Source organism: Pseudopodoces humilis, chromosome 28 (assembly GCF_049639895.1).
Source record: "Pseudopodoces humilis isolate 2021_Gansu_Grassland_sample_001 chromosome 28, ASM4963989v1, whole genome shotgun sequence".
Taxonomy (NCBI): Eukaryota; Metazoa; Chordata; class Aves; order Passeriformes; family Paridae; genus Pseudopodoces; species Pseudopodoces humilis.
In genome coordinates this window covers 4,144,904-4,284,450 of record NC_142227.1, presented here as the reverse complement: position 1 = coordinate 4,284,450, position 139,547 = coordinate 4,144,904, and the positions used below count along the sequence as shown (strand labels likewise).

The 139,547-nt window shown below is 52.4% G+C and overlaps 5 protein-coding genes and 1 long non-coding RNA gene across 10 annotated transcripts in view; 2 read left to right on the top strand and 4 right to left on the bottom strand.

Moving 5' to 3' along the window:
• The window catches only part of CSNK1G2 (casein kinase 1 gamma 2), a 15,529-nt gene extending 1,329 nt beyond the window's left edge, over window positions 1–14,200 (top strand). Inside the window, exons 2-12 of one of the 2 annotated variants that reach the window (XM_014260097.2) lie at window positions 6,566–6,606; window positions 7,142–7,211; window positions 7,581–7,729; window positions 8,134–8,368; window positions 8,574–8,659; window positions 9,007–9,091; window positions 9,169–9,317; window positions 9,729–9,812; window positions 11,292–11,396; window positions 13,088–13,194; window positions 13,702–14,200. In XM_014260097.2, coding sequence (XP_014115572.1) covers window positions 6,566–6,606; window positions 7,142–7,211; window positions 7,581–7,729; window positions 8,134–8,368; window positions 8,574–8,659; window positions 9,007–9,091; window positions 9,169–9,317; window positions 9,729–9,812; window positions 11,292–11,396; window positions 13,088–13,194; window positions 13,702–13,756 — 1,166 coding nt within the window. In that variant the 3' untranslated portion in view covers window positions 13,757–14,200. The remainder of the gene's footprint in view (window positions 1–6,565; window positions 6,607–7,141; window positions 7,212–7,580; window positions 7,730–8,133; window positions 8,369–8,573; window positions 8,660–9,006; window positions 9,092–9,168; window positions 9,318–9,728; window positions 9,813–11,291; window positions 11,397–13,087; window positions 13,195–13,701) is intronic. The other variant, XM_005531335.3, reaches the window with a different exon arrangement.
• A 2,452-nt stretch (window positions 14,201–16,652) lies between these two features.
• BTBD2 (BTB domain containing 2) lies at window positions 16,653–41,256 on the bottom strand. Of its 3 annotated transcripts, none has more exons than XM_005531334.3 (9): window positions 41,126–41,256; window positions 34,400–34,519; window positions 30,976–31,132; window positions 27,239–27,344; window positions 26,240–26,437; window positions 22,474–22,666; window positions 20,857–20,944; window positions 19,773–19,919; window positions 16,653–19,276 (listed from the first exon to the last, which is right to left on the bottom strand). In XM_005531334.3, exons 2-9 carry the CDS (start codon window positions 34,480–34,482, stop codon window positions 19,115–19,117), a joined length of 1,134 nt encoding a protein of 377 aa, XP_005531391.1. In that variant the 5' UTR covers window positions 34,483–34,519; window positions 41,126–41,256; the 3' UTR covers window positions 16,653–19,114. The 3 variants fall into 3 exon arrangements, with proteins under 3 accessions (XP_005531391.1, XP_087923850.1, XP_087923851.1); XM_088067724.1 differs by lacking the exon at window positions 41,126–41,256 and adding an exon at window positions 40,808–40,826; XM_088067725.1 differs by lacking the exon at window positions 41,126–41,256 and adding an exon at window positions 34,946–34,966.
• A 6,459-nt stretch (window positions 41,257–47,715) lies between these two features.
• On the bottom strand, window positions 47,716–60,930 carry MKNK2 (MAPK interacting serine/threonine kinase 2). Its single transcript, XM_005531378.3, has 14 exons — window positions 60,853–60,930; window positions 60,564–60,752; window positions 58,515–58,596; window positions 58,267–58,368; window positions 58,047–58,144; window positions 56,998–57,077; window positions 54,412–54,485; window positions 54,228–54,332; window positions 53,840–53,895; window positions 53,476–53,571; window positions 51,996–52,190; window positions 51,739–51,903; window positions 51,594–51,637; window positions 47,716–51,358 (listed from the first exon to the last, which is right to left on the bottom strand). Exons 2-14 carry the CDS (start codon window positions 60,609–60,611, stop codon window positions 51,091–51,093), a joined length of 1,413 nt encoding a protein of 470 aa, XP_005531435.1. The 5' UTR covers window positions 60,612–60,752; window positions 60,853–60,930; the 3' UTR covers window positions 47,716–51,090.
• A 9,212-nt stretch (window positions 60,931–70,142) lies between these two features.
• MOB3A (MOB kinase activator 3A) lies at window positions 70,143–84,086 on the bottom strand. Of its 2 annotated transcripts, none has more exons than XM_005531333.3 (4): window positions 83,980–84,086; window positions 73,392–73,934; window positions 71,566–71,768; window positions 70,143–70,717 (listed from the first exon to the last, which is right to left on the bottom strand). In XM_005531333.3, exons 2-4 carry the CDS (start codon window positions 73,807–73,809, stop codon window positions 70,688–70,690), a joined length of 651 nt encoding a protein of 216 aa, XP_005531390.1. In that variant the 5' UTR covers window positions 73,810–73,934; window positions 83,980–84,086; the 3' UTR covers window positions 70,143–70,687. The 2 variants fall into 2 exon arrangements, with proteins under 2 accessions (XP_005531390.1, XP_014115595.1); XM_014260120.2 differs by lacking the exon at window positions 83,980–84,086 and adding an exon at window positions 78,095–78,203.
• Window positions 84,087–86,784: 2,698 nt separating this feature from the next.
• AP3D1 (adaptor related protein complex 3 subunit delta 1) lies at window positions 86,785–130,117 on the bottom strand. Its single transcript, XM_005531331.3, has 32 exons — window positions 129,797–130,117; window positions 116,250–116,345; window positions 115,355–115,435; window positions 114,711–114,791; window positions 112,784–112,891; window positions 112,325–112,454; window positions 110,866–111,005; window positions 110,533–110,606; window positions 108,745–108,794; window positions 107,174–107,223; window positions 106,728–106,776; window positions 105,818–105,963; window positions 104,949–105,097; window positions 104,633–104,863; window positions 102,899–103,130; window positions 102,370–102,515; window positions 102,103–102,244; window positions 101,290–101,361; window positions 100,474–100,549; window positions 99,463–99,662; window positions 98,735–98,808; window positions 96,279–96,486; window positions 95,047–95,109; window positions 94,313–94,411; window positions 93,384–93,533; window positions 93,214–93,261; window positions 92,687–92,876; window positions 91,545–91,633; window positions 90,492–90,577; window positions 90,018–90,139; window positions 89,214–89,293; window positions 86,785–89,058 (listed from the first exon to the last, which is right to left on the bottom strand). The coding sequence occupies exons 1-32, from the start codon at window positions 129,890–129,892 to the stop codon at window positions 88,963–88,965; spliced, it is 3,654 nt and encodes a 1,217-aa protein (XP_005531388.2). The 5' UTR covers window positions 129,893–130,117; the 3' UTR covers window positions 86,785–88,962.
• A 522-nt stretch (window positions 130,118–130,639) lies between these two features.
• On the top strand, window positions 130,640–137,813 carry LOC148182514 (uncharacterized). Its single transcript, XR_015774634.1, has 3 exons — window positions 130,640–130,954; window positions 136,758–137,127; window positions 137,600–137,813. It is a non-coding gene; the product is annotated as an uncharacterized LOC148182514 (long non-coding RNA).
• Window positions 137,814–139,547: the final 1,734 nt, after the last annotated feature.

Sequence of the window (139,547 nt, the reverse complement as noted above, 5' to 3'; positions counted from 1 at the left end):
TCTGGATGTCTCCAGGAATGCACACTGGACGCATTGGGTGGAGTCTCTGCCAGCTGTAGTGCTGTCCTTGGCTGTGAGTGCTTTGGGAAGGGGCTTGTGCTCTGGAAGAGGGAGGAGAGGCAGTCCCCAGAGCCTGTGACAATCACAGGCTGTGTTGCTCTGTGATATTTTAAGCAGCGCCTTCTCAGACCACACTCTGAGCTAAACCTGCCCTGAGCTCTGAGCTAAACCTGCCCTGACCGTGGGCCCAGGGAGGAGCCGTGGCAGCCCTGGCTCGGGTGGGGTCAGCTCCCACCTCCCTGAGTGGGGAGTTAATGTCAGCTCTTCCCAGCGTGACAGACTGGCTGGTGCCAGGCTCACCCGTCCCGTCCCTGCACTTCCCGGCAGGATCGCTGTGTAATTGCAGACCTGGGGAAATGCTCTGGTTAAAATCCAACCAAGCAGTTCCTGTGTTCAGCTGTCACTCCCAGTGTCATGAAGAGCTCTGAGCCTTCCTCCGGACCCAGGGCTTGTGGAAGGAGAGGTACTGGGGGATTTTGCCGCACCAGCTGCTCCTTTCAGTTCCCTGTGTGGATCTGGACACTCCTGCTGCCAGTGCCTCCCTGCTTGGCAGGGACAGAGAGCCCTGAGCTGAGCAGGGTCCACCTGTGTCCTTGCACCTCCTTTTCCTTGCTTGCCACTGAGCATTGCACAGTGGATCCGTGTTCCTGGATGAGCTGGATCCCAGGATCCTGCTCTAGGCAGGAGGCTGGGGCTGTGTTGCTTTGCTGTGCTCAGTGCTGAGGGTCAGTGTGACCCCCCTGCCTTGACCTCCCCCTCATTTCCCAGGGGCAGCAGCGAGGGGACACGAGTCTCACATGGATCTGAGGAATGTCTGTCAAACTGACAGTGAGGTTGCTGCAGGGACCTGGGAGCAGTTGGGCTCGGTTTGCTCGTGGCTGCAGGGACAAAGCAGTGAGCTCTCGCTCCAGGGCTCCACAGTGGTCGATTCTCACAGTGAGAGTTTGTCCTTGCCACCAGCAAGAGAAGCTTCCAGTCCTTTCACGTGGCTTTTTTGCTCTGTCAAAACCCTGCAGTGCCTGGCCATAACATGATACAGGCCTGAGCACGAGATCTCATCACAGCAGTGGAAGCCACAGCTATGTGGCTTCTCTCCTAAAATCACATCTCTCTTCCTTAGGTGTGTCTTCCAACTGCATCAGGGCTCAAGAATGCTTTCAGGATTTAGGGATTCCTCCAACTGCAAATGAATGGCAAGGGACCAGAGGGCTCTTGCTTTGAAGTGGTGGCATGAGCAGGGGATGTTCTCCAGCTTTTGCTGGGCACTAATTTTTCCTCTGGAAATAGAGAATTCACTCCTCAAGGCTTTAGAGGCCAAACTGAAGCTCAGTATTTAAAAGCTACCAGATCTTCTTTGGCCTTTTTCCTCTCATAACAAAGTCCACGAGATCTTGAAAAAATGTACCTGGAGCTGACACCTCCAGCTCCCAGTGGTGGGGATGGAGGAAGGGGACATTATCTTCCTCAAAAAGGTACCACTTTGCCCTATTTCTCCACCACACTGAGGGGCACATGGTGATCTGTCCTTAGGGTGCTTCAGCTCAGCTGCCCCACGTAGATACAAATGTCCACCCATACAGGAGGTGTCCAAAACCAAGTGATCTGTTTAAAGATGATATATAAAATCAAATGGCATAAGGCATTTGTGGAAAGCCAGAAGGGGAATGACGTAGGCAGGAGTTGTGGCTGCCAGGGCTGTGTGTTTGGATCCTGCATCTCCTTGTCCCTGCTGGCCTTGGCATCCTGGGCAATGGTGCCTGTCCCAGTCTGGCAGTGCTGCCAGCCAGCTCTGCACTGGAGCAGCATGACTGGAGAGCTGGGCTGGGAGCTGGAGCGGGATGGCTGCCCCAGCCCTCTGGCACAGAGGGACAGGTTTAAGTTGTGCAGGTGCTGGGCCCTATTACCTTCTTATGTCCTGGAGCTTGACCCTGAGCTGGTGAGTGCTCATCCCTCCCCCTGCCAGCCTCCAGCTGTAGTTCAGCACCAGCCCAGCTCGTCCTGGGACTTTCCAACAGCATCCCAGGGCAATGTCTGCTGTCTGCAGCCCCCTGAGCTCCCCCTGCCCATGTGCTGCCCATAGCCAGCCCCACTCAGTGCCTGGATGGGACACTGCCCCCTGAAACACAAGGCAGCAGGGCACTGGTGGCAGTGGGTGACCAGAGTGTGGCTGGTGGCTCGTGTGCCCTGGCACTGGGCACGGCCGAGCTGCAGCCCTGCCAGCTCCCTGCACCCCGGCAGTGGGGCCAGCACACTCACAGAGAGGGTTTGTTGGAGCAAGCTCCCCTTAGCAGCTACTCAGGAGTGCTTGTGATGGGCCAGGGGTAGGGGCAGAGGAGGAGAACCCAGACATTAGGCAGAAAGGTCAAAACTGAGCCCAAAGGACCTGGGTGCTGTGCAGGTCCTTCCTCAGAGCCAGGAACTGCCCTTAGTCCTGGCACACTCCCTGAGGGCCCGTCCTGAGCCTGGCCCAAGGCTGGTGCTGCTGCCAGGCTGTGCCATGGAGCTGCCCCAAGGCAGCCTCAGCCTAGAGCAGGGTGCAGGGAAGGATGGGGGGAGACCTGGAAGCAGCTGCTGCCTCTGTTCTTCCAGCAGTAAACTTCTGCAAATGTGCTTTTTGCAGCTTCTCAGTGCCCACCCCTCTCCCCCAGCCTGCTGCATGCATTACTGCTGGAGTCACAGCAGCTGTTTTCCTTCAAAATGAAAAGCTGGAATCTTTTAGTAATTATCTTTTAAAGTAAACTCGGGATTTGGGAGGGAAAAACACGGGGGGTGAGGCTGTGTGAGCCAGGAGCAGGTCACTGCCACAGCTGGGCCAGGGCCATGCCCCAGCTGAAGGGTCACATGCAGGTGCTGGGGACATTCCCAAGCTCTCCTGAGCTGTGGCTCTTGGGTCTGTCCTGCAGCCTCCCAGGAACTCACAGGGAGTTACTTGAGGCCACAAAAGGTACCTTCTGAAAATGTGGCTGCTTGTGACACCGTCTTGTCTTGGGCTCTGCAGAGACCTCCCTGTGAGCACCCGCAGTGTGGCCAGGGGCTCAGCCACCTCCCAGAGGTCGGAGCCACAGAGCCACCACAGGCCAGAGGTGGCACAACAAACGGGTGTCTTTGGAGGCTTTGGGAGAGAGGAACCCACACAATTCCTGCTGCTCCTGCCTCCCTTCTGAAGGCTCAGACTTGCTTTTCCTCCTGGTTGTTCAGAGCCTCCTTTAGAGAAGATCAAGCTCTAAAATAACATTTTTCTTCTGATGGTGTTTAACCCCAGCACTCCACAGAGCTGTTGTTGCTTGGCCTGTCTCTGGAGCTGCAGGGCTGGCAGGGCTGGGCCCGGCTGCCTTGCGTGGAGCTGCCTCATCCCCTGCTCCTCCACTGCATTCCCAGGTCTGGGAAGCCAAATTCCCATCCCGGTGCCCAGGCACAGCTCTGTGCTGCTGCTGCTGCTGCACGAAGGTTCCCAGCGTGGGCACAGTGCTGTGCCACAGGCAGGGGCAGCCTCACTGCTCTCTTCTCCCCTCACAGCGAGGGGCTGGAGCGTGTCCAGAGACAGCAACGGAGCTGGGAAGGGTCTGGAGCCCCAGGAGGGGCTGAGGGAGCTGGAAAGGGGCTCAGCCTGGAGCAAAGGAGGCTCAGGGGGCCCTTCTGGCTCTGCACAAGTCCCTGCCAGGAGGGGACAGCCGGGGGGGTCGGGCTGTGCTGCCAGGGAACAGGGACAGGAGGAGAGGGAACGGCCTCAGGCTGGGCCAGGGGAGGCTCAGGGTGGATATTGGGAGAAATTCCTTCAGGGGAAGGGTTGGGAAGCATTGGAACAGACTGCCCAGGGCAGGAGTGGAGTCACCACCCCTGGAAGTGTTCAAAAACGTGTGAATGTGGCACTTGAGGATATGGGCTAATGTGAACATGGTGGTGCTGCTCTTCAGTGATTGGAGTAGTGATCTGAAAGGTGTTTTCCCACCTTAATAATTCTGTGATTCCATGATTCCAAGCTGCTTGGATGGGGACCCAGCTGGGATCCCAGCACAGAGCCGGGCTGCCGTGACGTGCAGGAGCAGGTGCCGGTGCTGCTGCCAAATCCCTGGGGAGGGGACAGAGAAAGCCACGTCGGGCTTTAACACACCCCAGCCCCAGGCCTGGCTGCCTGCTCCTGCCTTTGGCCCCGTTCTGATCCCACACACCGCATCCTGCAGGTGCTGGCAGCTGCATCTGGAGGCACCTCTGGCACTGAGCCGGGCAGAGGCCCCTGCAATGCAAATATTTGCCTTCTGCCGCCCGTTTCACCACTTTTCTCTTTTATTTCCTTTCAAAAACACCTTTTGTGCTGCAAGTCCTGCCTGCTCTAGTCCTCCCAGGCACTCCCTGGACTCTCACTCATTTTGGGTGTCAAAATTTCCCCCTTGTGAGCACTGGGGAAGAGCAGGTTCCCCCAGGAGCTGGAGCGGGGAGTTCCTGGCGTGGAAGGAATCCTCCCTCCTTGCTCTTTTGCTTTTTCTTTTCTGTTGGTTTATTAATCTCATGACAGGCCAGTTCTGCTATTTGCACCTTTTTTTAATTTGGAAAGGGGAAGTGGAGGGTGGTGATTTGACCAGCCCATACTCTCTCTGCTCCCCACCTTGTCCATCAGCTGTGTCCAAGCGCCCTAAGGAACGGCTGAACCACGGAACTACCGAATGATTTGGACTCATTTTTGGGCTGGGAGAATGGTGCCAGCTCCAGAGTTGTTATTTTGTGTGCCAGGGAGCCACAGGCATCCTGTGTTGTGGGGACAGGACAGATGCCACTGCTGGGGATTCTCCTGCCTCCATCCCTTTTCCCTCCCAGCCCTGCTGGGGATGCTCCTGCCTCTGTCCCTGCTCACTCCCTGCTGGGCTGAGTCCCTTTTGCAGTGTCCCTCTGGCTGTTTTCCTGCCATGTTATATTTTTCCCCCTTCAGATCCTGCCTGACCTCAGGGAAAATCCAGCTGTGAGTTTCCTGATCGCATGTTGCTGCCCTGAAGGCAGCAGTAATTGTTTTGGACTGAACTGTACTGCCCTGTGGAGCCATGCACAGCTCTGGGGGCATCCCACCTGCTCCCCAGGAAATGTCCGTGCATGATGGGACAAACCCCTTGATCTGGCACACACTGTGTTCACCAGACCTTCCTCCCTCCCTCCCAAATCCCCTCCTCCCTAATCGCTGTGAAGGGATTTGCTTTATGCAGAGGCAGCAGACAAAGTGGTTTGGCAGAGGTCCCCTGGGATGGGAGAGGGTCAGGGAGGCAGCAGGACTGAGCCCCTCCTTGGCTGCAGAGCCCATCCCTGGGAGGAGCTGCTCCATTAATATCTCCCATTCATCCCTCTTCCCGTAATCCTGCCGCCGACTGTGGCGCTCAGCAGCTGGCTCTGATGTCACCCGGCCAGGATTTATTGCTGCTTCAGGTGGAGAGCAGCAGTCAGAGCAGATGAAATCTTACGCCAGGAGGAGCTTGTTCCCTAAGCAAATTGCTTGGAGAAAATCCGAGGAGACAGATGCAGCTCCATCAGATACGCACATGCCAGGCAGTGGGATCGCTGGGATCGGGAGTCTGCTGCCTCTGGAGGGAACCTGCTGCCCTTAACCCTCACCTGCCTGGGCTCCCGCAGGCTCTGGCACAGGGAACGCTCAGAGCTGTTCCTGCAGACCTTTAATCTTTGCCTTTATGGGACTGGGCAGAGGTTGTGCTGATGCTTCCCATGTGTGTTCCCTTTTCCTCCTGGTTTTGGGGGGATGTGGAGGCACCCTGAGCTCAACCTTGCTGTGGTTATGGTGTGAAGTCCCGTGCAGGTGTGGAGCCCTCCGGGGATCCTGTTCAGCGTGCTGGCTGCCACGGCTGCTCCTTCACTCCCCTGGGCTCCTCGTACAGTCTGGGCCGTGCCATGGATCTGCTCCTAGCTTCCCCTGTGCCCTTGGGCAGGCAGGAGCATCTCCAGGGGTGATGTTGATTCACACACAACACAAGCACAAGTATGTGCCATTCCCAAGAGTGACCCCGGCCGTGGGGGAGAGATTTCCACCTGCCTGTGGTGCCCTCAGACCACTGCTGGTCGCCCCAGTGCTCCCGGGTGTCCTTCCCCCCTGCCACCCTCTGCAGGGTCCCACTGGCCATAACTCAATGTCCCCTGACTCTGGCCATCCCTCCATAGCCCCCTCTCCCTGTGGGGCTGGGAGAGGCACTCAGTCTCAGCCGCATCCCTGCCTTGCCCAGTCACGTCCCTGCTGCTGCCCCCTCCCATCAGCCTTGGCTCCAGCCCCCAGGAGCCTCCCCGTCCCAGAGGAATCCACATACCCCACCTGGGGATAATTAGCAGGCATGTTGCAACTCCCCACAATGGGTTTTGGTCCCACTTGTGCCTTGAGGCTCCTTCAGGTGTTGTGGGAGCGGCAGAACCTGTTCAGGATGTTTTTGAGCCCAGGAGCCCTCAGGGACAGCGGGGGTGTGTGGTGGGGATGATGCAGGGACTGCTTTTCATCACCTTTTTGTGTCTCTCCCTGCAGGGAAGAATCTCTACACAAACGAATACGTAGCTATCAAATTGGTGAGTAGCTGTCAAACTGGAGACTTCCTCTATGGTTGGGGTGGGGGATGTTCCAGGCATTGGGAAGGAGGTTTCTCCCCCTCCCCAAGTGTTGGGGCAGGTGGAATGGTTTGGGATGAGATGGCTGGGTGGCTGCAGGGAGCTCCGTTCCCGCTCAGAATTGAGGGCAGTCTGGGAACACACGTCACTGCAGGTGGGGTGATCCAGGTCTGGGCAGGGAAGAGCTGAATCTTTGTTCTCCCAGCCCTTTCCATGGTCTGTGCTATGCTCAGCCAGTGCCAGCAGCAGAGAGGGTGACCCCACTGGTACCTGATCCCATTAATGTTTTCCCCTCTCAGGATGAGATGATCTGGCTCCCATATGGGCTGATTTTCTCTCATCATCCCCTGAGGCTTCATCTCCATTTTATATCAATTGCTCCCAACCCCAAATGCTCTCAGTCCAGCTGCTGCCAGCATGTGAAGGAGGTGTTTGACACCCAGACCCCCTGAACATCCTGCTTCCTACTTAACTGTTCTCCTTTCTCTCCTCCAAGGAACCCATAAAATCTCGGGCCCCCCAGCTGCACCTGGAGTATCGGTTCTACAAACAGCTCGGCAATGCAGGTACGGGGCTGGGCTGAGCTGCCCTGGGGAGCTGCCTGCCAGGGGCACTGCTGGGAGAGAGGCTTTCCCTAAATGTGACTCTGCAACTTCACTCCCAGCTTGAGCTCCTGCCCATCTGCTCCGCAGGGAGAGGCTGGTTTTACACAGACGCCTCATCTCATCTTTGATCTCTTTTGATTTAGTTCTTTCCTCCCGCCGCCCCCGCAGCAGAGTCAGGGATGCAGATGGAGCTGCCTCCTTCCCCCTGCTGCCAAGAGCAGGCTGTGCAGGGAGGGCAGTGCAGGGACGTCCCTCTGCAGCCCCTGTCCCTGACAGGCAGTGGCGTGGCCCTGCTGCAGCCCTGCACAGCCCCTGCCCCATCTCTTGCAGAAGGAATTCCTCAGGTTTATTACTTTGGCCCCTGTGGGAAGTACAATGCCATGGTGTTGGAGCTGCTCGGACCCAGCCTGGAAGATCTCTTTGATCTGTGTGATCGGACCTTCACACTCAAGACTGTCCTGATGATTGCGATCCAGCTGGTGAGTGCAGCCCCTCCACCTCCCCTGCACCCTGCACCCTGCACCCTGCCCAGGGAGCAGGGGATGTGTGGGCACCGTGGGCAGGCAGCATGGGCATCCCGCGGGGAATGGGGAGAGGATGCTGGCACGTCCCAGCCTGGTTCCATACCTCACTCTCTCCCTGCTGAGGGAGGGCTCTCCAGCCCTTCACAGCCCCTCTCGGAGCCCAGACAAGCATCTCACTCTGTTCCCAGAGCGTCTCACTGTGTGCCCAAGGTGCAGCTGGCTGGGGCTGCATCCCGTGGTGGGAAGGAGCAGATGTGCCCGTCCTTGGGGCTGGGGCCAAGCTGAGGGGAGCAGGGCCCAGGGCAGGAGTGTGCAGGGGTGGGTCTCTGCCCTGGCACTGACATCTCCTTCTGCCCCAGATCACACGGATGGAGTACGTCCACACCAAAAGCCTGATCTACAGAGATGTCAAGCCAGAGAACTTCCTGGTGGGGCGGCCGGGCAGCAAGCGGCAGCACACCATCCACATCATTGATTTTGGCCTGGCCAAAGAGTATATTGATCCCGAGACCAAAAAACACATCCCCTACCGAGAGCACAAGAGCCTGACAGGGACAGCGCGCTACATGAGCATCAACACCCACCTGGGGAAAGGTGTGTGGGCACAGGCAGCCAGCCCTGACTCCTGCCTGAAGGCAGGGACTGCAGGGCAGGGGTGCCAGAGGTGGGGCTGGGGACAAGCTGCCTCTCCTGCTCTTCAGGGTGCTGGCAGGACACATGGGGTGCTGCAGGATTTGGGGTGGAGACAGGGACAGTGGCTTTAGTGGGAACTGACCCATGTCTCTTTTTCTCTGTACAGAACAAAGCCGCAGGGATGACCTGGAAGCATTAGGGCACATGTTTATGTACTTCCTCCGTGGGAGCCTTCCTTGGCAAGGCCTCAAGGTAACTGCTAGCTCCTGCTGCTCCTGTGGGTCTGGCTCTGCCCTGGCATGGGGAAGGGAGAAGGCCCTTGGGATGTTGGAGGATTGGCATCCCACCAGCTCTGAGCTCCATGCCAGGCTCTTGCAGTGCTGAGCAGCTGCAGGTCTCCCTGTGTCCCCCCAGCTGCTCTCACAGCAGCTGTCCTGGAAACCCTGGGGTTTGTCCTCCAGACCTGCCCAGGGAGGGAGTTTCCTGGGAAGGAGTTACCTGGGAAAGGGGGCCCAAGAAATCATACATGGTGAGACAGCAGCCAGTGCCTTCCCCTGCCTGGGGCAGTGCCTTGTGCTGACCCCTCTTGTCCTTGCCAGGCCGACACACTAAAGGAGAGGTACCAGAAGATTGGTGACACCAAAAGAGCCACCCCAGTGGAGGTGCTCTGTGAGAACTTCCCAGGTGAGAGCAGTGCCCAGCCCAGCCCCCAGCCCTGAGCCCCCTGTCCCCTGTCCCCCTGAGCCCCAGTGTCCCCACAGAGGAGATGGCCACGTACCTGCGCTACGTGCGGCGGCTGGATTTCTTCGAGAAGCCCGACTACGACTACCTGAGGAAGCTCTTCACAGACTTGTTTGAGAGGAACGGTTACGTGTTCGACTACGAATATGACTGGGCAGGGAAACCTCTGGTGAGTGCTGAGGGCCTGGGGGCAGAGGGTGAGGCACCCCAGGGAGCAGGGGCAGCGGGGTTGGTGGCAGCAGCCAGGGAGGATGTGGCTCTCAGCCATCCCTGCCCCACACTGTGTCCAGGGGATCAGCTCCACCCTCCTCACCAGTCACCAGCTCCGGGGCTGTGACACGGGAATTTGAGGTTCCCGGAGCCAAGGGGACCCCAGCAGCCAAGCTGGCACCTCACTTTCTGCTATGGGTGCATTCCTTGGGCTTGCTGCCGCCAGATACCAAGCATGGCACTGCTGGGGCAGGAGCAGTGATCAGGCCCCGGTTCTGGAGGGTTTTGCATGTTTGGCCGGAGGTTGGATCTGGCTCTGGGGTGTTGGGAGGGTTCTGTGCTGCACTGACATTGTCCTTTGTGTCCCCAGCCCACCCCCATTGGCACGATGCACAGCGAGGTGCAGGTGCAGCCCCCGAACAGAGACAAAGCACAGCCACACACCAAACACCAGGTGAGCAACAGCCCAGCCTGGCTGGGGCACAGGGCCATGGGCATGGGCAGCTCGGGCTCCAGCTCCAGGGACATGGAGCACAGCTGGGATGGTGGCAGGGACTCGAGCATCATTTTCCCTCAGTGCAGTTCCCTCCCACAGCTCTGGGTCTGTGGCTCACCAGGGACCCAGGGCAATGTCCCTGTGGCCTGGCAGAAGAGGGAGGAAGTACTGTGGGGGCTTGACTGGGCAGTGCCAGGCCTGGACATCAGCTGCTGAGGGGCAGGGTCCAGCCTGGGGTGTGGGAGAGGGCTTGGTGCAGGCTGAGCCACCTCTGCTAAGGACAGTGTCCCCATGGGGTGACTCGCTGCTCTGCTTGTGATGCCCTTCCATGGATGGAACAGTGACGTGGGACAAGGGAGGGCAGGATTGGTGGGGCAGCTTGGCAGCATTTTTCCCATGCTGGGGCTGCCTTTGTTTTGGGAATGGGCAGAGCACAGGGAGCCAAGCCTGGGGCAGAGATCAGGCAGAGTTGTGTGGGAAAAGCTGCTCAGAACTGCTCCAGTGCTGTGGCCTCTCCTGCCCTGGTGCAGGACACGTGTTTCTGCCACCAAGAACAAACTTCATGTGTTTCCCAGCAGTCCTGTACAAACCCTTGTCCCCCCAGACCTCCTTGGGGGCAGAGCACCTGCAAAGGGGCTGGAGCTGGGAGTGCAGCACTGTTCTCCCCAGACTGCTCCTGCCCAGTGCAGGGAGCCTGGCACTGCCCTGGCTCTCACTACCAGTGCTTCCTTAGGGAGAGGGAAACATCTTCAAATCACCTCTGGCTCATTTCTGGGAACTCGCTCCCAGTAAGGTCTGCTCTCTGTCCCCAGCACCAGGGAAAGGCCTTGTTTGACATCCTTTCTCCAGAGCCGGGGGAAAAGCAAAGCACAGAGCTCCCGGAGCACGGGAGCAGTGTCCAGCCTGGGGACACAGGTGTCCTCGCAGCTGTGGAGCTGTGCTGTGCTCCCCGAGGGAGGGTTTGGCTGTGGGACAGCCGAGCCCTGGAGGAGCAGCCCAGCTCGTGCCACACAGGCCCCGCCAAGCTCTGCGTCGTCCTGGGGAAACGGCTTCACCCGGGCCTGGCTGCAGCTCCGGCTCTGCTGCTCCAGCCCGCTCCCAAACACGGCCCCCAGCCCTGCTGGAGCTGGCCCTGCTCCATGGGGTGGCCCTGTGTGGGGCTGGCTGTGGGGATGTGTGTGTAGGTGGCAGGGGGACACAGACCCCCGTAGTCACCACAGGGACCGCTCTGGGAGCTGCCAGGACGGTGCTGCACGGGTGCCCTCTGCAATCACCAACTCGAGCTGCTCCGGTCATGTTTTTGCTTTTGCATGTCTTATTTTCTCGACTCCCTTTGCCACTTTCCCGCCCCCTCCCTCCACTTCTCCCTTCTCTTCCCCATTCTCCCTCTTTTCTTTTGTTTCTTTTCGTTCTGTTCCTCCTGCCTGTCGCGAGCAGCCGCCCGAGGGGACGGAGTTGTGGGATCCTCAGGCCGGTGGGCAGCCTGCCGAGGAGCCTTTGGGAGCTCACCTGGCAGCCGGCAGGCTCGGGGGGTCCGTCCAGGTACATGAAACCACTGGGGCAGGGGCGGGCACGGGTGGGAGCGGAGCCACCCTGGGCCTCGTGGCCGCCCGCGGAGCCGGGATCAGCCCCGCTCCCCCGCCCCGGGGCCACACATCCCGGGGTCCTGCCCGGCTGCAGCACGTGCTGCCTGTCCCTGTGGTGTGATGGGATGCTCATGCAGACGAGGCTGGTGCTGCTTCCTGGGGACTGCTGGGCTCTCTTGGTGCTGCCAGGGGGAATTAGAGGGCAGTTGGAGATGGATGGATGGATGGATGATGGATGGATGGATGATGGATGGATGGATGATGGATGGATGGATGGATGATGGATGGATGATGGATGGATGATGGATGGATGATGGATGGATGGATGATGGATGGATGGATGGATGGATGGATGGATGGATGGATGGATGGATGGATGGATGGATGGATGGCACACTGCAGCATGGCAGCTGGGTGGGCATCACTCTGCCCCTGGTGCCAATCATCTGAGCAGGGATTTTCCTGCACCTCCTTGACTGGAGCCCTGACTCCAAGCCCTGCTTCTCCCTTCCCGGGCACTCCTTGGCCATGGTCCTGTGCTGGCACCGTCAGCCCCGTGCTCGCCACCTCCTGCCCGCTGCCGCTCAGCCCTGCCTTGGCCTGGGGGTTCCTCCCACATGGATGATGGAACATCCATGCTGGGTCCCCCGGCTCCGTCTCTGCTTCTGACCCCGCCGCTCTTGCTCGTTCCTGCTGCTCCACAGTGACTCTGCTGGTGCTTGGCCCCAGGCTTGGGCACAGCTCCCGCTGTTGCCATCACGGGGCCGGGCACTCCGTGGTGCCAGGCAGGCCGTGGGGCCGGGTATTCTGAGGGCCCAGCTCATGCTCTGCCTCCCTCCTGTCCCTCATCCCCTTCCTCCTCCCCACTGCTGCTCCGCGATCCCTCCTGCCGTGCTCCGCCTGCGCCCGGCACTGCGGGGATGATGTGCAGGGGTCTCTGTGCTGGTGTCAGGGGCTGGAGCCTGACGTGGCCCTGCTGGCTGGGCACTGCCTGTCGGGCAGCAGCTCCTCCGAGGGGCTGGGAAAGGCTGAGGCTCCTTGCCGGGGCCGAGCAGCTTGGAGTGTTTGACCTGTGCATCCCCAGGGAGCTCCTGGCTTTGCCTGCAGGCAGCAGGCACAGGATGGTGGTTCAGGCACCTCCCTGTTGCCGTGGTGGCTTGGGTGTCCTCCTGGCCCTGGCACTGTGACTGGCCCTGCTGCCTGGTGAGCAGACAGGAGCTCGGGGATGCCTGAGCCTGCAGGGTGGGCACTGGGCTGAGTCTTGGTGCTGGGAAGCTGAAGTTGTGTCCAGATGCTCAGCTGTGGGAAGGGCTCCTTGGAGCTGTCAGCTTTCCCAGGCCCTGTGTCCTGCCCATGCTGGAGCTGGTTGCCAGCAAGCCCCTCTGGTGGTGCAGGGGTGCCCAGGAGCTGGGATCCTTCCAGGGCCATTCTAAGGGGCTCAGACCTCTCTGTGCAATGGGGCTCTTGGGGAGAGCTCGGTACTGAGGTCGAGCACCGTGGTCTGAACGAGGGCACCATCCTGCCACCAAGGTCACCTCGGTGCTCCAGGCAGAGCTGGGTGGTCTCCTGGGTGGCTCCTGTGCCCCACGGGGAGGGGAAGGGCTGCAGACCCCCAGGCTGCCCCTGCTGACACTCATCTCTCCCCAGGTGATGAGCTCCACCAACGGAGAGCTGAACACAGATGACCCGACGGCAGGACATTCAAACGCCCCCATCACAGCCCCCACCGAGGTGGAGGTGACAGACGATACAAAGTAAGGCCCCAGCCCCGCTGCTCCTCGCCACTGCTGGGCTGGAGGAGGGGTCGGCAGCTGCCCTGGGATGGGTCCAGTGCCCTCTGGGAGAGCAACAGCCCAGCTGTCCCCTGGCACCCTGTGAGAGGTGTCCCTGCAGGGCCACCACCACCCAGCCCTTCTCACCTCGCCCTGCCCAAGGCTCCTGCACAGAGGGGCGTGGATGGATCTGGGGCTGCTTCTCTGGGGTCCCTGCCTGGCCCTGGCTCTGGTCACGTAGCCAGCCTTGTGTGCCATGGCCAGTGTCACTCCCCTGGTCAGTGCCATTTGCTGTGGCAGGTGTCACTTTTGGTGGCCATTGGGGTGCTCCCAGTCCAGCCCCTGCCACGTACCAGGGGCACTTGGTGGAGCAGCTTTGCCCACGTGGGGCTCACCAAGGCACCGAGGGGTTTCTGTCCTCCCTGACCCCAGGGCTGCTGCACCCTCCGTGCCGTGGCCCCGGTGCTGATGGGTCCCCTCTGTCCCCAGGTGCTGCTGTTTCTTCAAGAGAAGGAAGAGGAAAACCACCAAGCGTCGCAAGTGAGCTGCCAGGGCCGGGCGGAGCGGCGAGCGATGGCTCCTCTCCCTCTGGCCGTGGCTGGATCTTGACCCACGGAGCCCCTGGGGCTGGACGGGGACGGGGGGGCCGGGCCGGACGGGCTCCCCCAGCGCCCCACACGCAGCTGGGGAGCGGGGCCTCCCCAAACTGCTTGTCCTTTCCTCCGCCACTCGTGGCCGTTTACTCGAACCAAGCCCAACTTCGCTGAAGTTCCTGCGTCCGTCAAACAGAAAAAAGAAAGAGAAAAACCCACGGCGTCACTTGCTTTGAGTTTATAACAAGTCTGAAATGGGGATCAACTACAGACTCTGACCCGTCGCTGTCAGAAGAAGACGAAGACAATTTCGAGAGCAGTGGGCTAAGGAGGAATATTTTTTTTTTCTGTTGCTTCTTTGTCTCTTAAGTTAATTTAAAGTGAGTCTCGGTGCAGAGTGCTGAGTCGTCAGTCTTTGACCGTCATCTTCAGTGTTACCGAATTCTGCTCTGCCTCCCGGCCCCGCGTCCCCGCCGGGTCCCCTCGGTCAGGCCGGTGGTGACGGGGAGAGCTGGGGGCGCGCGGGGCGGGGAGAGGAAACGCGTTTACAGTTCATTTACGATGCACTTTTGCGAGCAATACAGGCGCCGTCCGGTCCCGCCGAGAGCAGGTCCGAGACTCCCAGGGGCTGGGGGACACAGGGACAGGGACGGCCGAGACCAAAGGGACCCATGAATGGTGGTGGCAAAGCAGGGAGGGGAAGCAAAGCAGCCTCGTCTCTGGTGCTGCCATGTCTTGGGGCTGGATGTTTCCACAACAGCTGTAGGTGTGGGCAGGGCTTGATCGGCCTCGGTTTTACAGCCTGAGCCCCCCCGCGGCTGCTCCCGGGGGGCCGGGCCGGGTGGGGAAGGGGGCCGGGGTGGAATCCCCCAGCATGGCATCCCCCCACGGTGGGATCCTCCCGGCCTGCTCCTGGGGCCGGGGGAAATGGAGGTTTTGGAAGTGACACACAGACACCCCCCGCACCCCCGTGTTCCTCGCCACCCCCGGGGCACTGCAGCTCCCCACGTGAGTGACCCCGTGCGCTGTCGTGTGTATTGATCGTGACACATTGGGGGGGGACACACACTTACCTTTACCAAAACCCTGTTGTTGTGCCCCAAGAGAAGGGGCTGAGGCTGTGCTGGGGGGGCGGGGGAGGGATGGGACCATCTGTGGCTGCTTTGAAACATTTGTCCAAACTGACCATCTCTGGGGGGGGCTGGAGACCTCGGATTGTGGAGGGGCTGGGGGGGCGGGGGGTGTCCCCTGGGGCCTCCCCAGGGCCCCTCTTGGTCCTGAACTCGGGACTGACCCCGGCTTTGGCTTGTCCGGGCTGCGGCAGCCAGGGCAGCCCCAGCTGCTGCTGCGTCCCTGGCCACAGCGGGAAGGGGACGTGCAACGTTTGACCTCGTGTCCCCAGCGAGGCGAACAAACGAATTTTAAAAATCGCCTTAAAATTTTCACTGGAAGTGGTCCCTTGTCAGCGCGTGGGCTCAGAGCAGCCCCGGCGGAGGCCGAAGAGGAGCCGCGGAGGGGAAGGGAAAGCGGCCACGAGGGTGTGCCCGGAGCGCCCGGCTCTGCCCGCACACCCTCGGCCGCCGGGGCCGGGGCCCGAGCCCGGGACTCTCTGTCCTTCCAGCGAGGAGTCCAAATACTGCGATTGTACGTGAGAGCGTTTGTTCCATTGCGAGTTTAGTTACTGCTTTAAAACCAAGTGTACAGAAATGGCATTTCAATTTCTCTGATGCTTCCTGGAAGCCATAGAATTTAGGGGCTTTTTTTTTTTTTTAATAAAACAAAAAAATAAAATAAAAAAAAAAAATCTTTAAAATCCAACACATTCTTCTGTGCTTCACTGTGTGATCAGAAGGGTGAGGACATTGCCCAAGCGCCCCTTTTTTGTTGGAAACTCCCTCAGCAGTGGGTGGGAGCAGCCCCAGCCCCTCGCAGGGGCTCCCTGCCCAGGAGCCTTTCCTGGAGCAGCAAGAGGAAAATCTCGGGAGGAGAGGTCGGGGGAACAGCAGCAAAGCTGATTCAGGCTCTGGGCAGCCCTCCCCAGGCTCCCGCCGGCTGCTCCTGTAAAGCCCGAGTGAGGAAGGTGATGCAGGAGGGCAATTCCCAACTGAGTGCTCTGCAGGGGCCGGGGTTGGAATGAGGGTCCAGCCTGGGACCACAGCCCAGAGCCGGGTCTAGGAGCTGGGGGAGCCCTTGGCATCGTGCCTGAAGAGGAGGAGGAGGAAGGGCAGGACAATGTGCTGAGCCCAGCATGAGGCAGCTGAGGCCCCGTGTGCCTCGGTGGGCTCAGTGTGGGCAGGGTGAGAGCAGACGGGCCAGGCTGGGCTGGGCTCCCCCTGCTCCTGGAGCTGCCCCTGGCCCAGGGGCTCACATTCACCACAGCCCCACTGCTCCCTCAGGGAAAAGTGACAGTGGGAGCTGTGCTGGGCACAGGTGCTGCTCTGGGCAGAGCCCAACCTCATCCCTGCTCCAGCTGCCCCCACAGCCCCTCCATGCTGGGAATCACAGGCCAGAGGATCTGCCTTCCCCTCCCCACATCTGGAGTGGCCCCAGCAAAGGCTGAGGCAGCTTTTGGTGCATTTGTCAAAAACCTCCAGTTCAAGATATCAGTGACATCACCCAGACCAGAGTATGCTGCCCTCATTACCACCACCTCATACCCTGAGGGTCTGAACTCCCCAGCAGTGATTGCTGGGCTTCAGGATTCCTGAAGATCTGGCTCATCCCCGTCCCTGGATGGGAAGCTGAGGACCCCACACCCTCGGCTGGGGGAGATGGGCCAGGAGCCGGCTTGGCCCAGATTTCCCTTCCACCATCCCATCATTTTCCTCTAATCACAAAGAAACTTCATAAAGACAACCTCCATGTCTTTATTGTTTTCCTATTTACAAATCACAAAGCTGGCCAAAAAGCAGAGTGTGAACACGGGACGAGAGCATCGGATACATTCATCAAATAGCACAGGAGCCGGGCCGGGCCCGCTCTGCTCGGAAGGTGACGTGGTACAACAGAATGGCTCATACTTCTGGGAACAGGCATGTCCAACAAGGAATTACATTCATCTATCTACAAAAGCCAGAATTGCATCAAACTGCAGAAAAGCCGTAAGAACAGAAGTTGCTCAGGTGTAGTTCAGAGTTTGACTCCTCTCCCTCTGTGACAGGACAATCTGCCAGATCTGCCCCACGCAGGGGGAGCAGGAAGGTGGGATTTGGGAAGAGAATTCACGTAACAAAATAATAATGAGAACAGAACTTCCAGGGAACAGCCAGTGGGAGGCTCCCACTGCAGCTAGGCAGGGCCAGCCCGAGCCCTGCTCTTCCCAGAGCCAAGTGCACAGCTCTGCTTCTCTCAAATTCCAATTATTCCGCTATTTCCACCTGTACCCGACACCCCGAGGTGCAGAACCCAGATCAGACCCCCCCGGGGAAGGTGGGTCCAGCAATGACGTTCCCACCGCCTTTGGAAGAGGGGTGGTGCCAAGAGTGGGCACAGTCACAGACATCCCAACAGACACAGAGCCTGGGCTGTGAATCCATCTCACTGTTTGCATTGCACAGAGTCAGCTTCGGTCTCCAGGTCCATGGACCCAGGGTTGGGGTTTTTTCTATTTTTTTAGTACTGGCCGTTTTAAAACCATCCCACCTGGAAGCAGGCTGACAACACACAGCTCACACCATCTCCCTGAAGCATGGAGCACACCCTGGCCATCTCTAACAGCTTCTGCTGAGTAGGTGCAGGGCACTCCCAGGCTGCTGCTGCACGGTTGAGGAGGAGACTCCAGCCAGCACAGCCCCAGGATCCCAGCTGGAGCAGCAGGAGGAGAAGAAGCAGTCATGTTCTAGCCAAGGACAGCCAGGTTTTGACTTCCAGCAGTGAAATCCAGTGGCAGCAGCTGCCCAGAGTGGCAAAGGCTCCATGTGCTGGACCAGAAGTTGGAGAAGGGGCCTTGAGGCAGCACCACTCCAGCCAGTCCCACGCAGACTCCGGCGGCTCCGATCTTTCTGCCAGGCTGAGCTTAATTCCAGCTTCCTCTGCAGAGGAGGGGAGGAAGAGTCTCGTGGTCTTCACTCGTGGGCAGTGAGGGTGGGGCGGGTCAGGCAGCCCAGGACCAGCCACCGTCTCTGTGACAGCCATGGGGAAAAGCAGCTGGCCCTGAACGGGTACAAGGGGTATCTTCAAGGTCACCGAGCTCCACAGCTCAACAGGTGATGTTTGTGATCTCCCTCCTGTGCCTGGCCAACAGGCAGTGTGCAAACACACACCAGCACGGAGAACATTCCACGTTTTCCTGAACCGTTTGGTAAATTCTTGTCCATCTGCTGCATTATAGGTAACAGGCAGGTGCACATCCAGCCTCTCTTCCTGCTTCCATCAGCAATGCACAGGAACAGAGGGAAATGCGCACGGAAACTGGGAATGCCTGGGAAGAGGTGAGGCAGGTGCCCTTGCACTTCAACTGAGAAACCCTCGTACTGTGCAAAGGTTGATGACCAGTAATGACCAGGAACAACAGAGCTGGGGCTGCTCAGGGGTGAGCTGAGCACCCCCCTGCGCCTGGGACGTGCCAGGGATTTGGAAGCAGCACCACGGGGACTCAGAATGCAGGAGGGCCGGGCTGCTGCCCCTCACCGCTCTGCAGGGAGGTCACCTCGCTGCCACCAACTGCCCGAGGTGAGGATTGTCACAGATCCGTGAGAACAGCAGGAAACGCCGCGGTCCCTCCGGACGAGCTCGGATTTGAGGTCTCCAAGCCTGTGTAGTGCTGGAACAGCAAAGCCTCAGGGAAAAGGCCACTTTCCATGACTTTTGAAGGCGGCTCTGTGTGCTGAGGCTGCTGGGAGGGAGGGAGGGAAGGTGCTGGGCACGGACTGGCCAAGCCCTGCAGTCTGGCCTGGCAGGGGCCACCCAACCCTGACCGAGTCTGTCTGCAGGACCATCTCCTCATGGCAAGTGAAACCACAACCAGAGCCACTCGTTGCCTCACTTCTGACCGGTGGAAAAGCATCTACATTCATTACAGTCCAAAAAACACACGTTGTTAGATAGGGTTAATCAGGAGGTGAAAAACAACAAGCCACAGACAACCTACGAATGGTACTGGGACACCAGCTGGCCTGCACTGGGACACCAGCTCGCCTGGCACCTGAGAGCAGCAGCAGCACTAGCACAAGGCAGGACACGAGCTCTGAAATGGTTTCACTGAGACCTTTGGCTAGTGTGGCTCCAATTGGTGTGGTCAAACTCAGCCAGAGATTTAGTTTGGGAGGTGATGGGGAAGAGTCGAGTCCAGGGCGGGCTTGGCAGTGGCACTATGTGTAGAAGATGATCTCTGGGATTTGTCCATCCTCCACGGAGGTGCCATTGTTGTTCCCAGCCGCGTAACAGAACGTAAAGCAGGTTTTGGCTCCCGTTGTTGGTGATTCATGGATCACTTTGCGCAGTCCTTTGGTTCCATAGTGGGAATCTGGACCCTGCAGGGGTCACGGAAGACAAGAACAGGTCAGGACCCTGCTGCTGCCCAGGCTCTCTGGTGGGTTTGGAGCTGTGGAGATCTCAGTTCCTCCCTTTTCCTCCTGGATTTGTACCTTGGCTATTCTGAGCTCAATCTCATCTCTATCAGAACTTACCATTAATTTACCCAAGTCCCAACAGCTAAACATGAACTTTTTGAGGCTGCTGCAGCAGGCTCTAGATTACACACCTGCAGGACTGACAGCTCAGCTGTACACACCAAAAAAATCACCCCATGCCCTCCTCAGTGAAACAACCCTGTTCAGTGCTGTGAGACAAGTCAAAAACCAGCTCTGAATGCTGATGGTGAACGAGCTCATGGCAGCAGCAGGTCACACAGAGACCTTGGAGATTGCACCACTGGCCTAGAAGGACACAGAGCAAAGCCCAGGTTGCACTGAAGACCTAAAGGAGATGCCCTCACCTGCCTGCACCTCACCCCACCCCATGTGGTACCTTTAGAGTAGCACAGGCTGTGTAGTTGACGTTGGGTAAAATCTCAACGGGCTCCTTGAACATGACCCGGAAGGTGTTGGATGATCCGTCACAGCTGAAGCCGGTGTCGTTCTGCCCCAGGACTGTGTTGCTGTCCGTGTGGATGATCTGCAACACAGGTTTCACCTTTCATCTGCAGGGCTGGACACTGCCTGCCCTGCCCATGGCAGCGTCCCTGAGCTGGGCTGAGCCCCAGGCACTCCCAGGTTGACCAGCCCTGTGATGACTGCACTGTCCATTACTTGTGTCCCTCATCAGTGCTATGGCCACAGAACCACAGAATCCCACATTTGGGTTGGAAGGGACCTTAAGGATCATCCATTCCAACCACCCCTTCCAGGGACAGGGATTCCACACACAATTCCAGGTTGCTCCAAGCCGCATCCTGGACTTGAACTTCTAGGGGTGGGGCAGCCACAGCTGCTCTGGGCCCCTCTGTGCTCACCACAGAGCTGTGGGCTCAGGTCCCAGACAGCCCAGGCCACCCCCTCCTCACCCCCAGGCTGTCAGAGCCCTGCAAGCCCACACTGTGCTTAGACCCTTCTCCCCCAAGAGCTCAGGGCAGCAGGAGGAGCCCTGACAATCAAGGAAGAAATGCTGACAGCCTGTGCTCATCACACCTGCCCTGTGTGCTGGAGTAACTCTCCTGGGGACAGTGACCCACACTGGGGTGGCACAGCTGCACCCACAACAGGCACACAGCATCCACGGGATCCACCTGACTTTGGACGAGACCCTGATGGACTTGAGACAGCTGAGTCTCCCCCAGCCTGCTCAGGGTGGGAAATCATGAACAGCTGCTTCCCAAACTACCCCAAAGCTGGGTGCAGACCTGTGGAGATGCTGCAGTGACGTGTGCAATAAAATCAAGAGCAATAATCCTTCTGATCCCCAGTGTCCCATCTGGCCCTTGCTACATCTGCCAGCACCCCTGCCCAGGGACACACACAGTCCCTCTGAACCTCAGGTTTTGTTACAAATTCACTAAAATTTGTTTGTCAACCCGTAAAACAGCCAGGATTTTTAAGGTAGCAGAGAGAATTACCTGTATATTTACTTGGTAATCCGTTGGCCCGTGTATGGATCCGTATAATCCAAACCCAACTACAAATATCCTTTTGTTTACTGAGAACCTGCAGGAACAGAGCAGGAAAGTCAGTCCAAACTTGCCACTCCTGTACTGCTCCAGTACAAAGGTGATACACAGGTATCTCTACTTGTGCTGATTTTACATCTATGATTTAATCAAACCTACACAGATTTAAGTGCAGCCCTTACTAAGAGGTGAAACCTTGCACAGGAACCATCAGCTGCACACTCACACCTCTGACTGGCCCAGTGGGCTTGTGTGAAACACAAAGCTGCACAATCCCATCACCAAATTTCAGGGTCCAGGCCCAGGCAGTGTTTCCAAGTTGTGGCAAAACATCAGCATGCCCAAACACCCACCAGGCCCTGGCAGGGCAGCCTGGGAGTGTGGAATGGTGCCCACAGTGCTCTGTCCAGCAAACACCACCGGGTATCTCACTGCTGAGCCCTGAGGAAGTGTTCATGTGCTGCTGGGTATTTGCTACATTCCAAATTCACCAAGAGCAGACATTAGGATTCAGTCACTCCTGCGTGCAGGAATCCCTGCTGCCCAAGGAAGAAGGGGAAGGGTATTTACCCCACTACAGCTCCACCTTCTCAGGCAGCAGAAGCCTCAGTGCCTGCCATGCTGCCAACTGCATTTCTTCATCCATCCACCAACTTTTAGCCCTGTTGTGTTTCCAGAACAACCACCCGGGGCAGGCTGGAAGCCTCTGCTCTGCAGCCAGCATGGAATATTCAGTGTTGGAACTGACCCTGATGCTGCAGAGGCTGAACCTGAAGTCAAACACAAGCCCTAAAAGGTGTGTGAGTGTTGGAGGTGGGAGCAAGAAATGTTTGGAACTGACAGCCGTTCCCACTGCCAGGGGTGAATGGACCACAGGATCTCACCAACAGCTCCAGTGCAACAGAACCATCTTAAAAACTGTGAGTAGCTTCATTGCTGCAAGTCCCCTCCCACCCAAGATAAACATCAATCAAGATAGAACCAAGGCCTACTGATTTCCTCCTGTCTTGCTCATTCCCTGGCCACACAAGCCTTGCAAAGCACTATTTTCCAGCCACACCTGCCAGTCTCTGTCACCATAACTGGGCTCTGCTGGCTCTCCACAAGCTCAGGTCTGAACAAACTGGGTGTCAGCAGAACTTTATCCCAAGCCCTCTCTACAACAGGAGAGGTTAAGGGGCTTCAACAAGTCACACTGACACCTGGAGCAGGGAACAACCTGATGGAGCACTGGTCCCCCACGAAGCACGGCAGGGGGACAACCGGTGACAACTTATTTATGTGCCCCTAAGCTGCAGAAAGCCTTTGGGGGGGTTATTTCCCTCCCTTTCCAGGGGCCTGTGCTGGGAATCACATTTCCTGGAAACCTTGGCCAACACAGATGCAAAGTGGCAGCAACATGCAGGTCAGTGCATCAGGGGATGGTTCTGCCCAGCAGAACACCCCCCCTTTGGGGTTGGCACAGTGGAAGTCGGGGTCTAGCACAGAACCTCGCGTGTTTAGAGCTAAAGCAGTGGAAAGCTCAGGAACGCGAGTCCAGGGGTGGGAATGGGCGCGAGAGCTGACCTGATCCTGTCACTCGTCCCACTGTACCCCCAGCGGCTCTCCACCTGCTGGAAGCGGCTGATGCTGCACTCCTTGCCCCGCAGGCAGCACCGGGGCCGGTCGATGAACTCCACCCGCGGCTTCGGGTTCACCGTGAAGTGCAGGAACAGGCTCACCACCTCCCGGTCCGTCAGGATCCCCGACTGGGCAGGCCCTGCAGAGGGGAGGAACACAGCAATGCTGTCAGCCTTAGGGAACCACAGAGTCCTGGAATATTCTGTGTCAGGAGGAACCCACAGGAATCACTGATCCAACCCCTGCCCTGCCCAGACCCCCCAACAAGCCCACCCTGAGCATCCCTGAGAGCGCTGTCCAAACGCTCCTGGAGCTCTGGCAGCCTTGGGGCCGGGCCCATTCCCTGGGGAGCCTGGGCAGTGCCAGCAGCCTCGGGGGGAAGAACCTTGCCCTGAGATCCATCCCAAGCCCTGGCACAGCTCCAGCCCTTCCTGGGCTCCTGTCCCTGTCCCAGAGCAGAGCTCAGCCCCTGCCCCTCCGCCTCCCCTCGGGAGGAGCTGCAGCCCCCGAGGAGCCTCCCCTCAGTCTCCTCTGCTCCAGCTGAACGAGCCAAGTGCCCTCAGCTGCTCCTCAGAGCCTTCCCCAGCTCCGTGTCCCTCCTCTGGACACTCTCCAACAGCTTTGGATCCTCCTGATCTTGTGGGCCCCAGAACTGCTTAAGCAGAAGGAATCCCTCTGGAATTTTCATGGGGAAACAAGCCTGACTTGCAGCTGGGAACAGGCTAAACCCCCATCCCAGATGGGATCCCAGAGGTTCATCAGGATATCAAATCACAGACAAAGGTGCTGCCCTTTACCCACAGTGTAGTCATGGGCTGCAGAGCCTTCTCAGAACATGGAACTGTGATTAACTGCCCAGCTCTATGGAGCCAAAATACACTGGGCTACCAAAAAAAACCCAAAAGAATGCAGCTGAACCTTGTCCCAGTCCTTCTGGAAATGATAAGATTGGTAAGAAACAGGGATTTCCATACATTCCCCACCAGTGGTTCAGACATAACAGAGGAACACAAGGAGGAGGGAGAGGGACTCTTACACAGTTACCATCAACTCAAAAAGTTGAAGAGTATTTTCAACTCAAGACAAAGGTGGTTCAGCTCATTCCTTCAGGCATTTAATCCACATTTTGAATTTTAATACCTTTCTTGTAAAACCTTGGGGAAAATGCTAATTATTTTAGCAAGAGCTGGAGCACGTTCTCATCTTTTCTCCAGTAACAAGAGTTTTTTCCAGAGTGATCACAAAATCACAGAGTAGTCTGCGTTGGGAGGGACCTTAAAGCTCATCCAGTTCCACCCCTGCCATGGCAGGGACACCTTCCACCATCCCAGGCTGCTCCAAGCCCCGTCCAGCCTGGCCTTGGACACTGCCAGGGATCCAGGGGCAGCCACAGCTGCTCTGGGCAACCAACTCAGTGATGCTCAACTCAGTCTTTGCAAACTACTTTGAATACTTTCAAAAATGAAACTGGATAAAAATTAGTCTGTCAGCCTAACACTCAAAAGCCTCTCTACACCCATTTGCACAAAGCTTTGAACAGAAACAAGACCACTGAGTACAACAGCAGTTAAATGCTCTTTAAAGTGGGGCGCAAATGCCCACCTACTTGTAGGTCCAAAACTACTTGTAGCTGATTAAATTCTGCATGATGTTACCCAGACATAACCTGGTCCAATGATGCAATGGGGAGAGACTCAAGAATTCAAGGAAGTTGACTCCTCAAAAGTAAATGAGCTGTTGGATATTTTGTTCAGCAAAAAATTGGCCTCACTGATCGTGTCTGAACTTATCCCCTGTTACTGCAACTCATTTCTGCAATGTTTCAAATTACCTGCTCTAAGGGAAGGGAGGGACACATTTGCCAGTTAAAACATCTTCATGCAAAGCCCCACGTTTGATACCAGATTATACAATAAACTGGTGAAACCACTGCTATAAAATTCTCTCTTCTTTTGGCTTTTGGGAGAGAGGGATGTGGAGGAGAAAACGTTTCCCTCTCCTGTCTCTGCTCTGATCACCACAGAAATCAAAGTCACTCAGAAACCCAGAAAAAGGACAAAGCTGAAGAAATTCCAAGTTAATTCCTTGTTTAAAGAACAGCTGATCATTGCAGTCCCCCAGGTTTGGGGGTTTTATTCAACTTTTAGGTTAAAGTGGATGGAGAAAACTTAAGAATTCCTCTTAAAGCATAAAGGTCCAAGTGGGACAGGCAGTTTGTGACAGACAACATGGGAAGGGGCACTGGCACTCCCAGCTCAAAGCCTTCAACCCAAACATACCAAAATTAACACTTTCCTTCCACTGAGAGAATAACACAAGGTCATAAGGAAGGCTTGAAAGAAATGGGATTTGCAGAAAAATGCAAAGATCTCTGCTTCACTGAGCAAGCTCCTTCTGAAGAAATCCACATCCCTAAGGCCACATCACAGCTGTGACAGGCCAAGCAGAGTGGGGACCAAGTTTGAAGCACAGATTTTCTCCTTACTGCCACCCTCCTCATGTGGGAACAGGGACATGAAGGACTGATCAGCTGACGCCAGCACTGCCCTGAGAAGTGACCTGCAAGGGAAGGGGGTCAGTGCCCCTGTTTGCTTCTGTGTACACAGCACTGCAGCCTGGAACAAGCTGCAGTCTGGAAAATGGCTCCACTGTGTCTTTTTAGCATGAAAACTATTTAAGCCGATTGCCAGCTTCCAATCCCCCGGGAATCACCAGAGGATGAAGTGAAAGACAACAAACAAAGAAAACAAAACAAGGCAATCTATAGTCCAAGCTGTGAAATGAGTTAGACATCTCTGTGGATCAAGATCTTAATGTAAACTTGAAAAATGCTTTGAGACACAGACTAAACAACACCAAGCCTGCAGCTCAAAGAACATTTTCAAAGTCTTTTGGATACGGGGCTCTGCTCTGAACAGCACCGGCAAGGCAGGGCCAACACCACCACAGGCAGAGGATGGGGAGAAATATCCCCATTTCTCTTTGGGAACAGGCTATGATCAACACCAATTATTTGCAACTCCATTAGCTTTGTCTATTTCAAATTCTCAGGATGGCTGGAAAGGGGAGCAGGTGAACCCCAGTATGGATCTTTGCTGTCAGCTGAATGAGACAGTAACCACCCAAGGATGCTGTGAGAGCCAGCACAGCTGTGATCACCCTGCTCCTCCCAGGGGAGCACCACAGGCTTTAAACCGAGTGAATGGGCACAGATGAAAATGGCATTTAGACAGGAGATTTTGTAATCGTAGAATCACAGAAAGAGTGTTGGAAGGGACCTTAAAGCTCATTAAGTTCCACCCCTTGCCATAGGCAGGGACACCTATTATCCCAGAGTACTCCAAGCCCCATCCAGCCTGGCCATGGACACCTCCGTGGATGGGGCAGCCACAGCTGCTCTGGGCAACTTGAGCCAGGCCCTTACACCCTTATACTACAGAATCTCCTTCTGATATTCAGTCTAACTCTGCCTTCCTTCAGAAGGCCATTCCCCCTTGTGCTGTCACTCCAGGCCCTTATGAAATGTCTCTTTCCAGCCTTCCTGTAAACCCCTTTTAGGGGCAGAATGGGGAAATGGGGAGTAATACGGGGAAAATCTCATATTTGAAACACAACAGAAGACACAGAGAAAATCCTCTTTCATGTGACTTGACTCCCTGTAGCTGAGGAAAAGCAAAGACCAGGATTGCCAGAAACACCTTTGTTGAGTTACCTGCTGCAAACTCCTCAATAGTCATCAGTGGGAAGCGGATAAGGGAGAGAGCTTTGCCCAGAACCTTGCGCTTGTTCTCTGGAATCACCTGGAGCTGCTGCCGCTGACACTCGGCCTCCGACCAGCGCACCACGGCATTGAACAGGCGAACCTCCCGGATCCCCAGGGTGTCCCTCTCCAGCACTGCCACCAGGGTGTCTGCAGGGCACGACAACAGGCACAGCTTCAGCCTCTAACCCCAAATCAGCCCCTTTCACCTCGTCAGGAGCACCCCACGCACAGCCAAGGTAAAAGAGGAAGCAGCTGAACCAACAGCATCTCCCAAAAGTGCTGCCTGCAGCCTCTGAGGAAGATTTATCTGCATATTCCATCAGCAAGGAACTCACTGGAGCAGCAAACAGAGCCCATTTAACTGGCATGTTAATGCAAGTGCAGGAGGATGGATTGCAACTTGCTTGACGTCAAATTTGGATGAAACAAACAGCCTGAAAGCCAGAAGGTGACCCGTGCCTTACCTCCACAGCCCATCTCATTAGAAGAAGGTTAAAGCCTGAATTTTAATGTTCATTAACTGTGCCCAGCAAGTTTGGAAACTGCAGACGGTACTTAAAATAGCCAGTCCTTGCTTCCAAAAACACAACACCTTTTTAACTCCAAAACCTCACAAAGACTTGGGGAACAAAGCCAACTCTACAAAAAAAGACAAGTTTACACCCACCCAAAACCTGCCAACATCAACACAGGAAGCAGGCTTTGTGTCATGCCCAGAAAACTCAAGTTGCACCAAAGTAAGCAGATTCCAGGGTATTTCTGCAGGCAAGGCAGCAAACTCTCTGGCAAATTCCCTGTCTCCAGCCACTTTGTGCCAGAGACTATTCAACTGATTGCTCCAGAACAGCCAAGCCACAAGTGCCAAGCATTATTAACCTGTAACAACTTTGGAGACAAGCTGGTTATGAAAGCAGGGAGAGTGAGAGGGAGGGGTGGAAAAGAGCTTACCCAGGTCAATGTCTGTAAACCCCTCTGCATTGATGGCATCTGAGGTGTTCTTGTCTATGTTCTCCAGGCACAGGCTGGCCAGCTGGGGCTCATCAAACAGCCGGGCCTAGGCAGGAAAGAGCATCATTAACAGAAAATACATTTTAAAGTTTACACTAAGAATCCCCCTTCCCCTGCCACAGCCCATCTTCATTAGCAATACCATGCCTGACTGCACCAGGAATCCACTGGGCCTTTCACAAGCAGTTAAGCATGACAAGGCAAACACTAGAAAATTCTGTGTTTGGCAGCAGCCCTGGTTCAGCTGTGCATGTCTTCAGGCACGTCTTTGTTTTAACATGGCCTGGTGCAGGCACCAATCGTGCTTTCCAGCACCACACTGACCCTGTCAGCTGAGCACAGGCAATTTTTACATCATTTTTCTATTTACAAGAAAGCTTTTCCCAGTGACTCCAGGCCTGCTTGCTCTAGGAATAATGCAGAGGCAGCTTATTCTGTAAGAGCAGCCACACTGATCTTGTGTATTAGCAAGAAAAAGCTGTAGCAGCAGTGCCTGTGTGTCCTGGGGTACCCTACAGGGTACACAGCCTGCTTAGTGCATTTCCATGTTTTGCACAGAAACAGCTATTCTAATCCAGTTACCTCAAAGAATTTGTCCCAAAATAGGTTACTATTCCAAGCAAAGCCTGTACACAGCCTCCAGAGCTGCTCAGAATTTCTCTGCCCAAATTAAGTGAAGCCTTGTAACAATTCTGCTGCCATTTCAGATCACCCTGGACTGCCAGGTGTTACCAGCCGTACACCCAGTACAAGCAGAAATGGGTGGAACACATAAAAAACACTAAATGACCTCTTACTTCAGCACTTTGGTTTTGCTGTTTAGGAAGGAACTGCCTTAACATCACACCTAACAAGAATACACCAGACTTGAACTCACTGCCACAGGTAAGGTTTTAAACTTGTGTTTTGGGCTGGGAATTCCATCACTCAGGAGGCACCTTCAAGCATCTTCTGCTTCACCGCTGCTTGTGGCATGCAGAGCTCAGCAAGGCCAACCTTTGTGCTGAGATCTCAAGTGCAGGAAGCTGAAACAACAATTTCTCAGGGCTCAGAGAAACTTCAGCCGTTGTCACCTGCTCCAGGGGCTGGAGTGCTGCCAGTGCCTTTACACTCTTGGCATCAAGAGCTGTGACTGACTCAGACTTTACTACTGTAGTGGCTCTTTGGACACGTGAGGACTTTGATGCCGAGCAGAGCTCTCCCCCACAGCAGCTCCAGGCAAGCTTTATTTCCTTGCTGATCAAAGTGACACTTGGATCTACGTCTGGCATGAGACAGGATCACGGTTCGCTACGAGGCACAATCAATTAGGAAAGCTGTTTGCCTCTGATATTTCTGCTACTGATCAGCAGTTGCTTGAGACAGACAGTGACACAGCTGCTGGACCAGCAGATTCAGCAGACACACAAAAAAGGAGGTTTGGGGCTCTGCCTGGGATCACAGGTCCATGATCTTAAGGCTACTGGGCAATGCCTTGTACAAGATTTATCTCAGGTCTGTAATTTACTGAAGAGGTTGTTGGTTTGATGCAGTGAAAGCAGAAAACAGGTAGGTTTTCACACTGCAGGACCAGAAACAAGAGGGTTGTGAGAAGAGATCCTTTCAGTGAGGTGCAGCCAATAATCAATATCAGGCATGATTCTCAAGCCTCAAACATCTCAGACTTGATACAGAGCAACGGTGAACATAAAACTAGATGGGAATCACCACTGATAATTAATCAGAATGGACAAGCCACAAACAAAAGGAATCAGGAAAGCCTTTCCCCATCTGGCATTTCACCTGCCCCAGTGCCAGTGATGGAGTGCCAGGCAGTATTTTGGGTTTGGGACCTGAAACACAAGGATACCTTCCTCCTTTGCCAAAGAGCCTTTATGACCTCTAAGGAAGTCATCCACCATAAACCTAAATATTACCTTGCCAAAGCTACAAACTTAGGTGCAGAGACACAGGAAGCCACAAAAAAATCTCTGCATAAGGAATACCACCAAAAGCCAAAACCTCTAACCCATCATGAGGCAGTGGCTAGCTTAAGATGCCTCCCCAAAATTTCAGTCTACAGGAATGATCTGTTCCCAGCTCTGGCTAACAGCTTCTGATCTTTCAGATTGCAGCTGCTGAACCCAAAGAACAGGAGAGCTGCAGCCAAGGAGCTGCAATTGTCCCACCATACATCAGATGGGAGCACACATTTGGCTGCCATTTCCCACTCAAGAGCCTTCAAGTCCTGAATCTGCTTCTGGGAAGTGCAGTGTGGATCCCCCCCATCTCAGGGGCTGCCTCATCTGTTCATGCACGTGGAAGAGGGCCAGGTTAAAGGGGATGTGTAAAGACAGCCATGGAGTGTTGCAGCAGTAGCTGAACCCAAGCAGTGACAAGTGTCTACAACAGCAATGTGACATGGAACTACTTTGAGAACTGATCCAAATATTTAAACTCAAAAAAAAAATCCCAGCCTAATCCTGAGCAAAGAGCTCTGCAGTGGCTGCTTCAGGCCAGCACTGCTTCAATATCTGCACAACTGCTGGTGTAGCCACTGCCAGCCACATGGTACCTACAGCCACAGCCTGAGAGACACCTGTACTCCTGACAAGGGGGAAAAGTCCAGCAGACAGGAATGCTGGGCAAGACAGGCAATCCCTCAGAGCCAGACCACCTTAGTGTGCTGGTTCACAACCCAGTGCAGCTGGGAAGCTCCTCTGCAAGGTCTATTTAACATCAGACAACACAGCAGCTTTCCTGACTGGCTGATGAGAAGTACCCCTCCAGAGCCACTCCAGTCTGCCCATTCCCTAAAGAATCTCACACACAAAGGCTGTGTGTTTCTTATTTCTACAGCTCCCAGAACAGTGTGTCCCTGTCAGTGCCAGACTGCACCACACAGGTGACAGCACTGTGGGTGTCACCAATAGGGCATCAGCTGTCCAAGAGAGAGTGGAGGGACCAGAGAGAGACAACAGGGCTGGGAAACAGGGATGATAGTGATGCTCATTTAATCAATCTGGTTGCAAAGTCTGATCTTTTCCAAACTTTGTAAACATTGTCCCCTACTTTTCTGCTTCAAGAGTCAAATGGAAGGTGGAGGAGCCCAACCCTCAGAGACTGGATCAGACCCAGGGCCAAGGAACAGCTGCTCTGACACTCTGGGTCTGTGAGCCTTCAGTGCAGGAGGCTGGGCTGGAACAGGCTGAGGAAGAAAGCACCTTGTTCCTTTCCCAGGAAAATAAACCAAAGCACTCATGAAAAGGTTTTCTTTCACCCCCACTACAGGGAATGTATTGCACAAAAGTCCTTCAAGGAACGGCTGAGCAGCGAGACACAGCACTGAGAGAAAGCTCAGCATTACCAGTCCTGATTCTGTAACACACGGAAATCCTCTCATTCCACTTTTCTTCTTGGCAGATGAAATCTTTCCACCCTGTTAACTCCATCCCCAGCTCAAACTCTGGAAGGAACCACCTGCCACAGTGAAACAGAAAGATCTGAAACAGCAGCAATGTTTGCTGTATTTTACTGTTCTTTGTAAGAACATGCTCAGCAGTGCTGGACTCCTGTGAGGAAGAATTCAAAACGACCCAGAACTGCTCCACTTTGGATGATCAACTCTGCAACACCCAGAAAACTCCCATTTTCTGACTGTGCTGGACTATGCTGAAGGCAGATGATCACAAACTCACCTGAGTTAACAGCATGAAAGCGTTGTCTGCTCGGAGGTTTTTTTTAAGAAACTCCACACAATGAGCTTCAAGGGCTGGAACTGCATATTTCTTAGCCGTGTAAAGTGTTGTCATAACAGTCTCTGGTCCAATCTGAACTTCGTCTGAGTAAAGAAATCTGAAAACATGCAAACAAACATTGTTATGGTGAATTAGTATTACCCTGTTAAGGGTAAAACCCCTGCAATTCATAGAAAACATGTTTGTGCCTTTGCCTGTCATCCTGGTCCATTTCCTCTGCTGGAGATAGAAGGGTTTTCACATCCTTTCCACTGACTCTGGTTTACCAAGCTCTTGGGGTTTTTTTGTAAGACATTTTACAGTATAACTTTTAACAGCTCAAACTGCCTTGCATACTACCACCAGTGAGCTCTTGGCCTGTCACTTATACCAGGGTAAAACAGTCTCTGGCCAAGTGCACCCCTTAAAATTCCTATTTTTGTCTTTTCAATTAGAATAAACAAGGACAAAGATTCAACCTTGCCTTCATCCCTTAGCAGAGAAACTTCCTTTTACACTACTAATTCAGAAGTGCTGAGAAGCACTCAGACATATCCATCCACTGCACACGAGGTGCTCTACCCACACTCCCCTTTCTCATCTCTTCACTTTATAGATTGAACTGTTTAATTTCATGACACAGAAGTTTAAGTGCAGCTCACAATATAACTTCAGCATAAAGCAAGAGTTAATTGCAGTGAAAAACAAGGACTGCCATGCTTCAGCAAAGCACCAGCCTTCACTGTTGGGCCAAAACAAGGAAGCACATTCATGACCTGAAAAACAAAGGAAACCTGACTGAACCCCCTCATACCTGAGCTCACTGACCAGAGACAGCAGGAACTGAGAGGCTGAGATCAGTAAAACCAGTGATGCACTGGTGTTAGGCTTTATCACAGAACCCCAGAATGGTTTGGCTTGGAAGGGACCTTAAAGACTGTCTTGTTCCAGCCCCTACCATGGGCAGGGGCACCTTCCACAGGTTACTCCAAACCTGTCCAACCTGGCCTTGGACACTGCCAGGGATCCAGGGGCAGCCACAGCTGCTCTGGGCACCCTGTGCCAGGGCCTGCCCACCCTCCCAGCCAACAATTCCTTCCCAATATCCCATCCAGCCCTGCCCTCTGGCAGTGGGAGCCATTCCCTGTGTCCTGTCCCTCCAGGCCTTGTCCCCAGTCCCTCTCCAGCTCTCCTGGAGCCCCTTTAGGCCCTGCAAGGGGCTCTGAGCTCTCCCTGGAGCCTTCTCTTCTCCAGGCTGAAGAGTCCATGCAGCATTTTTTTTACTGCATCTCCTTCAACCAGTGGAGCATCTGCCAGTCAGGATCTCAAAGGCACAAAGCACAGAGATGTAATATTGTGTTAACTGTACTGGACATTCCTATTCCAGGGGATGTTTTGGAAAATCCAGCAATTTCTTGCTCTGTGTTTCTCTGAAGGGGACACAGCAGCAGGTTGTGTGGCTGCTACTCCTGGCAGCTTCATGCAGCAGCAGGGCTCTTCCAGGGGGATGCCAGGCAGCATTCCCATCTGCAGCAGAGGAACTCCTGCTCCTCCAGCTAGAGAAGACCATGATGCCATTCAGGAAAGCATCAACAGTATGATCCACAGGCAGGGAAGCACTCTCACTGCTGAAAGCAGGCTTTTGTGCTGCTCCAGGGCATTTGTCAATAGCATTATCATGCCACAGGTTCATCAATGTATTTTGCACACATCCCTTCCCAGCCCCATTTGCACTGAGCAATCATTTCTATTCCAAGATTAAAAGAACACAGTGGCTCTAAAACAAATTATTTGTTTACTTCAGTGACTGTGTCAGTATTTCTGTTTACCACAGTCCAGTGTGCACGAAGACAACAAGAGAGGCTCAAACTGTGAAAAAGCCCAGTACAATTTAAAAGAACATTTATACTGTAATCAGTGTTCTCATCTTCGGGTTAACATGAAAATAATAATGAAAAATAATCTCTTACACAATTACAGCAGACCTATTAAAGGTCACTAGCCCACAAACTCCATCAAAATCCAGCATCCAGATGGGACCTTCTGCAGAACATTCAGGGTGGGCACTTTGTCCCTGGATAAGCCCCTGATCCTACAGCATTAGATCATGGCTTGGATCAAGTCCAGAGACATATGTAAGGATCAGCTGCCATTCCAGATCAGTGTTTAGAGGGATTGGTTTTACTCCACGAACTCAAAGCCCATACTTGGTCAGCTTTCTCCTGGAAGCAGCACCCAAACTTCCTCTGGCACATTTAAGCTCTGAGCATTTTAAAAGCAATTTAAAAGTTCAGTTCTAGATTTAAGCACCCAAGATGTCATTGGACCACGGGCACAGCTACTGCAGCATAACTGCAAGCTCAGAGTCACTGAGGTAATCCACCAATGATTTCTCCCATAAAAAATAGAAATATTTTTGCTGAAATCCACCTAAAGTCATCACTTTGTCTTTTGAGATGATGGGTCTCTTCTGAAATCCCTCTGTTTAATCAAGTGCTGAAATCGCAGCACTGGCAGGGAAACAACAGGATTTTTGCCTCTAATTCACTGGATATTTGGGCCTCACTAAGACTTAACAATAGTTACAAGCTCTGCACTCCAGAGAGATCCACATGGCTGACAGGCACACACCAATTAGAGGGATTCCCCACATGCTGGTGTCTGCTTTAAAGAGAGCCAAAGGGGAAGGGGCTCAGGGCTCCCAATCATTTCTGGCCCTTCATTCTAGCCCAGATCAATTTTAAAATATTCCAAGATAGCACAGGCAAAACCAAAGCACTTTCTGAAGGTAAAGCAAAAAGTGTGCCAGAGCTATATATAGTGACTGCTCCCTGTAGGAAGCGAGTGGGGAACATGTCAAGAGCACAGGACTGGAAACCCCTGGAAGTAGGTTACAGAAATCCTATAGAAACAGGACAATGACTTTCCATCATCCATTCAGGATTGCTGCTGGATGTTGTACAGCACCAGCCAAGCTTAAAGGAATTGGTGAATAGGACGTTACAGCCCCTTCCTCCTCCTTCTCCAGCACACAGACTTGCAACACACACTGGAAATGTAAATTCAAACCCAGCTCTCCAAAAGAAGAATAAAACCCACACAAAGGGTGATACCACATGGAATGGCTGACATTTATTACACACCCCTGCTTACCTGTTACAACTCGCTTGTGACCTAAACAAGCTCCAAGTATTTTTAACTTACAGACCTTTCAAAAGATCACTTTTCCCCTCTTCTCTCAAAGAGCAATTGGATGAAACCAATCCAATTAATGAATAAGAGGCTATAATACAATGGCCCATAATACATACATATACTTTTATAAGTTTTTTTTCTACACCAAATCTGTGTATCCCAGTTATCCTGGGCTTTAGAAGCAGCTTACTTGAGCAGAGCTAGGAAGGCAGCAGGCTCCACGTCAGGCAGCTCAATCTCTGTGGAGGTTGTGGCCATCCCACCATTAAACATTGCATCAAAGACAGCGCTGCCCACGGCCAGCACGAACCTAAGGTGGAAAAAACAAACATGCAAATAAAACCTTATGTTAAATCATATTATATTCAAAAAAAAAAAAAAAACAGGCTGGTTGCTAATCCCCAAAGTCACCCTCAGGGAAAGCAAATCGTTTGTGGAGTTAAAGCACAAGTGTTTTGCAAGAGCAAGGAGGGTCAGGCTTGCTGCTTCTTAACTGCAAAGCACCAAAGCTGCAAGGAACTTCCTTCTGAGCCCTGGCATACAGCACAATAATGGCTCCCCAAAGGCCAGAATTTGGGAATTATGGAATAGAATACACACTGCTGCTTTGCAAAGTCCCCATAGGAGCCTATGTATCATCCCAAGGCTGAGAAGCAAAGAAACAGCAAATTAGGGAGTTCGAGTTCTTCCAGTAAACAGAGACCAAGTTTTGCTGCAATTCCCCACAGTCACCTACTGGAAACACTTATGGAAAACTTGTCACTGCACATTACCCATCCTCTTCCATAGGCCCAGGCACACATCTTCGGTGACAGCAGAGCAAGCTCCCAAAACACAAAACTGCCCCAGCAACAGCCCCAGGAGCTGCAGATCCCAAGCCCTGGCATGGGAGCTGCCCTCCCCAGGCATGCTGCTGCATCCGTCCACGGATGGATAATCTGCTCTGGGCTCAGCCCAGAGCGAGGAACAAACCTCCCCCAGAGCAAAGCAGCACAGTGAGGTGCACACAAACCCTTCAGCACTGCTGGGAGCTTACGTGGTAATTACTGGCACAGAGAAGGTCATTGTTTGCCCTAAAGAGACTGGAAGCAGGAACTTGCACAAAACAGGTTTGAGACCAAAAATTTATGTCCCAGCACTCCCATGCAAACAAGATAATTCCAACATCTCCTGTTTTAGGAGGAGGCCCAGGCCAGGGCTGCTGAGGAGCCTGTGTATATTTAAGCTGCTGTGCCTGCCTCAGGACTTAGAAAGCCATTGTGAGAACTTTCCTGTTCAAAACTGCAGAGATGAGCTTTTGCCATGAAGGATTCCTGTGTCTGCCACCATGCAGCTCCCTGAAGTTAAACTGAAGGCCACAGCTCAGCAGTGTGGGGAAGCAGAGCAGCCCTGGCTGCCAATGACTACAACCACTTCTTTACCAACTATAAAAAGGAAAAAGCTGGACTATTCCTTGCTGCAGTGGTTTGATGCACACTTCCACAGAAGCAGCAAAAACTGCAGGCAGAAATCCATACAAGACAGCAGGCATGGGGCAGAAAACTCCAGCCCAAGAAAAGTCCAGCACTAAGGGGGAATTTCAGTCAGATTTAATAGGAAATGACCTTTTAAAAAGCAGGAAATTTCCATTTAAACAATGTTTTCATTTTCTCACTTTTCACTCCCCTCCCATCCAGAGGAAGCTTCCCAGGGATACAATGGAGTGAAGCTCCATGGATGTGCCAGGCTCATTTGCTATGACAGAGTTTGGCTGACGAGACGGCTTATTGTTCCTGATGGGCCCAGGGAGCTCAGGACAAACCACAGTGGTTACAAAAAAATATACACATGCATATTTCTGTCAAACCATTCTCAAGAAAAAAGTCAAGAACAAATAAAAACCTTCCTCACAATACCAGAGCTGCCAGATGAAACAAAAATCCTTGTTCCTCCAAAAGCAGCGATGGTGGCAAAACAATTGCTGGCTTTGTCTAATACTAAAAATTAACATATATTAATTGCACTCTCAAATTTTCATTCTCACAGCCAGCACAGTATAGGGCCTCAATGAGCAGGAGCTTTCAGAAGCTACTTGAAAAGGGCATTCATTTAAAAAAACTCTCAAATGTTTGCTTCCATTTCAGTCGGGGACAAATCAGTTGGATTTTGTAAACTGCTGAGCCCTAATAGGATCCTGGGAGGTGCCAGAGAAACACAGGACTCCACATTTTAATTTTTCTTAAAACATTAAGAGAACATAATTAATGTAAGAAAATCCCTGTTTCTGTTTCCAGTGTTTTCTTACTCTTGCTAGAATGCATTTAAAGCTGCTCTAAAGACACTCCAGGAAAAGCAGGGATGCACACCATTCCTCCTACACAATCCACCAGCTTCCCCCAGCCATGCAGGTCTGCAGGAGGAAGAGATGGGGTTTGTTTCAGATGGGAAAATCCAACACAGAGTTATTTTTAAATACTTTTGTGGCCAAAACAGAGTGGACTACTGAAAGCAGGCAGAGAAATATGCAGAAACAAAACTAAAGAATTAAGAAAGCAACACCTGATTTCTTCTCATTCCCTTTGCACCAGGAAGAGCCAAAGTAAACTGACTGTCAGCAATAAGAGTCATGGGAACTTCCTTGAGGATAATTTGATTTGTCTTTAAAAGGATCCAAAGCTGACTCTACAGGCTGTCAAAGGCCTGCAAGAAAATATCTTTCCTTCTGCTATTTTGCTTCCTAACACAACTTTCAGTGCTTCATGTTCACCTTGGCACCTCCACTTGTCACCTGGTTTCATCTGCACCACCCACCAGTGCTGCTCCCTTTCCAGGCACTACAGTAACACCAATAAACCACTCAAAACCCACAGCTACCCCACTGCTGCTGCACAGCTCCCTCCTCCATCCGCACCACTGCGGAGAAACCTTAAAATATCTATTCCAGAAGAGCTGGCACAGGAACAGAGCAACACGTGACATGCTGGAGCTTGGTGACACCGTAGGTGATGAGAAGCTGCTGCTGGTGTGCTGGCTGCAGAGGATGCAGAGCCTGGGTGAAAGGAGCAGGAGGCAGGAGCAGCCCTGCACAGGAGCAGGAGCCATGGACACCTCGGCACACGATGCTGCAGGAACTGAGTGAATACGTGTCCAAGAAAAGACAGGATGGGCTCCAAAGAGACTCCTGTGAAAAACAGCCAAAATCTTACTCAGGCTGTCCCCAAGCTGTAAGATCTCCCAGGCTGGAGCACACACAAGGTTGCATCCCCACATGCTTGCCCTGCTCACTTCTCAGGCCCTGTTTTCTGGCCAATTAACAAGTTTAATTATGACACCCATGCAGCTCCTGGCTGATGAACTTTAGACATTTCTAATCCCATTGATATTGTGCTCCATGGAGCAGATGTGGAAAAAGACAAAAAACCCTTCCCTCTTACTGCTGGGTCTAATCAATGTGCTGACCTTGGCCATGAAGCTGTGAAGCTTCGAGGCAGCTGCTCAGCCCAACCTTGACACCAAAAAAAATTAAGGCCATCCCATCTTCTTCATGGCTGATTCAGCAGCAAGAGGGACAAGCTGAAGGCTCAGAGACAGGGCCTGCTTCAGGGTGGGCAAGGAACTTCCATGGGGTCTGGAGCCTCCTCCATGTGGGAAACACCTGATCTTCTCAGGGCCGCAGACAGTTGGACAGGTGACCCTCCAATCAAAACCATTTACACCTTTTATCTACAAACTGGGCTCTCACACACAAAATGAATGTTTGCTCTTAGTTGCTCTGTGAGGTTTCTTTTGTCTGTCTCTGTGCCTTGATACAAACTGCTGAACCACAGAATCCCAGACTGGTCTGGGTGGGAAGTGACCTTAAAGCCCATCCAGTGCCACCCCTGCCATGGCAGGGACACCTTCCACCATCCCAGGCTGCTCCAAGCCCCCTCCAGCCTGGCCTTGGGCACTGCCAGGGATCCAGGGGCAGCCACAGCTGCTCTGGGCACCCTGTGCCAGGGCCTGCCCACCCTCGCAGGGAACAGTTCCTTCTTGATATCTAATCTAAATCTCCCCTCCTTTCACATTAAGGCTGCTAACTGAATTTGCCAGGCGAACTCAGAAACACACCTGAACCTACAGCTGTGTCAGAAACCTCTTCCTGGCACCAGCACCTGTGGACATCACTTGTGCTCACTGGGCACACACCACTTTGTTACCTCAACCTACAAACCCTCCACATTCCCTCAGCTCCATTCAGGAGAAGCCTGACCAGGAATCACCTGCACCATCACTTCCAGCTCCCACAAGACTGCATCTCTTGGATTATTTGTGCTTCCCAGTCTGCTGCCAAAGCCATTCCCAGCACATCATGAAGTCATATTGAGGATGGCAGGCAAGATCCTGCAGACCACTCCTCAAGGCACCACAAGGAGCTGTCCAAGAACCCTATTTAGGAGTTGCTTCTCCTGCAGCCATGTTTGGTACCTGGCCTGGTCTGAAAATTTACACAAACCACACTTCAGAAATAATTACCTGGAAGCTGTGCACCATTGTGCCAGGGGAGGTTTAGGTTGGATATTGGGGAAAATTTCTTTGCAGAAAAAGTTGTAAAGCATTGGGATGGGCTGCCCAGAGTGGTGGTGGAGTTACCATCCCTGGAAGTGTTCAAAAAATCTGTGGATGTGGTACTTGGGGACATGGTTTCGTGGTGAATGCAGTGGTGCTGGGCTGATAATTTGATTTGATGATCTAAAAGTTATTTTCCAACCTTAGTAACTCCATCAGTCTATGATTTCAGACATCTGACAAAGTATCAACACCTGCCCTGATTGCTGAAGCAAAACAGCACCTCTCTAACTGAGCCCATGGTTGCTCTGCAACTCAATTCCAACACAAAGTATCTTCTGCTGTTGAGCTGCTGTGGGAGAACTGAGCACAGAAGGGGTCTGGGTGGTTTTATTTTAGGCTCTCTTATTTCTGAAATAACCACAGTACTTCATGAATCACCAGGATATCCCAACTGTAACATCACACAGGCAAGTTTTACTAAAATCTCTAGAATCCTTAGGTGGGATGTCACACCATGACACACTCCATTCTATCTTTACCAGCTAGAGCATCAGATGAATTCCAGAGCAATTAAGCAGCATCTCATTTTGGGGACAATTTTTGGTTGTTTTTGTGGATTTTTTTTTTCCTAAAGCTTCATTTATTTTCCATTTATTTCTGGGCTGAACATCACCTGTCCCACCCAGCAAGCCTAGTTCTCAGGACAGGAGCAAGCTTACCCAAATACTAATTAAGCTTCAAATTATAAGAGAGCAGAGCTGACACCCTAAACAGTCAAACCAGCCTAGAACAAGTGTAGTTTGTTCTAAAAGTGAGAGAAAAGGGTGAAGTCTGAAGGGGAAACTTCCAGGAACATGAGCACTTAGGAGAAAAAGCAATAGTTTGAAACTGTTTGGAGCAAGGCTCCCTTTGCCAAGCGCCACTGCCAGGTACACCAAGGAACCTCCCTCACCAATTCAAGGTGGTCCCATCTCTGAGCTCTTCCTTGGGAAGCCCTTCCTGGGGTAGGAGAAAGAGGGTGGTACACACGGATTTACTGGAGCTCCCCCAAGGAACCAGCTGAATGTCAATCAGCCACATCAGATCTTCATCATCCAGGTGGAGGCGATTCCCAGCTCCACTGAGCTGCAAATTCTTAAATGGCAGCTCAGCCTCAAGCATTAACCTCCACGGGTTATTCAGGCCCAGGTATCATTCTCAACACAGCTGTTCCAGCTCTTTATGGTAGTGGATCAACCCCCAAATCACAGGGCTTCAGAGAAGATTCAATAAAGGTAATTTTAAAATTAAAATGTTGTACCCAAAATCTGGGATCTCAAATCATTCTTTTTTCATTTCCATCCCAAATGCTCTCACTGATTTTGGTGATCCCTGACAGAGGGATCAGGCAACCTGGAAGACTATTCCTCCTCTCGTCTGCTTCCCACCAAACCAAGGGTTATTTCCAAGTGAGATCCAGGAATTTGGGGTTTTCCATGCTGTGCCTGCCCCATTCATGCCATCCCTCTGGTAAAACCACTCTCACCCAAACCCACTCTCACCTCAAACCCACGCCAGGCTGGTGACCGTGAGGAGAGGAGTGACACTGACCCAAGGGCTGGGAGAGCTCTGAGGTGACACTGACTGACCACAGTGGGGGTCCCGTGCTCAGGACATGTCCCTGAGCAGGGGGTAAAATATGGGGTGCAGTTATGTGATCCCCTTTTCTCTCTTCACAGGGGAGGTGCAGCACCCCACTCGATGGCACATCACCAGCCGAGGCTGCAGGAGAGCCCACAGCGCTCCCAGGGCCATCTCTGAGGGGCAGTTTTGGGGATGAGGGGCCAGCCCGGATGAAGAGTAAAGGGAACATCCCTGAAGAAGATGAGGGGCCATCCCTGAGGAGCAATCCCAAGGGGCAGTTTTGGGGGATACGGGGCAATTCCCTGAGGAGAAACATGAAGGAGCAAAGGGAGCAATCACCGAGAAGCAGTTTTGGGGGATAAAGGAGCGATTCCCTGAGGAGCAACGTAGAGGGGTGAGGAGAGCAATTTCTGATGGGAAGCGAGGGGGATAAGAAGGCAATTACCCGAGGGAATATGCGAGCAATTCTCTCAGGGGATAACGTGGGGAGCAAGACGAGCAATCCTCGAAGGGCAATTTGGGGGATGAGTGATTTGGAAGGAGGAGCGATGCCTGAGGGGCAGTTTTGTCAAATAAACGGGCGATTCCCTTTATCAGCGTGGGGGGCGTGAGGGGACGCCCCCAGGGCCATCGGGCCAGCCCCCACGACCCTCCCGAGGCCCGGGACCCGCGGCCACCCCGCAGGGCCATGGGGCTGGGTCCCCCTCACCCCTCCCGCACTCCCGGTTCCCCACGCGTGGGAAACCCGCGCCCCCCGCCCCACCTGTGCGCCGGGATGCGCTGGGAGCCGCGGCCCTTCCCCACCAGGAAGTGCACGTCGCTGAGCACCTCGTTGTTGAAAAGGAACGCGAACCGCTCCTGCACCGTCGGCTTCGTCGCCTGCCAGTTGTACACCGGCTCCCGCTGCAGCGCCCCGCCGGGACCGCCCGCCCCGCCGGCCGCCCCCCCCGCCCCCGCCGCCGCCGGGCCCCCCCCGCCTCCGCTGGCCGCCGGCGGGTTGGCGGCGCCGCTCTGGTTGTAGGTGAGGCCGGGCGGCGAGGCGGGCGCGCCGTTGGTGCAGGCGGCGGCCGCGGCCCCGTTGCCCGGCGGGGGCGGCGGCGGCTGCGGGCAGGAGGAGGAGAGGCCGCCGGGGCCGCCGCTCCCTCCGCCCGCCATCTGGTGCGGCGGGGCGGCGGGGGCGGGCGCGGCGGGGCGGCGCTGCAGCAGCACCAGCACCAGCAGCGGCGGGCGGGACACGGCGGCGGGCGGGACGGGGACGGGGGCGAGGGCGGCGGAGATGTCGGCGGTGGCGTCGATGGCGGTGGCGTCGATGGCGGCGCGGATGCAGCGCGCCGGGCAGCAGGGGCGCAGGGGGCGGGCCCCGCCACCGGCCGGGCACGGGGGGAGCGGCGGAGGCGGCGGCGGGGCGGGGAGAGGGCGTGGGGCGGCGGGCGGGGCCGGCACGGAGTGGGAGGATGGAGGGCGATGTGGGGGGTGATCCCTAAGGGGGTGCTTTCTGAGGGGGCGATCCTTGAGGAGGATGAGGGTCCATCCCTGAGGAACACTTCTGGAGATGAGGGAGCGATCCCTGAGGGGCAGTTTTGGGGCAAGAGGGGATGAGACCCTGAGGAACCAATGTGAGGAGTGAGAAGGGCAATTTTGGTGGCGATCCCTAGGGACAGTTTGGGGGATGAGGGGATGGCCCCTTAAAGAGAGTGAGGGGCTGATCCCTGAAAAGGATGGGGACTATCCCTGAGGGGCAGTTTGCAGGACAAAGGCGGTGACCCTTGAGGAGGTGAGGTTCAGTCCCTGAGGGGCAGTTTTGGGGATGCGGGGGCAATCCCTAAGGAGGATGAGAGCACATCCCTGGGGTGACAGGGGCCATCTCTGAGGAGCAAGAAAAATGAAATGTTCCCTTTCCCTGAGGAGCAATGAGGGGTGGAGGGGGTGAAGGAAGTAATCCCTGAGGGGCAGTTTGGAGGGATAAGGTTCTCTTATCCCTGAGGAACTGTATGGGGAAGTGTCAGAAGCAATCCCTGCGAACCAGTTTGGGAGATAATGGCGATTCCCCAAGGGGCAATATGAGGGGGAAGAAGGGGAGCAATCCCTGAGGGACAATTTTGAGGGATAAGGGGAGCATCCTGTGAAAGGGGTTATTCCGAGGAGGATGAGAGATGAGGGAGCACAGAGAGCAGTTTGTGAAGGGATGACAAGTGGGGCTGCAATTCACAGAGGGGAGGTTAAGAGTTAAGGGACTGAAGGGAGTCAGTGCTGGTGGTGAGGAGTCAAGGAGGTTTGGGCCTGTGGAGGTGAAGTGGGGTTTTTCCTTCATGATCTCACACACCAGCCATTCCTCTGCAGCAGACCCAGACCTTCTGCATCCCAGACCCCTGCTTCATGCCCAGCAATTTCTCACAATAATCAGCTCAGAGTTACTGGCTGCTGCTGCTGACACAGGCCTGGAGTACCACAGGACACCACTTTACCAGGCCCACCACAGATGTTACCCTGCACAAACCGGGGAGCCACAGCACCCTGGTTCCTCACCTGGCTGTGCCCTGCTGGACCTGCTCAGCCAGAAACCACTGGCCAGTGTTGTCCCCACCGATGGCATCCCCTCGCCAGGCAGCACAAGGTGGAGATTGCGTGGGGGCAGGAGCCGGCTGCAAAGCAGAAGATTAATTAAGAGGCTGTGCCACTGCCTTGCTGTGATCTCAGTAACTGAACCGTTAAAGTGATTTATTCTTCACAGGGTAATTACATTCCCCTTCTCTCTGTTATCCATCCCCTGATCTGTGCCACACACACACCCAGTCAGGAGCAGGCATGTGGTCCATGAGTCGGGAGATGGTCTGGCTGCCCCTTCTGCTTTCTGTGCCTTGGCATTACAGCTTCTGTAGCACACAGAAGGATGCTGTTTGTGTGGATTGTGTGCTGTTTGTGTGGATTCCACGCTTCCAGACCCTCACACAGCTCTGGGATCTCCCCATGAACCACTATGGCTGGACACAGCAGTGCTGCTACACCACAGATTTTGATTGAGAGCTTCCAACCTGTTTTTTTATTGTGTTATCAATACCTGTTTCTGCTGCGTTCTGTGCTGTCAGGTTTCTTGCTGCATTTTTAAAGCTGCATTTCGTGTGGACAAGTTTGGGAAACACCTATGCAGAGCTCTCATCCTAACAGTCCCAGTGCAGGCAGGAATGAGTAGGAGCCTTTAGAGTCAGAGAACCACAGAACCATAGAATCATTACTATTGGAGAACACTTTTAAAGTCAAGTCCACTACCATGTTCACCACTAAACCGTGTCACCACAGGTGTTTTGAACACTTCCAGGGCTGGAAACACAGCATTTTAGAGTATTAAAAAGTAGTATTTTTCAGAGGAACAGTTCTTTTTCCTGTGAAATTTTTCATTTATTAATAATAACCAGGTATTCAGTACAGCCCTGTTCTCTCATAAAACGCTGCATCCTTTACTGTTTAACACCATTTGCTCGACACATCACTCTCCCCCGCCACTTTCTGGCCCAGCTGCTTCCACAGGTTTCAGCGTCACACTTTTCCCCCGGGGCCGTGCAGCCTGGCCGCCCGCCCGCTCCCTGCTCAGGCCTGTCCTGCTTGCGGATGCTCCTTTCGTGCCAGAAACATTAGAGGGAGCTGGAGACTCGCTGTGCCCGGCTGGATGGTTGGACGTGGCTGGTGACCGGCAGGAATGGTCTGGAGGGGCACTGGTTGTGTGATCCCGCACTCCTCCAGCTCCAGGGGTGCTGCAGGGGTGCCACTGAGGGGCTCCTGCTCTGCCTGCGAGCTGTAGGCTCATCCAGCCCAGCCCATGCTGCTGGTGGAGGCTGAAGCTTCTTCACCAGAGGATTCCCTGCTCCAAAATCCCAGCAAATTCATCCTCAACAAACTGGTGCCTCCAAGGGATTGGTGTGCCTGCCAGGGAGGATGGGTTCTCCATTGCGTGGGGAGTGGATTCTGCATCCGTTCAATCCTGATTTCCCAGCACCACCAGCCTGCTCTGGGCCGTGCTCACCGTGCCAGCCTGCATCAGACAGATCCTGGTTATGCAGCCCGTGGTAAACTAAACCAGGGTGATCTGTGTTGTGGCAGGAGCCAGAGGCTTAACTCAGGACTAGTGTAAGGAAACACAGCTGTGGATATCGGGGATAATGGCCCAGAGATCTGTGTGGGCACTCACCATGGCGCTGTGGGGTTTGCTGCAGTGGCCCAGCACCAACACCACAGTGATCAGTGGTGTGTTAGACCAGAGAAATAAAAAGTCAAGTGTCATACAGGAGACTTTACCATCCCAAAAATAAACCTGGGAACAAACGCTCCTATAAAAGGCCTGGTGTCATTATTTCTGTGTCTAGTAGCCAACAGATTCCTTCAGAGATCCAGCTCTGGGCAGAGGCAGCACTGTTTTGGCTGTGCCATTCACAGGATGAATAAAAGCCTCACCCCAGATGTAATGCTGGGCAGGAAATCGCTGGGGTCCAGCTGGTGGGATGAAGGCTGACCCCATCTAGGGTTGGACATGAAGGGTCTCACAAAGCTGCGAGCAGCTGGAATGAAACCAGTGGGACCAGAGTGCTCAGAGTTGGATAGCAGAGAACATCTGGCCTTCCTTTGCCTCGTGGAGGCAGAAAAACCATTTAGCAAAAGCTGGAAATGTGTGCTCCAAGTAAAAGCCAGGCAGAGGCAGCTCTCCCCTGGCTGAGCTGCTTACCTCAAAGAAGGCATTTTAGGATGTAAGGAAGCTCTGGGGAAGACTGCAAGGGAAAGACAGAGACATCCCAGGTGTGAGCCAGAGAAGGGCAAAGTGAGACCTGCCAAACCCTGTGCCTTAGCCTTGATCTAAACCTTCAGCCAGGTGAGAAGGGGACTCACGAAGCCCAGGGCCCGCTCCAGCCATGGGCACAGCTCTCCCAGGTTTTGGGAAAACCTGACCCTGCTCTGCTCCCACTGAGCAACCACAGCTCCCATTGCCTGTGCAATTCCACCCAGAGCTGGAATCCCATGGGAAAACCAGACCTGCACCCCATGGCTCTCCAAAATTCACAATTCACCATCCAAAACCACAAACAAGGCTGACCAAGGCCTTTTCCAGTCAGTGGAGGAAACAGACGTGTCATGCTGTGCCAGTGCCACCAAGGCTCCTGGTGCAGAGGAGCAGCCACAGGAAACACAGGCAGGGCCAGGCCTGTGTGCTGGGCTCTCCTGGGGTGCACATCACTCACTCCCTGGGATGAGACTTCAGAGGGAGAACCTGCACACACCAGTCAAAATCACACCAAAATGGCACATCCTCCCAAAAACCCAGCCCGGCCTGGTTTGTTTGGGTTTCCTGGATAGGAGACATGATTCTCTGCAAAATGCACAGAGCATTCTTTCTCTGCCCCATCCCCGAAAACCTTTTAAAGGCACAAAAAGAAAAAATAAATATGTTTTTGATCTAAAACATCTGTTTTGCATCAAAACACACTTCACACCTTCCACTCCGCATTGCCCAGTGTGGGTTTGGGGTTCTCTGACAGTTCAGGAGAGCAGTCTGGTCTGAGGGAATGCATGTTACCCACTCCAGGAAGGTTTTTTGGGCCAACATTGAATCAAAATGTTGGCTTATCACCCAGATCATCATGTGTCACCAGCAGAGCTGGGCTCAGACCCAAAATACTGAGGACACTTCATTTTTGCTCCTGCCCACCTGCCTCAGTGCTCTGGGCTGAAGCCAGATGTGACCCCACCAGCCACCCCAGTGCTGTGGCCACTCAGCTCCGACCATGGCTCTGTTAAATCCTGAAGACAGGTCAACTGGGACAAGCCACCACATCACCCAAAGCCTGACCCCCTGCATCATTCAGGCCACCCCAGTGGCTCTGCAGTGGCCCCTTCCCTCTGGGCCAGTGTGGGCAGCATTGGTGCTGCTCCTGCTGCGGGGCTTTTCTCCAATGCAAATCCACGCCAGGGTATTTATAGTGTCTTTATCCCAGTGGAGCCTATTTTGGGCTGATGTTCAGGCACCAGAGCAGCACAGGTTATTTTAACCCAGCGCTGGGTTATTTTCAGAGCTGCCCTTCTTTGCACGTGCTCAGGAATGGTTTCCAACTACCAGGCGCTTTCTGGGGCCGGGGAAACTGGGGAAGGGGGAGAAGAGGGACCATGCAAAGGAATTTCAGAGATTTAAAGTTAAACCAGCATCTGCAGCAAAGCTGCCTTTGACACACCTGTCTGGGATCCACCTGGAATCTTGGAAGGAGAATTTTCTGCAGGATATCCCTTGAGCAAAAGGCAGGAGGGGAAAGACTTCTGGAGCACACAGCTGAGGGCACAATGTCGGTGAAACAACATGCAAGAGAGGAAGAAGAGCCAAGAGCTGGATGCTCCTAAAACATCCAGGGTCACCAGCTGGTGGCCCCAGACCCAGGAGGGAGCAATGGCTTTGTTCAGCAGAGGCAGGAACAGCACCATGGGATGGGACATGCTCCTCATCCTCTGCCTGCAGGGAACCCCAGCTCTGTTCTCACCACATGCCATCCTGGAACAGCCAGGGAAGGGAGACTTCTGGAGCCATCCTGTCCTGATCCAGATGCTGCAAGAAGCAGCTGCAGCATTTACCAAGCAGTGAGCCTGGATTCTCAGCAGTGTTGCAGTGGGGCTCTCTCAGCTCAGAGCTGGGAGCAGCAGCTGGTCCATGGCAGAGCCCACAGCTCATTCCCCAAAGCAGGGGTGCAGTGGATGGGGTTCTGTCAGGGCAGCAGCACCATAGCAATAGCATCCAGAAGGATCCAGCTCCAGTCCCCAGCATAGCAGAGAAGCTGGAGAAGTCACAATATTTTTTATTTTTTAATTCCACAAGGTTTTGCCTTGTCCATATAAGAAAGCTCAGCAGGGCCTCTACAGCCCTGTTCCCACACCCTGATTCCCAGCCTCCAGTCCCCACTGCCTTCCCTATCCCACTACACTTTCTTCTTGCCTCAGTGTCCCCCCTCTGCCCCCTGACCCAAAGAGGGGTGGGGGGGATGTGCCAGGGTTGTCTCTGGGGGTGGCAGGGCAGTCCCAAATCCACTGGGTGCAGCTGGCAGGGAGCCCAGCCCTGCCCCGTCACCTCCAGCTCCCATTGGGATTGAGAGGATCACACCATCCCGCTGGGAAAAGTGAGTCAGGGCTGAGCCACTGCCAGCCCCTATTCCTGGCCTGCCACCCCAGCCACACTCCCAGCCCCTGTGGGGGAAGGAGCCTCCGTCCTGGGAAGGAACAAGTGAAATTTGGGAAGGATTATGGATGGAGTGCCACCCACCTCCCCAGCTTGCCCAATCCCCCCCACAACTTGCCCCACCTGCCACAGCCACCTGCCCACCGTGTAGGTAGGTCTCAATGCATTTTTATTAAATTCTTACAAAACAGAATACAAAATTCTGGCATCAACAATTGTTATAAAGGAAAACTTCAATTCAGCTGTATCAGGTCACCTGGTACATACAGTAAAGTGCTTCTTTTTGTGTGGTTTTCTTCTTTCTTTTTTTTTGTTTTTGTTTTTTTTTGTCTTTTTTTTTTTTTTTAATATTTTCATTTTTATTTCCCAGCCAGCCCCCAAGCAGAGGCTGCTGTTGCACAAACCAACAGTGCGTTAACGTGACTCTTGTTGAACCAGCTTTGGCAGTCTTCATCAATTGTAAAGTGGAGAAAGTTTCTCCTGGTTTGATAAAAAAAGTTAGCTTCACAGTAAATGTTTCTAACCAGTTCTAAGTCGAGTTAGTTGGCTGGAGGAAGGGTGGGGGGAAAGGAGAGGAAGCAAAAACACTTAACATTTCCAGCTTAAAAAAAAAAAAAATTTTGAAATTGGTTTCCAAGATAGATGCTCTATGGGGGGAAAGCTTGGAAAGAAGAGGAGGAAGAAGGGTGTTGGTGAGGGGGTCGCTGGTGCTGGACCACGGGAGCATCTGTCTGGAAACCGCCCCAAGAGAGGTGCTGGCAGCGGGGAGGGGACGTCTGGCCCTGGCACAAGGGTGTCCCCAGCCATCCCTGCCCCACCAGGGTGTCTGTGGGTGCCCAGCGCTGCCACGAGGTTTTCCAGTCGGATCCCTGGCTCTAGAGGCATTTAAAGACTCTACCAATGCACAGACCCTGCCGTGGGTCACCCCCAAACACCACGCCAGGAGCGCCGGGTCCAAACCAAACCCCACCCAAAATGCGACGCCAAGGCCGGGCTGAGCTCGGATGCTCCCAGCACATCCTCCAAACTCACACAAACTCCCACAGCATCTTCTGGCTGCACATCCCCGGCCAAGGACACCCACGGGACACAGGCAGGGCTCACCCAGGCCTTCCCCAGAGTGTGTGGTGTACTTATATATATATATAGATATAAAAGAGATCGCTCTTATGCATGGGGAAAAAGGGGAAACTCAGTTTGCCAACGAAAGCAGCACGGGGGACAGATAAATTTTGGAGACATCCCCCTGCCATCCCCTTCCCATGTTTTTTTTGTTTTTTAAAAAAAGGCTGCGGCGTGCAGCATCAACGATAGCTTCACAATACCAGCTCAAGGCATCGCATTGTACTGTACATCATTCAAGTATTTCTTAATATAAGACAACAAGGAATTATCTACAACTGATAAAACAAAATAAGCTATAAAAAGTAACAATGTACAATCAAGATGGATTTTTTTTTCTTTCTGTTATAGGAGGCCTCTCCAGGGTGTCCCGGTGCCTGTGGAGGGGGGGAGGGTCTGCCCTCACCACTGCCTTGCTCCTCCCCACCCAGCATGGTGGGACCAGGGTCACACGGGGCAGAGGGAGATCGCAAGTGTGAGGCAGTTTTGGGGGGTGGGATGGGGATGGAGTCACCCTCCCCAACCCCCCTGGGTCAGCAGAAAGGCTGGGAAGGGTGAGAGGAGACAGCCCCTGCCCTAAACTCCATCAACACCCGAGATCATCATCTCCCATGATATCTCACACACACCTCCCTGAAACAAAAAACAACATATATTGCATAGTATTGCTGTCAGCAGTCTTAAAATAAAAGGAGAACTTTCTTTTTTTTTTTTTCCAGAGACAGCGACTGTCTTCAGCTGAAGACCCAGGGAAGTCTGTTCCCCAGCTCAGAGCTCCCAAACCCTCACCTGTGCACACGATGGGCCGAGGCTGCTTTTGCAAAATTTAAAGCTCAAAGCACTGAGTCAGAGGGGACAGGAGGTGGCTGTGAAGGGAGCACTGCCCTCCCAGCAGGATGGGGGCTGGCAGCGGGTACAGCTTGGTGGCACAAGCCAAAGCAGTGCCTGTGGCAGGGAGCAGGGGTGTCGGGGGATCTGGAGGCACTGGGGGCTGCTGGAGGCCGGTCCGGCCCCGAGCACAGACCCAGAAACCAGCCAAGGGCCTCGCCCCAGCTCCGCATCCCGAGCCCTTCCCACCCCAAAGCAAACCCCAAGGAAAAGATGCCATGCATGCCTGTGCACGTGCCTGACCACACACACCAGTGCTGACTGCTCAAGACCCTGCTGCCCTGACCCCAAACCTTCCAGCCCCACATCCCGAGCTGTCCCCAGGCTGCTCCTCTGTGCCCTGGCCTTTTGGTGCTGCCACCAGCCTGGCTGCTCATCCACTGGCACCCCTGGGGCATTGGGCACCCTCTGTGCCCCTTGACCCTCCTGCCACAGCAGCCTCAGGACCAGCCTGAAGCCACGGCAGGTCTCACTGTCCTGCAGCAGGTCCTGATGCTCTTTATGGGGGTCCTTGCTTTCCACAGAGCACACAATTCCCAGAGAGTGTTTCTGGCTGCTCTACCCACCCTGAACACCTCATCCCCTTGCACCTCCCCAAGGGCACAGCCACCAGCCCTTCCAAAACCCACAGTGCAACACCTGACCTGGCACAAGAGCACAGCCCTGGATGCCCATGAATCCCCCGGGGAGCCACCAGCCGGAGCGTGGGAGGAAAGGAAGACATTTCTCCATGCCCTGTAGAGAAGCACAGCTGGTAGTTTAAAACAAACAGTAATTAAAAAGGAAATGGAAAAAAAAAAAGGGCAAAAAGAAAAAGAAAAGGGGTGAATAGCTTATTCTGGAAGGAGGATGCTGAAGAGAGAGGGTGGGTTGGGCACTGCTCCCTTGTTGGCACCGTCTCTCCCCAGCCCAAGCAGTTCCCTGCACAACGCCCACTGTGCCCCCCTGGAGCAGAGCTGGGGACACCCCCGAGCACAGCACAGGCTCCCCACACCTCCCACACCTGGGAGGTGCCTCCCAGACCCCCAAGGAAGGGGGTTTTGTGGGATCTGCCCCGACATCAGAGAGAAACCTGCAGCTCTGAGGGGAGGGACGAGGTTAAAACGCAGCTCCCGCTGTTGAAAACGCGACCGAGGGTCTTTTGTTCACAGTATGAAATGAGCTGAAATTGTCAAAGCAGCCGCGGATACAAAGAGTCCTTTGGTGTCAGGGAGGGGGGAAAATGTCAGAGGAGAAACCAAGAGCCGGGAAACAAAAGTCCGTGTGTCTGTCAGATGTCCTTGAGTGTGCCCTGGGTGAAGCAACCTCACACTTGATTTAATACCTTTAAAAAAAAAGATCTTTAACAAACCCTCCCACCCCCAGACCTACAAGATCAGCAAAACCTTGGAAACCAGCCACAGGGACGAGTCCTGATCTTGTCACTAGCCAGAAACAGTGGGGCTGGGGGGGGGAAGGGGAAGAAAGAAAGGAGGAGAAGGGGGGACACGGGGCACAGCAGGTGCGAGCGGCACCGCTCAGGCTTGGTCGGCCACCAGGACCAGCGGGGCCACCAGGTGCTGCCCAGAGGCCACTGCCTTGGCCAGGCTGCTCTTCTGCCGCCGCTTGGCCAGCTTGGACTCAGAGGGTGGGGAGAGCTGCATGGCCCGTGAGGTAGCTTTGATGATGATGGGTCGTGCTTCCTCCTCCGCCTCTTCCTCCTCGTCCTCGTCGTGCCGTGTCAGCTGGCGGTTGACAGCGATGGCCTCAGCAGCAAAGGAGGTGAGCTCTTTGGCACTGCTGTTCCTGCAGGGGAGGCACGGGCTCAGAGGGGGTGTGAGGGGCTGGAGGGAGGTCAGGGTCAAATATCCAGGTGTCCCTCCTCACAATGCTGGCTATGCCAGACACCAAAAATATGGCCCAAACCCAAAGTGGCAGGGCTGCCCAGACACAGAGTCGTGACAGTGCCCCCAGAAAGCAGAAGGAATAGACAGTACTGCCGAGGAGCGGAGTCACGATTCAGGGGGCATCCCACACTCACCTCTGCAGGATGATGGGGGTTGGCAGGGTGTTATCCGGGGCACACTGCAATAAAATGAAGCCAGTCAGAGCCAGGACTGTGCAGGCAGGTGTTCCCCACCCCGGCTTTTGGGAGCACACAGCAGGAAGGGGACATCAACACTCACCCCCTGCACCCAGGGGTGCTCCAGGACCTGGGCTGCACTGAGCCGTTTCTTGGCATCTCTCACCAGCAGCTTGGAAATGAGGTCTTTGGCTCCAAACGAGATGTGCGCCCAGTCCTTGTCAGGAAACTCGTACTTCCCCTCCTGGATACTCTCAAAGAGCATGTTCTGGAGCAGGGGGAGAAATAACAGGGGCTCAGCCAGGAGTGCTGCAGCCAAACTGGGGGCGGGTTTGGACACTGCTGGGGTCCCCCACGCACCTGGCAGGTGTGGCACGCCTCGCCCCGGTCCCAGCCGCAGTCGGAGCCGCAGTGGCCCACAAAGGGGGGGTACCCGCTCAGCATGATGTACAGGATGACACCCAGGCTCCACAGGTCACAGCGCTTGTCGTAGATGGAGGCCTCCTCGTTGAAGGCTTCCACCACCTCTGGGGCCATGTACTCGGCCGAGCCGCACTGCGGGGACAGGCGGGGTGAGCCCTGGAGGGTGGGCACCGATGGGGCAGGGGGGACTGGGAAGGTCCTGCCAGATCTCCGGAGCTGCGCCTCTGAAGGGAAGGTGCAGACACGGCTGCTCCCCGGGTTTGCTCCCGGACAGAGGACGCCACAGACCCGCCTCTCTGGGGTCACCCAATAGCAGCTGCCACCCCGAAGGAAAAAAAAACCCATAAAGCCTGAAGGGTGCAACCCCCACGGTGTAGGACAGCCGGACCCACAGGACCCGCAGCATCGCCTCCACCCAACCGGCTCAGCGGGGCAGCCCCAGCGCCTGGGAGCGGCCACAGGACACGGTGGGACGAGCCCGCTGTGCCGGTTCCTCCGCCTGACCGTGCCCGGGCCGGGCGGAGCTGCCGCGCAGGATCCGGGCCGGGAGGAGTTAACCCTGGTGCGGGGAGAGGCAGAGCCAGCGGCCCCATTCCCCTATCGCTCCAGGGACTCTGGGGCTTTCCAGCACATGACCCGCAGCCCACACAGGCCCCGTGACCAGGGGAGAAAGAGCTGCAGCCAGCAGATAATCGCCCCGTAACGAGAGAGGCCTCCTGACGAGGGGCCTCTGCAGCCCCGGCAGCCGATGGCACCGCAGGAAAACATCCCCCGGTCCCGCGGGGAATGGAGCTGAGAACGGGGGAACTCGGGACACCTCAGAACTCGGATCCCGCCCCGGGAGGAGGGCGGGTGTGGGGGAAGGAGGGGGCTGCGGTGCTCCGGCCCCAGCCCCGCTGTCGTGCGCCCCGCACGGGCTCGGCTCTGCCCTCCCCGCCACATTCGCACCCCCAAAAATACCGGGGTGCAAGGCGATCCCCTGCACGGGAGCACCTGCGGCTGGCGATAAGAGGAGCGGGGCTTTCTGCCACAGACGGGATCTGTGCGACACGGGGACAGCCGGGAGCTCTCGGGTGCCCACCCTGCACTCGGGCCCCTCTCCCCTCGCCCACGAGCGGGGAACCACGGCGGCCCCCGGGCCGGTGCTGCCCCAGTTCTCCCCGGCAGGCTCGGCGCAGCCGCCGCGGCTCTCGGGCTGTTGCTAAGGCTCTCGGCAGCCCGGGCGCTGCGCCAGCCCCCGGCCCCCCCGCGTTATGTAACCGCATCTCGCCTGCAAAGCGGGGGGAACGCGCAGCAGCAGCGACAGCAGCGACGAGCAGGGGGTGTCCGAGCATAGCCCTGTGCCTGGAGCCTGCAGGGCAGCTGGGGGGTCCCCGGGGACAGAACGCCCCACAATGTGGGGGCCTCGCACGCTTACCGGGGTGAGCAGCTCCGGAGTGGAGATGGGGGAGCAATCGCCGTTCAGTTTGATGCCACTTCCCAGGTCAAAGTCGCAGATCTTCACCGGGGAGATCTGGGGAGAGGGGAGGAAGGAGTGGTCAGTGACTCCCCCGGCATCCTCCAAGAACCACAGTCCTGTTTTCAGGCCACAGCTGCTCAGTGCCAGGTCCTGTCATGCTTCACCCCACACTGTGCTGTGGCATATGGAGGGGGGGGGTGTCTGTCCCTGGCAGGACCCTCCTGCACCCCCCACCTCAGGAATCACCCCATTGTGCCCACCCCCCCATCCCACCTCCCCCAGGCAGCACACCCTGCACCCACCCTGGCTGCTCCCTGCTCACCTGGTCCGGGCTCTCACACAGGATATTTTCTGGTTTCAGATCCCTGTGTGCAATCCCTGGGAGCAAAAGAGCCAATGAGGGTAAAAATCCCCCTCCTAACAAGACTGCTATAAAAGTCTGGGGGTGCACAGGGATCCCTCCCTCCCCACCCCAAATCACTACCCGCACCCTGGCAAAAGGTAAAATTTGCTGCTGGCCCTGAATCCCAACCGAACTGGAAGAACAGGATCTCACCACAAAAAGCCTTGTGATGCAGCTGGGCCTGACCCTGTGTGCTGGGATGGGCACTGTCCCCTGGGCAGGAGGATGGGGGGAGGCAGCGACACCCCCGGGAGAGCCCAGCACGCCCCAGGGTGTCCTGAGTGGCACCTGGGGCGTCCCAGCTCACCTTTGTTGTGCAGAAAGTGCAGGGCGCTGGCGATATCCTGCACCACCACGCTGGCCTCCAGCTCGTTGAAGTGGCGTCTCCGGTGGATGTGGGTCAGGATGGAGCCTGTGGCCATGGGAGAGCAGAGCTGGGGCTCGTGGGGGTCTTGGTGCCCCAGCTCCCCCTGCCCCAGAGCCACACTCACCTCCCCTCATCTTCTCAAACACCAGGTAGAACCTCTCCTCCTCCTCGAAGAACTCAATCAGCTCCAGGACGTTTCTGCAGGGACCACAGCATCAGCCCAGCGTCCCCCCAGAACACCTGGGGTCCCCCCCACACCCCCATCCAGCACAGGACCCCGGGAGGGATGCGGGATGGGAAAACTGGGCTTGCAGTGATTGAAACCACACGGCCAGGGCCCCCCTGGCTGCATTCCAGGGGGGAGAGGGGCTCGAAGCGCCCGGCTCCGCTCCTCCCTAATTGCTCACAGCCCCTCCTGGCTCGTTCACCCGCACACACACACAGCCCCGCACACACACACACACAGCCCCGCACACACACACACACACACACAGCCCCGCACGCACACACACACACAGCCCCGCACACACACACACACACACACAGCCCCGCACACACACACACACACACACAGCCCCGCACACACACACACACACAGAGCCCCGCACACACACACACAGAGCCCCGCACACACACACACACACACACAGCCCCGCACACACACACACAGCCCCGCGCACACACACACACACACAGCCCCGCACACACACACACACACAGCCCCGCACACACACACAGCCCCGCACACACACACACACAGCCCCGCACACACACACACACAGCCCCGCACACACACACACACAGCCCCGCACACACACACACACAGCCCCGCACACACACACACACAGCCCCGCACACACACACACACACAGCCCCGCACACACACACACACACAGCCCCGCACACACACACACACACAGCCCCGCGCACACACACACACAGCCCCGCGCACACACACACACAGCCCCGCGCACACACACACACAGCCCCGCGCACACACACACAGCCCCGCACACACACACACAGCCCCGCACACACACACACAGACACACACACACAGCCGCGCACACACACACCCAGCCCCGCACACACACGCACAGCCCCGCACTCACCCACACACACAGCCCCGCACACACACACACACACACAGCCCCGCACACACACACACACAGCCCCGCACACACACACACACACACAGCCCCGCACACACACACACAGCCCCGCACACACACACACACACAGCCCCGCACACACACACACAGCCCCGCACACACACACACAGCCCCGCACACACACACACAGCCCCGCACACACACACACAGCCCCGCACACACACACACAGCCCCGCACACACACACAGCCCCGCACACACACACACACAGCCCCGCACACACACACACACGCACAGCCCCGCACACACACACACACGCACAGCCCCGCACACACACACACACACAGCCCCGCACACACACACACACACCCCCCCGCACACACACAAACACACACACAGCCCCGCACACACACACACACAGCCCCGCACACACACACACACAGCCCCGCACACACACACACACAGCCCCGCACACACACACACAGCCCCGCACACACACACACACAGCCCCGCACACACACACACAGCCCCGCACACACACACACACAGCCCCGCGCACACACACACACACAGCCCCGCGCACACACACACACAGCCCCGCGCACACACACACAGCCCCGCACACACACACACACACAGCCCCGCACACACACACACAGACACACACACACAGCCCCGCACACACACACACAGCCCCGCACACACACACATAGCCCCGCTCACACACACAGCCCAGCACACACACACAGCCCCGCACACACACACAGCCCCGCACACACACACACAGCCCCGCACACACACACACACACAGCCCCGCACACACACACACAGACACACACACACAGCCCCGCACACACACACACACAGCCCCGCACACACACACACAGCCCCGCACACACACACAGCCCCGCACACACACACACAGCCCCGCACACACACACACAGCCCCGCACACACACACACAGCCCCACACACACACACACAGCCCCGCACACACACCCACACACACAGCCCCGCACTCACCCGCACACAGACCCGCGCACACACACACACGCACAGCCCCGCACACACACACACACGCACACCCCCGCACACCCACACACCCGCGCAGCCCCGCACACACACACACACGCACAGCCCCGCACACACACACACACACAGCCCCGCACACACACACACACACAGCCCCGCACACACACACACACACAGCCCCGCACACACACACACACACAGCCCCGCACACACACACACACAGCCCCGCACACACACACACACACAGCCCCGCACACACACACACACACAGCCCCGCACACACACACACACACACACAGCCCCGCACACACACACACACACACAGCCCCGCACACACACACACACACACACACACAGCCCCGCTCAGCAGCACGGGCTCGGCTCTGCTCCAACTTGGCCACCGAGGCCCTGTCGTCATGGCCAAGCACTGAACGTCCCCTCTGGAAGGGGAGGGAGCGTGGGGCAGAGGGCGGCCCTGCTGTGGCCCTTGGGTGTCGCGGGCATCAGCGCGGTCTCAGCCCACTCTCCACACCCACAGCGGGGGATGCAGCGGCTGCCCCGCCGTACCTGTGTCCCTGGCACTGATAGAGCATCTCCACCTCCCGGAAAACCCTGCTCCGGATGTGTCCCAGGCGCTTCTCTATGATCTGGAAGGTGAAGAGGGGGAGGCTCAGGAGAGGCAGCGCTGCCAGGGCACCCCTGCCCCGCCGTTCGGGGACCCGCGGGGCCGGGCGGGGCAGCGGAGCCTGGCAGGGCTCAGGCAGCAGAACAGGCTGTTCCCGGTGCCGGTGCCAAGCGGCAGCGGCGGTGCCAAGCCGCTCCCTCCCGGGGCCGGGGCCAGCAGAGCTCCACGTGATGCCGGAGCAGCGGCGCAGCAAAGGGCCCTATGCCCCACTGGGCGCTGGCACAGCGGGGCTTGCTGGCCGTGCCAAGGGTGGACAGGGGGACACCCCACACGGGGGGGGCAGATGGGTGCTCTCACTGCCCTTTGGGGCACGCAGAGCACCCCACCACCACAGCCCTCCCTGCTGCCTCAGCTTCCCCTCTGGGGCACCCAAAGGTCCCTGCAGAGCGATGGGGAAGGTAAAGCTCCCCCGGCATTTGGCTGCATTTTGACACAGGGTCCATCCCGGAGCCCCTATGCCATGGCTCAGAGTCTGTGGGGTGCAGGGCCACGGGACCACCATCCCTGACCCCAAAGGCAGGTGGCCCACCCCAACGCCCTCCAGCACCCACATGAGACCTCCCTGGAGTGAGCAGGAGGTGACCGCTCAGCCAGCACCGCGTGCCCCTGCCTGCCCCAAGGCCCCAGGCACAGCCCCAGAGTTAATTTAGTCTCTGGCATGCCCTCATTGACAGAGAGGAGCGTGGCTAAGGGGGGTCACCAAGGACCCTGAGCTGGGTGGTGGCAGATGTTGATGTGCCACCATCACAGCCCAGCCTTGCCACGTCCCTGTCCCTCTCCCTTCCCTCCAGCCCATAAAGCCACAGTCCTGGGCCAGTGGGGATGGTCCTGGGAGCTGGGAGAGCCCCAGATGTGGAAGGCAGAAATGGAAACTGAAGCGGGGGGTGGGAAGGGGGTGGGTCTGCAGCCCCAGCAGTGGATGGAGCTTTACCTTCACCGCATACTCCTTGTTGGTGATGAGGTTCACACAGGACTGGACTCTGGCGTGGGCCCCTTCTCCCAGCACCTCCTCCTGCAGCTGGTAAACATCTAGCAGGGGAGAGGTCACCTGAGCTGCCAGCCCCACTGCACCGAGCCTGCAGACACCAGGAGGGCCCAGCCCTGTCCCAGGCCAAGGGGAACCCCTGGGGTCCCTGAGCAGCCCTGCTCACCTTCAAACCTGCCAGAGAAGCTGTCGGTGGCTCTGCAGCGCTTCTTCTTCTTGTTCCTTTTCTTGGCGTCAGGGATGTCGATGGGTTGACTTGAAGGCATGTCTGTGCCAGAGCAAAGCCACAGGTGTCAGCCATCCCTGTCCACCCACAGCTCCCCCAGCACCGCCAGGGGAGCCCCCAAAGCCTTCAGGGCCAAATTCCCAGGGGGAGGATGGGAGGAGCCCCATGAGGAGGCACCCGAGACTCACCGGGACGGGGCGGGCACTCGAAGTTGAAGACGGGTTCCAGGTGGTTGGACTGGTCAAACTCCAGGTCAAAAGGGTTTTGCCCCTGTGGGAGTCAAGAGCAGGAGTGAGGTGGCAGCTGCTGGATCAGCCACCACTGGCTGCCACCCTGTGCCCAGCACAGACATCAGCCCTGCATGCTCCAGCTCTGGGGACACATTCTGCTCACTGCCCCATGGTGCAGGACACCAGCTCATGGTGGGACACAGCAGAGCTCCAGGGAGAGCCAGAGGATGAGGAGGACGGTATGGACCACGTCTCCTGATGGGGACAGCGCTGTAGGGTCGCTCCTCCAGCCAGCCCCAGGCCAGCACATAGGGGATGATGAGAGGGACCGCAGCCACCCACACCAGCCCAACCCCAAATCTCCACCCAAACCTGAACCACAGTGAGGTAGGAGGGGGAGGAAGAGAAGCCAGAGGGCAAGACAGGCCCCAGAGCCACCTGTCCGTGTCCTCCCAGCTCCCTGCAAGGTCACAGTGGCTGGAGCCTGCTCTGCCCTGCTCCAGTGGACATTGTGTCCACCAAGCTGTGGGACACCCCTGACCCGGCAGGATCAGACCTCACTCCAAAGCCTCCTGCACCCCGGGATCCATGGAGGGCATGGGACCCACTCCTTCCCCCACGCTGAACCCCAGTGGCAGCCGAGGGGACATGGGGACCCTCTGCTTCCTGCTCCCCTGAGCCACCCATGGGACAGGGGGCAGTGCTGGGGCAAAAGGGCCTCGTCCTCCCCAGGATTATGAAATCTGTTTGGGTGGAGGTGGCAGCCCCAGCGGCGTTCCCAAAGCCGCCCGGTGCCCGGGCCGGCTGCCAGCACCAGCACGGCCAACCCCGGCCACCGCCAGAAACACCCAGAAGGCGGCTGTTTACTGCAGCCCGGGGGTCCCCGGCCAGAGCGGGGGGAGGTTCACAGCAGGAGCATCCCCCCCCCTACACCAAGCACCACTTTGGATATCCGGGGCTAAAACTCTCCTGTGCTGCATTTTGCCAGCTTTCCTCCCCCTCAAAACCTGGATTTGGGGAGCGCAGCCTCGCCCCGCAACTGCTGCCCCCCGGCAGAGCCCCGGCAGGATTGGGGGGGGACGGGGGGACGAGGCCTCCGGGAGAGGTACGGGCTGTACGGGAGGGCAGGGGAAGTACGGGGGGGGGGCACTGGGGGGGCAACGGGGGGGGCGGGGGCCCCGCCCAGCTGCCGCAGCTCTGCCACACAAAGGTCTGGGGGATGGGAGGCTGCGCACGGGCTCCATCAGCACAGCCGAGGTGTCCCCCCCGCCTCCATCCCCAGCCACCGCGGGGGGACACAAACCCCGGCCGGATGCTACCCGAGCAGGAGCGGGGGTCACTGCAGAAAGGGGGCGGGTTGGGGGGACCCCCCGCACCCCGGAGCTGGAGCAAAACCGAACAAAGGACCCCCCCAACCTACAGCCAGGAAGCGGCTCGGGGGGAGGGAACCGAATGGAGCTGGACCACAGGGACCCCCGCACACCCCGAGGTGACAGAGGCGGGGGGGACAGGGGGGTTGACGGGCCCGGGCTGGGGGTGCCCAGGGCGTCCCGGGGTGGGCGGCGATGCGAGATCGACCCTCGCACGGTCCCACCGGGCCGGGCCTGGGGAGTCCTGAGCCCACCCCCCATCACTGCCAGAACAGGACGCAGGGGTGCAACTGGGCGGGGGGAAAGCGCAGCCACCCCACCCGCGGGGGATCCCCGTGGGAGCTGCAGCATCGCAGCGTCCACCCGAGGGAGGGTGGAGGAGACGCGGACCCAACCCCCGGGAGCACCGCGACCTCAGGGACGGGGGGACAGGGGGGTCCCCCTGCTCGGTTTGGGGGGCAGCGCCCCCAGAGCTCCTCAGTTTGGGGGTGGGTATAGGCGGTGGGGCAGGAAGCGGCCGGGCCCCCTCCGCTCCCGGGCACGGGATGCAGCGCTACGGGCGCACCCCGGCCCTGCCGGCGGCCCGGTCCCGGAGCCCCCCCGAGCACCCCCGTGGGGGAGAGGAGCAGCCCCTTACCTTGAAGGAGCGGTGGAATCCCGGGATCTCTGATTTCTTCTGCACCATCTTGCTGCAGGGGGGTGCGGGGGGCGGCGTTGCTGGGAGAAATGAGTGGGGGGCGGCAAAATAAAAAAAAAAGGGGGATGGGGGGGAAGGGAGGCGGAGGGACGGGCAGAGCCGGAGGGGAGTCCGGGGGGTGGCCGAGACCTGCGGGGAGAGGAGGGGGCGGGAGGGGGGGGGTCAGGTTGTTTCGGGCCCCCCGGATCCTGCCCGGTTCCGCCCCCGGGCCCCCAGGCCCGGCGCTCACCGGCGCGGCCCCGCAGAGCCGCCGCTGCTGGTGGTACCGCAGCCCGCACCGCCGCCCGCTCCGCTCCGCGCCGCTCCGCCGCCGCCGGGGGGGGACGCGCCGCCCCCGCCCCCGCCGCCTTTATAGGGACGGCCACGGCTCCGCCCCGCCCCGCCCCCGGCTCCGCGGACACCCCCCCGCCGCGCCCCGGGACGGGGACACCCCGCCGAGGCCCCAGCCGACCACCCCCGGCATACAAACCCCCCCGCCGAGGGCCACAGATACCCCCCCGGACACCCCCCGGGGACACAGCCGGACACCCCCGGCATACAAACACCCCCGCCGGGGGTCACAGATCCCCCCCCGACCTCCCCTGGGAACACAAACACCCCCCCCCGGGCATCCACCGGGACACAAACGCTCCCCCCCGGGGACACCCCCCGAGGACACAGACACCCCCCCGGGACACCCCAGAGCCCCGGGCACACATCGGGGACAGAAACACCTCCACCAGTGCACCCCCCCGCCACCGGACACAAACACCCCCCCGTGCAGCACCGGGGACACGAACACCCCCCCCCGGACACGCAAACAGCCCCCCCGGGCATCCCAATTCCTCCTGGAGACACAAAGCTCCCCCCCGGACATTCACTGGGGAAACAGCCTCCCTAAGGGGACACCCCAAACACTCCCCCCCGAGCACCCACCCTCGGGTACCCCCCTCGCTGCACCGGGACCCCCCCGGCACCCTTCTGTGGTGTGGGGGAGGCTGGGGACACTCCTCGGAAGGGTCCCTGCGCCCCCACACCTGGCTCCCCTCTGTGCTGCACCCCGGCACAGAGACATCCCCAGTCCCCCCCAATTCGCACCCACAAAGGAGGGCACCCCCCCCCCCGCATCCCTCAGACCCCCCTGCACTGTTTTAGGGGGCAATGGCACCCCCCAGGCACCTCAATTTCCTCCCCCCCTTCACTTGGGCATAGGGATGGGGACGGCCCTGGACACCCAAAGACAGGGACACTTTTGGGGACCCTTCTGCACCGGGACAAGGACAGTCCGGCTCCGTGTTCAGGACGCTGGTGGCAGGGGAGTGGGGGCCCCCCGAGCCCCAAAGCCCACACAGGTCACGGGCAGGGCAGAGCTCAGCCCGGCACGCACCGAGCGGGGGGGGCAGAGCAGGGGGGTCACGTCCCTCTGTCCCCGCGGGCCACCGCTGGCTGTGGGGAGCAGGGTCGGGAGCAGGACCCCCCTCCCGGTGACCCCGTGGGAGCCCCTCACCACGCGTGTGTGCGACTGTCCCCCCCCCGCCCCGTGTGACGCCAGCGGGGGCTGAGAACAGACGCGCTCGTTGCGCGCAGCGGCTGCGCCGGGGCCGATGGCTGCGGCACCGCGGTGACTTCACCGCCCAAGCCGCGCATTGGCTGCGCCCGCCGCCGCCACGGCACCCCCGGCACCGCCACGGCACCCCCGGACCCCCGTTACAGCCACGGCACCCCCGGACCCCCCGTTACAGCCACGGCACCCCCGGCACCGCCACGGCACCCCCGGACCCCCGTTACAGCCACGGCACCCCCGGACCCCCGTTACAGCCACGGCACCCCCGGACCCCCCGTTACAGCCACGGCACCCCCGGACCCCCCGTTACAGCCACGGCACCCCCCGGCACCGCCACGGCACCCCCCGTTACAGCCACGGCACCCCCGGACCCCCCGTTACAGCCACGGCACCCCCCGGCACCGCCACGGCACCCCCGGACCCCCCTCGCTGCCATCGGCTCCTGTCCCCTTTCCCCGTCCCCCTCAGCAGCGCTGCAGCCCCCGGCCCTGCTCTGCCCCCCTCCCCCGCTGGTGGGGGATGTTGTGGGGGATTTGCATCGCCCCAAAGCCCGGTGCCAGCCTGGCTTGGGGTTGCCAGGGTGGGGTTCTGGCCATCCCCCTCCCAAAGCCTGTTTTTCCTGGCTCTAATGGATTCTCCGGCATCCCGCGCCAGGGCAGCCCGGGCTTCCCAGGCCTTTGTTCGTTAGTGCAGCTAATGAGGGTTCCCCAGTTAATCCGGCCTGGGGGTGGGGTGACCGGTGGTTCCCCCACTACTGGGGGGTCTGCAGGGACACAGGGATGGTCCCTTCCCCTCCCGGGGCTCCTGAGGCATTCCCAAATTGCGTCTGGCACCATGTAGGTCAGGGAGCCGGGAATGACAGGGCAGCACAGCCGGAACCCGCAGCCCTGGGGCACCCACGGCTGCCTGGTGTGGTGGGGATGCCCAGGGCTGGGGGCTCGCCCGGCCCAGGGGGGTCCCTGTCACCGTGTGGGAATGTGGGGCAGTGGCAGCGTGTTCACTGTGTGCGATGTGTGTGACACGTGTGCCGCGGGTCACGTCACCTGCGTGTCCTCTGCGTGTCCCCACATGTCACTGAGACCTCTCTGCATGCCCAGAGTGTGCTCAGTGCCCTCCCCGTGTGGCCCTGGCGTGACCTTGGCGTGTCCTGGGATCCCCGGGATTGTCACACGCGCTTTGCACACTCAGTGCACGCTCAAGGGGAGGTTTCCAGCCGGGTGTGGCAACAAGGTTGGGTCTCAGCTGCCGGCACAGGGACACTGGGAAAGGCTCCTCTTCCCGAGGCTTCCCTTCCTGGGGCTCATCCCTGTGGAATTGGCTGCCAGGGAAAGTGCACAAAACCACACACGTGTGTGCAAGGCCAGAGCATCGGCCCAGGGGTGTTTGCACAAACACACACACATACACATGATCATGTGTGGGTGTTGTTTTTTGCCTGTGCAAGTGCTCATCCCAGTGTACCACCCGTGTTTCCCTTACAGGACCAGGGCTCTCCCTCTCCCCTTCACCTGCTGGGCGCAGGGTCCAGCCAAAATCCCCCCCTGGGGCCCCCAGGGCTGGGGCCACCGCAGGTCCCTGCCCTGGTGGCTCCTGCTGTGGGGACACACGTACCCGTGGACAGCAGGAAGGGCCCCACTGGCCCCAAGCAGCGCTGGCAGCTCACGAGCTCAGGGCTTCCTAATGTTTTTTCAGGGAAACAGAAATTTCGAAGTATTTGATCCCCCAAGCCCCCTCCCTCCTCCTGACCACATCCAGCCTCCCAGGGCTGCAAACATGGGGCTGGCAGCAGCAAATTCCCCATGTCCCAGTTCTCCACTAACGGTGAGCCCCCTGCTGTGTCCCCAAGGTGTCACCTGTCCCCGCACCTCAGTGTTCCAACAGGACCCACAATCTTGTGGGGTCTCCAGGAACTGTTGGAGCCCCACACTCCAAGACCGGCCGAGGGAAAACAGGAAAGCGAGCAGGGCTGTGCCGGAAGGCGGCTATTGTTGGCCAGGGAGCAGAGGGAGCGTGAGGGGCAGGAGGCATCGTGGCCACCCTGTCACCCCTCTGTGCCCTGAGCCACTTGTGGCTGCCCACTCCCCCTGAATGTGCCCCTGTGTGGGCTTAGGGCTGTCCAGGGCTTCCACTCCCACCCCATTGCTCTGCTTTGGAAGGGAAAATAAATAAACCTCATTTTTCCGTGTGTTGCTTCCCTGGCCCAAGGAGGGCCCAGCTTCCCACCCCTGGAAGCAGGAGGACTTGGAGCCCTGGCTCTGTGTCAAATGAAAAAATCCTGCAAAAAACCTGGAATTTCCTGCTGGGCAGAAACCCAGAGGTTTGACACTCCTGGTGCTGGGGTGGGACAGGAGGGGTGGGAGGGATGGGGGACATGAGGGACACAGGGGACACACACCCCCCCATGCCCAAGGCACACACAGGCTCCCGGCCGAGCTGGTTCCTGTGCTGGTGGATCCTCGATCTTCCTCCTCACCTTGAAACCACTGGTAGAGTTTTGGCAGCTCCAGCCAGGCCTCCAGTGCACCCCAAGTCCCCACCCTGCCACCGTGGGACCCTCCCAGGGACGTGGCCCTGGTCTCTCAGTCCCCACCTGCTGCAGGGAAGGGCTGGGCTGAACCCTGCTTGGCTTTCCCAGCTCCTGCTTTACCTCCACATTTCAGGGCTGCCCTCTTGCCCAGAAACCCTCCAGCAGAGCTGCCCAGTGTGTCTCAGGGACAGCTGGGGGACAGGCAGAGTGATGAGGGGTCACTTGGAGGGGGATGGTGGTGTTGTGCCTCAGTTTCCCCAGCTGGAAGAGGTGCCATAAGGTGCGAGAATAGCTGGAACCCAATATGGAAGTTGCAGGGAAGTGCATCCTGAGGGAGGGTACAAACACACCCAGGGTGGTTTCACCCCCAAAAAGCCCTTCAAGGGAGGTGCCAGTTCAATGGGGAGGATGCTCCCTCCCCCATCACCCAGTCCTGGCCCTGACACCCCAAAACCCAGGGGACAAGGACGTGGAGATGGTGGGATTGGGACGGGGCTTGGCTGCCCAGGGATCTACTGTAAAGATGGAGCAAGTTCCTCCAGGAAGGAAACCCCTGCAGCCCCCAAAACAAGGGACAGGAGCTGTGGGAGCTGTGTTTTTGGGGTGTCTGGGAGAAGGGTAGGGAGAGGGTACATGCTCTGCCACAGTGGGAGTCCTACCTTAGTGGATAGCAGCAAATGGGAAAAGCATTTCCAGGAGGACTTTAAACACCCTCCTTCATCCTCCCACTTCCCTGGGAAGGGGGAAATCTGCAGCAGCAGCCCTGACCCACTGCAGCTGGGTCACTCTGGGGAAGCCCCAGGAGTGCTGGGATGTGGCAGGAAGAAGTGCAGGCTGGCACGTTGCACATTTTCTTAGAAGGAGCAGAAAAACTCCCAAACCACCAAAAAATTTCCCCTGCTCCCTTGGAAAGGGCACTGAAACCACAGCAGGGCCTGTACACCCCGTGCTGGAGGACGTGGGTGCCAGTGGCCATGTCTCTGCAGCCTCTGGGCTTAGCAGGGATTTGTTCACCAGAACCAAAAATGATCCTGGGGCCCCTTCTCCTGGTAAAGCAGCGGGTGAGGAGGGATCTGCTGTCCCTGTGGGGCTGGAGCAGCAGGTGCCCTCGGTATCGGTGTCACCCAGGGGATGGGACATGTCTTCCCTGCTCCAGCATTTTCCCAGAAGCATTCCAGGTCCTGCCCATTTTCCTGGAGCTGCTGGCTCCTGGCCTGGCCTGTGCCATACAAGGGAGAGGGAGCACGTGCCATGCTGGTGACTGTTCCCTTGTCCCAGGAACGGCTGTCACCTCCTTCACGGAGCCCAAAGCTGGAGCAGAGCAAACCCAGAGCCCTGCCCGGGAGGAGGCGGGTGCAGATCAGGGCTGGGGGGCTGCCAGGGACCCTGGGGAATCTGGCCCCAGAGGCATCAGCTGTTCAGGGAACACAGAACAAACAAAAAGCACATTTCAGAGCTTGGAAAGCGTCCACTGCCTGTGCAGGGATGAGGGACAGAGGCACTCCCAGGGTCTGGGGGCCTGAGTGTGACAGCAGAGCTGTACAGGGACATTTCCTGTGCCACCTGTGCTCCTGTTTCCCCAACTCAAAAGGTGCATGGAATGCGCAGCACCTCCTGGGGATGGGAACAAAGTCCATGGGCCCATGGTCCCCATTGCCCCTCTGGAGGGGTCCCCCCACTGTCTCAGGGACAGTGCCCAGGGCTGGAGGGGCAGGGCAGTGTAGGGACATCCTTGTGTCACAGCACAGCCCCAGCAATGCTCTGAGCAGGATCTGCTGCCCAGGGAGGTGGTGGCAGGTGGGGACACCCCTGTCCTCACTCAGCAGGACATGGCTCTAGCACAGACCCCAGACACACAGCCACATGTGCAATAGGAGACCCCCAGCCCCTGCTCTCCCTTGGCTGCTTTCCAAGCCATGCAAAGGCTGTCCCCACTTCCCAGCTTCCCACTTTAAGCAAACCCTAATGGGACTCGTGACGGATGCACTTGACCCTTCCACCAAACCAGCGATGGTCTGGTCTGGGATCCAGAGGAGGAAAAGGCCAGAGCCAGGCCAAGAAGTCCAGGAAACCCATGAAGGAGCAGAGTGACCCAGGGAGCATCAATGTCTATGAGCTCAGAACCGATTGTGGGATTAACACAGGGAGAGCAGGTGGCTTTTCCAAGACCTGTTTATCAAGGAACAATGAAAGTTGTTGGGTACAAGGATCCCCCTGCACTTTCCTCTGTGAGCCAGGAGCTTCATCCCATCACCCCCCCACCAAGGACTGGAGGGTGCCTTGAGCTCTCCCTGCCTGGCAGTGTGACTGTGCTGTGGTGTCCTGGAGCAGGGACATCTCCCAGGCCTGTGCCTCAAGGAACAGAGACCTTTCCACCAACAACAGATCTTTGGATGAGTCCAATTTGAGTTCCCCCTAATCTGCAGCTGGACTGTACATCTGTGATCTCCCCTGGAGGTGGGACACATCTCAGGGCTTGGGCTGAGACTGAGAGCCTTCCCCAGCCCAAGGTGGAGAGACCCTGACTTGCAACAGCTCCTCAGTGAGTTTCTGACAACACCCTGGATCAACACCAATTAAATCCATGTATTTAATTCCTTCATATGTGAGCCACTGTCAAAATCTCAGACTGAGACTAGACCTGGGCTGTACCTAAGGTCCATCAGGAGTTTAGAAAGCAGGGGGGTCTTGTCTGAACCTTGTACTCAACAGAAGGGTCTCTCTTACCCTTTTACCTCTCCAGTCTCAGTGTAAATCATCCCAGCTCAATTCCATCTTGATTTTCTAGTCTTTTGTATCCATGTAGGAAGTACCAGAGGGAACCTCATTGTAGTCTGTTAAATCACACTAAAATAACTTTTGCTAACAGTGCTGACGGTGACTCTTTAAGTGACCCTAAATCACTCATCTGTGACAAGCTGATGTTGTTGGCAGGATCCTAAATCTGGATTCATGGCAGAACTGAGGCCCCAAAGCTCCTGAGCTCCTCAGGGTTCAGGGGATGGAAAAGCCTAGCAGGGGAGGATCAGGGTGAGCCACGGCTTCCTGGGAGCAGCAGGAGACCTTGCTCTGAACCACAAGAAAGGAGCATTTCCCTTGGAACATATGGCAGCCACAGCCCCCTCTGTGCCGCCAGCCTGTGCCCGCTCCAGCTCCAGGGCTGATGCCATCTGTGCTTTTTGGGCAGGGATCAGCCCCACAGAGGGGAGGCTGCTGGAGCCCTGGGCACAGTACCTGCTCAGCCCAGGGCCTGCAGTGCAGATCTGCAAAGCTGTTCTCTGGGTTCTCAGCACAGCCTCGCTCTGCCCCTGCACCCAACCAGGGCCAGGGGAGAGGAGTAATGGAAGTACCAAGAGGCCCTGATCAAGGCTAAACCCCCTTGCCAGACTGGGCTGAGCTTGTGGGGCTGAGCTTGGGGGGCTGAGCTTGGGTGGGCTCAGCACTGGGGGGCCTCAGTTTGGGGTGCCCAGCCTGGAGGGCTCAGCACTGGGAACTCAGCTTGGGGGCTGAGCCCCAGGGGCTCACAGCTGCCTGCTCCCTGCAGCACTCACAGCTGCAGCTCAGGAGAGAGTAAACACGAGATGAAAGCCCAGGGAGATGAAAGTGGGGCTGGGGGTGCAGGGGCAGAGCGAGGCTGAGCTGTGGCTCCACAGACCTGTCTGGGCAACATCCTGCACTGCCGGGTGTGGGGGCCGGGCTCAGCCACCTCCAGCCCTGCCACATCTTCTCCCACAAAGGCGCTTTTCCTCCTCCTCCCTTGGCAGAGCTGGTCTTGCATGGGAGGGTCTTTCCCCCAAAAAGAAAGGGGGGCTAAGGAAGGCAGGTCCCTGCAGCTCTGTGGGTCACAGCTGGGTACAGATCCCCAGACTCAGCACCCACAGCATTCCAGGTGGGTGTGAAAAGGAAGCTGAGGAGCAGTGGCAGGAGCTGCCCTGGCTCAGAGGGCTGACCCAGCACCGCTCAGCACCCACCTGCAGCCCCACCACAGCTCAGCACTTGGGGCCTTGCAGGTGTCCTGGTTTCAGCTGGGACAGAGCCAATTCTCTCCCCAGTAGCCGGTACAGGGCCGTGTTTGGGATCTGGGATGAGAATAGTGCTGATAAGGCACTGATGTTTTGGTGTTGCTCAGCAGTGCTTACCCTAAGCCAAGGACTTTGTGTGTCCTGTGCTCTGCCAGCAAGGAGGGGCACAACAACTGGGGGGAGCAGGGCTGGGACAGCTGACCCAGGCTGGCCAAAGAGATATTCCACACTAAGGAACAGCACGTTCTCCAGCTGAGCTGCACCCACAAAACACTGGGAGAGGGGATGGAGGGTGGTCTTGGCACCTCCACCGGGCAGGGGAAAGGGCAAGAGCCCCTCACTTCCCTCCTGGCCAGGAAAACAATGTGCATCCCCCAAATGCAGCGTTTTTCCCAATTTAGTCCACCAGCCTCTGTGACTGCACCCCTGGCTCCTTCCCATGGCAGAGGAGCCTCTTGGCAAATTGGTGAGCTGGAATTCCCCTCCCCTGCCCACTTCCACCCGAGTTCCAGAGCTGGGAGAAGAGCTCAACCCTTGGGTACACAGACACTGCAGACACAAGTCAGGACAACCCCAGGCTGCTGGTCAGGCCCCATGGCCTTGAGACCCAGCACAGGGTTCAGAGCAGTCTGGACCTGGCACCTGAAGAGCAGCAGGAACCCAACCAACCTCCCAGGAGCTGTGCCAGGAGCACACACCCACGAGCTCCAGCTCCCCAAGGAGCCCAAACACCCTGTGTTTGTTTTGCTGATGGGAAGGTTCTGACAAATGTGCAGTCACGAGACGCTCTGCGCGGCGTGTGCTGTGTAAATACAACATAATTTATTGGTTCCATTTCAGAGCATGAGTGGTATTTGTACGAGTGTCCTAGCGGCAGGACGAGAAATGAGAGTCACGTATGTACAGAGATTCCAGGGCACAGGAATGCTTTGTAAGGAAGAAGTGGTTAGTGGTGCAGTTTGGTCACTACTGGTCCCCAAGTGCTAGGTAGACCCACTACCTACCTGGGGGCACTGCCAAGCTCTCCTCGTGCAAGCAGCGGGCGAGGCCGGGGGGCTCTGGCTGCACACCAGAGATTTTGGTCCCAGATGTGCACAGCTGGGTGGGGTGGTGATGCTGGGGAACAGGGAGAAGGCTCTGTATCCCAACGGGAAGCGGGATGTGGTCCCGGCAGGGTCAGCGTACCACGAGGGGCAGGGAGGGAGGGGATGGAGAAGAATTCCTGATGCCTGTCCCAGCACCTTCCCACTGGTGGCTCCCATGTGGAGCTGCCAGCGTGGATCTGTGTCCCCATGGGGACAGTGCTAAGCCACGGCCAGGCTGTGTGTGAAGAGCTCAGAGCCGGGCTGACACACGAGGGCAGATTTCCACTCCAAGAGCACTGGCTCCAACTGCAGCAGCCATGGGATGAAGGCCAGTCCCAGCTCTCTCAGAGGGAGCCCACAAGAGCCAGGCCTTGGGGACAGTGGGCACAGAGCAGCTCTGCCCCAAACCTGGACTCACAGCCAGTGGAAGAGGTGCTGGGGGATCCACAGCTGGAGGATCCACGTACACCAGTCCTGTACCCTGCCTTCAGGGGTGGGAAATGTGTATCCCAAGGGAGGTACCGCTTCCATGGCAGCACCAGCCCCACGACACAGCTCTGTCTGAAGTGTCTGGCTCAGCTCACTCAGGGCACATGGAGGAGCCAGCTCAGGCAGCTCCTCCTCACTCCGAGAGCCAACATTCCCATCAAGTGTCCCACAAATATTTTCTTTCTTTTTTATAGAAATTACTATAAAAAATTAGTTAATCTAGAGCATCTTTAAAAAAATATTCCTGCAGTATCACAGTTTTACATTGAAACTCATTAAAAATATATAATTTCTTAAACAAAACGTCTCTGTTCTCCCCTTGAATCACGTCTCCAATATGGGATTGGGGCCTGGAGTCCTCAGAAGAGGTGCCGAGGTGGGAGCAGGAAGATCTGAGCTCAGTGGCACATCCGGGATGTCATTTCCTTCTGTCAAAGGGACAGAGAAGACAAGGGACTGTGAAGGAGGATCCAGGCTCCCAGGTGAGGGTGTGGATGAAAAACCCCTGTGTTTAGCTGTCAATCCCATTCCTAGGCACAGGGTGACACTGCTGCCCAGCTCCAGTTTGGGCAGGGCCATGTTCCCTCCACCATTCCCATTCCCAGCATGCCCCAGTCACATCCTGGTTCCTGACAGTTACCCTTCAAGGCCATCTGGTCCTGAATTTGGGTAACTAGCTTTAGAAGAGAATCATGGAATCATTAAGGCTTGGAAAGAATCCCAAGATCATTAAGTCCAACTATTACCCCATCACTGCTGTATCACCACTAAACCATGTCCCCAAGTGACACATCCACATGGTTTTTGAGCACTTCCAGGGATGGTGACTCCAATACTGCCCTGGGCAGACCTTTCCAATGCCTGTGCCACCCCTTCAGTGAAGACATTTTCCCCTAAATCCAACCTAAACCTCCACTGGCACAGCTTGAGATTGTTCCCTCCTGTCTTGTCACTTGTTACTTGTGACAAGACTGAGCCCCCCAGCTGCTCCCACCTGGCAGGGAGTTGTGCAGAGCCAGGAGGTCCCCCCTGAGCCTCCTTTTCTCCAGGCTGAGCCCCTCCAGTTCCCTCAGTTGCTCCTGGTGCTCCAGATCCTTCCCCAGCTCTGTTCCCATCTCTGGACGTGCTCCAGCCCCTCAATGTCTTTGTTGGAGTGAGGGGCCCAAAACTGACTCCAGGATTTGAGGTGGGGCCTTCTGAGAAGGTTCCAGAGCCCTCTATGCTGGCCACAGACCCTGGGAGCCCCACCTGTACGTGAACCCACGCAGACACTCACCAGGGGCTCCAGCTCCTTGGTGTCTATGAGATTGAACTCTTTCACAAAGTAGTAAAAGTGCTTGTAGCAGGTGTTCACGTGGGCCTCCGAGCCCATCTGGGTGATCCTGTCAAAGTGGTGGATGTAGACGTGGACAAACACTCGGAAGAGCCTGGAGAGAATCTTCTTCACCACTGGCAGGAAATTCTTGGGGAAGGGAGTACCTGGGAGGGAAGAGTGGCTATGAAAAACATTTGATCAAGTTAAAACTGGTTGCTTAGGGATAAAATAAATTGGTAAAATGGACAGATTGAGGCAAAAGCACTTCTGTCCCTGGTAATTTCCAGCTTCCCACTCCTTTTTCCTTTCCTTTGGATCACATTTTTCAAAGCACAGATTTTTTAAGTGACAGAGTGATGCACTGCTGTGACTGAAAGCAGAGCCACATTCCCAGCAGTTGTTTCAGTCAGACAAGACTTTTCTTCTACTCCTGTTTGATGTATTTGTATAAACAGTGCAAAACACCAGATACAACCAAGCAACTTCCCAAAGCAAAGGGCTGGTGCTGTTAATTCCCCACAGTTATCCCTTGTTTTGGTACATCTTTAGCTCTTTGGTTAAAAATTAAAGCTGTTAAGGTCCTCTTTGAAGGCTCCAGGACTGTGTTTGGCTGGGCCCCTGCAGCAAAGCAGTCTGGCCATGCAGCCACCTCTGTGGGATAGCAGGGTGTAAAGTTCACACTGTTTCTAGAGGAACAAGGATGAGTTAAACCCTTTCCTTGCTCTGCCAGAGCTGCAGCATTTCAGAGTTACAGGATCTGGTAAAAGCTGAGCTGAAGACAATAACAACTAAAAAAACCCCAAACCACAACCCTTGTGCTGTCGGAAGCTCGTCCTGCAGCTCAGAACAGAACCAACACCCCCAGTGTGGTCCCTGGAGAGCTGCAGCACAGCCTGTGCAGCGTGAGAAGAATGGCTGGGGAGGGTTTGCTGCTTCAGCTGTCTCAAAACTGGTGGTTTATGGCCCCCTTCCCCTCTCTGCCCACTCCACACCAGATTTAAGCAGCATTTTGGCACAGTGGAGGATCCCTGTGGATGCTCAAGTGGCAGATGTGACCCCAATAGCTCCCATCAGAGCTCCAAAGGGATGAACACTGGGGCAGGAGGGAGGGAGGGAGCTCTGCTGCACCTCGTCTCCTCCACCCCAGGAGATGGAAGCTCTGCATAGGCTCAGCTGTATTTACCTGACAGCTTAGAGACTAAATTCTTCCATCTTCATCACAAAATAATACCCAACAATCTCTGTCCCAAAGCTGGGTTTGGATATGGAGATTGAGGTGTCCTAGGCCAAACTCCTGTTTCCATGGTCCTGGCAGTAGATGAAACATGGCCCTTCCCTCCAGGCCTGTGCCAGCATCCCACCCCTCAGGAGGGGCAGAGGCAGCCAGTTTGGCCTCTGATATCAGGGGGTGATTATGGCACAGGGCACCATCACCAGGTGACACAGAGCTGTGCCTTAGACCTGGGCTGGCCCTCAGAGAGCCATCCTGCATCCATGAGCCACTCCAGAGCCACCTCAGAGACTGACTGCTCTAAGGGCAGCCTCCTGTTTCACTGCCTCGAGGTATCTGTGATTCCTGGTGGGATCTGGTACAGCTCTGGGTATTTCAGCACTGCAGAAGAGCTGGGAAGAACACACTGCACTGCCCACCAGAGAAGCACAGAGGGAAACAGCTCTGCTACAGGGGTCAGCTGTGCTGCAGCATCTCCTGGAACAGCAACAGGGCTCCACGAGAAGGCTCCACACCCATCTCTCATCCTCCAGCCCCAGCTGGGACCCAAACTCACCGACGTTGGTGGGGAAGATGTCCTCATTGTTGATCTGCACCTCGATCCAGTCCATGAGCAGGTTCATGTACTGGGGCGCGGACAGGGCCGTGGGTTTGCGGTACTTGTGCTCGTCCTGCCACCGGTACTCGTACTTGGGGCCCCCCGACATGACGGGGCAGGACTGCTCCGTGCAATAGTCACTGATGGTGCCGTAGATGAGGTTGATGCGGTTGAAGAAGTCCACGACGTGCACGGCCACCCAGTCGTTCTGCTCCTCGCCCGGCGGCAGCTGCACGGCCACCTTCAAGTCCAGGCCGGCATTCAGCGAGGCCTGGGCCTTCTTGTGCAGCTCAAACCGCTGAGTGCCCGGCTCGAACTTGCGCTTCGGCCGGAAGGTTTTGTCTTTATTGAACACTTGCTTTAAAGCGTGGGACATTTTCCTTCTCTCGTGTCTCTTCCAGGCCCACAGTGGTGACAGCCGGAGGCACGGCCACTTCCCGGGGCAGGGCTGGGCCGACTGTGATCTTCACAGAAACCTCCCTCTGCTCATCTGGTCCTGATCTGCAACACAGCACAGAAGGGCAGAGATTAGGAGCAGCTCTCTCAACAGGAAAACTCGTCTAAATCCCATAGGAAGAGATCTGGGATGCCATCTGGGCCCTCGCCCCACATCTGAAACTGAAAAGGGGGGGAGCAGCTTTCCTTCCTCCCCCTTCCCTTCCTTCCCTTCCCCAGCAGGAGCAGAGGGGGGGGGAGGCTGGAGGGGTGACCTGGGCTGAACAGAGTCACCTCCTGACCTGTTCCATGTGGCAATGACAGAACAGGCCCCACAGCCATGGGACAGGGCTGCCACTCACCCTGACATTGCCACACCATGAGACCCCAATCCTGCAGAAATGCCACCACCTGCTTGGCTCACACACACTGACAAAGAAGGGTAAAACCAGCTGGGTTTCACCCAGAGATGCCGTTTTCACCTCTGCATCCCCTCTTTGGGAACAAGGCCAGGCCAGGTCATGCCAGCCCACAACACAGCTCAGAGCTTCTGCCAGACAGCCCCCACCAAGCCAGCCACTGAAAGTGAGAGACAGGAACCAGGGGGTGCAGGGCAATGAGAAGAAGAAGTCACAGCTCAGGCACCCGGAAAGCAAATATCCTGAAATAACATCAGCCCTGAGAGCAACCACAGCCTCTTCTGCAGGTGCACACAGACCATAAACATACTTCCCATTTCAGTTTAGCTCCATTTACAAGTTGAAAACTGGAAGATGAGGTGAAGCTCATCTTCCTCTTCCAGCCTGTAGAAAAGAATAAGCTCCAAGGGTGAGACACAAGTTGAGATCTGAAGGGATGCTGACGAGAAACACAGCTCTGTTTATCTGTAGCTAATTATACCTCCTTTGTTCCCACATCCAGCCCCTCACACAATTTGTGCCAGGCTGTTCTTTGATGAAAGCTTAAGGCAGAAAGCTTTGTGTACCGAAAATATTATTTTACACGTGCTGGACAGAGAAATGAATAAAGTAATAGAAATTAAGCTGATGCCTTAAATAGCATAAATAAGTTTCCATAATTTGATAAGCAAGCAAGCAAAAAAAGCAAGCCTTTCCCCAAGCAGAATCGACTTAGATTTACATGAAGCCACAGTGTTGTTCCAATAGGTAAATAGTGTCCTCAAATGCTGGCAAACACATCCCAAACTCAAGGTCATGACTACCACAGCTGCAATCGAGCCCTTCTCTAACAGATGCTGCAGTGCTAATCAGCAGTTCTTCTCTGGAGAAAGATTAAAAAGCTTTAAAGCCAAGGCCTCTTGTTTCCTTATTTAATTACAGTGAGGAAGAAACCCCAAACCACTCCAGTTCACCCCACTAAGAATAGGCTCAACATTTCCTGCAGGAATGGGCTCAGTAACCTCTTCCACACAGGAGCTGAGACATCCAAACCCCAACAAGGGCTACGATGTGCTGGGATGCTTAAAAGCATTTTAATGTGGTTCAGTGAGATCCAGCATGGGCTGAGAGGTGAATCCAGGGCAGACATGTCATCATGGAGTGGTTTAGGTTGGAAGGAACTGTAAAAACCATCCAATTGCAACTCCTTGCCATGGGCAGGGACACCCTCCACTAGACCAGGTTGCTCCAAGCCCCATCCAGCCTGGCCTTCCTGCTGCCAAAACAGCTGCTGTGACCCCGTAAGCCACCTCAGAAGAGAGAAACCCAGCACAAACCCCCGGCAGATGTGTCCTTTGGAGCGTGATCCCGCCCCAGACGTGGCAGAGGAAGAAGTGAAGGGTGTGGAGCGACAGCTGAGCAGTGCTGGTTACCAGGAGCTGTGTCACAGGCTGGCCACATCCTGTGGCAGAGCCGGAAGCTCCAGGGACTGTGCCCACCCCAGAACTGAGGCAAGGCCCCCACGGAACCAGCAATGTGGGCAGCAGGTGCTGAGGCTGCTGCTACTTCCAGCAGAAAGTCCAGGGAAGCACTTGTGATGAGTTCTCTGCACTGGAGATGGAGGAAAACACATCCTCTCACACAAGAAACCACAAAGCAGCAGCAGCACCGCCCTCCACGTGGCTCCCTGGAGCAGCATCCGTGGTGCAGTGTGACTCCATCCTCACTTCTGTTCTGGAGGATCTGCACTGCAGGGCCTGGCATGGATGTGGATGGTGTAAAACCCAAGGGTAAAATCAAACATCCCCTGGTTTTGGCCCCACACATCAAGAAACAAACACCAATCATTTTTCTTATCTGAGCAGGATGGAGAGACTTTTCATAGAATCCCAGAATCTCCTGAGCTGGATCCCTCAGGGATGATCAGTGCAGCCCCTGGCCCTGCCCAGACCCCCCAACAAGCCCACCCTGAGCATCCCTGAGAGCGCTGTCCAAACGCTCCTGGAGCTCTGGCAGCCTTGGGGCCGGGCCCATTCCCTGGGGAGCCTGGGCAGTGCCAGCAGCCTCGGGGGGAAGAACCTTGCCCTGAGATCCATCCCAAGCCCTGGCACAGCTCCAGCCCTTCCTGGGCTCCTGTCCCTGTCCCAGAGCAGAGCTCAGCCCCTGCCCCTCTGCCTCCCCTCGGGAGGAGCTGCAGCCCCCGAGGAGCCTCCCCTCAGTCTCCTCTGCTCCAGCTGAACGAGCCAAGTGCCCTCAGCTGCTCCTCAGAGCCTTCCCCAGCTCCGTGTCCCTCCTCTGGACACTCTCCAACAGCTTTGGATCCTCCTGATCTTGTGGTGCCCCAAGTGCCCCCAGCACTGGAGGTGAGGCTGCCCCAGTGCAGAGCAGAGCGGGACAATCCCTCCCTGGGCCTGGTGGCCCTTTGGGCTGCCAGGACTCACTGGTGACTCAGATCCAACTTGCCACCAACCAGGACCCCCAGGTCCCTTCCCAGGGCGCTGCTCTCCAGCCTCTCATTCCCAGTCTGTCCCTGCACCCAGGGCTGCCCCATCCCAGGGCAGGATCTGACGCTTGCCCCTGTCACATGGCTGGGGATTTCTCAGCCCTCACATTTGTCAGGGTCTCTGTGCAGGGCAGAGTTTACTTGGTGTGAGGCAGCACTTGTCCATAAAACAAATTCCTGATCCTATGGAGACATCATCCCTGAGAACTGGGGAGCTCAACACAGCACCAATTGTCTCTCAGACGATTTAGCATCTGTGTGAAGCATTAGCAAAATGAGTAGCTGACACATCAAGCAGATGCAGCCTATTTAATTATGGTCTCTGACTGCAATGAACTAAAAGAAACATTTAGCTCTAGGAAAAAAAATAAAAATAAAGAGGCACAGAGACCAAAGCATCCCTGACATTGCTTGGAGATGATATCATCTGTAAAACACCTACTTCCACAGGCAGGAGTCACAGCTGACACCGCCCCCGCACACAAGGGAAAGGAAAGGTTAAAGACAATTGGGAAATGGGACATGCAAAGCACCTGGATGGTATCTGCAAGCTTTAAAGGTGAGGGGAAAATCCACTCCCCACTCCAAACAAACCTCAGTACATTTTGTTGCCTCCTCTTTCAGCCAGCCAAGATCAAACATCACTGGTGCTCCAAGAGGACCTTGGCCATCGCTCGGGATCACACAGCCCGTGACCCCATGGGCTGTCCGGAGCACAAACACACCTCCAGCTTATCCCAAGGACACAGGAGGAGCAGCTCCCTACTGTGCTGGACTTGCCTGCCCAGGGGTCTCCAGGCCTGGCCCTCCCATCCTAAAAGCTTCTCTCCTCTGACTCCCTGCTTGTGCAGCTCCAGTCCTGTGCTGGTTTTGCTGTCAGGGTTGTTGGCATTGTCCTGCCATTCCTCCTCCCTTGCCAGGAATGACCATGAGAAGCTGCCTTGCTCTAACACCAGGTGCTGGGCAGAGGAAACCCAGGCAGCTGCTTCACAACTCTTGGTCACTTGTAAAGGCAGTTCAGAGTCTGGAAAAGGGAAGAGACATCTCCAAAACAGCAGGAAACTGACTGCTGCCCTTGCGCCCTGCTGCAGCCATCCCGAGGTCTTCCAGGAGCCAGCAGAGTTCCCGACAGATCCTGCCCTCCCTACAGAGGCAGAATGGCCCAAAAAGGAGTCCAGGAGTCCTATGACTGCTCCATCAGTGCCAGCCCCAGCAGCACTCCATGCTCCCCTCTGCTGCCAACACTGCACAGAGGTTTAACAACAGCCAGGGAAAACCAGCAAGGCAGGGGAAAACCAGCAAGGCAGCAGTCAGCAAGCTCCTACCTGTGCTCCTGGCCTCAGCAGGTCACTCCTGTGGAGGGCTCAGCCCTGCTCTGCACCCTCTGTCAGCGCTGGCAGGCGCCGAGGCCGAGCTTCCTTTTTCAAAAGAGGGAGAAAAACCTTCCCGTTTGTTTCATGGGAGGCTCCGCAGCTGGGGAGGGGTCAGACACGAGGCCGCCTCCCTCCGCCGTGACCCCAGCGCCGGGCTGGCCACATCCTGCTGCTTCTGGTAAAACAGCCCTTCAGCACAGCCCAGGGAGCAAGGCAGCTCTTCAAATCAGGGATTTGTCCAGTTTCCTGTTCGGGAAGCTGGGCTGCTGTCCTCAAATCCCACCGAGTCCAGCTGCTTGTAACCCTTGGGTGGGGAGCCTGTGACAGCCACCGTGTCCCCAGGAGAGGGGAGTCACAATCCTGCTTCCCCCTGAGCCATTCCCAGGGCCCCTAATGCCAGACCAGAGTTCCCAACACAGGATGCAAAATCCCCCTGACTGATAAAGCAGCCCTGATAAAGGTATTTTGGATGCACTGAGCATTTCAAATAAAAACCTGGATTTACAGAGTGAGAAAGAGCAAAGCAGCTTCCAACAGGCAACTTGCACAAAACAGCCAAGACGGACGCACACGCACATTTTTTCCATAATTCCACCCCCCTCCTTTCACAAATCCCTTCCTGTGGCCACTCTGCACTAGCTCAGTGTCTTGGGACAGGATGATCCTGGTTTTCTCTGATCAAAGGAGAGATTTTACTACAGAGAGCAGGGACCAGAACAATCCTGGCAGCCGCACTGCACTAATGGCAGCCAGTTTCTGTGCCTCCAGAGCCAGTCTGGCAACAAATGAGGGCTTGTCTTCCCAGGACGAAACTTCCAGCTGCTCTTTTGAATGGATTTGTGATATGAGGAGCGAAGGTCTGCCCCGTGCTTACCTCAGGCAGGGCAGGGCAGGGCAAGGAGGGCTCAGCGTGGCTGGAAGGCACCTCTGGCCATTCATAATCCCGGCCAGCCGGCACTTCCACGTCAGCCTCTTCCTGTCTGGCACTGACTCCAGCCTCCCGGCCCAGGGAGCTGCCAATGTTTTCCCAAAATCTAATCCATCCCCTCTGCAAGCTCTGTCTTTCCTCCCGCAGGACCACTCCGTGTTGCTGCAGGAGAGCCGAGCCACGGCTGTTCCCTTCGGCATTGCCTTCCCCGTCCGGCAGCTGAAGATGCTCAGAAGCTTCTGGAGAAGGAGCAGCTCGACCCAGCCCAGCTGCACTTCCAGCCCCAGCCTGGGCACACACCAGTCCCACTTCATTCTGTTGCTCTGGAGGACAACATCCACGTTTTTCTTTTAGAGAATGCTTTAGCAGCAGCCTTCACAAGCAAATCTGAATAGGGGCACACTGGAAATGCTGAATTCCCAAGGTTTGGGCAAACAAAGAGCCTTTTGTCTTTCACCAGAGTCAGCTTTAAGAAGGTCTTGCCTGCTGCCAGCCACCCCCAGGCCCTGTTATTCCAATCTGCTGCACAATTTGGAAATTCCCAAGTAAAAAGTGGTACAGTTCCCCTGGGACTTCCCAAGTCTCCTGGGACTTCCCACATCTCCAGGCCCTTCCTGGAAAGAGGGTGGCTTAGGAGAAGGACAGACTTTACACATTTCCAAGCCATGGAGAGGCAGAGCCCATCTGCAAGGTCATATGCTTGATAAAAGGAAAAAGCATAATCAAAGACCAAAAATAGTTATCCTGGGCTTTAACTGTCATCTCCTTTGCCCCTGCGAGGCCAAGCATTCCAGACAATCCTAAAATCTAGTTAGTTTATGGAATAAAGGGAAAAGCTCTGTTAAATTAAGCCATATCTGGGATAGCAGAGGACCCACCAGAGGTGAGGGCAGCTCTGGCAGAGCCCATCAAGAGCTGCACGTAGGAATGCTGCTGCTTGGAGCAGAGAGCCCAGGTCAGCCAGCAGTGAGACACCTGCATCCATCCCAGGCAGGTGGAAGAACAGGGAGTTTATTGCCTGGCTTCAAGCTCAGGATTTACATTCAGACCATGGGCAGTGACAGGAGGGATGTTATGGTGACACTGCTCACACTGCACAGGGATGCTGAGGGAGGGCAGGTGAAGCAGTGAGTGCTGGAGAGGCTGGAAAACCCAGTCTGGCAAGGGAGAGGGAAGGCAAGAAACCCAAATCTCCAGCGTGGTTTGTCCCCTTGGCCTTCCTCCCCACATCCAGAGAGGGAGAAAAGCCACATGAGAAAGTTCTGTAAAAGGTCCCTCCTGCTTCCCTCCCCAGAGGGGAAGGTCAGGCAGCAGATGCTGCAATTTCCAACTGTTCCTGTGGAACAGCAGTGACTGCAGGGAGCCCCACGGAGCCCCGGGTGTTACTGACTCAGGGCCAGCCCTGCTGCCTCTTACGTGACATCTGCATCCATTGCAATGTCAGAGCCCGCTGCTGGAAGGTTTCCAGGGATCCAGCCGGGATGGGGCTGCGTGTGGAGACAGAGCTAATCCGCTGCAGGCTTTGCAGGGCTGTGCTAAGCTGACAAGCTGGGTCACGACTCCAGCACACAGGTTAACGGCACACACAAGTATTTCCAGGGCAGAGAACAGCCAGTGATGGCATGGCAGGAGCAGCTCCCTCTTTTCCAGGTACCAGAACAGTCTGGTCCTTTGGGAAGGCCTCTTGCTGTCCCCACTACAGGGCTGGATGGGCAGGATGGTGTTTATTAAGTCCCAGCTGAGCTACTCATCGCTCCTTGTTTGTGCAGGCTCTGTATTGTCCTCACCAGACAGGGATATGTCTGGGCCCACAGCAGTTCCATTTCCTCCAACTTTCGGGTCTGTTCCCACCCAAGTCAAAGCTTACATCAGTTTGAAGCATGAAATTTGCATTAGGATGATAAAATGACTATGGGACCATTCTAACAGTGGGCTGGGATCCCAGGAAGTGTGGGATCACACCCCAGGGCTGAGCTGGAGCACGAGCTCACCACACGGCCAGCCTTTCCCAGAGCATGGATAATCCTAGGGACAAACATCCCTTTCCCCCACACTAATGTCACTGCTGGGATGAAAGGCAGGATTGTTTCTTGCTGACAGCAGAGGCCCACAAGGCCTCTCTTGCCCTGGCAGGAGATATGGGAGTAACTCAATCCCTTAACACAGCTCCAGGAACAGAACAAGCCCATGGATGTGGAGCTGGAGACCACCTCAACACCAACCACATCACAGACCAAGAGGAAAGAGAGAAGGAAGCAAAGGCAGCCAGACAACAGCCCCAGGAGAGGCCTGCAGAAAATACAGGGCCTTTCAGTGCAGCCAGAGGGCCAGCTCAGCTCCTGCTGCAATCTCAGCCATAATCTGGGTGGCTCCAGCTCATCTTCTGTCCCACAGCACAGGGTCACACATGGGAGTGTCTGGCAGCATCACTACAGCCTCATCTCACTCACACTGACCCAACACCAGCACCAGTCCTTTGGGAGCTCAGCCAGGTTTTCTAGAGGAAGTCAAAGCTGTCAGACTGTGATGGATTGTTTTGCTCTGGCTTTGCCCACTTGCAAAAGTTGTTTTGCTGGGGTTTTCTTCTGGCCTTCGCTGCCTTCATCCCTTCCTCTGCCCTCCCTTCTGCTTCACATACCCAGAGCAACAAACCACCCAATTTCACCAGGAGCAGAGCAGCACCTCTACCACACCATTAGCTCCAGAGGAAAGCAGGCAGCAGACCAAACCAGGCCTCAAGGATAACTCTGCCTCCCAGGGGCATCTGGAAAAAGGAGGATAAAGGTGCAGCCTAAGGTGCACTCTTCATTGACTGCATTAGCTGGGTATTACATATTCCTAAATATAAGCTGATAAACCTTCAGCAAAGCTGGTTCTGGATCCACTTACAGCAACATTTATGGCTCAAGAACCAGAAAATACTTCCCAGTCTTACTAGAAATTAAAACTCAGAAATTGAAAGCAATTCCCTTCACAGACCTGTGGGCAGAACTGGAAAGGTTTTGCAATTTCTGTGCTTTGACCCCAGATACTTTCACTACTCACAAGGGACATTTTCTCTTTCATTAGTGTGGCCATGGAGATCCCTGATCTTCACAGAAGAGCAGGAGTGACCAAGCACAGCACAGATCTGGACAGTCCAACCTCCAAAATGGGACTAAATCACCCCATTCCAGTGTGGGGGGTACTTTTCACCCCATCAGTAGAAGGGCCACGTTAGATGCGGACAAGGAAGCAGCTTGCAAACAGCTCCAGAGGCAGCTGAAGTGAAGCTAGGCAATTTTGCTAAGGGTGCTGAGTCTACTCCAAGCTCCCCAAGCCTTGGCCAAGCCCATGGGAGGGCCCATTTCCATGTCTGATGATGGCACAGGTAACAGTGCAACTCCACGTGTCAACAGAGCATCCCAGGAGCTGCAAGGTGAGCCAGGCACAGGGAACCAACTCCCTGCTCAGCACCTGCACTCAGCTGCTCACTATAAACCGACAGCTCCAGGTTTTGCCACCACTGTCAAGAATTCCCAATGCTCCTCTCCCTCTTTCTGGGGATTTTGAAGAGTCACAAGCTCACCCCAGGTTCATCTCACAGTAAGTGACTAAGACAGAAAGTTAATCTGAAATATGGGATATGCAGACAAACAGGGAGCTGGATGTGAGCCTGAAGTTGGGAAAGGAAGCAGAAAGCAAGGACAAAGCCCTGGGGACTGTGATAAACAGGTGGCTGGGGAAGTTTCACATCTCCCAGCAAAATCCCTCCCTGTCCTGCAACTTGGCAGAAGATTTCCAGACCGGAAAAAGGCTTTTAACAAAGGGATGGAAATCCAGCAAATGTGGCCACTCTGCAGCTTCAAGCTCTAGAAGGAGGGAATCCTGCCTTTCACTAGCACTGACAGAAACGCTTTTTCCCAAACATCTGTGCTGGACACTGGACAACTCCAGATTCCCTGTCCTTTCCCTCCAGAGGACTTCCTGCCCTTTCCTTTTGCCTGTCCTTCTCAGGCAGTTTTCTTTGAAGGAGCTGAGCTCACTGTGCCGAAGATCAGAGCAGAGGCAGCTCTCTAAGATCAGGATTCCTGAGCCCACAGCAAGAGACAGAAGCAGAGCAAGAGTTTGCTTTCAAGTTCTCCTGACAAGTTCTACCTTGTGACAGCTGAGCCATGGCTCACCATGACCTGCAAAAAAATGGAAAATTCCCCATTCCCCAAGCAGTTTGAAGACTGGAAGGTTGGAACTTCAAGGCTATACCTTTACCTATGGCAGCTGGGCTGGAGAAAGTCGGGAGAGAGAGGTGGGATAAAACAGGGAAATTGGCAAGCTGTAACTTCACAGTTGTGCCACCAACCCCCTTACTCTCTGTGATGTTTTCTTTTTTCCTCATTATAAATTATTCGGTTGCTCACGGATCCTGCAGCAGCTCTGTCCCCCCCCCCGACCCCTCTGAAAGGAGGGGCCTGTGCCCAGCAGCCAGGGCTCTGCTCGGGGATGTCCCATCCAAGGGGTTTCTCCCCCGGGCCGGGCCAGCCCAGGCAGATCCATGTCCCGATCCATCCGATCCCTGCCCCAGGGAACCCCGGCCCTTCCTGAGGGGGCTCGGGCCAGGCCGCGGCCGCCACCGCCCCCCGCCCAGGCAAACACAAACAGCGCCCAGAGCGGGGATGCGGTGACCGCGGCTCAACAGGTCCCGTCCCGTCCCACCAAGGCCGGGAACAGCCCGGGCCGGCCCCGCCGAGGGAACGCGGCCACCGGGACTGGGGAGACACGTGGGCAGGGCTGGCGACACGCGGTCCCCTCCAGGCCCCTTTTCCCCGGAGGCCCCTCCGAGCCCGTCCCGCAGGGTCCTCCTCCCTCACAAACCCTCCCGCGTCCCCTTACACCGCCCCGAGTCCCCTCCCAGCCCCCCGAGTCCCCGCACCTGCCGGGCCGCGCTCCCTCGCCGGCGGACGCGCACAGCTCCGCGGGCCGCAGCACTCCCTCACCGCGGGCCGCAGCACGCCCCGCGCGGCCGCCGCGCTCCCGCCGCTCCCGCGCGCCGCTCGCGGCCGGCGCTACTTCCTCTTAAAGGGGCCGCCCCCGCCTGCGCCGGCCCCGCCCACGGGAGGGAGCGGCAGGGACGGGCCGGGGGAGGGGGAAAGGCACAGCGGATGATGGGGGAGGGGGGACACGACAGTTCGTGTTTTATCATATTTTAAAAATTTTATTATCGTTTATTTTACTCTATGTTATTTTATTCTATTTCATTATTTTATTCTACTTATCTGAATTCCTTTTATTCTATTTTCTTTTATTTTCTTTCACTTTCTATTTTATTTTTCTACTTGATTTTGTTTTCTATTTTATCCTTATTTTATTTGCTATTTTATCTTAATTTTATTTTATTTTCTAGTTCATCTTTTTATATTCTATTTTATTTTTATGCTATTTTAATATTCTATTTGCTTTTGTTTTCAACTTTCTTTTATTTATTTTATTTTTGTTTTCTTCAATTATTTTCTTTAATTCTATTTATTTATTTTCGTAATTGCATTTATTGTTTCATTTTATTCCATTCCGGTTATTTCCCTCTCTTCCATTTTATTAATTTTCTTCTATTCTGTTTTATTTATTTGCTTCTTTTAAATTTATTTTCCCATTTTATTCTGTTCCGTTTGTTTTCTTTTATTTCCCTTTATTCGGTGTTTGTGTTTTCGGGAGCAGGGATGCTCAGGGGGCTCCGAGGGGCTGCAGGGCATTGCTCCAGTGGGGGCAGCTGGAGGGACCTGCCCAGACCCCAACTTTAAGGTCACAAAAAGGAGAAGTGGCCAGAAGCAGCCCAGGTTCAAAGGGAACAGCTCACAAACGTCAAACCCCGCAGGGAAATCCCCGGGCAGCCCAAAATCAAAGGGTACCAAAAGCTGAAGCAGAACCTGCAGAGCTCCCGCCCCACGGGGGCTTTTCCAACACTCCTGGCTGGAGCCTGGAGTTCTCCATCGCAGGTGCCCCCCAATCTCTGCAGCCCCCAGTTCCTCCCCCGGGTGTTCACAGCCCATCCCCGCCCCAGCTGAGCCGCAGCACCTGGGCTGAAGCCTCAAGCTCCTCGGGGCTGTCCCTGCTGGAGCTGGCCCCGGCTCCTGGCGGCTGCTCCCGCTCCTGCTCCCGGGAACAGCCGGGCCCTGCTCCCGCTCCTGCTCCCGGGAACAGCCGGGCCCTGCTCCCGCTCCCGGGAACAGCCGGGCCCTGCTCCCGCTCCTGCTCCCGGGAACAGCCGGGCCCTGCTCCCGCTCCCGCTGCTCCCGGGAACAGCCGGGCCCTGCTCCCGCTCCTGCTCCCGGGAACAGCCGGGCCCTGCTCCCGCTCCTGCTCCCGGGAACAGCCGGGCCCTGCTCCAGCAGCCGCGGGGCCGCTCTGCCTGCATCTCCCCACAGATGATGCTCTGCCCCAGGGCAGGAGCCTGTGTGCCAGCTTCGTGGGCAACTCCCGCTCACAGAACCACGGAAGAGAGGTTGGGAAGCACCATTGGAGCTCACCGGGCTCAGCAGGGGCCCCAAAGCACATCAGGATAATGTCCAGATGGCTTTTGAGGATCTCCAGGGAAGGTGACTCCACCACCTCTCTGGGCAGCCTGTGCCAGTGCTCAGTCACATGCAGGGCAAAGTTCCTACCCTGCTCAGGTGGAATTTCCTGTGTTCCAGTTTCTTCCCATTAACTCTGGTCCTGCCGCTTGGCCCCGGCCTCTGATACCTCCAGGCACTTTATATAGCATATATCCATATATATAATATACATACATACATGTCTCTATTGCCATCCATCTCCGCTCTTCCCCCTGCCCCAGCTCCCGCAGCCTTTCTCCATCCTCTCATCATCCTCACAGCCCTGCACAGACCCCACACCAGCAGCTCCAGCTCTGCCCCAGAGGAGCCCAGAACTGGACACAGCACTCCAGGGCTGAGGAAGGGGCAGGATCAGCTCCCAGCCCACCCCAGTTCAGCTCCTGTGGCTCATTTAACACTTGAGGTTTGCTCCAGGCACTTCCTTGGTTGGAGTTTGCTTTTGTTTCTATCCCGTTCCATCAGATTTGTGCAGTCCCAACCCATGGCAGGTCCATGTGGGGTTGCAGCACTGAGAACAGAGGACCTGGATCCTTCCTGAGCAGTGTTTGCCAGCAATGGGTGCACCACGGTACTGGGCAATTCCCAGTGAAGAACTGCTGGCTCCTGACTCTCAGCCCCAGGGATTTTCTATCCCAAGATGATTCTCACCAGTTCTGGTGTGACTGGAAACCACTGGGGCATCAGCCAAGCCAAGGCCTCATTCCTGCTGTGGCAGGACAGGTATTAATCCTCATCTCAATGTCACCATGTTTGCCACAAATTTCACTGGAGGCCAAGAGGAAGCAACAGCAGGGGCTGATTCCAGCCTCATTCAGACCAGAGCTCCCATTTTCCCAAGTGTTGGGTTTTAGCTGCAATCACAATCCAAAAAATAAAACAATTAATGGAGATTTAACTGAGACAGTCTGAACGATTTTTTCCTGTAATTTCAGTCTTAGTGACAGCTGGTGTTGCAGAGCTGCCTTTCAAAGGGGTGCCATTAGGAATTCTCTACCTTCTTTTGCTAGGAGATTCCTCTTACCTCCACTGGAGACACAATGTCCAGCCCTGGGGTAAATCCATGCCTTGATTTTGGGTCCATCCAAACTGGAACAGTCTTATGAAAGGACCATTTACAAAGCCAAAAATTTAACTTTGTTTTGAAAGTTTATTGGATCATCTTGACACAAAATCATTACAGCAGCTTGTGGTATGTTGCTTTCTTTTTCTTTTTTTTTTTGTTTTTTTTTCCAGGGAATGTTGATAGCAAATAAATTTGTGAATGTAACACATCATACAGTTTCAAAATTCTAGAATCACTGCACAGGATTCTGTAAGAGACTCTACATGCTAAAGTGACAGTTTTCATCCATGAATTAAAAAACCCAAACACTAATTGAGGAACATTATCCTTTAAGACAATTTTAATATGTTCAGTTTCTAATACACAACTGGCTAACCAAGGGAGGCTGACCAAAACCAAACCCTCCACGTCCTGGCAGTGCTGTCGGACACGGAGCTGGGCCTGGCAAGGAACCCAGAGCACCAGAGCAGAGCCTTTGCCAAAATACCTCCTGTGGGAAGAGTGTAAAGAGCACAAGACACGCGTAAAGTACAGGACATCACCCAAGGGATAAGACCAACACTTTATCCTGCTCCCTGTGTAGGGATTTGCTGTTTTAGGAGTGGTGGTGGTGCTGGAGATGTGCAGACCCAGCCAGCTCCTCCCTGGGCACCTTTCTGGAGCAATCAACTGCTCCTGACCCATGCCTCGAAGCAAAACTATTCCACGGAGTTTTCCTCACTGGGTGTGGAACAGCGAGGAAAGAAATGGAGCAAAGGGAATAAAAAATAAGTCGAAAGCAAGGGATGTTGGAGAAAGACATCAACTGAGCATCTCCGCAGGACACCGTGGCATCCTTTTCCTGTTGGTGACTCCACGAGATTCCAATAGTGCAGAATGGGCACCTCCCAGACTCTCCTTTCTTCCCTCTAAAGCAACTGCTATAGTCCCAAATCTGCAGCTCCCCAGCCCCCTCCCCCTCCTGCACCCTGGCAAGGTGAGGGGATCCTCACTCCATCCCCTCCTGCACCCTGGCAGGGAGAGGGGATCCTCATCCCTCCTCCCTCCTGCATCTGGGTCAGGGGCTCCCCAGCCACTTCCCCTCCTGCACCCCAGCAGGGTGAGGGGCTCCCAATCCATCCCTCTCTCCTGCACCCCAGCAGGGAGGGCTCTGCCACAGGGACCCAGGGGCACTTGTGCTGCCAAATCTGCTCTCACTGCAGCAAGGGCAGGGCTGAGGGACACTGAGGGGACACAGAGACAGAATGACCCTGCTGGTTTCAGAACCCAGAGGGAGGACATGGACCTGCACACAAGAGGCTGCACCCATGGCTGTTCTTCTACCTGGCAGTGGTCAACCTCAGCTGGTGAGCGAAAGGATAAAAAAGCAGGAACAGACCCCTTTGGATTTCCAGTTTCTTGCTACAGCTTAACTGTTCAGGAATGTGAAATTGAAGTGGACTCATAAAACACATCAGCAGATACAGCTCAAAGGGGAGAGGCCTGACAGATTCCGTGTGTGGGGCAGTCGAGGGGAGCACAGACCCAAACAGTAACACTTTCAGACCATTTCATGCTTCCACACTCGACTCTTCCAGCTGTCACTAAAAGAAGGTTAAGGCTCAAGGCAACTACTATAAACAGAAACTCAAACATCCCAGTTCTCACAGGGCTCCTTTGGATTAGCTCAAGGAGATGGAGGATGTTTATCTGCTGATCACAATAGATCTTGAGATAATAATAAATCATATATATATAAAAAAAAAACCAAAAAGAGGCCTTCTGGTCCAGCACCAGCCTCTGCTAGAAATATACATCAACTGCAGCAGCCCTGAAGACATATTTCATGGCTAAGGATTAAGTCAACCTTCCCTGGCATAAGCACAAGCAACAAACTGTGCTACTGTTGATAAAGTCCTGCTCAGTTCCCGTCCCACACAGATGAAGGTCATGGGATCACCATGAGCTGCTGAATAAATAGTGCCCGCCCCTCCCTCCCTCCCTCCTCCCCTCCCTCCTCCAGTCATGTCACCAGGATCTCTTTGGGCTAGAAAGGGTTAACACCACAGTTTGTAAAAAGTTCTGAAAATAAAAAGGTAACATACAGCCTTAAAATGTCTAAACTGCAACCAATGGTGGAGTTAACTGAAAGCACGTGCCCCAGGGTAGTACATGCGTACGAGGGAGAAACTTAACACTTGGGTCTGCTCGTCTTTACACGTTGGGTGTGTTTCTGGTCGTTGGAATATTTTATAAGGAATATTCAGCACTTGGACAATGTCTCTTTCATCTCATCCAACAAGTTGCTAAGCAGGGTAGAATCATTGCATTTCCCATCTATGGATACAGAGTTCTCTCCCTTGGAAAGAAAAAAGAAACAAACAAAAAATCCATTAGGTCCTCTTCCAAGAGGGGATAAATGTATTCCCAGCCAAACTCAGGGACTGGAAAGAGGCAGAGGAAGGCAGGAAAGGCTCCAGGTTTACATTCTCTCAGGGGTTACAATGTTCTCACCTTTTTTACCAGTAGGCAGACGTGATGGCCTTGGATAGAACGGCTGTACATGGATGCACACGAATCAACACGTTCCACAACTGCAGAGAAACAGCAATTTCATTTAATTCAATTCAATTTTAATTCAAGCCTTGCTTCCCCTGGAGAGCAACCACTGCTCTGCCTGGCCTCAAGGAACAGAGGCTTCTACAGAGGGTAGGAAGTCAGGGTTAAGATGTGCCTGGCTCCTCCTGGCTTCTCTCTGGGACATTTCACAATAACGAGGTGAGTCATTTGTCTCCTAAGCCACAAATGTTCTGTGGCAAAAACACAGCTCAGAATGTAGATTTCTTCCCCAGAAATACTTCCAGTGAGGCAATGTCTAATGCAAACACCAGAGCATGATGAAACAGACAGTTGTTTTGCTTCAGCCAGTGCTTGTGTTTTAATTAATAAAACCAAACCTAAATAGCTGGGGCTCTCCCTCACTGAAACAAAGCACTGGGGAAGGAGTCTGAAGCCCTGCAGATCAAACCCACCCTTCAGAGAACAGTTACAGACTGAACTCCACACCATCTGCTCCCATGATACCTGTCACATGCCTCACTGGGTTGCAGGAATTCCACAGGGACACAAGGAGAATTAATTTTGCAGAACACTGCATGCTTTGATGTTGCAAAACTGGAGAAAACTCTCACAAATGTATTTAATCTGGACATCGCCTGCTCCTGTGATAGCTGAGCCCACGGAGTGTTGTGCTCACCAAGCACAGCAGAGATTTTAGAACAGAGTTCTGCAGAAAGTTCTGCATCAACAAAGACTCACCTGAAAAATGATGATGAAAACAGATCTTTGCCAGTAGATGTTGGAAAGAAATGCTAATTCCATCTACTTTAATAGAATTCATGTGCAGATCTCCAGACTCTAGGAGCTTGGCAAAAGCATCACTGCAGAACAGGAAGGAAAGTAAATGTTTTATTAGAAGTGCAAGTGAAATCTGTCCCATCAGCCCCATGAAACATGTCAGGATACAGAAGCTAAAGTGCTACCAAGCTCTAGGAAAATGGGTTTACAGCAAATATGGAAACCACACTCCAGAGTCCACTGGAGCAACTTGTGCCCTCTTGCTGCCAGAGCTGCCTCTGCCAGCCCGCAGGGCACAGAGCTCCCCCTGCAGAGCCACTTGAAATAGGTCACTGCACATATCTAAGTCTCTGTAAGTCACCCCTTACAGAGACACTGCCCAAACCCTGGGGAGCAGGCAGAGCTCAGCCTGCCAGGGGCAGCACAGGCACTCACCTGTAGCAAGGCGTCGTGATCAAGTATGAAGCGCAACTGAAGTGCAATTTGAAATCTAGTTTTTCATGGGTTGAACCTTCATCATTCTGCAACAGGGCAAAGGAGAGCACATGAGTGGGAGCCCTGAGGCAGCAAGAGGAGGAGCCACCCCTACCCACCACACAGGCAGCAGTGAGGAGCTGAGGGCCGAGTTCCCTCTGAAATAGCCTGGCTGGGCCTGAAGGATCAGTCTGAGAACCATCCCACCACATCAGCCCACTCAAAGGTTTGGGTAGCTGGGTTGATACAAGCACCTCCAACAGGTAAGGGACACATCAGGCTGCAGTTCTGCCTGCACTCTGCTAAAATAAACTGAGCAGACCGAGTTTAAACTACACTTGGAGATGTGGTTCTGTAGTTCATTATTTCCTGAGCAAAATAATAAATTAATAGTTCCCAGATTCTTAGGTACTAAAATAGGACTAGCATGCTATTTTTAAAAAACCCTTAAAACAGAGATAATGGCTGACTCAGGAGTAGCCACAACTGTCTCCACTCATTTCCTTCGAGCTGCTCATGCAGCTCTTTCATTAATAACTGTACTGAAATAACATCAGAGATCTACACAGTCTTATCCAGCTCAATACCTATTAAACAATGCCTTCCACTGACCTAACTCTTGGTCTGGATTTACACTCTTAATAACCACATTTAATTCTTATTTTTGTTTTCCAGCCTTATACCAGACTGCAGTGTCCAACTGAGATGCGAAGGAGCAGACCCTGGTTCCCTCTCTCCCCTCCCCAGCAGAGCAGTGTGATTTTCTAGCTGACAATGTGGCACATGTTGCAGACTTGCTCACATGCTGCCAGGAATGACAATCCAGGACGTGCTGACGCAGGACTGGGGGCACTCTTTGCACAAGATGTCATGTGAAAACGTTCCTCACAGAATGGGCTGCTGCAGCAGGGATGAAATGATGCCTAAAAAAAGCTCGAGAGCAGAGCTTCCCACCCAAGTCCAGCTCCCTGACGCAGTTCCAAGGAAGCAGAGGCAGTTGAGAGCTGCACTTACTTTGACTATAAAGGACAGTGTTCCTTTTAACTTCTGAGCCATAACAATACTCTGAAGTGTAAACACAAACTGGGCTTCATTAGAGATTCCTAGTGTGAAAAGAAGAGAGGAAAAAGTCAGGTCAGAACATGGTTTCCAGATCTAAGTAATGGTTAGGATAAACTGACTTATGTGCAGACTATTTTTGAACCAAGTTTGAAAAGCTTTGATTTGGAAGAGAGTTCTACACACAACTGCTATGGTGAGTCAACAATGTTATAGTACTTGGATCTCTCAGAAGCAGCAATGGAAGCTGGCATTTGGTGGAAGTTATTGAGCAAGTGCCCAGGCAAAGTGTCACAGTGTCACATATTTAAACTATTCACATAACTGGATTTATATTATAAACATTTCAGAGTAGCTTTCAGAGCTAATTTGAATCCTAATGTTTCTATATTTTCTTTTTAATACACAAGTCTGTGTCAAGAACTACCTCATACAGATTTAAGACCAAATCAAATACCCTACTGCTTTTCATGAGGGACTGTAAAGAACCCTGAGGCCACTCCAGCCCTCTGTGACCTGTTTCAGGATTCAAATTAACTCCTCGGTGAAGGAAGGGAAATTCAGGGAAGTTCACTAATTTGACTGTACTACTGTGCTCTGTACAAAACTATTATCCTTCATTTCTGTGCTTAATATTTCTGGAGGGCTCAGCTCTCCTCTTTGCACACCCTTATCACAAACCTTCACTGCAAAAGGCCTCTGCCATTCAAACAGTGGGACAAGAGCTCCAGAATAAATCCAGAGTGGATTCTAATGCTTCACAAACCTACTACCTTGTTTCAATTTTAAATTTCACAGCAAACACATCATGAATTTTGGATTCCTGTAGTCAAAAGTATGCCAGCCTGCAGGCACCTGGAAAAGGAACTCAGATATTTGGACTCCCAGCCCTAGATTAAGGATTTGCTCTTGCTGTGCAGAACCACCTGCATTACTGGGAGAAGGCTTATCCTCTCCAGGAAACTGTGGGAAAGCCCAGGAATACCCAGGCAGAGATGTTTTTCTGGAAAACAGCAAGAAGTTCAAGCAGCTCTTCCCACAGGAGGGCAGTGCAGGGCCAGCCACGCTCCAAGAGCCCTGTGCAAAGCTGTGCATACCAGGGGGGAGCTGGAAGGGCACGGGTATCCCATCATGTACTGATGATCCTTCTGGTCGGAGCATTTTAGTGTTGAGAGAGTCCAGGACATTCAGTTCCATGCTCTTAAGGAAGCTAGTGCTTTTGTTCTCAAAGATAACAGACACAGTAACTTGGCTGTCATTCTGGAGGTTTCCTTGAATATCATAGGTCTGCAAATGAAGGGAAAAATGTCACAGGAAAGAATCAGAGGAACTTCAAGGAGGAGAAGACAGCATGGGGATAAAAGCAAGTTCAAAAGGGAGGTAATTTGGTATAGCTAAAGGATTATGGGAACACACTGGTGATCAGCTAGGGATTGGGAAAATATCAGCTTAGAAATTAAAGTGGGATACCCAAAGGAAATGAAGCTTGGTTATAGTTCTACCTTCTGGGATTGAAACAGTTCTTCAGTTATATGATGGCTACATGAAGTCACTCCACCATGCCCAGGGTTATCCCTCTCTCAGGGAACACAGGGAATGACAGGAACAAACACCCCAAACTCACCATTTTAATGTACGGGTTTTCAGCGAGAAGGCGGTAACTGGACATGGGCTGGTAAACAAGAGAGAAGTCACAGTCACACCAGAACTAACAACTCTGAAAAAGGCTGTCACTGTCCTCCCTCCCAACCAGCTGAGATCTCCTTGTCCCCAGGCCTGGGCACAGCTACTCACTGGTAGTGGCTCATCCTCTAGTGTCCCATTCTGCACCGACTCCAGGGGCTCCTCCTCACTGTGATGACTCTTCTTTTTGGATTTCTTTTTATCCTTTGATTTCTCTTCTTTCTCTTTCTTGTGCTTTTTCTTCTTATGCTTGGAGGATTTCTATCAAGAAGAACAAGAAACTACAACGGGCCCTTAAAGAAACCCTTGATTTCTAGCCATGACCTCTCTACCACACTTCCAGCTCCAGACTTTTGCTCTCTGCACTTTGTGGACTGAACAAAGTTTCCCTTTACTACAGAACCCAAAACAGAGCTACCATCCCTTAAATCCCAAAACTAATTGCACATGGAGTCCCAGTAAACGCTGCTCCTCACCCAGCTGCCCATACCTTATCCCAAAGCAGCCTGGGAACAGCACAAGGCCAAATCTCTCAAACTGTTTGGAAGCTCAGCTTTAACTGGGACCTGTCCCTTGGCTCAGGGAACAACCAAACCTCTGACCACAAGGTGTTCACAGCTCCTCAAGGATGTAACATTTGCAGGAGGACACTGCACTGGACAGATGCTGTTGGTAAATCCTGTGTGCTGCTTTTTAAGGAATTTGAGACAGCACGAGAATATAGCTGAAAGGTGACAGCAAGTTCACAGAACCAGAGAATTGTGAAGGTTGGAAAAGAGCTTTAATGTCATCAGGTCCAACCATCAGCCCAGCACCACCACGTCCATCACTAAACCATGTCCACAAGTGCCACATCCACAGGTTTTCTGTACACTTACAGGGACTCCACTACTGCCCTGGGCAGCCTGTTCCAATGCCTGACAATCCTTTCCATTAAAAATAAAAATTAAAAAAAAAACCAAAAACAACTTTCCTAATATCTTATCTAAGCCTCCCCTGGTGTAACTTGAGGCAATTTCCTCTTAACTTGAACTGCTTACCTTTCCTTCATCCTCCTCCTCCTCATCTTGCTCTTCCCTTTCTTCTTTTTTTACCTCTTGAGATTCAGCCACCACAGCAGTGCCCATTCTGGGCTCGCTCTGAGGAGAAGAGCAGAAGGATTCTGACACCAATGGAAAGCAGCTGGAACAACCGAATTCCACACCAAAAGAAACTCAACAGTGACAACTCCTCACAGCTTTCATTTTAATGTCATTTCAGAAATGACATTAGGCTAACATGGTATCAGGGCTTTCATTTCACGCCTCTGAAACCCAGCAAATATGATCACCTGAGGACACGATTCAAAAGATTTCCTCCAAGGAATCCATCCCCTTGTCTCTTCCTCTAGAATTTCCCATCAAAATTCATGAGAATTTTCTTTCACACTCTGTCTCTCATGTCTATTAATGTTGCTAGAGTCTACCTCATACTGGGAAATAAAACTGTACCCACTGTATAACATTATAACCATCAATAACAAAACCAGCCAAGCCTGGAGCTGCATCTGTATTTCTATTTCTATTCCTTGATCTGCACAGAGCAAGCCTGAACTCTCCCATCACAGTTTCTCTCAACTGGGCAGACACAATATCTCTCTCTGCTCCCCAGCAGGAAGCTGAGGAGATGAAGCTGATGTTGTCTTCTGTGATGCAGCATGACACAGCACTCCTGCACAGCTCACAGGCAAGAAATAACCAGAGAAGTTTCCTCTGATGGGGGAAAAGATTCCTACCTGTGGCTGGGGTGTGGGAGCATCTGGTGGAGCAGTGGAGAGCCAGAAATCCAAGTCTTCCCCCTGAATTTCAGGAGAAAAAGCCCATTATCATTGTTTTTATAACATTCTTAAAAATCAAATAAAAAACCCAACACCCCCCAACAACAACAGCAACAAAAGAAAACCAAAACAAAAAGATCACAGGGCTGGAACATCTGTCCTGTGGGGAAGGGCTGGGAGAGCTGGGGGTGCTCACCTGGAGAAGAGAAGGCTCCAGGGAGAACTCAGAGCCCCTTGCAGGGCCTAAAGGGGCTCCAGGAGAGCTGGAGAGGGACTGGGGACAAGGCCTGGAGGGACAGGACACAGGGAATGGCTCCCACTGCCAGAGGGCAGGGCTGGATGGGATATTGGGAAGGAATTGTTGGCTGGGAGGGTGGGCAGGCCCTGGCACAGGGTGCCCAGAGCAGCTGTGGCTGCCCCTGGATCCCTGGCAGTGCCCAAGGCCAGGCTGGATGGGACTTGGAGCAGCCTGGGATGGTGGAAGGTGTCCCTGCCCATGGCAGGGGTGGGGCTGGATAAGCTTTAAGGTTCCTTTGAACCCAAACCAGTCTGGCATTCTGTGACTCTACAGTTAAATCAAAACCTCCCATGTAAATGCAGCACTCCAGAATGCTCCTCATGCACAGATGCTGTGATACATTCAGGAGCAAACACACCAAGAAGCTTCACTTTAGTCTTTGAGCACTTCTAAAGCTGGGCCCTGCCCTGCACCCCCTCACCAGGGTATCCCCGACATTCCAAGAGCTGCAGTGCAGAGGGAAAATGCAGCTCTGCAGGGCATTAACAGGAGGATACTTCAAATCCTGAGAGCAACTGGCAGCTAATGGCAGGGTTTATAACTGAAAGGTTCTGGACTACATGGGAGACAGGATGCAGAACAAATGACACAACACAAGTTCCAGATATTTTGCTAAGGAGTTCCCCACTTGGAGAACAGACAAAATATCAGCAAACTCAGCTTCCACGTGAGCTCTGGCAGACCTGCTGTGTAGGCTGCAGTAAGCTGAGTTCTGCTAACTTAGGAGGCCAAATAAATGTTATTTTTATTAACAGAAATCTTTAAATACCTGCTGCTATGGTTGTAAAACTTAAGGAAATAAGAGGTTGAATGCATTCAGCTGTTTCTAAGCAACAAACTGAACTCAGCAATAACAGCAGGAGCTAAAATAATGCAAATCTTGGAGAATTACCTTTTTTTCTTCTTCTTCCTCCTCTACCACCTTTTTCTCTTTCTCTTTCTTCTTTCCTTTCTCTCTCTCTTTATCTTTATGTTTCTTTTCCTTCTTTTTGGGTTTCTTGCTCTTCTTCTCTACTAGGGGAACTTCTGAGTCTGGTGACTTCAAGGCCTCAACATTCCTGTGCCTCTGCACTGGCAGCTTCTCACTGTCTGCTAAGGGTCTTGAAAAGAAAGAGCCCATTACCTGCTGCAAACAGCCTCCCTCAGCCAGATGACCTGTGCAATACAAGGTGTGCTTTGTTTTTAGGGAGCTGGGCTCCCAAGCCTGAAATCAGCACACACTTCCATACCTGGAGTTTATTTATGCAACTGCAGACATTGCAGTTGTGGGTTAGGAGTCAGAGGAAACAATTGGAAGGTGACTGAGAGCCAAGGTCTTGCTGTTTAACCCTTAGAGGTGCCAGCTAGAGGCCTGCAGGCTGAGTAACACCCACAGAGGAACAGCTCCATGTAGTGTTATGCTGTGTTTCCATGGAATCCCTCTCCAAGGAAAAGCAAGGATGCAGAACAGCATTTCCAACAGAGTGGAAATTTGAGCAGTGGAATGCCAGCATGGCTCCAGTAGCTCTTGAAGGGTGTGGGGTTTGTTGTTCTTGATGAATAGATCAGTCCAATTGGTAATTACTTTAAGTCATTTTTATTTTGAAAGTTTGCACTATGAACTTCTACTCTATCATCACATTTTATAAGTTAAATGTAACTTCAGACACCTGTTCCAAAAAAGCACCAATAGCAGTTCATATTAACACTGTACCCTAAATCCACTACTTGGGGAAAAAAAAAACCCAAAAACCAACAGAAAATTCTCTCGTTCTTGTCAAACATTTCCAGAAATCAGCAAGAATTTTACCAACTGCATCTTTTTCTATTTCTTAGCTTTTATTTAATGTCAATTTTTACATTTGCACAGCAAACCTCAGTTCAGGAAGATGTCTAATGGCCTCAACTGCCCCAATTTTTTTTTTGCTTATATTGCATTAAGAACTAGAACCAATTAATTTTTTACTTTCAGACACAAAGAGAAGACTGAACAGCAAACAAGGCCTCATCTTTTACTATTTCAGGTACACCTGTACAGGAACAGCATTGGTGCTGAAAGCCAGTGACAAAACAGACTCACAAATGTGAGGGTCTCCGATTTAACAGTTTCACCACCCTTCAAGGACTTGCACTGTCCAAAATCAACCAGCCTGACAAAGGTCAACACTTGGGAGATATTCTTACCTGGAAGGCTTCCCTGAAACCAGACTGCGTGTGAGCATGACAGACAGAGCAGTGCAAGCACAGAAAGAAAGAGAGAGGACACAGACATGAGAAATCATGACAGGAGGGCACAGCACTCATGGCACAGGGGAGGAAATGGATGGAACAACCCAAGAGCCCTGGATGCCTCCTGGAGCACAGCACCCAGGCCCTGCTCTGTTGGGTGTGCTCCGAGAATCATCATGCAAATACAGGGGCTACAGTCAGAAATTAATTTCCTTTTATACATTTGTCCCTGCAGACTTTGGCCTTCCAAAAAAGGAATTTTCTCAGAAACTGTTTTATTCACTTTTTTAAAATGCTATGACACTTTTTACAACATATTGAGGGGCCAAAGTCCTATAAATTTGGAACTGCAAAGAAAGGCACAGACTCAAGTATTAGAGGAAGAGAGAGATCCTACACACACCCACATGGGTCTGCACAGTTTTCCAGACTTTACAGGAGGCATCCCTGGACCACAAACCAGCAATTATTTTTAGCATGGTGATTTTGTAAAACAGCAACTAAAAAAAAAAATCCAAACCAATCTCCATGTGCAAGCTGAACAGCCCAGTGCTCATGGACATGTGGATGCAGGGGCTCGAGGTGCTGGCACCGGCACAGCTCCAGCAGCTGGGGGGGACCAGCCTGGTCACAGGTGTGACATGCAGCTCAGTCACATCAGAACAAGACTGCTCAACAGTGGGACCACACTGAAGGGCCACAGGGCAGTGGGGTGGGTGTTACTGATCAGTGATCACAACACAGGCTTGCCACAGACACAGAGCTTCTGGGGGGGACAGATGGACACAGGACACACTCAGTGCCAACACAGGTCACAGCAGAGAGACAGTGGGACACCCAAACCTCAGAGTGACCCACACCTGATCCACTGGCTGTGCTTCCAGACTCCTTCAGTCACACTCACACTACATTTAGTGACTCTCCTGCCCCTCCCTCATACTCAGGAGTTGAGATTTTTATCATCCAAGCTGTAGTGGGAGACAAAGCTGGATGAGCACCTGAGGTTTCATCAAAGCCATGATGAGAGACTTCAGCCTTTTCTCCTGGTGGCCTGTAGTGCCTTTGCCTGCTCAACCCCAGCCTTGCCCTCAGGCATTCCCTTAGCAACTCAGTGAACTCACACACAAAACTGCCACTTACTTATCCAGATCTATGTCAAGTGCCTTATAGGGATCATTTGGATCTTTGTCATCTTCATCACTGGGCAAAGCATTCTGCAGGAGACATAGAGACATCCACTGAGGCAGCAAACCACTGGCAATTTTCAAACTCAAGCTTAACAGCACCCAAATTAAGTTTTGTTGAGCCTGTGAACCCTGTACCAGGCCAGCTGCAGTCAGGCACAGTAAGTTAGAGGAACAATGCACTTCAATGCAGCATCCAGTTTCAAGATTAATTTAGAACAGAAACCCCTTCCTCATAAACAGCAGGATTTGAATTGCTGCTGTTCGGTTTTGATTAAAGGAAATTTTAGAAACAAATACAGATGACATCATTAGCATCTGCAATTAATTATCATCAGCTACAAAGCTGCTGACTAGACAGCAAGTTACTGTCAAAGTGAAGCAGCAGAGCATAATAAATGCTATTTGGACAGTGTTACTTTTAGAGCAGGGATGAACATTGTTTTGTTGGTTTTGATGACTTTAATAGCTTCAGTGGCAATTTTTGTCTCTCATGAAAAAAAAGACAGTAATTTCTGCCCCTGCAAAGAACAGCCTAGGATCATCTCAGGCATTTCTAAAACAGCTCTGCATGACAGCAGAGCTCTGGAACTGCCACATCGCAGACTGGCTGCAGTTGTGGGGGCAAAAATCTCTCAGGAGCTGCACAAAGATAAATCCCAGCCCCCAACCACAGGAACTGACCTCTGGCATCTCCTCTGTGATGATGTCAACGTGGTGAGCTGGAGCAATGTCCTCCTCACTCTCTGTGTGCAGGGAGTTGTGGCGATGGTGTTTCCCTCTCTTCTCCTTTTTCTGTTTTTTCTTTTTCTTGTCTTTCTCCAGTTTCTGTTTATGCCTTCGCTCTTCTTCTAATTTCACATACTGGTCGGACATGGGCATTCCTGGGGGAAAGCCAAGCTGCCTTCAGGTACAGTCACATGGACTGAGCACTAGAACACCATGCCAGGAGTGTGCCCTGCTCCTGCTCCCAGCTTCCCAGAGCCAGCTGGATCCACACCTCCCTGCACTTCCACATCACCTCACACAGCCCCCCAAGCACAGCTTTGCTGTCCACTCCATTTCTCCAGAAACAGGACAGAGCTCAATCCTACTCCCTGATTCTTGGCTGCATTACAAGGAGCATCCAAACATTGAGATTTTAAGGAGAATTGGTGACATTGCTGCTGTACTGAAAACTTTTGGAAAAAAACTTAAATATTTGCACCTAGAACTCACCCCTAGCAGTATAAGATACTTTATCAACAGCTTTTCAGTGTTGTATCCAACCACTCTTTAGATACACAACTACTTTTGATAATTGAAACAAGGTATTCAAACAGTATCTCCACCATTAGATTCTATTTAAGGTCTCCTATTCTAGGTCTCCTGATCACCTCCATCAGACCTCTTAAGATATTTTCATGGTGACTGCTCCCACATAAAACAGAGTGGTTGGCTCTTCTAAACATTACAAATCTGGCTACATGACATTCCTGATCACAGAATTATTTCTAATATTGTCTTGAAAGGAACTCAGATTGCAAAGTACTATTTTCAAATGTCAATTAAGGAGATATATTTAAGACTAACTTAAGACTTTAATGAAAGTGTGTTCCTTGCCCTTCAAAACCTCAGGTGGAAGTCCTAAGAAGGAATTATGACTTTTGCTAAACTGAATTTCTTTAATTAATTTTAAAGATTAGCTGTGCTTACCTGGAACTTTTAATGGGACAGAAAGGTCGATCTGGACCACAGGAATATGTTCCACCCCTGGAGTGTCTTGGTATCGCTGGGAAAAGAAAGAATTGTTACATTCTGGGCACTGCCAGCACAAATGTCTGTAAATAGGCACATCAAAAAACATCAAGTAGTTCAATCCCTTAAGTGAACATTTTAAAGGATAGGAATGGAACAGCTTGTTAAAATCCTGTGTGGTGGCAGTGTGTGTTTTAAAGTCAGTTGATAACTATTATAAAGGACCCTACTCTTAGCTACAGTTTTTTAACCCACTACTGCCCCGAAGAATTATTGCAGCTCTCTGAAGAGCTTTTGGTTGGTGTTTTATTGCTAATAACTTGCCACTTCAGAAGATAAATTTGGAGATTGGAGTTGAGGAACATGGGGCAGTACTTTAGATACAGAGGGAATAAAGGAAGTTCCTTCCCTGAAAAAGGTGTTCAGAGACCACAACTTTCTGATCCACAAAGCACTCTGTGTGTTCCAGGATCACCCTCTGCAGGGCCCTGAGTGAGGTGCCTGGGGGTCTGAATGCTGCCATCACCCAGGGCTGGGACAAACTGCACAGACTCTCACAGGCTGCTCTGGGAGTACCAGGTCACTCAGGAGATTATCAACACAAACAGGAGTTATAAAAACAGTTGCAGGCAGCCACTCCAGTCCACACATTATAAAAGTGGTCAGAACTGCAGGAGAAATATCAGTGTCCCAGAGGAGGCTGCAGCTCTGATATTCAGGGAGCCTTCACACAGTGACAGCAGAGGCCAGTGAGATATTGCATTTCAGACTCACCTTCTGAGGGGAAGGAGAGCTTTTAATATAAAATGGGTTGTTTGCCTGTTCTTGTTTCCGGGCTTCACGACGCTAAAAGCGAAAGAGGATTTGCAGTTACAGTGTTTGTAAGCAAAGAGACAAAAGACACCAAAGTGCAAAACAAAAGCACCCTGCCTTTTTTGAACAATACATAACTACTCTGAAAACACTAGAGCAGAGCAGCTTGTGTGTGATAAAGCAGTTCTGAGTTACCAGACATACTAGCATAGAACTGCAGGTAGCATTACTAATTCCCATCCCTGGAAGAGTTCAAGGACGGACAAGGCTTGGAGCAACCCGGCATAGTGGAAGGTGTCTCTGCCCATGGCAGAGGGTCAAATGAGATGAGCTTTAAGGTCCCTTCCAACCCAAGCCATTGTATATGATACTGTAACTAAAATTCCTTAGAACACCCTTCTTTTCTTCTTAATTATAGACTAGAGATAGTCTATAGTTCCCAGACATCACTTTTTGATGGCAACTGGAATGTTTCTGTTTTCATTTCTGCAAGGAGAGGAAGAAATGAAAATTCACATAACAACAAGTTCTCTCTGTGCAACTAAAGAGGTCAGAGGCAGGAAAGGTGAGATCACTGCTGAGCATGTTACACTCATTCAAAGAAGCTGCTGAAGTCCATAAGCATCAGCTCACATCAGTGATCAGCAATCCTGAGCTGTGGAGAGCAGAGGGGCTCCCTGGCTATGTGGAGAATCCACAACAGCCCCCACTGCTCCAGCACCACTTAGATTACTATTGAATTATGTAGGGAAAAGCATTTAAACATTCACTCACTCTGGCCAGTTCCTCTTCATCTATTTCTGGCTGCCTGTGTCTCGAATGCCTTTGTTCCTCCTCATGAAATATTGTTTTGGGCTTTTCATCTTCAGACTCACTGTCTGATGGAGGCTCATTGATCCAGGCATCGAGGTCCAGGCTGGGAAGAATTGCAGCAAACAAACAGCTTGACTCAGTACCCCTGAGTAATTCCGTGTCTCATCATACACTTTGTTTTATTATTTAAAGTTTAAATAAGGGTTTGGGAGAGAGAAGGAACTTTACCCCTCTGGAACAGGGACTTTCTTCTGTGCTTTAGGAGCCACAGGGTTCAGCTCACCAGCAAACAGGGCTATCACTTCCTCAGCTACAGGAACTTCTTTTACTTGTAGCTTCTGAATGTATTTTATTAGCTGCAAGATGCAAGAAGCCTAAAAACAAATGCAGAACTGGTTTCAGAGTAGTATTTAACAAGCTGAACCAAATGAATTGACTGAAGTCAACAAAAGGTGTTTTACTCCATTAAGGGAATTAAGAGAAGTAGCATAAACTGCAGGTAAATATATAAAAAGTCCATATTAAGCTTCTCTTTTAGCTCAGTCTTTTTTGTGCCCTTATGTGCCTGAATAATTTTAAAATTAAATTGTTTTGCATGAAGATCTTGCTGGCAGCCTTCAGAGATGGCATCAAACTGCAATAAGATCTGGGCTTTGTCACTGATAACAGCTTATAGAAAATGTGCATGACCACAAAGAACCACAGACCTGCTCCAAGGCTTCCTATGATAAATCCCAAAGTCATTTTGTTCTCTTACCCTCTCCTGAACCTCCAGATCAGCACTCTGCACAAACTGAGGCAGGCGCTCAATCATCAGCTGTGTAATTTCCTGAGCTGCTTCCTTTTCCCCAGCCTGCTCCTTCTGCTGCAGGATGGACGCGTAGAGCTTCACCATGTTCTGCACGTAAACAGCCTGGATGTGCCCTGGCAGGGTTGTAACTTTGGGCCTCAACATTGCTTCCAGGGTTTGGTTTGCTTCCTCAAGGTGTCTGTAAGGACAGAGTACACAGATGAAAGGCAAGCAAAAACAAAATCCAGCAGGCAGTGCTTAATACACAAAGGAATATAGAACACAGCACTTTGTTTTAACAGCTCTCATGCTCTCACTCAAAATTATCTGCTCACAACTAAATAGAAGATGCACAAAAAAAGTTATTGGACTATTACACACTGAAAGCTCAAGTTGTTTCTAAGTAAAAATGTGATCACACTGGAAAAGATGAGAATATTCTCTTACTTCTTCATCTGCAGTTTCCTTTGTACAACTTTTTTTTTTTTTTTTTTTAAAGAAAATTAAGATCTCAGCTGTACCAGCATTCCCCCAATGATACCAGCATATCACACCTACAGTGTGAATTTAAACTGGAGCCAGTGTTCAGAGTGACAATTAGAAGGAGACAACACACCACCTGGTAAGAGCAGACTACAGTCAGACTACAGTCCCACACCTGTTCAATCTAACAGAATAAAAGCTGGGTAACAGCTGTATCTACACAAGCAAGAGACAAAAACATCTATTGAAGCTAAAACACTGTATTTGTTACAAGAACACTGAAAACTGTGCTCCAGTGGGCACTGAAAAATTTTGAGCAAAAAGATGACAACTTTTAATTTCCAGGAAGACAGGGCTCCACAAACACCTTTTAACACAGGCAAAACAGGGAGGAGAGAAAGAACTAATTCAAACATGGTGGTTGCACATGTTCCCTATAATATAAATGGGGGTAGACCTTAAAGATCAAGGCGTTCCTTCAACATCCTAAGATCTAACAGCTTATACCTACAGTATCAGAAGGATCCAAAGCTGTTGGAGTATCCAGAGGAGGGACACGGAGCTGGGGAAGGCTCTGAGGAGCAGCTGAGGGCACTTGGCTCGTTCAGCTGGAGCAGAGGAGACTGAGGGGAGGCTCCTCGGGGGCTGCAGCTCCTCCCGAGGGGAGGCGGAGGGGCAGGGGCTGAGCTCTGCTCTGGGACAGGGACAGGAGCCCAGGAAGGGCTGGAGCTGTGCCAGGGCTTGGGATGGATCTCAGGGCAAGGTTCTTCCCCCCGAGGGTGCTGGCACTGCCCAGGCTCCCCAGGGAATGGGCCCGGCCCCAAGGCTGCCAGAGCTCCAGGAGCGTTTGGACAGCGCTCTCAGGGATGCTCAGGGTGGGCTTGTTGGGGGGTCTGGGCAGGGCCAGGGATTAAACTCAATGATCCCTGGGGGTCCTTTCTGACTGAGAATATTCTGGGAGTCTGTGATTCACTACTATGACTTCCTGCATGAGGGGGCAAGGCTGGAGAGACAGGAAAAATGACCAGATAGTTAAAAATGTCTTGGCTAGAAAGAGCTGAGGAATCAATAGCGTGAGAGAACAAGAGAAAAACAATCACTTTGGTGGCATTAAGGCAGATACTCTGAACCATCCTTCTCTCAAAAACACATTTCAGTGACCAAAAGCTTTGCCCACAAGCTGCCCCTCACAGCACACCAGGCTCTGTTTGCACTTACTCAGAGAACTCCCCGCAGATCCAGGCAGCAGCATAGAGCACCTCACAGATGCCATTCCTCTGGGTGTTGCTGGCGATGAGGTGGGCATTGTCCAGCAGCATGGCCATCTGGGACACCGCAAACTTCCGGATGGCTTTCACTCTGATGGCCACATCCAACATCTGGGCTGCGATCAGGTGCCCGTGCCTCGTGCCCTCCAGCCGGGTCAGTTCCACCAGGATGCTTATGTACCTGTGGGAAGGGATGGGTGGCTATCAGAGGACAGTCCTGCACTACCTTTGTGAAGAGCTCCAAGCTGGCAGCTGAAAGCACTGACCATTCAAAGTTTGTGATGTATTGATAATTGGACTGGCTGCAGATGTCTATGATTTTGGTCAGCAGCTCATCTCGGTATGTCGTCCCTTCGGCTTTATCCACGTGAATCATCAGTTTCTTCACAATCTCCATCAAGTTCTTCTTGGAGACCTGTTAAAGAGGTGGGTTCAACCAGTTTCCCACACAACCAACTCCTTCCAGTTCCAGTAAGCAGCTGCTGGCTCTTTGCTGGACCCATATCATGTTAACAAGAAACCAGAACCAGCTCTGCGGACCCCAATCCAAAAACGAACCTGTTTAATACTGTTCAATGTTTTTGTTAAAAAAGAGCCAACACAAGTTACAAGGTGCTTAAGAAATAACTGGATGAGGCACTTAGTGCCATGGCCTGGCTCACAAGTGGTGTTCAAGGTCATAGGCTGGATTTGATGACCTCCAAGGCTTTTTCCAATCCACCTGATTCTGTGATGACCTTGCTGTGGGAGAGCTGAGGATCAGAATTACTATCAGCAATACAGAAATCCAAAAGAAAGTGAATCTTCTATTGCCAGATTAGAAAGCTTAAGAGTTTAAATCATTTTTACTTATAAAGGAAAAAAATTTAGAAGTAATTCACATCCAGTGGAATGGATTTCAAAATGAGTGATTTCCAACAGGGCCTGAACTGAGCAACTCCATCCAGTCCGAATGAGAACTTTTAAAGCCCCCATGCTGGGCCAGGTATTTTACTTGTCCTGAGGGCCAGAAAAGATATGGGAGCTGTTATCAAAACTCTGCTGTGGAGTGGGCAGAGAAAGTTGCAGGTTTTCCATAACATCACCTGCCTAAAGAGTCAGAGGGGCTGCAGAGGAAATAAATGTAGGAACATACCATGCCATAGAGGAGATCTAAAGCTCTGAGTCGGATGGACTCATCTTTGTCATCCAAACATTGGAGAATGAGATCCTTGTGAGACTGAACTGACTTGGGGTGCGTTTTCAGGATTTTGGACATAGCTAACAGTCCCAGGTACTTCACTGTGAAAGACAAAATAAAACTTCTTTCCAAATATAGAAATACTGTTTTGTGCTGAGCATGAAATCTTAAAGCTGGTTTCAACAGAAGCACCTGGTATTGAAATCCTTAAACTAAAATCCGTGATGAAGAAAAGCATTTTTGAGAATGGTGAATCACAGACTATGGTCTTTAATTTCATAATCCCATAGACAAACAAGTAATTACATATATAACCCTCATCAGGGTCTTCATGCACTTCTAGCATTGATTCAAAAATATGTATTTAATAAACAGAAATGCTGGGGTTTTAGAACAGGCATCCTGAGGTGAACGCAGCTTTAAAAGCAGAAGATTGGTGTGTAGCAGTCCTGCTCTCAAGGGGAAAAATTCAGATGGCAGGAAAAAGAGCTGCACAAAAGAAAAATTTCCCAGTATTCCTTGCAGTCACTAAAGTAAGTCAACACTCTTGCATTTTACACTTATGCTCACTCTGCTGAAAACAGCTGTCACTGCTTTCCAAGCAGCCAATCTATAAAAAGGGAAATCCCAGAGCATGGAAGTAACTGTTTTAGATTACAAGACCATAAACAGCAGTAATAATTATTGTCATTTGTTTTTAAAAATATTATTATAAAGAAGTGCTCACCATCAAAAATTATTTCCATATTAAAGACCCCAGCATATGTTTACAGCACACCAGGTACTACAACCCCTCTGAGGCTGCTGCAGCATCTCCCCAGTGCTTGGAGGCAAACAGCTCCATGAAGACAAGTACCATACTTACAGTTCTGGTCAGAATCTTCTATCAATATCCTCAACTTCTGCACACAAAGCTGGAAAAAAGACCACACCATGTTTATTACAGGTCTTAATTAAGGTAAGCCTTCATCAAGTTTACTCAATACACAAGGAAGTATCTGACCAAGACCTGAGGTGTCCAGGTGAGAGGGTTTTGTTACATTAACAGACTTCCAAACAAAACGAACCTCTGTATGATCATACTGATAACAGGAGACGAATTTTTGAGTTGGAAAAACTCTCAAACTCTGCATTTTAGAGTAAATTAAGAAGGAGAATTTATACAGGAAATGCTTCAGTCTGCAGGATTGCACAGTGAGAGCACTTCAGGGAGCTACTACTGTAACTTCTGGCAGAGGAACACAATCCCATTTTCCCCAGCCCTTGGGATCCCAGAGCAGAGCAGAACAATCCCCAAAAGCAGGGTCCCACCTGGATGCTGGCGCTGTGGTTGGGCATCCCCGAGGACAGAGAGATCAGAACTGAAACAGAAGCACAAATTCCACTCAGTATTTCTGTGCTGGGAGTGACTGCAACATCAACACCCGACAGCCGGCACCTAGCTCAGCTCTCAGGGAAAGGTGCTGGATTATTGTTTGTCTGTTTGCCTGGACTTTTGGGGGTCTGGAAGGAGGAGAGAAGGTTGTGACATTAACTTATAGTTTCATATACCAAAACAGTAATAATAAAGAGGCCAGGAAAAAAAGTGTAAAGGTGGAAACAGCTGCAACAGCCAGGTCAAAGCTGCTTTTCTTTGCTCTCACTGAAGTTTATTTCACTGACATCAAGCAGCAGTCAAGGCTGTTAATGTCAGCAGCTACTGTACAGCTGAATTTTTAATTAATGTGCACTTTCCTAATGCAATGGGATGCAGCAATGGATCCTGGAGTTTAATGTGATTAGATTGAAGCTTTGATCAAGCCAGCCATTGTTGACTATATGGGACACTTGAAAGCTCTGGCAGCACACAGCCCCACTGTAAGAAAGGTGGGCTCTACCCTGGTAACTGCTGCTGGCACAGCACAGCCAAGCCAAACCCAGCAGGTGCCACATATTGCCCTCTGTCCCTGCAAGGAAGCTCTGCTGGACACTGTCACCTCCAGAGCTGGCAGGTGCCAGGTGCTTCTCTTGTGTCTCAGGGCTTGTTTGCTGGCTCCGAGTCTGACATCACCATCCCTGAGGTGTCCTGGGTGGTGAATTCTCCCCCTACCCACAGGATGAACCCACTGGATCCCAGTGAAGGCCACTCTCACCCACAATCAGAATATTCTCTGTGTTATTTTCCCTCCCATCATGACACCTCATTTCCCTGAAGGGATGAAGGAATACACAGTGAGTGACAGATCTCTCTTCCCTCTCTGAACTGACCCAGCTCAGCAAGTTCTGCACATTATCCAAAGTACCCAGAGGAGACAGACAGACCAACTGTGAATGTCAATAACCCTCTGCTCCACACTCTGATAGGAAAAGTGCCAAGCCTGAGCTGCAATACTGTGTTATCCCTTTTTGCCTTTGTTTTCTCTAACACTCCAGTTATGGAGTTCATATCTCTTCCCCAGAAACTGAAACTGCCAATCAGTAACTTCAATTACCTCCTCTAAGGAACTACACCCCATTTTAAAACTGCAAAGTTGCAAAAGTTAAAAAAAAAAAAAAGTCTGATCCATCATCACATAAGAAAACTTGGCAAAGAGACATCGCTCTTGTTTTAATTCTATTGCTGCTGGTATATTTTGTAGTTGTAGCAACATTTAGGATCTGGCATATAAATAATCTCATTGTCTGTACTTGGTTTCAGCCTTCAGCAAACACAACACAGCTGTAGTGATTATACCTCTCCCACTGACAACAAAGGATTTCAGCCCCACAGTAACAAAATTTGCCAGGAGACTTATTGCATTATAAAATACATTAAAAGTTAAAGAAAAAGGGTTTACAGATGGTGTTAGTTGATGACAAAGTTCATCACATTTTTTTTCTAGGTTCCAAGTTTCAGTTCTCACCTGCTATTACTGTGTTCACACATTCATATAAGAGAGACATGGCTGAGGTGCTGAAACAGAAATCAAGTATATTAAATAAGGAATAAACCAGCACATTTTGAAGAGTTGTCAGCACTATCTTGGAGCTAGTTAGCACCTTGAACTTCACAAGACATTGTCAATATTCTGCTCTATATCCCTTCCAACAGATGAAATGATTCTCACTTAAAAATGGTTGGGGGGGAGGAATTTTTAAACAAATGTTTAAAAACCCAAAAATCTTCCTGGAAAAGCAGCAAGTAAGGACACTGTGACACAAGGAATATGGAAGGAAGTGGTTACTCAAACTCCAGCACCAGTCACAAAATACTGAAGCAATCTTGTCCAAGAATCAAATTAAATCCTCTGCCCAAGGTCAAAAATTCATGACAGGGCAGATAGAGAAGCTCAAATCTCTCTCCAATTAAGTGAGTCACACCCCAGCAGCAGAGGCTTGGGATGCAGGAACACACTTCCCACCCCTGGAAGTCAGCAACCCATTTCCAGTGTCTGATTTCCCCCAAAACTCAAATTCAATCAAGGCTGCTTGTGCCAGACAGTGAATACACAGACACTGCAATTCTGAGGATTGCAGAAATCCTTACAAAGCCTGATCTGTATGAAAGGGAAACAGGAACCTGCCAATCCCCAAAGGAGCAGGCTCCAAGTACACAGGGAAGGAACACAGCTCCAGAGGCAGCGGCACAGCGATGCCCTGAGGGTCAGCCTGGGATGCTGAGAGCCAAGACCAACAATTCTGCTCCTTGGGCACTTGGTGGAACAGCTCAGGGTGCTGTGACTCATTATGAGGACCAAAATTACTGAATGGAAACCAAGCCAAAGAGGATTCAGTCTTCACAGGTCAGAATTACTGATGTGAAAGTTGGGGAGAGGAGGTAGGATTGTCCATCTTCCTTTTTCTGGTGGGTTGTATCTATTTGTTACTGCTGACAACTCCCTGGAGGTACCTGGATGCTGGTCTGCTCTGAGCCTGCCTTAAAGGAATGTGAGGATGGACAGAAATCACCTGGCTAGAGCTGGTCTCAAGGCTACACAGATATCTGCTTAAAATCTTGCTCTGTCACAAGAAAAGAAACAAACTTTTTCACTCAACAGCTCCTGCATAAGATCACACTTCCTCTTCTTAACTGGGAGAATCTATGTATTCCCTCCAAGGCATCTATTTCCTGATTTCAGTTCAGAATTAGAACCACTACAGTGCCACAAGCCAGCATTAACAAGAGACAAGGAAATAACTTCATTTAATCTACATTTAGAACATATATATTATAAGAACCTCTTTCAAAACACATCTGAGCTGCCAAATGCATGAGAAAGGGCTTTAATATATTCCTTGTCATGTTGCTTTGGTGGGTAAGGCACTTCCAAAAGTCAAGAATCAAATGTGTGAGGTGAACAGGAGAGGCAAATACACAGCTGAGCCTTTTTTAAGCCAGAGTTTTTATACATTCTCCACAGTCATCTCTGGCTTGAAATGCAGTGAAAGGAAAGCAAATTGCTCCAATTTTCATGCATCCTTTGGAGGAATTAATGCTGACAGTCAGAAACCCAGAGACTTTCCTTTAAGGTATTTTACCTCACTCAGGTTTTTCAGAAACAACCCTGATGTAAGATTATCTTTTGATACTTGAAGCCAATATACCAAAAGTCAAGGAAAAGCTTTAAAATGCATCCTCACCCCAGCTATTGACCCACCCACCAGGTCCTTCCCCAGTCCTGACTGAGCAAGGCAGAATCTGTCACATATACCTGTGGATGAGGTTGGTCAGGGGCTCAATCAGTTTCTTTCCAAGTCTTGGTTCTAATGGAGTAAGAGCACCAAACTATTCAAAAAGAAAAGTGAGTTAATAGCTGCTTTTCAGCAGCTTCAAAACATTATGTAAATTACACCTCACTGTATTTAAACCAAGATATATTAACATATTTTTCTCTTTGGTTACATTCACAAATATTAGAAGATATTCCTGGTTTCTTTTTACTCAGACTGAATGGTAACTATGCCTCCCAGCAAGAAATCCATTTTCACACCCAAGGTAATTTAATGAGAACCCTAACCCTGTACACAAAAAGCAGAATACTTGCCAGTTTTATAATTTTAATGAGAACCCAATTATTGGTTGATGACGTCATCAACTTGAAGAAGAGCGGAGCAAGGGAAAGGTAATTTTTGGGATTGCGTCGAGCCAGCTCACAAATAACATTTACTGCAGCAGACTGCACACCTGGGGAAAACAAGTGGGAGAAGCACAAATCCCATCAATGCCTTCATTGTAATTGAAGTTTCTGGTGCAGAACCCCCACAGCAAAAGCAGCTGAAGCTTCAAACCTGTGTGTTCAATGCTTTGGCCTCACTCACAACCCTGAGGCAGCAAAGTAAATATGGGGATGCAAAAGCAAACTGAGAAAGGGTTTTATTTAATTCTGGCTATTTTCTAATATAGCAGCAAGCCAGGTATCTGCTTTGGGTCCAGCATGACAAAAAACAGCACACTGTCACATCCCTGCCCTAGGCTATGGAAAGGTGGTTGTGGGACACAGACAACACAATAATCATCCACCAGAAAGTTTCCAATCACTCTTCACTTCTCTGATACGTATTACTTAAAAATGTTTAAATACAGACCAAAAATAACAATGTCTTAACTGATCTGACTGGACACATTCACTCCCTTCTCATTGCTCAGCCTCTTACATGGGTTGGTGTCAGTTTGGAATGTTTTAGTCTAGACAGGCTGGGTGTCCTAGCAGAGAGCAATCCTTCTCTCCACAAAGCATAACAGGCAATTTCTTCCTCTCTCTGTAGGTGAGGGATTTTGCTTTCTTTAATAACATTGTCCCTGGAAGATGAATATTCCACGCCCACAATAAAATAGTCCAGGAAATGCAATTAAATTTCTCCCTGTAATTGCAGATACAAATCAAGTGGAGATCAGATAAACATCGTACACACAATTCCTAAAACAAGTGTTTTGGTGCAGTGAGGGAACACCAGCACCTCCTGAAGACTGAGCAAAAATGTGAATATGATACAGAACAATTGCAGATTTCCTGTGCTGCTGCTGACCTACACTGACACACTACTGAGGGGCCAAAGAGCAGTCTGGACTCAAATAAAAAATACACTAAAGACTGTTAAATCATTTAAAGTGTGTTCACTGCAAGTCAATAGCTGCAGCTTGCTAAGAAAGCACAAGAAATAAAAACAGAACCCCAAACCCTGAAATCAACTGAAATATTTTCAGTAACCAAGTTCAGTAAGCAACAAATCAGGAAATTTTAAGCTGCTTTGTCCATTAAGGTTTAACCCACTGATACATTTTCAGTAGCTTTGGGTTTGAAGAAATGGACATTTTAAAGAACATATTTTTAGTTTGGCAACACCTGTCAAAACACCTCTCCTATGCTCACCTACCCTGAAACAGGTGAGTCAGTGCCCAAAAGATGATTACAGCATTTTTCATGTATTCTTTTCTCCACAAGCTCTACAAGCACATGGACCTCCATGTGTGGAAGCAGAAGGAATTCACTAAAATCCACTCACCAGGATCTGGATCTTCAAGTTTCTCTTTAAGGCGAGGAAATGCAGGACGGAGGGACTCTGGGTACTTCAAAAAAACTTTGTACATGATTAACACTGCCTTCTTCCTGATGTAAGGCTTTGTGTGAGACATCTGTTAATGAAACAACTGCAGTCAGGCTCTGAGCACATCTGTGTTTCCAGAGCTCCTATGCTCACACTCCTGTCACTGAAATTCTTCCTGGGAGACTCAACTGCTTTTTGAGAACTCAGCTTATACAACAAATACTGTTGTTCATCACCAAAACTAATGAATATATTTCAAACTAATCCTCTTGATCTAAACTAAGGTCTGAAAAAGCTCCCCATAACCCCCACAATAATTAATCAGCAGTTTTCACATGTATCTGTTCAAAATTTAAGATATTTACCAGATTTGAATAACTTCATATTCTATAAAGTTATTTCAACTTATCAACTCACCAATGTCATGATGTCATTTGCCAAGTCCCTGGCAAGATCTGGAGTAACAAAACAGGACAAGCCAGTCAGTGCAACTCCAGTATCATACTGGTTAGGGCTACTCAGATCCTAAAAAAAGAGAAACACGCTCAAAAACTTAAGATCCCACAGGATGTCAAGAAACAACTTCCACAGACCAATTTTATTTATTCAACATAAATGAAGCAGAGCTTCTGCTGCATGGGAATATTTATATATCAACTACTAACACCTGCTAAAGTACAGCCAGCCTGGGGTTTAATAATGGGCAAAAGAAACCATAATTAAACAAGAGATGGATGACTGCAACATAAAAGCAATCAGAGAGATTGCACCTTGGGTGTTTTAGGAAATAGTTTTTAATCACTCATTACAGGATCACAAACATATTTAAAGTCCTAAAAAACTGGTATTAAACACTAACCCTGCTCAGTCAAATTGCAAGTGCCATCAACTTCACTGGGAACAAGCACTCTTGGTCAGTGGTGTACCACCTTAATCTAGTGGAGAAATAAGATTATTCTTCTCCCGAGCTGCTGGCAGCACCACAACTTCCAGTCCACAAAGAGAGGACACAAGTTATGTGTGTGGAACACATTCATTGGTCAAGTTTCCTTGGACCTACCTGTAGTCAGTATCCTACCCAGCCTTCCATCTTTCAGGTCTTTCTAAGCTTAAATCACTTAACCATATCTCTGAGTATGTCCAAGTACAGACTATAAATTGTGTATCAGGAAACACAAACATGGAGAAGCTGCACAGAGCATTCCCACATGGACTGCTGAATTAAGAGTCCAGATTCACGTGGACACTGAAGCTGCTTCAGGAGAGCTAAACATAGTCAGGCCTTTGGGGTTCTGTGCCATTTGCATCTCATTTAAAAACCTGCTGCAGCTGGTGGGAAATTAGAGTCTACTGTAAGAATAATGGTATCTACTTCTTAAGGAGCAAAAAACTGCAATTCATCCTGGCTTTAATGTATTTTGAGAACTCATAAATCCTTCAAATCTCAAGTGGCTGGATCAATGAAATATGAAAAGCCATAAAGAAAGATGCTTTTAAGTAAAAACTTGGGCACAAGGTGGAAGTAGCCAGCAACTGAAATTCAGTAAAATAAAGTGTCCATAATAAAGACAATAGATATTCACATTCAGCACAGAATAGTTCAAAAGATACAGGGAAAAACACTAGATCTTTCGGCAAGATATTGGATAATATCCCACTGCTCTTTTTTAAGCAAGGAAAACACATTTTAGTTCCTCATATGGTAAAAACGTAGGCACATCTTGTACTGGATCAGTCAAATTTTAAAGTAGTGATACTTAAAAAATCATAGTTAAGAGCTTTAAAAAAAAATCTGTAACTTCAAGAATGGGAGAACTATGCTACAAACCAGTAACTCTAAGTGATCAAACTCTAGGAAAATGAATACACATGTGGGTACATGAATACAGAACAAAACTTTCAATACAGTCTTCACCATTTTTAAACCCAGTTCTACCAGAGAAGTCAAAGTCTGATCTGGAATTACAGAAAGAAAGAACCCTCACAAGTAGAAATGTTGTGGAGCCACGTCACTCCAGAGCCACTGCACATTTTACTTCAGGAATGGGGACATTTTTCCTGCCTGCTACTTTCTTATAAGCACTGCCTAGAGACCAGCAAAGTTATTTCTGTCACCATTCTCTGTGCTGAACAAACACAGAGCTGGTATGAGACAGCACAGGGAGGGCTGTGCACAGCTCCTGAGTGTTTCATTAATCCCTCAGTTTGTGGAATGACAGGAGACTTCAAATCAAGAACTCTACTTAAACACCTCTATATTCCTAATGGAGAAATACTTGGTACAAATGTGAAACTACAAGTAGGGAGAGAGTGCAAGAAAAAAAATGAAGAACTGAACATTTACCTTTCGGATCTGATTAGTTGTCAACATAATGACATCAGTCCCTTCATGAAAGCACTGGGAGGCAGCCAGGTAACCAATGCGCTGGGAAAAGGCAAGGAGGAAAACAAGGTTTGTATTTAAAGTCAATTTAGACATTGTTTAGGTGGAAAACAACTGGTGGCTTGCTAAGTAATATTAAAAAGATGAACAAGTAGGTTTGTATAACAGAAGAGGCATGAGAGGGTCCACTAGAAAAGGGGGTTTATATCAAGAAAGAATAAATCCAGACAAGTAACATTCTACTGATAATTTATCTGTCTTAGGGATAATAAAACCACCTTCACCTTCTCTATATGTTCAGTGACCACAAAGCTGCAGAAATAAGGTAGGATTGTCCACTACATTAATTTTGTCTATGTTGGCTTCTGAATTTCAGGTACAAAGCCCCATTTGGAAATCATTCCTTAGGAAGTAACATTCCACCCGTTTGGTGAAAAAGGTCTGCAACCGCACATGAAACAAATCTTTCAAGAAAAATTATAAAACTATAACAAAATAAAAAATGCCTGGTACTAGGAATCTCAGGTGGTCTTAAAAATACCCTGGCTTTTCACAAGAGGTATCTGACAGCTTGGCCAGGACAGCTGCATTTACAGAGAACTCACCTTGAATGTAAACTTGGAAGCACTCATAACTTCAATAATGTTGAAAGCAGCCCAACTGATGTCATAGCCCAGCATCTGTAACTGTGAGCAGAGAAGCCAAGATAAATTTCTGAAATAAGAGACTCAAGAAAATAGGTCAAGACACCTCCCAAAATTGCAGATACAACAGGAGTCTGAAAATGATACTGTAAGACATCACAGGTTTATGAGCAATGTTACACCACGCCACTCACAGTAAATGAAAGATATCACAAGTTTTAAACAGTTATTAGCTCCAGGTTGTCCAGAGCAGCTGTGGCTGCCCCTGGATCCCTGGAAGTGTCCAAGGCCAGGCTGGACACGACTTGGAGTGGCCTGGGATAGTGGAAGGTGTCCCCACCCACGACAGGAGGTGGCACTGGATGAGCTTTAAGGTCTCTTCAAATCCAAATCATTCTGTGATTCTATGACATGCAGTTATATAAGCATTTGTGTGAAGGGTTTTCTTTCTGATTTTTTTTTTAATAAAAACCATAACAGAAACACAAAAAGAATTACCATTATTTCTGCCTTTTCCTTGTCAACAAAGGATTAAGAAAAGAGAAACAAACTCAGTTTCGAGTGCTCATGTCACTATATCATAAGAACCAATCCAGTTGAAAACAATTTCTTTTAACTTTTAACTTGTTTGTTTTAAATGAGATTCTCTTCCTGACCCATCACAATAAAATCCAGTTGTACCAAACAGAGCAGGAATGTGCAGCCTCTGATGTCAGAGTCGGGGGAGTGTTGTCCCCACAGCCTGCACTTAGAGCGGTCTGGGGACAGCAGGCACTCAGACTCAAGGCTGGCTCCAAATCAGCAGGAAAGAACAAAATCCAGCTGCAATTCCATGGGATCCCAGCATGGCACTTACATAGGTCAGTTTGCAGACTGCATTTGCCTTCACTGCGATGTTGTCCTGCTTCAGCTCCTGCTTGATCTCATCGATGCATTGTGAGATGTATTTTGCCTGAGAAAAACAAAAATTTGAGCTCCTTTACAGTTTCTCACATTTTCAGCATGTTGGTGGGGAGAAGCAGCAGAACTCCACCTTTGCAAGCACCAATCTCACACACACACACACACTACTTAATAAGCATTTAATTCTGACAAAATTACTTGTTAAAAAGAACCACCACAATTCCATTACAAAACCAAAAGTATGGAATATTTCTTTGATGGTTGTCCCTTCTGCCTCTCCCTCACAATTACACCACTCACTCCAACGCTCTAGATTCAAAAATCTGCAAACATGAAGTTGTTCAATGGAGACTGAGTAGGCAGAGGTCTGAACAAAACCAGAGTTCACCACTGCTAGAAAGCTCACTGCCCCCAGAGGGATGTCAGAGAACACCCGCTCATTACACCACAAGAAGAAACTGTCAAACCCTGGTAACAGCCCACAAATGAAAGGTGACTGATGAAAACACGCTGAGCTACCCCACTTTTGGATATGCTGCCAATGATGACACTGTGGGTGTGCACCCACACCACTTCCCGTGCCTGCAGAGGCACAGCACAAGGCTTGGATGGGACACAGGTGCTTCCTGGATCCCCCCAGCCATGGAAAGTCATGAACCCCCTCTCTGGTTCTAAACTAACATGAGCTCTCCCTTTTGCCATTTACACATTTTGATAAATAATAGTTATTTGAATGAATTTCTCAGTAACTCAAAGAGCCAAATGTCACAATGTTTACATTTAAATATTGGTGCTTCACATCTTTCCAAGCAATCACATCTGTGCTTGTGGGAAGGATGTGGCAAACATGTGATTTAAAATTATCTGTACAGATTTTAATTTATAAGCAGAATTTGCTCAGCCAAAGATTCTTCCAGTTCACAATTAATTATTATTTAAGTACTGAAGGCATGTGCTACAGGAATCATGAAAATTTAAATGCAAAGAAATAATCTCTTTTCAAAGCCATGTATGCACCAGGGTATTTCACATTTTTAACTGCCAGAGGAACCAGGTCAGAACCTGATTACCTAATACCTGCCTGAATGCCATCACCTTCCTCTGAAATTATATTTTCATCATAGAAATCTACTGGCCTGATTTTAATCAACATTTTTTTCCCCTTTACACTAATTTTTGTGTATTAATACAATCATTTTTTAGTATTTTCAAATGTCCTGGAGTAACACTCACTATTCAAGTCACAAAAGTTTGCTGCTAGAATCAGTAGGTGGAGAATGGATGGAGAGAATCCCTGGGGAGAAGGACTTGGGCTGTTGGTGGGTAAGAGGCTCAACCTGCCCCGGCCACAGGCACTGAGCCCAGGAACCCCCCTGTGCTGGGCTGAGCCCCCAGCGTGGGCAGCAGGGGAGGGGGGATTCTGCCCCTCTGCCCCTGTGCTCAGGTGAGACCCCACCTGCAGAGCTGCCCCAGCCCTGGGGAACAACATCAGGAGGACGTGGAGCTGCTGGAGCCAGTCCAGAGGAGGCCACGGAGCTGCTCCAAGGGCTGGAGCCCCTCTGCTCTGGAGCCAGGCTGGGAGAGCTGGGGGTGTTTAGCATACAAATGAAAGAACTTGAAGGAATTTTAAGATATTCCTAAATGCCTGTGTTTGGGATAGAAATACTATCCTTACAGTGGGAATTCTCATGTTAAGGGAGGGCACTGTAAACACCAAACAACCCTTTCCTGTACACAGATCCCTTCTATTCTCCTGGATACAGGTGAGTGGATTGCACCTGCCAAAACTGGAGATGGCATCACCCCCAAACACTTAACAAGATAGTGACCAGGTGACTTTATCCAGAAGCAATTTGGGATTCTAAACCCTTCACCTGAGAGTGATTCAGGTCCTGACAACTCACATGGGAAGTTTAAACTCTCAAGTTTTCACTTGAGTATAAACTAAAAAAACCTTCTGAGGGTAGAAAATAAATACTTCATCAAAGATGAAGAGTGACTTACACAACATGCAACTGATCCACAAATATATTGTACTTAGCCTTGAATATTTTATGCCCACAGAAGAGCATGCTGGAACAGTGTCACAGAATCCTTCATGTGTGTATCTTGTTGCCACATCCTGGGCAAAGAGGCCAGTGATGGTTCTCAAGGCAGAAAAAAACTGACACACAGATTCTCAGTGTTCACATCCATAAGCAAGAGCCTCACTTATCTCCCACTGCACCTATCCCCAAACTATTCAAACATTAGATTAAGCTTCCTGGCAACCTCTCTGGAGTTGAGCATAACCCACTGTGTGAGCAGGAGGGGGGAAAAAATAGAGTACAGTTCCCTGTACTGTTCAGTAGTGCCCAGCCTGGCACAGCCGAACACAGGCTCCAAAGTCACCAGCCCAAACATCCCACAGGCAAATCCCTGCCTACCAGTTAGTCCAGCTTCTGGAAAAACATATTACAGAACTCAGAATCAGATCTGCAACTGAAAATAAAAGGGATTAGAGACAGCAGAAAGAAGTCTTTCCAAAACAGCTGCACTTCAAATCCCAAAACACTCCAAGGAATGACAGGCACTATATATAGAAAGCTTTACAGGATCAGCAGGTATTAACTTTTTGTTAATCCTGTGGAGTGGCACCACCATGAATGAGCAATATGAGGAAAACAGATCTATTCAGTCTTCCTCTGCAATCTGAAAGCCAAGCAACACACCCGGCTGGATCCGCTGCCACATTTCACACCCACAGAACTGGGAGGGAACCCGGAGGCGGGAGTGGATCCTTAGCAAGGCTCTGGCTCGGGGAACGCTGCTGACCTGGGCATGCACAGGACCTGCAGGTCCTGCATCAAAGCACTTCCCAGTGAGCGATACACACAGCCCCCACTTCAGCCCATGAGCTCTCCGTGAGGGTCACACCAGACAGCAAAAGGGAGAACAACCACTTGATGCAATGAAAAGAATTGTAGCCACTCTGTGAGGCCTAAACATTTGGAAGAAAAAAAAACCAAAACTACATTTACATACTGACACAGCAAAAAAAACTGGATATCTTGCTCAATCATGTTTTTGCATCAATCCTTCTAATATAGGAATTTCCTATATTAGTGTGGTAATTAAAAATAAATATTTCCCAGGATATAACTAGCTCAGTTTTTCCTTAAATGCTATTGAGGTCCCATGAATCACAGAATCATTAAGGTTGGAAAAGCCCTCTAGGATCAACAGTTGCTAATCCACTGCCATGTTCATCATTAAAACATGTCCCCAAATGCCACATCCACATGTTTTCTTGAATGCTTCCAGGGATGGTGACTCCACCACTACTCTGGGCACCCCCTTCCAATGCCTGGCCACCTTTTCTATGAAGCAATTTTTACCAATATCCAATCTAAACTTTCTCTGGCACAACTTAAAGTCGTTTCCTCCTGTCCTGTCCCTGTTCCCTGGGAGCAGAGCCCAACCCCAACCTGGCTGTCCCCGCCTGTCAGGGAATTGTGCAGAGCCAGAAGGTTCCCCCTGAGCCTCCTCTTCTCCAGGCTGAGCCCCCACAGCTCCCTCAGCCACTCTTCATCACACTTGTGTTCCAGTCCCTGCTCTGGACACACTCCAGCCCCTCAATGTCTTTCCTATCATGAGGGGCTCAAACCTGACCCCAGGATTCAAGATGGGGCCTCAGCAGTGCCCAGAGTTCATTTATGCTCCCAGTATTCATTACAATATCAATATATTTCTTAGCTATTAATTCCTTACTAATTCTGTGACAGTATAATCTGCAGTTTTGTGTTGATGGGTCACACATTCTGGCCAGTTGACTGAGGAGCATTTCTAAGCCCCAACATTTCCAGACGTGTGGACACGGCCAGTCAGATGGCCCTGAGGGAGGCAGCAATGTTCGGGCAGGGTGGTGAGGACAGGCAGAGCCATGAGGCACAGGAACCCCCCAGGAGGACGGGTGGGAGCAGGGGCAGAGCTCCCTCTGCCAGCAGCAGAGCTGAAGACTCAGAGCAGCAGGCAACGGGCTGAGGCTCTCTTTTATTCCTGCTAGGCTGCCAAGTGGGAAAGGAGTCTTCTCTGCCACAGTGGAAAAGGCTCCTTAATGAAATGCTACAGCAACCACTCTGGTAATTGTTCTGTCTCCCAAGGAGCATTACAGGAACACACCCGGAGGACCCCAGCTAAAACCCAAGCCTGCAGATGTGAGCGGTGAGTACTCAACAAAGCCGTGAGAACAGCACAGTCACAACTGCATTTTCTCAAAGTATGTCACCAACGAGATGCTGGAACATTTTATATCCATTAACAAAATACACACGCTGTTTTTTAAAACAAGCCCAAATTCCTCAAGAATTCCAAGATCACACCTAGAAAATATGTGCATTTAAATGAATGTAAGTGGTTAAAATAAAGAAGGCATCATGAATCAGAGACACAGTCCCTTTGAAATGGAAGGGGGAAGGGGAGAGTGGGTCATGGTATAAAGCCAAAAATGTAATTTTATACAATTTTTAATTTCCCAGCCATGTTTTTTGACTTAACTTTGAAAAACACTAAAGCTTTATTCCAAGCCAAGACAGAACTTGGGGTTTGCTGACAATTCCAGAGATGCTCACAAAAGACTTATCTTTCTCAAGCCAGCAGTATGCAAAGTTAAAAAAAAAAAAATCACTCATCTGTACAACAATTACATTCCTAAGAAATGCGATTCTCCATGCTGTACTTTTTTTTATTACCTGACAGGAGTACACTAATGATTGGGATGGAGATCATTGCAGAACCTTTATATTAAATTTAATCATGTGAACTACTCATTTCCAGTAGTCTTTAAGAAGCTATATTTTCATCTCAGCCATAAACCACCTTCTAAACCCAAGAAAAGGCAAACTCACATTCCTACCACTTGGGGTTGCAGCCCAGCAAACCAAATGAACTTGATTTGAGATTCAGACCTGTCACTGCAACATCGAGGTGCTTCCACCCAGAAGAAAGAGCAAAATATCAGTGAACATTAGTTCCTATTTCTCTTGCACTTCCAGGGTTAAATACAGTGTTTTAAGGAAAAAATTATTAACAGCAAATGCCACAAGGAGCAAGATATTTTCTGCTATGTCCGAAATTACACCATGTTAAAACAAATGTTTGGAATACTTAGAACATAAAAATAAATAAGCACAAAATGTAACATTTCTTCTGTTTTAAGCACTATAGGATTTATCAATTTTTGGTAGGACTTTGAGACAAAGGATGAACTCCAAACTTGGTGAGATCACGCTGAGCACAAGTACATGATGGTCTCACATGAGAGGAAGATGGCCGCTACTGCAACTTCATAACATGACCATGATGCTCAACACCAAAGGCAGTCACACCACAGACACCTTGTGGAGCTGAAGGAACTTCCAGATCTGTTCGTGCTTCAGGCAGCAGATCCCATTCCCAGCACAGCACAGATCAGCTGCCATTTCTTGACTCAGAAAGAAGGCCAGTAAGAAATATTTATGACTTGCCAGGCTTCTCTCAAACCCCCAAAAGCAGCTCTTGATGTCAAAAACCACTGAACCAGTCAGCGAGCACCTCTAGTGTTTGCAGCACCTGGACACCTTGTACCATGACAGTACTGAATGAATCAACTGAAGTAACAAACAAGGGCATTAAAGAGCAAAATGTGCTGCTTTCTACTGACTTGGACACAGCATTAGAGATCAACATATTATACAATAATTTCCATAAAAATACTATATTATTTAACTACTATAGAAAAAGCTATTTGAGATAAATAACAGGATCTTTTGTTAAAGCTACTCCGTGGCTGGACAGAAAGAATTCCAAGGCATGTGCTCCCACACATGCTCCTCACAAGTAACTTCACCAAAACCATGGCAAAGCAGCTGAGCACAGAACAGAGGATGAGCAGTGAGTGGGAAGCTGCACAATGTTCATCCTGATGGGTTTGCAGCAGCCCAAGTCCAGCAGTGCAGAGGGCACTCAGCTGCAACAAAGGGCTCAGCAAACCAACTTGGCATTTTCATAAAGCCAAGCTTATCTTTCATTCAACTGTTAATAAATAGCATTGCTGTACATGTTTTAACATGCCTTAGCTTTGTCCTTGCTACCCAGCTTTCCAGGGATTTACTGGCTCATCCTGAGGTAGGCTTAAGATCCCAGCCCAATGTACTGTTCTGAGTGACAACAACAGAGGCACGAGGTTCTGCTGGTTCATTTGCAGCAGACTTCTAGATTATTTATTAGAAACACAATGCATTACCCACTGGCCCCTTGTCTGGTACAAGCACAGTGAGATCACAAGACTCCTTGAGCAAACAACAGAGGAAGGAATGCAAAAAGTCAGTTTACAGTTTTTTCTTTTGTTAATGTTTGCTGAAGTTACACACACCAACTGAAATCTGGCATGATGCATGCACACATCCATCCTAAAGTGACTCATAAGCCAATTAAAACCTTTGAACCTTATTCAAAAATTCAGAGAAATGCTATCTATGTACTGTGCACCAATTTCAGAGCAGATCCCCAACCCCAGACCAGCCACTACAGCCCCTTAAGGCACCACACAAAAACCAAGGATCTTCTGAACAGGTCTGTAACACAAAGATTGGGTTTCAGGAAAGAAACAGCTGCAGAGTTTGCTTGTCCAAAGTGACTCCAAGCACCCACAGCATCCCTGGAAGCACTGGGGTGTTCTGGCAGTCTCCCATGGACAGCTCCTCTTCGGTGATTTACCCAAAGACAGTTCAGGATTTCACACTGAAATGCCCACAGATGGGCACTGATGCAGGAAGCTGGAGCTACATGAGCCATCCTGGCCCCCTCCCAGGTGGGCAAGGCCAAGATCACTGCTGGCACCTTGGGAATCAGGAAAGTAGCAATCAGCAAGCCCCAAGCACTGGTAAATCAGTAAGCAGGCAGCAGCAGCAAGGGTCTAGAGATGTCCCTTAATTATCTCCAGTCTGATCAGTCCCTTAACATAAGCACATCTTCAGTCTGATCACAGTATTTGTTAATTTAATTGCGCAGCAATTAAACAATCCTCAGGGGTCTGTGCTGTCTAAACCATATCCAAGCAGACAACTTTTAAGCCTGGAGAGATGTGTCAGATAAAAGTGCTCATCCTTGCAAATACAAGATGTACCCAAAGTTTTATTTTTACATTACTATGCAAAAAGCTATGCAAGTGTTTTTACAGTAGGTTTTTCAACTTGCTTGTTCCAGACATCTCTGTGCAGTTTCTGGCTCTGATAAAGGCAGGCTTCATTGAAGCACGTGCTTTGCTGGATGCATAGGAAACAGTCACTTCCTCCTAAGGAACTAAAGTAGCTATTGTTGCTGAGACTCAGATGACTGAAGTAGCTCAGGGAGAAACCAAAAAAAGATGCTTAATGACGTATTAATACCAAATAAAAATGTAACACTGAAAATACTACAAAGCTCTAACACCGATTCATGCACAGCTGTGAGTACTTTACAGTTATGGAAAGGTAAGGAGGACAATGAAGAAAAAGATGGTTCATGGCCATTCCTGACTTCTTAAATTCAGCACAAATATTTGTGTAATTAAAGTAAGTTTGTTCACCTCCTCCCTGCTGTACAATCACACCACTCATACTAAACAAACATCCACTCTCCAAGCTGAAGCTGATTAACAGTGATCCACTTGGGGCAATATATTTTATACAGCTTTGCCATAAAGATTGAACCAACCAGAGGAAAGTTTCAACATTCCCACATCAACACCTCCCTCTATTTATACACCTTTCAACACGGGAATTTCTCAGCAGAAGTTGTCAGGTTTGAACATCTAGGTCATCACGGAAATAATAATAATAAAAACGAAACAGCTAATACAAAAACCAGCACTCAGCTATGGAGTTTACAAACTGACTGCTCAGCCTGCTGGGCAGTGACTGATGGGGAGCTGGTAGGAACCAAACATTCCTAATACCCAGTTACACTCAGGATTCAACAGGGCTCACTTATTTCAGTTACTTAGAACACTTGTTTCTTATTTCAAAAAGCCACTCACCCACCTTTCTGAGCTACTAACACTACCACCAACAATGTTCTTTTCTGCAACTTTTACCCTATTCAAATATTTTTATGCTTCCTGAAAACTGGATTTTAGCAGACTCCCCCTTAGATTATGAAGCATTTCAATTTCTCAGCATGAGTGATCAGCAGTTTTTAATAACCCAATGAACACAAATGCTCCCTTGTAACTGGTCCTGTGACTCAGTTCTTTCTGGTGCCTGTCATGTAATGCTGCCCTTCACAGGGCACCAGGAATTGGACATACTCCCAAGAACACTTCCAAGTGAAAAACCTAAAGGTGCTGTCTGTATACAAATGTAATCACTAACCCACACTGTGGAGGAAGAGGTTTTTAGTCACTTTCATGGACATTGATGGCAAGATACCACAAAAATCCCCATTTTCTGCACTCAGCAAAACAACAAAGATCAACATCAAAAAAGCACCAAATAAACAACTCTCCGCAGTTGATCACAGTGCAGAAATGTAATTTGTATCCATATTTTATTCTGATTTTTCTGGCTGTTTTTCCCCAGGCCTCACTGAAGGTACAGTGGATGTTCATGCCATTTCTTAGGTACCAGACAGCTCTTCCTCTCCCCTGGACTTGCCTGGACACAATATTCACTTCCACATGTGCCAGTGTGGATCTGTCTGGAGCATTTCAAACCCTCAGTAGAGACAGCTATAAAACGATCAAGACTGGGAACAAAGCTATTATCCCCACTTATGCCACAGTCAATTAAGTAATATTTAATACAAGAGAAAGCAAGAAGCTAACAAAAGCAGCACTAATGCAAAGCTTCAGCTGCTCCTGCCTGTAATCACAGGAGAACAAGCCCCCATCTTGGCTCGTGTTCCATGCTCCAGCCCTTTGCGTCCGTGACACAGCAGGTAAGGCAGGACACTGTCACACTGAGCCTTGCAGACCAGTCCCAGACTGGTTCTTCCCCAAGTGGTATGAGGTCCTTATCCAACCCTCTTTGTGTATTGTTTCTATTTCTGACTTTGTCTTTTCCAGTGATTCACACGCGCTAAGAATTAACAATAGCAACTCCAGATCCACTTGGAAGTGGGTGGAATAATGAGCTGCCTTCAAAGATATCACCACGTATATGACACACAGTAACTGATCGAGCAGCAGTGCCTGAAAGAGCTGTCTGTCATCAATGAACTGCACTGCCCAGCAGTTGGTCTGTTCTTTCAGGCACCAACAAGCTGTTTAGCATTCCTCAAAATTCCCTGATTATGTTCCATCCCACATCCTTCACCATTGGATACCGGTGGCTGAGGCCAGGCTGTCAGAAGCCATAGCATGAGAAGGCCTTCAGCCTCACTGAGGACAGGCTGAGTCCAGAAGAGTTTTGTGACGTGAAAAGATTCCCCACATCATCATTTCATCTGAAAATGTGCCAGAGAAGAAGCTGGAAATCAGCAGTGGAACACGGCAGCCCTTTATTTAGGGGGAAAAAGCTTTTTTAACAATACAAGTGCCCTGTCCTCAGGTAACACTCAGTGAGCAGCAAGAAGCCACTGCCACGTTGGAAAGCCTGGGCTGACAGTAGAACATGCATTTCACAGCATGACACACAATGCTCCTCCCATTTAGCATTATATTAGTAACTGAAGTTAATTTTTTTCCCAATCAACAGCACTGATTGCTCCTTTCACTCTTCCGAAACAGTTTAAGCATAAACCAGCAATGAGATACTTATCACCCAACACCACAGACACAAAAATGTGAATTTTTAATATGATTTTTCCTGAAAGTATCGATTACCAAAAACATGAATGGCTAATCTTGCCACACACTGCAGAGTCTCTGAGAAAAGAGGGGGACAATTTTCTCACGTTATAAGAAAGTGCACAGATATTTTGTACAGGACTTTTTTTAATCCCTTCTCTCCCCTTAAGTGTCCTGCAGTAAATTAAAGACCCCTGAAACAGAGGGCTACTGTCTGAATGAACCTAAGCACATCCATTAAAATCCGTTTCTGTTATTTTATAATTTCAGTTTTATAAACGAACGTTTTACATCAGCATCTGACAGGAGCTTCCTTGTCGGGAAAAACAAACTTTTAACTGTGAATGAAAAACACTGTGCAAGGGCCAAACAGCATCAAAGAAAATGATCCTTTCCCTTATAACACATTTAGGAGAACAGATATAATTTATCAGTTTGGACTATGTTGGCAAAAATCCAGTATACTTTAACAGCCTATGGTGCAAGGCATTCCTCTCTTGAGCATGCTGTGGAGAAGATCCTGAAGCAGTAGGCACAAAGTGGGAGAAGTTACTCCATGGTGTACAAAACCACCTAATAACTGCTGAAAAACACCACTTTTACTAGCAAAAGCTTTCATTTTCCAAATGAAAGGGAGAGAATGAGGTATTGGAAGTGAAAAGTCAGTAAAACACAGTAGGATCAAGTTTGGCTTTGAACTGGTGCTGGGAAACACCACAGGGACTAAAGCATCTGTTGGAAAGCAAACACAACGTGTCAGACCTGGGAAAGAGCTAATGCTGTTCTGCCACCTCATTCCTAGTGCACAGTGCTTACCCTGCAGGACGATGCAGTCCCACTGCTCCCCAGAACACTGGAAACGGACAGAGTAAGTCTGCACAGAGCAGTGACTGTGTTAACCACCTCCCCTCTCCTACCTCGTATCCTTAGGGAAGTCCATTCCTTCAGTTTCAGTGTTTTAAACTCAAAATAAATGGGTCACACAATGGAAATGCCTGACAGGGAATTAACATGCTGCAGAGGCTGTGAGCTTGAGGACCAGGCAGCTTCCAGCAGTCTCAGCTCCTCCAAAGATCTGAGGAGCACACAAAATTTACGAATAAAGAGATCTGGCCTCCTCTAACTTCAGGACACACCTTGTGGTGTGAGATTTATGGTCACAGCAACACAGGAAGAACACAAACCCATCAAGCAAGAACACAGTGGGGCTGTCAAAGAACTGCATTGAGAAATCCACTGTGAACTGGGGTGCCCAGCACTCACACAGCCTCGATGGGCTGTGAAATACCAGATGTGCTCATGTGATACCTGCGTAAGTAGTGGAAAGGAATAAACCTTTCCATCGAAGAAGAGACTGCCCAGAGAGATGAGTGAATAAGTGATGGCAGATTTTTCCATGTGATTAAATTCCAAAACATAAAGCCCAAGACACATAAATAAACTAACCTCATGCAAAAAGCACAAGTAAATCAGAAGTCAAAACAATAATCTTGCCTTCATTTCTCTTCATATCATTGTTGTTTAACAATCACAGTAGCTCATTTCCAGGGACAACTCTTCCTGGAGAATCTCCTGTTGAGCCAAGACCAATAACCAATATCCTCCCCACTAAAACACACACAAATTTGCTATTCTAAACAGTGTCTGTCTTAGGCTTAGACACTTATCTTCAGACACACAAATGTTGGTTGAACTACAGCACTGAAGCAACATTTAACAGATACAGTGAACAATGGAAGCACTGTAGGGAAAAGAGGAAGAATTTCTGCAGCTACTTCCTCTAAAACAGCATTCAGATTTTGTAACATCACCTGAAAATTAGCCAATGTCTCTGGCCACTGCCTGGGAAGCACTGAATCCACACCCAAAAGCTCAACAGCAGGTTTACAGCTCTCTCCAGCTAAGCCAGGAAAAGGCACAGTCCTGCACTGTTTGCAGCCACGCTCTGGAACTGAGAAAAATATTTGAAGGATTCCCAAACACACAAGTTTTACCAGTGCAATATCTTAATCAGCTGAACACACCCTGGTTCAGATTTTAATTTTTGCTGTGCTAAATAGGATATAAAAAGGAATTATCCCTATAGTTATCCATTTCAAAATCTCACCATTTGTAGTCCAGACTGAAGAGCTGAAAATCTCATCATGCTGCAGCCCAGCTGTTGTAAGAGACAACATATTGCTTTGAACTCACTGAATCCCAGAGCGTGCACATACCCAAGTAAGAGCTTCCTACAAGTTCATAGAGCCCTACAAAATTGTCCAAGGAGTGTTTTTTCCTAACTCCAAAGGGCACCAAAGCCAGTATAATTTAACCATTTCTTGTCACACACTGAGAACAAGCTCAGAGTGGGTCACAATTCTCCCTATGTCACAAAATTATTTCAGAAAGAACATTCAATTATTCTTAAAGAACTGATGCCACAAAGACCTGGACCTTCACCAGGAGAACCCTCAGAGGTTTGACAGCTGATGGAACACCTTCTGTCCTATGCACAAAGGAATAAAGCAGATTTACTAAAAGCAGCACAACATATTGGAAAGGCTCCATAAGAATACTGCTCACCAGGTCCCACTCTGGCAGAACACATTAGGCTCATAAATTCCATACAAATTTGTTGTTACCACTTCATGGTATTTTTCAGGGCACCACACAGCAGCCCTGCCTTCCTCTGCCCATCAAACCAATACCATTAATTTTACAGATACTGAAATAAATTGGGTTCAATGATCCTGATGGGTCCTTTCGCTATATTCTGTCATTCTGTGAGAAACAAAGTTTCCCAGGTATGTTCACTACCAAACAACCCCTTGTCCTGTGCACAAAGAGCTTCGCTTCAGAGATTTTGGAAGTTGTATTTTGTGTTTCAGTTCAATAGCACCAGCAAGGAAGATCAGTTTCCCTTGCAAAGTTCTTAGTTTAGTTAGATGTTTACAACTTTTCCAGATGCTTTTGATAGCTGATACTGACTCCACGGCGACACCCCCCCGCCCCCGGAACACACCAGCAAAGCCCAGCTGTTAAACCAACGTTAAGAAAGCTTCTCAGGCTTCCCAACCTACTTGAAGATGAACATAAATGACATTGGGGCCCGTTACTTCTCAATTACCATGTGACACTTCACTGTGGAGTCTCATATAACACGTTCTTGATGACCAATTATTTCACCTATACTAATTTCCTGATCACGTGCTTCTCACACAAGAGTGGATAACAGGCCAACACAGAGAACTGATTGCTGCCTAGAAAAGCTCTGAGAGGACATTTTAGTCAGGAGATGCTAGGCATGAATGATCTGAAAGCTGAATTAGGATCTTAGTTCTCCTGTACAACAGCTTCAGGGTGAAGAATACATAGTTGACTACAGCACATGACTGTAGGCCTGGAGAGGAAGGAATCCCTATATGATTATTCCTCTACAATAATCATGTAAAGATTTGTGTGTAAAAATATGTATGTGTATATATCCATACGTATATCACGGATCTCAACACCACAACAACACACTGAACGGAAAGGTGAGCACCAAGAACGACCCTCCCTTACTAACTCTCGTGCTCTCAGCCAGCCTGTCCCTCCTGCCCCACACCCCAGCCTCACCTTCCTCGTTCTGACTCCCGCTTCCCCCCTCCCAAACCAACATTCCCTTCCCAGACACGGCCCCAGCGGACAGCGGTGACATCCCCGGGCCGGAGCGCGGGGAAGGGTCCCCTCACCTCATCCTCCTTGTGATTGCGGATGCCGCGCACCAGGTCCTGCAGGTTCTTATCAAACATACGGTCGATGCTGCCCTTCACCATCTTCAGCGCCATGGCGGCGGCGGCGGCGGGGCCTGCGCCGGGCTGAGGGGCCGGGCCCGGCCGGGGGGGCCGCCGCGGTGCTGTTGCCGCTCGAGCCGGGTGAGAGCAGCGGTGCCGGGGCGCTCACATGCCGAGGGGTGCGGAAGGACACGGGCGGAGCTGCCCTGGCGGACGGGCGGGCACGGGCGACCCCGGCCGCGGGCACAGCTCCGGGCGGCGCTGGAGATCCGGCACCGACAAAATGGCGGCCGGTCAGCTGAGGGCTCGGCCACGCCCCCGGAATAGCCACGCCCCGACCGACCGGCCACGCCCCTGGGCCAACACCGTCCGCTCTGCTGCTCTCCAGCCCCGCCCACCCCATCCGGGCCGCGCCTCCGTCTGGCCGCGCCCCCGGAACGGCCCGGGCTCTCCCGCCCGCCTCACCGCTCTCCAGGCACGCTCCTATAACTTTGGACGCGCCCCCGAACTGTCTGGACACTCCCTCTGTCCCCGCCCCTGCCACGTCTGCCCGCCTCCCTGCTCTGCAGACGCGCCCCCTCCCACATTGGCCACGCCCCTGCAATGATGCCGCTCTCTGACCACGCCCACCCCACCCAGACCACGCCCCTCAAGTAGTCTGGCCCCCTCGAGCCCGCCCACCCCACCCTTCACCGAAGCCACGCCCACTCATTCCTAGAGCTCCGCCCACTCGGCCCCTCAGGAGGACGCGGGGTCGGGAGGGGGATCCTGCCCCTCTCCTGCCGTGGGATGGAAGCAACAAACACCTGCAAACGCACGAGAGCAAACACCGAGTATTTAATGAGCTGCTGGACCTGAACTAGGGGGCAAGAGGCCGGTGGTTGTGTTAGGAGGAACATCGGTGGTGGGACGCAGGAGCTGGTCCTGACCCTTCCTCAGCTCTGGTGGGGCTCAGCTGAAGTGCTGTGTCCAGCTCTGGGCTCCTCGGGATCAGCGAGACGTGGAGGTCCCGGAGTGGGGCCCGTGGGGGCTGTGGAGATGATGAAGGGACTGGAGCATCTCTCGTACGAGAAATGGCTGGCAGCTGGGGCTGTTCAGCCTCCAAAGGAGACCCAGGTGAGAGGGGCCCTCAGCCCTGTGTGTGTATCTGCAGGGAGGGCTCAGAGCAGGGCCCAGGCTCTGCTCCGTGGGGCCCAGCAATGGCACCACAGGAACGGGCAGGAACCGATGCCCAGGAACATCCACCTGGATATGAGGCAGAACTTCTTCGCTGTGCAGGTGACCAAGCACTGAACTGGTCAGGGAAAGTGTGGGGTCTCCCTCGCTGGGGGTATTCCAGAACCATCTGGACACAATCTTGTGCCCTGTGCTCTGGGATGGCCCAGCCGGAGCAGGAAGGTGGGAGCTGATGTCCCAGTGTGGTCCCTTAAACTTGAACTATTCTGGGGTTCATCCCGTCCCGCGACAGCCGCGTCACAGCTGCCACTGCTGTCGCTGTCCCATCCCTGGCCACGCCCACCCCTGGCCACGCCCACCCGGTGCTCCCGCGGGTCCCACGTGGCAGAGCCGGCGCGCGGCGGGGACACGCGTGGGGACACGGGTCCTTCCGTGGGAATAGGGGTCCCTCCATGGGGATGGGGCTCCCTCCGTGAGGCTGGGGGTCCTCCCGCGAGGACGGGATCCCTCCATGGAGACGGGGGGCCATCCTTGGGGATGAGGGTCCCTCAGTGGGGATGGGGGTTGTCTTAAGGCTGAGGATCTTTCCATGGGAATGGGGGTCCCTCCGTGGGCCTCCGGGTCCTTTCTGAGGCTGAGAATTCCTGCATGGGGCCAGGGGTCGCTCCATGGGGCCTGGGAACTCTCCATAGGGATGGAGCACCTCCATGGGTCTGCAGGTCCTTTCGGGGGCTGAGAGTCCCGCCGTGGGGTCAGGGGTCCCTCCATAGGGATGGGGATCTCTCCATGGGGATGAAGGTTTTCTGTGGGGCCAAGGGTCCTTCCATAGGGATGGGGATCCCTCCATGGGTCTGCAGATCCCTCCACAGGGTGGGGCTGGCAGAGCTCCACCTTTCACCTCTGCCCGCGGGTGTCAGCAGTGGCTGCAGAGCCAACAGAGTCAAATTTTGTGCCATGTCTTTATTGGAGATGCAGCTCCACAGTCTGCCACATCTTAGCATCTTAGCACCCACTAAACACCGTCACCCACAGCCCCAGGTCAGAGGGGGAGAGCTGTGACAGGTGACATGAAGGGTGATGGTCAGGCAGACATGGAGCCTTGTGGGTGTTCCCACACATGGGCACAGAGTGAGCAGTGGTTTAGTGTCCCTGTGACCACAGCTTGTCCTCCACCCACGTGCTCACCACCCCTAGACGAGCCCCTACCTGTGGGTGACGTGTCCCCACTGCAGGTGGGTGGTGACAGGCAACAAGAGAGGGAAAACAAAACGTACAGGAGCTGCTTTCCCACCCCACCTTCACCTCCAGAGCAGGATTTCAGCATCAGGGAAAGGAGGGAAATAAAGAGAAAGGAGCTTGCAAACAAAAATGAGACATGACCTTGCCAAGATCCACCTGGGATTCTGAGCCACTGCACAACAGGGGAAGGAAAAGGATTTCTCTTGCTCCCAGTGTTTTTTCCCTTTGCTCTCTGCCTTCAGCCTGGGCTTTGCAGCCTGTTTGTGATGGCCCCGGGGCAGAGAGAGGAGCACGGGGGTTGTGTTGGTTTTATTCAGAAATAGCTGCACACATCAGTCCCCATGCAGGAGGTTTCTCTTTCTAAGGGAAAAAGTCAAAGGGAAGAGTTATGTTTGCTGGAGTCCTCATGCTATGGAGAACATCCAGCTACCAGGATGAGGCTGTGGTTGGGAAGGGCTGGCTGTGCCCACCTCTGTCTCCTCCACTGTCCCCCTGCTTCTGACTGGGCCGCTCTCTGAGGGGATCCCCAAAACCTTGGGAAAATCCTTTGTTTTAACCCAGCCCTTTGCAGTGGAGCTCAGCTGCTGTCACACTGTCACTTTGTCACACCGTCACATTGTCACACCCTCACACCCCCAGGACAAGGAAGCCCAGGCTGGGAGATGCAGCACCCCGAGGTGTGGGGAACATGTCCTACATATAGATTTGGACCCAAGACTTGATCCCTCCCAGCTCAATTTCCAAGAATTTCTCCTCCTGAGGCAGTCTGATTTAGTTCTGCCTTAAAAATTGAATTTGGGACACAATTGACTTTTTCACTCTTCTTCCTTTGAATGCTGAAGGGTTTGGAATCCCCTTATGATCACCTTTAATTGAGAGCATTGCTTTAAACCTAATTGCTGCCATCGGTTATACCTAAATCTCAAAATTCCCAGCTTTTGTCTTTCCTGGCTTTTGCAGCTCAGATTTTTTTTTATTTTTTTTTTAATAAATTACGCCACCTCCTGTTTTCCCTGTTGCACTTGCGCAGGCAGCATTCCCAGGGAAGAAATTTTCCCACTCCAGCTGCATCTTCACCTGCTGACAGTGAGTATCCCTAAGGAATGTTGTGCCTTGGGAGAGCTCTGTGATGAGCTGCTGAGTCCCAATGTCAGTGGGAAAACACAATCCTGCCCATCACATCCCCATCACAATTTTCCATCACATGGAGCTGGGTCTGAGCTGCTTTTTGGTTTTCCCCCATGGCAGTGCTTCCAAGAGCTTTCTCCCCATTCCTGGCACTGAGAGCACTCGGTGGGTTTTACATCTCAACGAGGTTTAAAGAAGCTGTACTTGGTTATGTTAATTGTGATTTTTGTGTAAATTAATCTGAAGGAAAGAAACATGAAATCGGGGCTGTTCAGCCTCCAAGGGTCCATCCAGGGATCCCATGACAGGATGCCCATTTTGGAATGCTCATTTTGGGGTGTCCCATGACTGGGTACCTATATTGGGGTGCCTGTGTTGGAGTGTCCTCACCAGGAATCCCATGTCAGGATGCCCTTTTTGGGGTGTCCTATCTTTGGGTGTCCTTTATGGGACACTTAGGATGGGATGACTGTGCTAGGGTACCCTGAGCTCAGGTGACAATACCCATTTTGAGGTACCCATATTGGAGTGACAGTCCCCATGCTGAGGTGTCTGTGACAGGATGTTTGTTTTGGGACACACATTTTGGGGTGCTTACATTGGGGTGCCCCGTGCCTGGGTGCCCATATTGGGGTACCTGTGTTGGAGTGTCTTTGCTGGGATGCCCATGTCAGAATGCTGTTTTTGGGGTGTCCCATGTTGGGTTGTCCTTGATGTTCAGGACGGGGTGACTGTGCCAGGGTGTCCTGCCCCCCCAGTGACAATAGTGGAGTGCCCATATTGCAGTCCCCGTGCCGACGTGTCCGTGACAAGATGCCCATTTTGGGGTGCATCATGCTGGGGTACCCCATGCCCCAGTGTCCATATTGGGGTGCTTGTGTTGGAATGTCTTTACAAGGACGCCCGTACTGGTGCGCCCTTATTGGGGTGCCCCATGCCGGGGTGCCCATTCTGGGATGCCCCTATTGGGGTGCCCCATGCCGGGGTGCCCGTTCTGGGATGCCGGTGCCGCGGTGTCCGCGTTGCCCCGGCACAGACCGGGGTGTCTGCCTGTCCCCGCTGGTCCCCGCGAGGTGGCGCCGGCGGCCCGGGAGAACCGGGGGGACACGGCGGGACCTGCCGGGCCGGGGGACATGCGTGGGGACCCGTGCCGGGGGCAGGGAGCGCCCCGCCTTTGGGTAGAGGGCGATGGATGCCCCGTGGTTGGGTGATGGGTTCCCCATGGCGCACCCAGTTTGGGTGACGGGGGCCCCGTGTGCGGTGCTGGGCTGATGCGTCGGTGGTGCCTAGTTGGGGGTGATGGGTGCTCAGGTTTGGGTTATGGGTGAGCCAAATATGGTCCCACCCCCACATTTTAGGGCGTGGGTGCCGGGTGAGCTGTGGGGTGGGTGCGGGGACAGCCGGTGTCCCCGCGGGCCAGGCACGGGGCGGGACACGTGGCGAGCCGGCGCTGCAGGGACAAGGGACCCATTGAGGAGGCTGCGTGTGCCGCGGCTGCCTTCGAGCGCTCCGGGTCCCGGGAGGGTGACTCGGCTCTGGCACCGCTGCACGTGCAGCTGGCACGGTCCCCTCGCCCCCACGCAGCCAGAGCCTTTGTCCCCGCACATTCCCTGCTGAAACAGGGGCGCGAGGTTGGATGCAGCGGGGATGGAGCTGTCCTGGAATGGAGATGGAGCCTGAGCGTTAAACACTCTCCTCGTGCTCACAAATTCCACATCTGATAAAATGCTTGGAATGGGTCCCAAACGATGCCACGCTGGAACGGGCCGGCCTGGCAAGGTGGAGGCTGGGAAGAGCCCGGAGCCAGGGGAAAGCTGGGTACTGCACTCCCTCTGCCTGGGAAATGGAGCCAGGATGCCCCTACCCCCAAACAAGGGGACAAAAAAGGGCGAGAGAGGTGGGAGGCAGCAGCGAGGACACTCCAGCCCACCCAGGGACCTGGTTTGGTCTCTCTGTCCCCTGTGCCAGGGGCCAGGGCAGGGCAGAGGCTCCTTGGACTGTACCAGGGGCTTTCCAGGAGCTCTCCGGCAGTGTGGGGTTAAACACAGCCAGGGTTGCAGCGTCGGGCAATTCAAGCTCCAGCAGAGCCGAAAAGGACCAAAGTGGGTTTGTTTTCCCCTGGCAAAGCAGAGCTCTGATGGGAACTTCCAGGGGCTGGGTGGGAGGGAGCCACTGTGTTCCAGTGAAAACATTCCTGGTAACTTCCCTGGGGTTCAGGGCTGCTCCAGGGGACTGAGCAGGTGACTCCTCTGCCATCAGCTGTGCCTGGCACAGGCGGTGTCCCTGGATTTGTCCATCTCGTTCCTTGCTGAATCCGGGGCTCTGGCTCCTCATGTACATTGCTCCCGTCACTGTGTGAGGGAGGCTCTGGCAGTGGCAGCCGCATCTCCCTAGGAACAAAAGCCACCAAACTGGGCTCAAACAGACCAGTTCCAGGATGGAAACAGGGATGGTGAACACCACAAGTGGCTTTATCCTGCATGGACCTCCACTGGCACCGGCACAGCTTTGGTGGCTCACCCACCCCAGCTCCTCAATATCCACAGGACTCCCAGTGCAAAGGAAACCGTTGCATCACTTTGTTGTTGTGGCAACTGCAGCCTGAGCATCCCTGGAGAGATTTGGCCCAGAGAGTTGCAGGACAGATGGAAAGGACAGATGTTACTCCGTCATGTGGAAGGGAACTCCTTGGTGCCATGCAGGATTGACCCCAAGAAATTAAAGTGGGGCTTGGAAAATTGCACTTGTGGCGTTTTGCAGGAGGGAAAGAGAAATTGTGCACAGCCATCAGAGCAGGGTGTTGGAGTAGGGAGCTGTCTCCATCCCTGGGGCTATGGACCACCAGCATCCTGCCCTTCCACTACCAGGGCTCCGGTTGGGATATTTAATCTGATGGGAACAAACTTGCCTGCATTAACCTGCCTCGTGATCCAGCTTGTTATTGTCAGCTAAATTGGGTCAATACTGAAGATGAGCTGTTGCTGGAAGGCAGGTTCACATCAGAGCAGCTGATGTGCACCTCAAGCCCCTGTGCCAAGCACTGGCCCTGCCCAAGGGTCAATGAACACGATAGAAGCCAACCCCACAGCCCAAGGGGAGTAACCCCAGTGTGGGATGAGCCCCAGAGGTGCCTTTGCCCGTGGTTTATGCACAATGCAGAGCACTGTTTGTGCAAAGTGTCTTTGGTGCATTAATGTCCTCCCTGTTTCCCCCCTTGCCTGCAGAGTCAGGACCCCAATTCTTAGGGATCCCTGGCTGGGCTGTGTGGGAGCAGAGGTGGGATGTGGGAGCAGCAGGGCAGGAGGGGCTGTGCCAGCTGCCTGTAGGCATCAGCTGCCCACTGTACACTCTTGCCAGGGAAAAATCTCTTTTCCAGTCCTATAGGAGTGGAGTTGTGTGCATGGAGCTGTGCAGAGCTTCTCCATTCCTCCTTATCCAAACTGGTTCGTCTGGTGGTGGCAAAAATAATTCAACCCTGAATTGTGCCAGCCTGGAGCCAGGAACTGCAGCTGGGGGATGCAGCAGGACCAGCACACCTGGGGAGGAGATGGGAACCTCTCCCCCCACAAACCTCCACACCAGAAAAATCCAACTGCTGCCGATTTGGAACTGGATTCTTGATTCTCTGGATGGGCAAATGCTGCAGGACACTGCCTGGTGTCCCTGGGAAATCATCGGCCTCTGGAGCACTGCAGCACCTGGTGTGTCCTGATGCAGTGCAGAGAGGAGCTGCAGGAGGGCACAGGGTGAGTGGGCAGAGAATCAGGGAATGGTTTGGGAGGAACCTTAGTGCCCATCTAGTTCCACCCCCTGCCGTGGCAGGGACACCTTCCACCATCCCAGGCTGCTCCAAGCCCCGTCCAGCCTGGCCTTGGGCACTGCCAGGGATCCAGGGGCAGCCACAGCTGCTCTGGGCACCCTGTGCCAGGGCCTGCCCACCCTCCCAGCCAACAATTCCTGCCCAAAATCCCATCTAACCCTGCCCTCTGGCACTCAGAAGCCATTCCCCCATCCTGTCACAACATGCTCTGGTCAGAAGTCCCTCCTGAGATTTTTATATACCCCCCAAGACACCCAAAAAAAGCAAAACTCCAGAGCTGTCCAAGGGGACAGAGTGGCTCCCAGCTCTCAGGGATTCTCACATTTCTCAGGGGCAGTTCAGCTCACTGAACCAGCAGAAAACAGGGCATTGCCCTTCCTTGCTTCCCTCTCTTCCAGATGTAAAACTCAGAGAAATCAATGAAAAGATGTCCTGATTCAGGCAGGTGCTTCAAAAATGACCCACTACCTGCCAGGAGACATCAGCTCCAGCACTGAACCCTGGCATGGTGGCCAGATGGTTGGGATTCAACTGGGAAATCCTGGAAGCTTCCATTACTCTTTATTAGCAGCTCAGGAGCCTGCTTGGGCCACACAAGGACTTGGACGACAAACTGCTTAAAGACCAACCTAACGAACTCAAAGAGAATTCTTTAAATGGAGCCTGCTGTGCCTTGGAGAACTCCTGCCATGTCTATTTATTTAAATTTAATGGAATTTTTGTGGTAAGCTAATTAAAAATGAATTGATTATTTAAGAGGCAGTCAGAGCAGTTTAAGCACTGCTGACTTGATGATTTTAGTGTTTTCCTTAGAAAAGCATTCCAAGCTATGGAGCTTTCTGCATGTACAGACATTTAAGGGAGAGGAAAAAAGATACAAAGAGGGGAGTGGATAAGTTTGGAGCTGGCCTTTGAGAGGTTTCTGGATAAGGGAGCAGCCATGGGGACAGGAGCAGGGGCACATCCCAGCCCCCATCACAGAGCTGTGCAGCTACCCCCAATAAACTGCTCCTGTCTCTGCTGAAGGCAGAGACCTGTCAGGAAATACAGGTGTTAAATAATGTACAAAATCCCTCTGCAGGCAATATCCTGCTCTGGCACTCACTGCCTCTGGATGCATTTCAGGCACAGTGCATTGCCTGCCTTCCTATGGAGCACAGGGCCACAGGTAGTGACCCCAACCACGACACCAGTTTTCAGCCCAAACACTGGATGTCTCCATGCCACATCTCCATCCCAAAGGATCTGTAGAGGTTCACTGAATGCAGGAGGCTTTGCCTGGCCCTGGAGACACATCCCAGAGAGGAGCTGAGTGAATGTGATGGCACCAACACAGGGGCACCAAAGCTGAGCTCCATGGCCCCCAACCTTCCCAGCATGGTTAAGCCACAACCTCTCCAGCAGGATAAAAGAATGATGAGATTAATAAACTGGGGACAACAGCCAGGAGAGCCAGATGGCAAAAGCATCCTGCCCTGAGTGGTGTTTACTTGTCTTTGACTGAGAAAGTCAGGAACTGCAGGGAGAAAAGTTCCCAGGCCACACTGGTATCACAGGGCAGCAGTTCCCAGCACAACTTCCACCCCCAGTTTGATGGGGAAGGACTGGTTTTCATTCCAGGTGCCATCTGGCTCTGCTGGACCGGGCTGCAGGTCAGAGCCTGGGCTCACCCATGCCCAGCTGGGTTATGGGCACCTCCTCAGGATGCTCCTGTCCCACAGGGATGCTCATGCCCAGCAGACACTGGTTCTCAGCTGTTCTTCCAGCCCCCAGATGGAGCAGGGCACCTGGCCCAGTGTCACTGTTCCCTGGCCCTCTCTGGCAGTGTGGTGTGAACAGATGCGATGGGGAGGGTGTGGGTGCTGTGGTGATGCTGGGTGCTCTTCCCTCGGAGTGCAGGGCAGGGTGCCAGGGTCCCCAGATGTCCCCAAAACCCAGGGCAGGGCACACAGATACCCTCAGGTCCCAGAACAGGGTGGCAGGGCAGGATCACAGGGCACTCAGATAATCCCATGCCTCAGGCCCGGGTGGGAGAGCCCCCAGGTGTCCCTGCACCCCAGGGCATGCGCATGTCCCCAGAAGAGGGAAATTATCACCCAAAAGACTGTGAAGGAGGAAGCTCTGGCCTGATTTTATCGCCCAGCTGGGCACCTATAGACATGCAAACGGTGTCACCCTGCTCTGCTGGCACCTATAGACATGCAAAATGCTGTCACTGAACCCATCACCGGGCACTATAGAAATGCAGGACCGTGTCACCGCTCCCAGCCCCCAACCAGGGCACTTCCCGGTTCTGTTGCTGCCCGGCTGGGGTGCACTCAGTCCTACTCTCAGGTTACGTCGTGT

Coding starts and splice junctions, on each gene's coding strand:
- AP3D1 (XM_005531331.3), bottom strand. CDS start 129,892: ATGGCGCTGAAGATGGTGAAGGGCAGCATCGACCGTATGTTTGATAAG. Junction 108,795..110,532: donor CTGACCAACCTCATCCACAG/GTATATGTGACA, acceptor TTTCTGTTTCAG/CACCTCAGCCATGTCTCTCT. Junction 103,131..104,632: donor ATCTGCGGGGAGTTCTCTGA/GTAAGTGCAAAC, acceptor CTGTCCTTACAG/ACACCTTGAGGAAGCAAACC.
- BTBD2 (XM_005531334.3), bottom strand. CDS start 34,482: ATGTTTAATGGTGGGATGGCCACAACCTCCACAGAGATTGAGCTGCCT. Junction 31,133..34,399: donor GCCTTCCTAGCTCTGCTCAA/GTAAGCTGCTTC, acceptor GCATGTTTTCAG/ATTTCTTTACTCAGACGAAG. Junction 26,438..27,238: donor GTTTACAGACATTGACCTGG/GTAAGCTCTTTT, acceptor CGTGCCCTGCAG/ACACCCTGGTGGCAGTGCTG.
- MKNK2 (XM_005531378.3), bottom strand. CDS start 60,611: ATGGTGCAGAAGAAATCAGAGATCCCGGGATTCCACCGCTCCTTCAAG. Junction 54,486..56,997: donor TATCAGTGCCAGGGACACAG/GTACGGCGGGGC, acceptor TGGTCCCTGCAG/AAACGTCCTGGAGCTGATTG. Junction 52,191..53,475: donor CTCCGGAGCTGCTCACCCCG/GTAAGCGTGCGA, acceptor CTGTCCCCGCAG/TGCGGCTCGGCCGAGTACAT.
- MOB3A (XM_005531333.3), bottom strand. CDS start 73,809: ATGTCCCACGCTTTAAAGCAAGTGTTCAATAAAGACAAAACCTTCCGG. Junction 71,769..73,391: donor CATCTTCCCCACCAACGTCG/GTGAGTTTGGGT, acceptor CTTCCCTCCCAG/GTACTCCCTTCCCCAAGAAT. Junction 70,718..71,565: donor CCAAGGAGCTGGAGCCCCTG/GTGAGTGTCTGC, acceptor TCCCTTTGACAG/AAGGAAATGACATCCCGGAT.